The sequence below is a fragment of the Punica granatum genome, chromosome 8, assembly GCF_007655135.1.
Source record: "Punica granatum isolate Tunisia-2019 chromosome 8, ASM765513v2, whole genome shotgun sequence".
NCBI classification, from domain to species: domain Eukaryota; kingdom Viridiplantae; phylum Streptophyta; class Magnoliopsida; order Myrtales; family Lythraceae; genus Punica; species Punica granatum.
Genome location: NC_045134.1, coordinates 8,455,696 through 8,571,105, shown reverse-complemented (window position 1 = coordinate 8,571,105; position 115,410 = coordinate 8,455,696). Strand labels below are relative to the sequence as shown.

Genomic DNA, 115,410 nt, shown 5'->3' with positions numbered 1-115,410 from the left:
TGTAATGAATGTTGATAGCTTCAACCAGATACATTTCTCTTCCATTGCTGTTGTGATATTCATTAATTACTAATTAGATTAATCGAAATACCGGTTTCCTCATGACCGGCGATAGAAGGCCAAAAGAAGACCTATTAATGAAATGCCATAATACCTCAAAAGAAATGGTTACCTGAACAAAGATGGAAAAACCTGTTCAGCCATCACATATATACCAAGTAAAATGGCACGTGAACATATTGATTTTGCCTGTTAAATGATAATTCCAGGTGCTCCTCCCTCTGCAAACAATCAAGCTACTTTAACTCGAGTTTAGGAATTGAAGCAAATTCTTCTGCAAAAAGCTCAACAAGCTGTTGCACAATCATAGACGATATAATATAAAAGCAGCTTTAGAAAGAAGTATTAGTTCAATTATGTATTCGCCTTTTTTCTTATCCAAGAAGTGGCATCTTATATAACAATGTACGCATTCTGTTTCAATAGCATACAAGTACGTAGGTGAAACTCCTATTCAACCGCTAACAGATGAACTGCATTTGGACCATTATGATTACGACTTAACATGTTATTGACAATTATATCCTATAACCGCTGCCGAAGGCCAATTTTTTTGTGTCTCTGTCTGGGCTCAGAAGTGTATGAACCTAAATTTAGACTAAATTGCGCATCAAAACTTGAGCTTGGAGCTCGGAATTAAGTGCACCTTTTTCCTCTTTACGTTTCGTAGTTGTTATTCTTAAATTAGAATTGCATTTAGAATAATTCCATGTCATAGCTTGCACGTTTTCTATGGCCTTATTCGTTCACTTTATCCTATACTTATTCTCGTCGCTGTTCTTAAACCTTAGTGCAAAAGAAACCGTGGATACCATACTTTGGAACCCTTGGTTTATTTATCTGGTGAATTCTTATTTTGACTCCAAGCAAAGCAAATACCTTGCTTGCTTTGCTATCTTTATCTGAGACTTTGCCTCCTACTGCTATTTAAATTAAACGTTGAGACTTATCTCTTATCATCATCACTTCTCTGCACCTTAGTAAGTAACCGTAACTAATATTAGCTGGATCATGCATGTAAAATAACTTATCTCATAATCAAATATATATTTTGATTGTGGAACATAAATTCAAAATTCAAAAGCAAACATACAGATGGCTATGCCCATCTTAGCCCGTGAGAATATCCAAAAACATTCATCACTTAGTCCAACATATGGCTTCACTGGCGGAACCCAGATCATAGCCAAATGTATTATACACAAATAATTTTCGCGATTGTCGGTACCGTATCATATACACAAAATTAATAATATCTACGCATGATCAATAGTCTTAGCAAACAATAAACCATAAACCAATATAGATTTCAAAAACTATTTTTTCTTTTACAAAATATTTTCATTTCGAAAAAGAGCCCCGATCACTTACAATGAGAAGACCTCGGCTTCATGCTCCAAGAAAAACGATCATCATCTCATCTATTCTTCTCACATTGTTTCTCTCTCTTCCTCTCTTTCCATTGACTTCTCAATTCTTGCCGTCTCTCTCTCGGTTGTTAAGGATGCCCATCTATATATAATATATAATAGTAAAACACAAAGGAAGATTTAACGAGGCAGCGCCACGTGTCATTTTAAGGGTAATAAGGTAGTGACATGTGTCAAAGAGAGAAATGATGATTCTTGTGAGTCAAGCTATGTTCGTAGAGTAAATAAGAAGTCATGTAATAGAGAATTTAAAGTAATTAATTTTTTAACTAGAAATATATAATAATTTATTGAACTTAATTAATCTTATTTGATTTTATATTTCAATTTTAGCATTTCTCTAAGTATAAACATATAATTCAAGGCCGTAAATTATATATAAAATTAATAATTAATAATTTCAAAGAATTAATATACTTTTCATGATTTTTCACTTAGTAAGTGGTATTATTTGATGAAAAAATTTTACTTGAATTAGAATTAAGTAATTACTTTTGTAATTGAATAAAAAAATTGCAAAAGAATTTAGATATAAAACTGTAAATGCCAATTTTCAAATAAAATGCATTACTAAAATGATAAGTAAATCACAAAATTGTTGGATAATTATATTAATTCATTACGTTAATTTTGTTCAAAATAATTTTTGCTTTTTAAATCCATACTGGGAGAGTTTTATCCCTCAGTAAGTCGTTCTGGCTCAACTGGATTAATTGGGGCCTAAATTAGACTTTCGAATACCAAGATTTAGTCGAAAAAATAATTTAACCTTTTTAAGAAATCATATTGATAATATTATATATATATATATATTAATGCCTTCTAAGAGAAGAAAGATATACAAATAAAATATTAAAGAGAGCTTGTCCACTGTGAACAATTTAATATTTTTTATTTATGTTTAACTTGAAAATTATTAAAGAGTTAATTCTATAATTATAAATTAATTGATACGTTCAGGGACCCATTTGAATAATATTCTTATAAAATTTAAAAAATTCCTATTATGAGTGATAGTTCCGCGCAATGCGAGGTGAAACAGCTAGTTTAAAAGGGAAAACCAAAGGGACGACTAATGAAAGCTGCGGATTGTAGGAATCATCAGCACGCTTGATGGATATTTATAGAATAAAATAAATACATAATCAAAGCTAATTTATTGAAGAAAATTTTAACGGATATAACCATTGCTCTAATAGATTTATTGCTAAGGACAGAAATTTGGAATATTGCTATTCTCTCTCGCCATCCCTCCCCTTTCGGACTTATTTGGATCAGAGGTTGAAACATAAAAGGAGAATTTATAAACATTTAAGAGACAAACGGCAAGGAAGTCAACGGAAGAAATTTTCCATAATTGCACCTAAACCGAATAAGAAACAATCACCGTAATTAATTAGGTTAAATTCTTAATAGTAAAGGTACTTTTGGTAGCCGGTAAAAAAAAGGCAATAAATATTTATAAACTCAAAATATACTTCCAAAATAAAATACCAATAGAGATTCTGACCAATCTCCATGAGAAATCATATTCGAAATTCAAAAGAAATCAAAACGGTAAACAAAAAATTGTATTTTGTCCAAAGGATTTAGTTTTTATTTTTCTTTATTACATATACAACTTTTTTCACCGAGTGTAATAGTGATGGAATTAGAATTTTGGATCCGGTGCGGATTTGATAAAGTATATCTATAAAAACTCCCTTTTGCTTTCCTATGCAGTTTTTTTTTGGGAATTAAACAGCTCATTTTTTTTCCTTAAGATGACAACCATTAGATTAAAATCAAAATTTAAACTGATCGAAAATAATATAGTCGACCTGTATGGCTGTACACCCTGTTTCTGTATAATTCCTCTGCCTCGCTCTCGAAGAAACCCCACAAGCCCAAGCCATAATTTCCTCCTCATACTCTTTATTCTTCTTTTTTCTTTTTGATTCTTTCTATTTTTCTAAGTTCACTTTTATTAATATTATTATAGTATGAATTTTAATACTAAGGAACTATTATTAATTCAGAAGCAATAAAGTTTTTCTGTTAATTTAAAAGTGAACATAAAAAAAGTTATTAATTTTTTTCCAAACAATTATTAAAGTATTAAAATTTAAAATATTATCAAAATGTGAGTCCTAATATATAACTCCCGGGCAGCATGCACATTTTTCATTGCTTGATTGATTGAAAATTGCGTATTAATGTAATCCACTACATACAATTGTATAGTCACTTAAAAAGAAATGCACATAATGGAAGAGAAAACACTTTTTTTTTGTATTTTTTTTACAGTATCATAAGACAGATATGCCATGAGAAGTCAACACTGAATTGAATTTCTTTTAAGTACTTAAACTGTGAGTGCATGACATAGTGACTACAACTAATTATTATTATTGCTATTTGCTTAGATACTAAAACTGGTCCGCACCTTGGGTTGGGTGAGCTCGCTGGGTCTTGCCACACAGCATTTTGCTTTTGACTCTTTTCAATTACCTTTTATTGCTAATAAATAAATTGGGACTGAGGAAAGGATCTTGATGCGGTCACAAAAGATGACGATCCGAAATCAAGAGATTTTGAGTTCAATCTTCACAAATGAATTTTTTATGCTCCATTATGGCCCATAAGCCTCTCTTATTGAAAAAAAATGGGATTAATAAATTTTACAAGGATGTTTGTGTTGATGGTCGAATAACCCCCCCACAACAACATATTGATGGCCTGTTTCAACTCCTTTTTGTCACTTTTCCTTTGTATTTAATTTTTCCTTTCCTTTTTCTCCATCTTCTTGCGCCGGCTCCTCCTCCTTTTTCTTTTTCTTTCTTTTTCCTTCTTCTAACAGGCTATTCATCATGGACGGACTGAGAGGGGATGAGAGGAGTATCCGCTCCCTTAAACTTTTGACATTATAAATTTTTTTACATGTTATGGTTCAAATAAACTTTCGAGCATTCCCTCGAAAGCATTCCCATTCTATGCATCCACTCAAAGAGCTCACCCCCGGGTCCAAATCTTAGGTTCGTCCCAGTCACTCCCTGGCACGAGTCGGAACTTGACAATGCTGCATACCTATGAGAGACTCATAAGCATGCAAGGCTACCAATATAATCTCATTAAACACACTTAATCTCTAAAATTCCATGAAAATAATCCATTGGAACTTAGTTCCACTTCCAAAATATTCAGACATCGAAAATTCGCAAATATGTACGGAATAAAAATTCAACGAAAAACCAAATTAACCTCTAAAAATCCAAAATGCAGCAAATCCTAGAAATTTATCCTAAAGTAGCTCTTGCATTCCACCCAGTTGGTCCCCGCATGCTAATCCTTGAAATCTGAAATGGACAGGCCTAGTCCTATCCTTCCAGTGCTCGTCCAGGCCGTGCTAAACCGGCAAATCCTTCATTTTTATTCCCCATAATTCGTAGTTGCTTGTCCCATCGAATTTCTCCATCTTGAATCTCGCACCTGACATCTTCTACTGCTCCAGGACCTGTGCTCTAATAGCACTTATTACTCTAGTATGCCCAAATGAGAAGATAAACGAGAAATTGAAAAAATATCAACACAAGATATGTGGCGAAACCCTAAAACTGAGGGAAGTATCAGTAACAAAGTAAGAGTATCTATTAGATCGAAAAAATTCAGAGATTACAATTGAAATATTACTTGTGTTCTGAAAGCCTCGTTACCGACACGAACCTCACCAGTAAGAGTCTTGCTGATGTTTCGATCCTCTCACTTTACCAATAAGAGAATTCCCAAAAAAAATCTCAACCAAACATTCTTGCAATTATCCCTTGCATTGTGTTTGATACAAGAATTTTACTTGAAGACTTCCCCAGTATCTAAAAAATATCCTAAAATTCCTCTAAGATATTTCCCCTCGGATATGTGACTCTTTTTACCATGAAATATTCTAAAAATATCCTACAAATAATCCTAATAATCCCGGGGAGATTTTCTCCTTCGAATATCCAAAAGATATAACGTTACCCTTAAAAATTAGGAAATATAATATGAACAGAATATGATATTACTGCCTCTTTCTTTTTCAACCGATCTTGTCCTCACTTGTCAGGTCTTTGGATCGTAATTTGAGACATCTCCAATATATATGTTAATATTAATCGCATCAATTTTTTTTTTATCATAATAGTTCCTTTGATGCTTGTGGCAGACATGCTGAACTGTGCAAATTAATAGTTAAAGAGGTCTTGGCTAACTTGAAGGTTAAAGACAAGATTGTCACGGAGCATTTAGTTGGAATGGATGAACAAGTTAAAATTGTGTTGAAATACTTGGATATTCATGCTCATGGGGTACGATATGTGGGGATCTATGGTATAGGTGGTAGCGGCAAAACGACTCTTGCCAAGACTCTATTCAACAGAATCTCCGATCAGTTTGAGGCTTATAGTTTTTTGGCAGATATTCGGCAGTCTTCAATGCATGGACTTGAACATCTGCAGAGGAAGCTCATACATGATCTTTTGCCAAATGACTCCAGAGTTATTTCAGATATTGATGATGGGATCAAGGTCCTCAAATATGCATGTCAGAATAAGAGAGCTCTCATAGTTCTTGATGATGTGGATAAAAAGGAGCAAATTGAGAGCCTAGCTGGAAGTTCAAAATGGTTTTCTTCTGGAAGTAGGGTAATTATCACAACAAGGGATATCAGTGTGCTTCCACTTCGGCAAGAGCAATTGGAAAAAGGCAGCGGGAAGAAGTCTACGGAACTGTGGACTTTTGAAATGAAAGAAATGAATTTCGAACAAGCTCTGCAACTATTTTCGAAGCATGCTTTTAAAATGGATTATCCTCCGACTGATTTCCTCGATCTTGCAAAAGCAGTTGTCTCTGGTATTGGACGACTTCCTTTAGCTCTTGAGATCTTAGGTTCATATCTCTACGGCAAACATAGAGAAGTGTGGGAAGAAAATAGAAGCATGTTGGTGAGGATCCCTCAGAAGAACATCCGTAAAAAATTATTGATAAGCTATGAAGCGCTAGATTTTCGGACAAAACAAATATTCCTCGATATCTCGTGTTTGCCTACTGATATGAATATGAACAATGCAATTTACATGTGGAAATCTTGTGGATTTCATCCGGAAGTGGGAATGGAAGAGCTAATTTCACAATCTATTATAAAAGTGATGGATGAACCAAGGATGCAGGTCAAAGATATTGAGAGTGAATTTAGTTCATTGCGGAATGCCTTGGTAGCTCTTGGAGGTCGGGATCATAGCCCGCTATGGGATAAGGATCTTCGAGAAATGCTAGAAGAGGTAAACCCATACGTAAGGCATACAAACACATCTTACATACATAAATCTTTGGAAAAAGTATAAAAACTCTCATTGTGATTTGAGCATGAAACAAATTGCACCCTGTGATTTTTCTAGAGATAAATAATACCCTCTGGTTCACTTTCTTAGACAATGGACCTCACCGTTAATTTTTTCGTCACTTTTAGTCCTCAAACTTTTATTTTTGCCATTATTGCCCTCAAACTTTCAATGTATTTTCAGTTTGGTCCTAAAATTCAAAAAGAAAAGGGAAAGGAGTCGAGGCCGGGGCCATCGATTGGTGACCCCGACCCCACCACCGGGATCGGATGCACCCACAAAGGATGCCAGCGACCATGGAGGTAGGCTGTCCCCGAATCGATTAGGATCTCGAACTCGAGATCCTGGTCAATTTAGGGGGTTGGCGCCACCAATCAGCCAACCCGACCTCCCCTTCGAGGTTTTCAGCGTCTTCTATGGGTATCAGCCACCTCAGTGGTGGGGTTAGGATTGCCGATTAGCGGCCCAAGTCCCTTACTAATTTTAGGACCAAATTGCAAAAAAGTTAAAAGTTTGAGAGTAGTAACAAAAAAAATAAATATTTGAGGACCAAAAATGATCAAAAATTAATGGTGAAATTCATTATGTCTCACGAAGTGAACCACATGAAGTTATTTATTCCTAAAAAAATTACAGAGTGCAATTTGTCTCAAACTCAAACCACAATGAGGGTTTTTGTACTTTTCTTAGAGGAATTTTCTACTATTATTTTCAATCTACAATTTCTCTTTTCTTGAAAGAATTTTCAAACTACTGCCTCATCTTTCTCGTGATGCTCCCATGCAAAATTGCAATATTGTGAATGGTCATCTTCCAGAGACAGGAATGGAAGAGCTAATTTCACAATTTGTTATACAGGGGATGGTTGATAGGAGACGGTGGATGCTTGACCATCTCAGAGATCTTGGAAGAGAAATTATTTGCATGGAGAATTTCTTGAATTTTGGGGAGCATAGTCGGCTGTGGGATATTAAGGAAGCCTGGAAGATACTAGAAGGAAAAGAGGTAAAGTTATATGCAGGAATGCATATCCATATTATACATACAAAAATCTTTCTTGAAGGATTTTTCTACTTTTGTTTCAATATAAAATTTCTCCATTTTTGCAGGGAACTGGAAAAATCGAATTACTGCCTCCTCTTTCTGGTGATGCTCCTATGCGAAATTGCAATCTTACAAGTGATCATTTTAAAAATTTATGGAACCTAAGATTCCTTCAGTTGAACGGGATTAATATTGTCGGGGACTTTGAGTATCTGTTTACACAATTAAGATGGCTATATTGGCATCGTTGTCCTTCAGATTTTAAGGCTATCAACCTATATTTGAGGAGGTTGGCCATTCTTGATCTCTCACATAGCTACATTAACGAGCACTGGGAAGGATGTAGTAAAATGAAGGTATGCACAACTTAAAAAATTTATGCTATTTGAAATGCCTTCCGTTAATATATGCATCCGTCATCTGATCAAACATGATCTAACATTACAGTAAAGAAGACCGGTATATTTCTGCATTAGTTTTATATATTGGTATGAAATATGTAAAAACTGAAATGATGAAAATTGAATAATGTAGTAAAACGGGGTCGAGTATTCATTAACAAGTCAGTATTTTGAAATGGCATTAGACAATTGCCGGACCCCATATTTTGAAGATACCTATGACAACTCTATCAAAAACATAAAAATTACGATTAGTCGTGCAAAAGTTCATGGCGATCGGTAGTTTCAAATGTAGCATGAACATTTTTTTTCTTTTAATAAAAATTCATGATCTATCGTTTTGGCCGCAAATTTCCCATATGTTAATTATTTTTTTTCTGATGTGGCAAATGGTTGGTGATGTGGCACTAAAAAAATTTAGAAAATAGTATAAAATGCATAAATGCAAGAGAAAATAAAATCTATATGAGAAAAATTAAGAAAATTAAGAAAAATTCAAGAAAAATTCGAGAAAAATTAAAATATTTTCATAACATAAAATAAAATACAAAGCCCAAAAACATAAAAGGGATCAGTTTATCAAATAAAATAAATTAAGAATAAAATGCATAACAATGGAAAAAAAAGAAGAATTCAGAAAAATCAACAAAAATTATAAAAAAATACAAAATGTTCAAGAAAAATAAAAAAATCACAAAAATAGAAAAATTCATAAGATAGAAAAAGAAAATAAATTTCATAAAGGGTAACCAAATCGGAGAGCAATTGGCATGCTACAAATACAGAGGGGCATGTTAATTTTGGGGAGGGGTCGGGGGTTGGTGTTTATATCCACTCCTAAGATTTTCCAAAATAAATCAAATTGAGGTATGGAAAGCTCACATAAAAAAGTACGTCCTAAGGGAAAAAATTTAGCTTTAATATCATATGTGCTTGTAATTAATTTTTTGGTATCTCAGAGGACAATTACCAAATGAGATCATCATGAACTTCCTTTTTCTGGGTCACCTCATTTATTCTTGACTTCTTTTACCCTTTATTCGACTATTAACAATGTCATGACCCGAAATTTCAGTAGAATTTCTCCTAAATTTCCTCGATTTTTATTACCACAAAAACTTTTCACATACAGGCATGCTTTCCATAAACTCCCAAATATATATATATATATAACTAATCCAGCAAGCTGTAATATCTATATATATCTCAAGAGAGTACTATTTTTTTTTATTAATGTCAGTAAACTAACTAAACAAAAGTTTCAAGTCGTAACATATTTATAGCATTCTATATGAACTTACTACTTATATTACGAGTGAGTCTAGCCACAAAAATCCTTCTCACTGACCCCCGATGTCCAAAAAGATTTTCTTTTGCTGCTAATCTAGCTCCTAGCTCATTTGAAAAATGTATGTAGGAGTGAGCTGCATCTTAGTGAGTATTAACATCAAACTTGTTTATGCATTCACATCAACAATAACAGTCATATCACTTACTTCAAAATTTCTAATGATGTATATATATATACACACACACCTACTTTCTAGCCTTGAACCTTTCTCTTATCAACTAATTCAATATTACATAATGCAAGCAATCATTCTTAAGCAACAAATAATAGTAACCATAGGGTCGAAATCCTCACGACAGAGTTTCGACGGCACCGTGATCCTGCAGTTATAATCACAAATTCCTCATTTCATTTATCATGAGTAGGGGCCGCCCATTATCCTCCGACAATAGGAGTCTAGGCATTCATTTTATATCTCGCCAGATCAGCAGTCTAGGCATTCCCTTTTTTAATTCCGTCGGATCAACGGTCTAGGCATCCTATTTATATCCCGGTAGATCAGCGGTCCCATGACTATACAATAATATCATCATACCGCAATTAACCGAATTTATTCACAATAATTCCTCAAAATGCTCATTCCATCTTCATTCCGCTTTATCTCATTCAAACAATCATTGATATAATTAATCGAAGGTTTAGTTTCATTCCATAGTGGAATAAAAATACTCACAAAGTACCCCAAACTATAACTCAATGAGTCGAACCTTTCGAGTGTATAGTCTCGGTATCCTTGGCTCCTATAAATTTATAATCAGGGTTAGAAAATCAAGTATAAATATGTATATATACTTATATAATTCCAACAGAACCGTTAAAGATCAAGGTTTCACCCCAACAATTGCATTTACATATTAGCTCTTATGCTTGAACCTTGACCAAGAGCACTTGACTATCAATAAACTATTTCATACATATGCCAATCAAAACCAACCATACGAACTCAAGCCTCCATTGACCCTTACAAAGCATTATAATCTCATTTAATCTAATTCCTTCAACTCAAGACAAATTAAGCATAGCTAAGTCCATGAATATAGCTATTTTTTACCCAACCAATTACATCAATTGGAATAATCAAGTGTAAACTAGCATATAAATTCAAATCTTCCATTACCCTATAAAGCTCAAGCAATCTCCTCTAAACTGATCTCTAACACCAAGAACAGTACTTAACTATAAACATCCAAATTATGAATCAATCTTATTAAGGTTCTCTCAGTATATCATAACATACTTCATCCAATTATAATAAGACTAATCCCGATCTTATCAAGCTGGAAATTACCAGATTTCATAGCATCCACTTGCTTAAAACCTATTTCTATCATCCGACCCCAACCTCAACTGCAATAAACTCGAACAAGCAATCCTCTATACGAAAACTTAGTAAATACTATGTCTAAGGTAGGAAAATAACTTACAACAAGGACCATATCATTATGCGGAACCTTAGGTTAGCTGAGATGGACAACAAGGCTTAATCCATATCTAATCGTAGTGAATAGAATGTCTAAGGTAAGGAGAATCAACTTACAAATCAAAAACTCCAAACTTAGTCTTCTTCTTCTTCTACCATGATCTTCCCCGATCTCTCAGCCTTGTTCACTAAAACAAAGAAGGAAAAGAAAGAAACAAATGAAATGAAATGTGTTGAGGTGGAAAGATGGTCTCAAGACCACGTTGAGCACATGCCACCATTTCTTTTTTTTTTTTAATGTTCCAGCCATAAAAGTATAATATATATATATATAAAAGAATATGTAAGTATATGTATACATATGCATCTTTGCAAAAAGATGTCGGGACTCACAAAAAAGCTCATGACGACTAGGCCAATGTCGCGTCAAAGACTTCTCGATGATATCGAACTTGCTGGACTTCATCAAGTCAGTAGGATCGACACGTCTATTCCAAGAACTTTTTCCTACTAGTTGACAAGAGTAGGATCGCCAAGATATGTCTTTTTTTTTTGCCTCTTTTGTGTTTAAATTTCTTTGAGTTATTTAGTTTTTGAATTTTATTAAAATTTTTGAAAATTGCTATGAATTTCTTTTATGTACAAACTTTTTTTAAATGTTTTATTGATTTATATTAATAATTTTATCTTTTGATTCTTTCTTATATGCCTGAACTTTTTTTTATTCTCATGAAAAACATTTTATTTTTCTCAAAATTTTCTATTTTAATTGAACATTTTATATTTTTTGAATTCTTCTATTTTTTTTTCATTTTTATGCAATTTATTCTTAATTTCTTTTATTCTTAATTTGTATTTTGTTTTATGTCAATTTTTTAGTTTCTTTTCTATGACCGCAGAGATCGCTAGTTACCCCAAGTGGGTGCTTGGTGACTGCGATCGAGGCCCCACTTGCTTGTAGAAATACACTGATTGTTTTATTGCAGTTGGTGTGGCCTCGACGCCAGCCTGGTGTTTCTGGTGACAACAGAGGTCACCAACGACCCCAATTGAGCGGGTGGTGGCCGGTTCCTAATAATTTTAATTGATTGTCCCTATATATATGCATGGCATCTGCACATTGGCGGTTCCTAATAATTTTATTTCAAAATTCATGTTTTGATTTCTCCAAGCTGGAGACAGTTTAGCAGTCCTAGATCTCACTCAATGCAAAAAAATATCTAGGATCCCCGACTTATCAAAATACACGAATCTAGAGAGGTTGATTAATATATATATATATATATATATATATATATGCATGACATTTGCACGTTGGCTGTTCCTAATAATTTTATTTCAAAATTCATATTTTGATTTATCCAGGTCGGAGACAGTTTAGCAGTTCTAGATCTCATTGAATGCAAAAACATATCTAGGATCCCCGACTTATCAAAGTACACGAACCTAGAGAGGTTGATTCTTCTAGGTTGTGACAAATTAGAGGGGATAGACGGCTCCATTGGCAATCTAAAGAGCTTGAAACACTTGAATTTGGAGTATTGCAAATCTCTTTGATGTCTGCCCGAAGAGATCGGGTATCTCGAAGCCTTAGTTAGATTAGACTTGGCTTATTCACAGCTTGAACAGGTACCTGATTCCATTGGACGCCTTAAGAAGCTTGAGCACCTCTCTTTGAAGCATTGCTCCGAGATTCAAAAACTACCGGACTCATTTGGGGATCTACAATCTTTATCTACTTTGAATGTATCAGCCACAGGCCTCTTGGAGTTACCTGATTCAATCGGGAATTTTAAGGAATTGAAAATTTTGAAGATGTGGCATTGCAGGGTGAGAACTTTACCTCGGTCTATCGAAATGTTGAAGAAGCTTCAAGAGTTGGATGCAAATCAAAGCTATTTGCGAGGAGAAATCCCAACCGAAATTGGGAAGTTGTCCCGCCTGAGAATACTGGACTTGTCGTATACTGATATATGCATGTTGCCTTTGACGATTAGTCATCTTTCTTCTCTCGAAAAGCTTGGGTTGGAGGTGTGCAACAACCTCGAAGAACTACCGAGGCTTCCCGCCAGTTTGACCAGTTTATGTTTCACTTCAGCGGTACTAAAGTGGGTCCCAGATTTCTCAAATCCAGGCAACCTTACTAATATGACCCTAGGCAATATTGGAAACCGCGGGCCAATCACTTTGAGGTTATCCCTTGTTCCAGGGAAAAACGTGAAAGTATACTTGGAAGATTACGAAAAGATTTCTCAAGACGGGCGCCGGTTTTGGTCTCCAAAATACTTAGGGAAATGCTTCTGCATATGCATGTCAAATATTGAGACACTACCAACAGAATTATTAGGCAGTGTCTCTCAGCTTAATACGCTTGTATTGGGTTGCCGTGGCTTGCTACGGATTCCACCACTCCCATCCAGTTTGTCTACTCTGGCTCTTATGTATGTGGGAGAAGATACAAAGCTCCCGTGTCTTTCTAACTTGAAAAACTTGTCCTATTTAATACTCTGTGACTGTCTTATTGGAAAAGTTGGATTCGAAAGTCTTGGTGTTGGAGAATTAGAGCAGTTGGAAACCTTGGTGCTAATGGCTGACTTCAGCATGCTTGATGGCCTTCAGATACCGGGGAGTCTACAAATGTTTGAATTGGTTGATTGCGCTCATGTTCAGAAGTTACCGGATTTCTCGCATCTAAAGAGTCTACAAGTCTTGAAAATTGAAAACTGCAACGAACTCTTGCAGCTTCCAGACCTTGAAGAGTTAGTATCATTGCAGTTAATTAAAATTGATGGATGCAAATCATTGAAAAGCTTGGGGCCTCACCTGCCAGCACATTTGAAAATCCTGTCCCAAACGGACTGCGGATGTCTCAGGGCGTTGCCTGATCTATCGCACTTAAAGCTGAATCTAAAATTGCTGGTTATATGGGATGCAGAACTGCCGGTCATTCCGGGACTTAGAGCTCTAGAATCACTGGAGGGATTAGGGGTCCTCGATTGTCATTCTTTGGGATGGCTGTGGCCTCGTGTTCAAAGTCAGAGGAGTATGAGGAAGCTTCGCCTAAAGAATCTACAGGAGTTGGCAATAAGGTGTGACAGAATAATGGAGATTTCGGGTCTTGGAGAGCTGGAGTCATTGCGTGTTCTGTATATTAATTCATGCAATTCATTGAAAACGATAAGGCCTCACTTGCCAGCTAGTCTGGAGAAGCTCGACATAAGTTCTTGTCCGAGTCTTGAGCAGTTTCCAGATATTTCAAACCTGAAGAATGTTCGGGAGTTGACCATAATAAGTTGCAATCAGCTGGGAGAAATTCCAGGTCTTGGAGGGCTAAAAGTGGATATAGTAAAAGTCGATTTGCAAAGCTTTACGTGAACCATTCATATGTGAATTTCATCTTCAAATATAGTGATGAAGAGCCCATAAAGTAAATTGCCATTCGCTTCGTCATTTGGATGCTGCTCCGTGGTGAGTTTCAACTCTTTCTTCATTCCTTTATATTTCGATATATATATATATATATAATCTTTTTTATTAAGATTATTATAAAAATTAGAAAGCTAAAAAAATCGAGAAAATTTCATTCAAACAACCGAGCGTTATGAGATTATCTGGCTGAGTTCCGGGTTAAACCAACCATCTGCCGATTGTCGCTCACCATTTGGTATCCCCCTTCCCCCCACCCACCCGTGCCTTTTGGCTTGCCCGCACCATTCACTGAAACGGAAAGTCACCCTCTTATCTCCTCCCAGCCCTTTTCCTAATCGTACTTCAGTGTTAAGTGCATTACTGTTTCTCTTGGCAACGTAATGTTTCTCTTGGTTCCTGATTAAAACCATGGTGTTTATAGAAAGCCAAATTGACCCTTAATTTTTGTCTCAGGGACTATTTCTTTGATGTCTTCTTCCCTGGTTTCTTCATCAAACAGTTGGTGTGCATCATTATACAGAGGAGGAAATAGCAGTACGCAGATATATATACATATATATATGTATATACGTATGATCGTCCATTCCTGTATGTATAAATGGCCAGACAAGATTGTTGGATGAAGGTACCCTTTTATTCTATCATTGGCACAACAGAGAATTTGTTCTCTCTGAATTCGGTTATATAATGAAGTACTTTGTAAAATGATAATATAGTGTTTCTGTTTAAAGGATCTTAGAGGGTCCTCGTTATCGAAAACAGTTTTCACGTTGCGTTTTTCTCGGTGTCAAACCCACCGTCGCAGGTCTGTTTTCCATCCTCCATTTTGTTCAGTTCTCTCTCTCTCTCTCTCTCTCTCTGTCTCTCAGAGAGGGCATGCCGACTCTGCTCTTTGCTAACGAACAACGTATCTAAGCACGACAGATTCCGTCAGCAGTAGAGGCAGGAATTCATGAGCTGTACTATCCTGATTTAGTATTTCCTTACATTTTCAATGATTGGGTTTCGTTCATTTGCTTGCTTTTTGTGGGTTTTACTTGACATTTTAACCCATATTTGCTAATGGTCCAAAGATGATATTCTTTCAGGAGCTAATTTTGATTTTTCTTTTCAGGCCAAGGAGCTAATTGCACTCAAAAGTGAGAAAGCGTTGGCGCTGGAACAATTCAGTTAAGGAAAACCTCACTTTTTTCTTATTGCTCGGAGTATGCTATTACTTTTTGTATGATCTAAATTGGTTACTCTATAGGTCTCCTTACCTTCCTTATTGATGTGACTTTCAATGAAAATCTAAATCGCTTCTGAAGGAGTTCGATTTCGATAGAAGTATGCATTAATGAAGGTCTTAGATCTCTGGTGCCTGATATAGCAAGCTGAAAACAAACAATTCTTTCTGTGGCTCGAGGATAAACTAATATGAAAGTTCATCTATCTATTCTCCAGGCAGATACTTTATTTTCCCTAATTAAAATTAAGCATTTCAAATGCAAAATATTTCGAGCTAACGCTCTCTATTGTACATATTGAGCGAAGAAGCATTTCCCTGTGTATCTTATTGGTTAAGTATAGAATGAACTATCGGTGTGGTCTTTTATCAATGCTGATACTGTTCTTGAATGACTTACATGGCTACCTTTTATAGTCTCCGCTCCTTCATTTCTAGTGCATATGTGTTAAGTGAGCATATATACCATTCCAGAGGGTGACATATCTATCGGGAACAAATCCACTAATAATACCAACATTACGTAAGGGGCGGCTGGATGGCACTTACTAGGTTTTTTCATCAATTATTTTTTTTTCTTTTTTATTACATCAATTCTCTTCCGTTTAATTGAAAATTTTCCAATGGTTGTTAGATGTTATATATAAGTTTGAAAATTCTCAATTTTGAATTTTTAAACATAATTTCTCAATTTTCTCGAAGAAACAAATTTAGAAAAGGAGAAAAAAAAATTAAAGAATACTTTTTAAAAAGCAGACAGACCCAAAAAATTTCATCTCGAACTTTTACAAGTTCGGATCTTGATTCCATACTAGATCTTTCAGCCAATTTTTAAAATTTAAATTCACATGAAATTGTCTTTGTTTTGGACTGTGTCTTGGAGTTGCACGTTAGCTTAGGGGCAAAAGTTGATGACGAAAAGTAAAAGTCAAGCAGACAATAAAGCATTGAATGCTCCTAACTCATTAAATGGGAGTATTTGACACGCGTCCATCTATGTCCTCTGACGGCTATTTTCGGCACAATCCTTTTCCAAGGGAGAAGCATTTGTCGATACTATTTACCGCTCAATTAATATTAATTGATATTCCTCTAATTTTGAAATTCATGCTCACGATCAGATTGCTCCATGGAGCTTCGATTTCCTGCTAAGGTTTTAGCAGTTTAATTCTTCTTTATTGGATTCCAACAAATCGTTTGTAACATCCAAATTTTACGTGCTTATTATACACGTAAAGCTTCAATTACATTTATTACTGATTAATTATTATTACTCAATTGATTATATTATGTAGATAAGTTTCATAAATTAACTTTGATGCTTCAACCTTGGTTGCCATGTGTCATATATTTCCTCTTCAACAAATCTTTCCACGCAAACCACTTCCATCAGATACCACCGCCTTGTGTTGGCTGCCTTTGTGTTCTCCTTAAGTTTTTATTGCACTTCATTTATCAAATTTCAACAGTTTTAGGGAGACGAAGGTCGAAAGTTTGAACGAAATTGAGAGAAACCATTGAAAAAGAATAGAAATTGATCGTTCAATGAAGTTTTGATGTTCTGGAACCTGTTGCGGTGTGTAATATATTCCTAAATTGATATTTTTACCGTGATTATAATTATTTGATTAGAATTACATTATCATGGCTATGTTAGTGTCACGTATCATGTATGTATTTTTATATAATCAATTACGATATTTGTGAATGAATTAGTAAGGTTTTGAGATGTGAATCGAGATTGATGGAAATTTGTGAGCAAGATGGGAATTCAAGAATCACTTTGAAATTCTTTTATAGCTAATAAGGATATTGTTCAAGTACTCGATTATTTAAGCCTGACCCCATTAACATGATGGTTAGAACGATCCCCACACACCAGGGGACAAAGATGATGACGTAATTAAACCAACCAGCTTCAACCTCCCTAACAATCTCCCTCTCTAATTCTCTCGGCGTCTCTCTCTCTCTCTCTCTCGCCCTCAACGCCTGAGCATTCCCTCCCGTTCTCGTACGATCAGTGCACCTCTTCCACCTCCGGATTTTCAGCTCACCGAGAAAGCCCATGCCCGAGGATCGTTCCTCGCCGATAACATATTACCCATGTGCTAATAAGTTCATTCATTTGTTATTTGTTGTAAATTTCATTGATAATCTTTCATGCTATATATGCGGCAATGTAGGATCACGGAGGAAGATGAATTTCGCATCCAACATTAAGTAGTTTGATAATTAAGAATTTCATCGAGACTGATGATTGATGTTGATGATATTGATGATTGATTGCCATTGATGATTGATTTATGATTGATGATTTATACTGATATATAGTATAGATATTGATTGAAGTTGCTGTTTACCTTAGCACCGTCAAAGACGCTCCTACAAATTTTTATCGTGCATTCTTTTTGTTGTCTTTAAAGTCCTATCAGCTCAGACCTTGATATTTGCTGTGGATTTTTTATTTATGTATTTATATGGTGTACAGAAATGCTTGATGATACCGATTGTTTATTTGTTAAATGCCTTAGTAAATGCAATAGCTGTGATGGTGGAAGTCCAAATCCACTTTCAGCCCAAAAGCAAAGTAAAGTTATTTATCTTTTACTTGTCTTTCGAATTTACTCTCTAAACACCTATTTTCGTTATTTGTATTATTAACTTCTTGAGAGGTCACTATTAGATGCTTGAATTCTTTGTCGGAAATCTTCATTCTCTAAAATATTGATAATAATAGCACTATTTAGTGCTCGCAGTTTCTATTTGTCACTTCCTTTTTTTTTTTTTCTGGCGTGTGTTTCTGCAGTTAATACATAGGGGGAGCTTATCCGGTACAGGGTGGGACCAGTCCAGGATTTTCAAATTCTCATAGCCAACTGCAAAATGTAACATAATAGAGTGTTTTTTGGTTCTAATTGACAATGTTCATTTTGCAGCCTACTATGTTCATTTTAGGCCTTCCTGGACCCGTCCCCACCCTGGACTGGATAAATTTCCATACATAGTGATGCTTAAATTATTCTTCGAAGCACTACTCTGTGATTTACAATAAAACACCTGTAATAAAAAACTTGATGGCACAACTTCATATTTCTCATAACTATACTACTCGTAAAAGGCAGCAGCAAAATCAAAAGCTAAACTAAGTCACATGTTATTTACTGTTTTACATGCTTCCGTTAACGCAACTTCAACTTCCCCAGAAAATCTGCGAAAGAGAACAGCAATTATTATTTTTTTTTGTAAGGCAATCTTATGAATGAAATAGCTCTCAACCTTAACCGTTGCTGCTGTCTTCCTCTATATCAGCTTCCATAGCAACCTGCTTCAGCAGAAAGAATCCTAGAAAGAACAATTAAATAGCTCAGTAATTTACATGTTATATACTAACTTACATGCTACAGTTAACCAGCTGAAAAAGTTTGGAGATGCAACTTAAACCTTAGTTGGAACCATTGCAAAAGGGAACAACAATCATGTAAAGTAAGTAGCCAAAAATTTCTTTTAAAGAAATGTTATGAATGAAATAACACAGAGACGAACTTAAGTCTCTCTCAACCTTAACCCCTGCTCTTTTTTTTTTTTTCCGTTTTTTCCTTCTTTCATTTCAGCTTCTATGGGAATCTGCTGCGATAATTCAAAGGATAAGAACATCAGTAAGTTGTTTCCAAACTGTATATAATCTGTCTCTTTTTTTTGCATATCTTGTATCAACGAAATCTTTAGAAAAGCAAAAATCTCCACTGAATGGCATCCTTATTTTCCAACAGAAGGATTGAATCAGTAAAACTGATGGGCTTTCTTTACGCTGAGCCTCTTAATTAGTTCAGCTTGAATTTGCTTGGTGCCAGACAATATTCAAGCAAAATGTTCTAGTAATTTGCTTGAACTCGCTCCTGCAAAGGAAAACAACATTTATCACTAACTATTAGTAATAATTTCCTTTCAGGTGGTGTTTTGCAATTAAATTCCACAGTGAAGTTTTGGAATGAGAGTAAAAAAAGTGATGAACTTACTGCTAATTCCTTCGGCTTGAACGTCAGTGTTGTGTTCTCTTGTTATCTCAGCTTCTTTTGAGATTATACTATATATGCTGATGAGGCAATGAACGCTCAACTTCTCCTGATTTTTTGTCTCCGAGAGGAGGAGGAACATACAGAGGCAGGTCAATATATACAAGGGAATGGGGAAGATCGGCAAGGGCAGAGAGACCTCAATATTTTGTTCTTCGTCCTGGCCCTTTGTTTCGTCCATGATGTTCTCTCTCACCCTTGGTGTCACTCACTCCTCTTTTTTTTTTTTTTGAGAAAAAGACAAAAATTCCCCTTATAGTTTGGGATCAGAGCAAATCACACAATGTTTTTTATTTGGGACAATTAACCCTCTATAGTTTGCTCCGTTAGACATAGAGAGTTACGACGTTATTTTTTTATTTTCAATCCTCAATTTTTAGCCTTTTAATCATTTTGGTCCTAAATCTTTTTTCTTTTATCATTTATATCCTCAATTTTCCATTTTGTTTCATTTTAGTCCTATAAAGAAAAATCGAAGCGGGAAGGGGTCGAGGACCCCATTCAGCTTTGGTGACCCCAACCCCTCCACCGAGGTCGCCGGTGTCCTCGACCCCCTCTTCTTTCGATTTTTCTTTATAGGACTAAAATGAAACAAAATGAAAAGTTGAGGATATGAATGATAAAAAAGATTTAAGACCAAAATGATTAAAAGGCTAAAAATTGAGGACTGAAAATGAAAAAAATATTAACGTCGTAGCCCTCTATGTCTAACGGAGTAAATCACATGGGGGTTAATTGTCTCAAATAAAAGAATATGGTGCGATTTGTCCCGATTTCAAATCACAAGAGATTTTTTGTCCTTTTCCATTTTTTTTTCTATGAGAATTGCTCTCACTCACTTTTACGCGACACTCATTCTTTGTTTTTGTTTTCTTTCTTATTTTTGGTGTCCGGTCCTGTTCTGTTCTTTGTAGTCCCAGCAACAGTGATAAATGAGGAAATATCTCCTCCAATTCCATGGGTCACTGAATTTATACATGGCAAATATGTGTTAAGAAAAGTGGGAAGCAACTCCATATACAATATATTATTATTATATTGTTGCTTTAATTATTTATTGTATTTATGTACGTATAAATTGTGTAATATTATAATGAGTATGTATATTTTGTATGGAGGTAGGGTGAGAGTAGAACATTTGACTCCTACTCTCCACCACATGCTTCAAAAATGGACAAACTATAGAGGTTTTTAAGATTTTTCAGATTCCCACAGTATTGTTTACTATTGGAAATTATTGGGATATCGAATTATATTGATTTTAATGGAAAACAGATTTGATTTATAAAATCCTTTCCACCATACGAATTATTTGGCGCTTTGATCAACTTATGATTATTGAAAAAATTATTCGAGAATTATGCAAAATTATTGAAAAATGAAATTATTGGATTTATTCAGTTTTTTAAGGCTCATTTGTCTAATAAGCTATTGGATATATCATTTCAAAGGGTCACATATCTATCGAGAACAAATCCACTTAAGGTACCAACGTTACTCAGACTCTCAGGGTGGCTTGATTGCAGTTATTAGCTTTAAGATTAACTGATCAAACCATTTGTGGAACCTCCGAGAGAGTTGCAAATTCTTTTTTTGGTGAAATCAGTAGAGCTCTTCATTGATAGCTGAAAAACGTTACAAACATCAACTGCCTTACTGTAGATAGAGTTGCAAATTCAAGTGCTAGACGTCAAGATATGCCAGACTGAAGTAAAAGTTACAATCAGATTAGAGTCAGTTGTCTGCTCTGGCTTCAGCCGGTGTAGCACTTGATGCCATTCTGTCAGAGATTGGATTTTGGTCGAATGTCCGAGCTCTCATCATATGATGAGATGCATGTCCACCCGAAAATCTATAAGGTCTTGTCTGTTTGCGCTCAGCCCAAAGCTGAAAACTAAGATCAATGCCATGGCTATTAAAGATGATGCTGCCCTGGCCCCATGAGGTTCCAATTTGTTTTTGTCGCTCTCTTTTTCTTTCCCTCCTCGAGTAAAATAGCGCCAGTTTACCGAAGGCAACAATGATCTGGTTTATGAACAGTTACTAACTTTAGTTCGTTGGGGGTGATGCTCACTCACTTAAAGACAGTTCTGCTCGAAGATCAAGCTCGAATTTGGAGAGCTCATAGCAAGCACCACACAGCTATTGGGCATATTCTGTAACTGCATTTTTTTGTTTAGCTTCAATCATATTTCATTTATGTTGCATTGCTGTTGTAATATTCCTTACTATTGAGATGGAACCAAAATCAGACGTTTTCTCAGGACTAGCAATTGAAGGCTAAAAGAAGAGTCGATATACCATAATACCCTCAAAAGAAATGAATGCCTAAACAGAGATGGAAAAATCTCTTCAGCCACCAAATCCAAGTACTAATGTTGCAGGTTACATTAGTTCATCTTTGCTCGTCTTTGCTCGGCTGATTAGTATAAAAGAAAGAGAGGAGTGAATTCGGTATGGGCAAGTTCCACCATTAAGAAGCCAAATGCCCTAATCAAGTCAATTATTTTGTTTCCATTTCTTTTTAGTATTATTTTTCCTTTTCCAATTGTTCTAAAGCACTTGCAGAAAAGAAAAATAAATCTATATATAATATACATTCTATATAAGTATATATGTATGAAAATGCCATCTATTTATCTATTTATATTTATTATGTGAATTATACACTATGTACAAGTACGTCGGTGTCCCTTAAAAGGGGGCCATGTGGGGGATAATGGGCTTCTAAGGGGCCATGTGGGCTTGATGTTTTTTCAAGCCCATATTGACAGTCAGCCCAATTACTACTATATATATATATAATATCTATGTTGGTGTGAGTCAAAATTCTCGAGTTTCACATTCTTATTTACAATTGCATTTAGAATGATTCCAGATCATAGCTTACACGTTCGCTTTGGCCTTTATTTCTTCTTATCCACTTTATCCTATACTTATAGTCTTCACCACTCTTAACCTAGCATAAAAGAAATCGCGGATACCATGCTTTTGAACCCTTGGTTTATTTATCTGTTGCATTCTTTTTCTAACTCCAAGCAAAGCAGATTCCTTGCTTGCTTTGCTATCTTATCCGAGTCTTAGCCTCCTCTTGCTAATTTAAATTAAACGTTGAGACTTCTCTCTTATCATCATCACTTCTCTGCACCTTCAATTTCATTGCGCTCTTTGAAATCTCTCAACCATCACTCGCAAACAACTTGTTCCTGGACAAATGGGCTCGGACATACCAGGAGCTGAGTATCAGGTGTTCCTGAGTTTTAGGGGCCCAGATACTCGACAAGGTTTCACGGACGTCCTTTATCACACCATGGTAGATGCGGGAGTCCGTGTCTTCAGAGATGATGAAGAGATTCGTCCTGGTGAAAAGATCGAGGAGATCCTGAGAGCTATCAACAACTCCATCGTCTGCATACCCATCTTCTCTAAGCGTTATGCTGAAAGCAAATGGTGCCTCCGCGAGCTAGCAGAAATGGTGGAGAAGAAGAAGAAGATTATGCCTGTTTTTTACGATGTGACTCCTGATGATGTAAAACTCAAAACACCTCTCTATCGCGAGGATTTGGACAAACACGGTGAGAAGGTGAAGTGGGAGAAGGCACTGAAGGAGGTGGTCGAGATCAGCGGGTGGGAATTATCAAATGGCACCGGGTACGTAATTACTTTATACTCTTCCGTTGAATAAGTTGTCAGATTTTTATTTTCATGAAGCACTCTATTTTCCATGTTTGTAATTTTATTCCTCTTCTGAGCAAAATTCTTAGCGGTCTCCCATAAATCATATTCAAAATTGAAAAGAAAATCATAAAGGAGTCATTATGGTTACAATTAAATGATGCTTTGGGCAGACACGAGAAAGAAAACGTCGAAGAGAAGAGGGAGAAGGCACTCAAGGATGTGGTTGAGATCAGCGGCCGGGAATCATCAAACAGTAAAGAGGAGAAAGCTCTTACGGAGGTTACCAAGATAAAAGGATGGGAAGTAAGACGTACAGGGTATGTAATTGGTTTAATATTACCTTTTCTTTTCATAAAGCACCCTAATTTTCATGTTTGTGATCTCTTTATCTTTCGACAGAGTTTCTGAGCGATCTTCAAAAACCAGTATTCAAAATTTAAAAGGAATACCAAAATGTTAAACAGAAATTGCATCAATTTATTACATGACAGTTTTTCACAGTGTGGAATAGTGATGGAATCAGAATTTAGTATTCCATATCCATTGATTGCTCTATGGAGTGAAAAGAAATGCAAAAAAAATAGTTTAAATTATAGATTAATGGCCTGGTTGAAGGAATCTAGTCCATGATATATATATAAGCGCCTAGGCCTTTACCAAGGCCTGATCAATCAATAAAAAATTGAGATTGCTGCCTAGATCGAGCACCTGATTAGTCAAGTGGTGCGTAACCATGGGCCTTTGACAATTTTTCTGAATTTTTGGGCACATAAAAGCCGTTGGAAGAATTTTCCTGAACTGATGCAGGGACCATAAGAGGCGTCAACACATCGCTTGGTCCTTGAAGCACTTCGCAGAACTTGTATCATTCTTCACATAGAGGACTTGAGAACTCGCATATGAAAAGGAATAAAAAAAAAAGAAAAACAGAGAAAACTTTAGTACTCCGTTAATTTAAGATCTGCAAGAGTCTTGAGATATTTGAATTAAGGAGAAAGGCCGACTCTGCACGATCTGATTTTGATTCTCTAGGAAATACCAACAGTTCGTTAGAGGGGATATTCTATTGATCCAATTTGCCACGCATCATTTCTAACTAGGGGTGTAAATGAGCCGAGACATTCGCGAATAGTTTGGGCTCGACTCGATGAAAACTCAAATTCGGCTCGCTCTTATAAAGCTCGAGCTCGGCTCGGCTTGACCTCGCTAGTTAAACGAGCCCAGCCAAGCTCAATGGTATACGGCTCATGAAGTTCACGAGCCTAAATGCGCTTTATATATATATATATATATATATATATTATAAGTTATATATATTTCTTATATATATATATATTATGAGTTATTACGGTAGTCCAATTTAAGGCCATGCGAGCTTGAGCTCACGAGCCTATACGAGTTTGAGCTCACGAACCTTATACGAGTTGAGCTCTGCTGGCGTGGTGAGCCTATACGAGTCAAGCCGAACCTTCGCTAAATGCAACAAGTCAAGCCGAACCTTCGCTAAATGCAACAAGTCAAGCCCAAGCTCGAAGAGTTAGGCTCGCGCGAGCTCGAGCTTAGGCCCAAGCTCGCGAACTAATAAACTAGCTGAGCTCGAGCGTAGTATATTCGGGCTCGGCTTGGCTTATTTACACCTCTATTACTAAATCCCGCCATTTAGTAGACAAATATTATTTTCTATCTATGAAAATAATTTTGAAAAAATTGATAAGTTTGGCTTGAATTGGTAATATTTGTAGTATAATGGTGTCGTCCATAGTGACGATGATTGTAACTGCTGAGATTATGATTTTTAGTTGCATTATATTTTGTCAAACGCGACGATTATGGAAGCAACATATGTTGTTAGTTGATCTTCTCTTCCTCATCGTAGTTCCTTTTTTCCCCCCCTTTGAATATGGCAGTCATGGTGAACTATGCAAATTAATTGTCAAAGAGGTCCTGGCTAACTTGAAGGTTAAAGACAGGATTGTGACAGACCATTTAGTTGGAATGGACAAAGAAGTTGAAATCATGTTGAACCACTTAGATGTTCAAGCTCATGGGGTACGATACGTGGGAATTTATGGAATAGGCGGTAGTGGCAAGACGACTCTTGCCAAGACTCTGTTCAATCAACTCTCTGTGCACTTCGATGGTTGTAGTTTTCTGGCACAAATTCGGGAGTCTTCAAAACATGGCCTTGAACATCTGCAAAGAAGGCTAAAACGTGATCTTCTACCGAAGGATTCTAGAGCTATTTCAGATACTGATGTTGGGATCAAGGTCCTCAAAGAATCATGTCGGGATAAGAAAGTTCTCATAGTTCTCGATGATGTGGATAAAAAGGAGCAAATTGAGAGTCTAGCTGGAAGTTCAACTTGGTATTCTTCAGGGAGTAGGATAATTATCACAACAAGGGATATAAGTGTGCTAGCAGTTGAGCAAGAGCAATCGAAAGATGGTAGTGGGAAGAAGTCTATAGAACTTTTGGAAATGAAAGAAATGAATTTCGAACAAGCTTTGCAACTATTTTCGAGGCATGCTTTTAAAATGGATTATCCTCCTATTGAGTTCCTCGATCTTGCAAAAGGAGCTATCTCTGTTATTGGACGACTTCCTTTAGCTCTTGAGGTCATAGGTTCACATCTTTGCGGCAAACATAAAGAAGCGTGGGAAGACAACCGAAGTATGTTGGTGAGGATTCCCCGTGATAACATACATGAAACTTTATTGATAAGCTATGAAGCCCTAAAGTTTCGGACAAAGGAAATATTTCTTGACATCGCTTGCCTACCGACTAACATAAATTTGAAAAATGCAATTTATATGTGGGAGTCTTGTGGGTTTCGTCCGGAGATAGGAATGAATGAGTTAATATCAAAATCTATCATAAAGGTGATGGACGGTAATGAATTATGGATGCATGACCATCTCAGAGATCTTGGAAGAGAAATTATTTGTATGGAGAATATAACAGATTTTGGGAAGCATAGTCGATTGTGGGATCGTAAGGAAGCCTGGAACATACTAGAAGGAAAAGAGGTAATCATACGCCGGCTTAAAAACACATTGTACATAAAATGTTCTTTCTTAAAGGAATTTCTTGCTATTGTTCTCAATATACAAATTCTCCTTTCTTGTAGGGAACTGCAAAAATCGAAGTACTGCCTCCGTTTTTCGGTGATGCTCTAATGCAAAATTGCAATCTTATGGATGACCATTTCAAAAATCTACGGAACCTAAGGTTCCTTCAGTTGGACAAGATTAATATTATTGGGGATTTCGAGTATCAGTTTACAAAGTTAAGATGGCTATCTTGGCATTCTTGTCCTTTGAATTTTCAGGCTACCAATCTAAATTTGAAGAGGCTAGCCATTTTAGATCTCTCAGGCAGCGACATCAATGAGCAAGGATGGAGTAAAATGGAGGTACGCACAACATAAAGAAGCATTTGCAATGCTATATATTTAAGTTTTCACAATTATTCTCTTCCGTTCCTATATACATCCATAATCTGATCAAGTACGATTTAATATATATGGTAAAGAATCAAAAGAGCAAAAGTACGCACTTCAGCCTATTGGCTTAGAGGTCGCAGATTTGATACCTAATTGGATTATCCGTGCCCCTTTACTAGTTATTTAATTTCTCTTTCATTATACTAGACTTTAGGCCTCCTTTGTATTAACCAATATATATATATATATATATATATATAAATGTTAAAGAAGCATTGCTATATTTTTGAATTAAGTGTACGTATATTGGTATCCAAAAAATATAAATTAAATGATGAAAAATTGAATTATGTGCGTAATATAGACATAGTTCAGTATAGCAATAACAGGATTTTTTTTTAATAATTGTAAAATATCGTCTTGAAAATTAAACTTTGATGATATAGCTAATTGCAATATAAATAATGCACTCACATGATTAAGCTAAAAATCACATAACAATAAGATTGTACCCAACAAAAAGAAAGGGAAAAAAGAACCAATGGGGACCCAAAAAAATAATATTTTCATTAGTTTAATTGAAAATTTGTTCCACTTATTATCGAGATGTGTTTTGACCCAGAAATATAAACGTAAGCATTGAATGATTTAATCAGCTAAGAAAGACGACTACAAGCTTGTAGTATAAAATCTGAAATATATATATATATATATATGTATACATATGCGTACTGAAAAATCAAGTGATATATATGTATCTATATCTATTCATTAATAAGTCCATATTTTGAAATTGTATTAGAGAATTACCGAACCCCATTTTTTTTAAGGTATCAATAATGAATCTTTCAAAAGCATAAAAACTGTTCCCGAAGAAAGATGGACTTGTACTACGATTGATTTCTACTATATACACATGCAAGATGTAGTATTATAATTAGTAACTCGATTTTTATTACACATTGTTACTTGTTGTTCTGTTATTCTGCTATTGTAAGGTGAAAGGTATAACGATTCGATTTTTAAATAAGTAACATTATTCCACCAATCGGTAATTGCATTTTTTGGATTGCTTACATCAGATGAATTTAGGAAAAAGGAGAGGAGAAATTTCTCTGGTCTAAGAAATATCATTTATCTATCAGACAAGATGAAAAGATCAAAATCAAGTTTGGTCTAAGTAAATTAATTCGAAGTTTCCCCCACTGATAGCATGCACATATCTATATGTTTCACTAACATTCACTAATCTACGTCTGTACAAGAAACCGTGGGGCTCAAAAGAAAATATATTTTTTCTATATTTCATAATCTTAATTCTATACTTTTAATATACCTAGATTTTTTTTGAATTTTCATTCGACCTTTTTTTTTTAGGTATTTGACATTTTATATTTCCTAATTCCATAAGCAAATGTCATTTGTAATAGCATACATAAAATATATGTACATATATATATACCTAAACCTAAATCTAAATCTAAATACTATAAACTTGCATCTTCTAGAGCATTGTGGAAAGAGTACGCAACTTTCTTTAATTTAATGTCATTTGAATAAAATAATTTCTTTTATCATACATTTTGTTACTCATTACCGTTCAAAACAACAGAAAGATTTTTTGTCGTATACATATCTTGTCCTATTAGATCAGTTAAAATTAAAAACAAATAGATTATCTGAGTCATAAAAAGAAAAGAATTTGTCAGTTTCATTACTTTTTTTTTTTCCTTATTGTTCGAGGCCCTCATTATCTTTCTCATCAAAATGAAAAAAATGTAAAAACCAAAGAATACATCGGTTTTTATAGGTCAATTTCTTTGACTCCTGTGTTCTTTTCATTTTTCATTTTTGTGTTTCTTTCTTTAAATTTTCCGTTCGTTCTTGGCTAATTCAATGGGACCGGAACCACTAATCTTTAGGCGTATTATTTTCCGATCTAAAAAAAACTTCCTTTTACTTCTAATTTTTTCCATCATTAATTAGTACACCACAAAATAAAAATGACATATATGAACAAAATCTATACCAATAGAAGATGAGTTGTTGGTATAGAGAGTCTATACTGACAAATTTATAAATCATTAGCACACATGTATACTCTACTAATGAGATATATTGAGAAGTATATATTGATGTTTATTGGGATAGGATTATTAGAGGTATACCAACAGTCAAAATATGTTGGAAAAGATTTTTACCAATATAAGTATTCCTAAAGCTTATTGATTATTGAAATAGATTTCAAAAACTTATACCTTCGGTCAATAAGCGTTACACAACCACTCCCCTCTTATTTTTTTTTATTTCCTTGTTATTTTTATTGGTTTTGTTTTCAATTGAAGAGACTGGATTCTTTCAAAGGTGGCTTTTAAAAAAGTTGTCCATACCAATTGGTTGTGACAATATTAAAAATTCAATTTAAGATTATCTTGCCGAAATATTGGCTTTTACAAAGTATAAAATTAATTAGAACAATTTTTTTATAAATTTGAATTATTTATCATCAATAGAGAATTCATATGAATTTTTTCATTAATTTCAGTTATACTCTATATTGGGTATTACGCAAATTATTATGATAAATAAAAAATTAAAGAAAAATTTTACGATTTGCGACATCGGGCAGGTGTTGCACCCTAGAGTGTGTGTGTGTATATATATGTATATGCCTGTTTGTGCGTACACTACTTTCATACTTATTTATAATTTTTGAAAATTTTACCTGTGGCCAATAAATTAATTTAAAATCTAGCTAAAAATATGACTTTAAGAATAACTAGTTGAATACTTGTGCGTTGCACATGGACCGTACAAATAATCTCTTAATTATTTTGGTAGAGAAAAATGTTATAAATATATACACGAATTATAAAGTCATTAAAGAAAATTGAGATATGAGACATATGTGAAAAGAATAGAATTGAATTAAAATATGTGAGCAAATATATCAATTCAAAGAAAATAAAAAATTCTCATATAAATGTGTGAAAAGATGAATTTAACAAAAAGAAGTATTGCAAAATTTCAATTACCTAAGCAACACCATCCTTAATGCAAGGGGAATAAAAATCTTAAAACAATCAATACCGAAGCAATTAGTTTGAAATTTGCATTAAAAATTCATTCTACAAATCAAAATTCTACCAAAGAATAAGAATAAATAATAAAACTACTGACTTGAAGTTCATGGAAGAAAGATTCCATTAAATTATGAAATGGAAATAACAATGAAATATTTAAGGCATAGAAATTATAAATATTACCATAATTGAAGTGACATCTATAATAGAATTAGAATAAAGATTCCGTCAAAACAATCAATATTGAAATAATTAGTTTTCAATTTACATTAAAAAAACTTATAAATACAATAATCAACAAATCAAAATTTAATCGAGAAAAAGACAGACTTGGAGAAGGGCAAAATGAGGTTGAGAATTATAAATACAATTGTCCGGTTCTGCTTCCCCTTTTCTTCCCCCGTATGTACATATATATATTCATAAAGATAATATTATATGGTGATATATATAAAAGATTTCATGGAAATTATATTGGATATAATATATGTTATATAGCAATATCGCTTGTCCATCGAAATCACTGCTTTGGTTGTTGGAGAATGATACAATATACAATTTATATTATATATTGGTAGGAGCAATATATAATCATGTGTATTGTGTAATCTCTCTCTCTCTCTCTCTCTCTCTCTCTCTCTCTATAAATATATATATATTTTTTTTGGTATAACGCAAACCGCATCTATTATAATGTCTTTATTAGGCTATATTATGCTGTATAAAATCTATATTTGGGTTATATATATGTATATTTTTTACTACATATTCTTGCCCTGTGTATTATGTATATATATTTCGTTGGATATGTGTAAACAATATGCAAATTATAATGTTCTTATTATGCTATAATATGTTGTATATAATCTATATATTAGTATATATATTCTACTGCATATTCTTGCCTTGTGTATTATGCATATATATTCCATTTGATATATGTGGACAATCTATATGACAATATTTTCTTTGATAAAAGATTATAAAATTTTTCTTAAATATAAATGATGATGTGGCAAAACGAGAGAGTTTCGTTTCTTATTTTTGATTATGTAATGACATGAAAATTCTGCTCAGACTTTATTTTCATATATATATAATTATATATTAATGTAAATAATTCCGTCTCTTTTAGTTGGAAAATTTACTTTAATTTATTCTCTTATATATATGCATGGCATCTGCACATTGGCGGTTTCTAATAATTTTATTTCAAAATTCATTTTGGTTTGTTCAGGTTGGAGACAGTTTAGCTGTTCTAGATCTTTCTCGGTGCAAAAGGATATCAAGGATCCCCAATTTATCAAAATATACGAACCTAGAGAGGTTGATTCTACAGGGTTGTGAGAAATTGGAGGAAATGGACGGCTCAATTGGCAATCTAAAGAGCTTGAAGCACTTAAATTTAAAGAATTGTAAGTCTCTTCGAGGTCTGCCCGAAGAAATCGGTTATCTTGAAGCCTTACAGGAGCTTTTCCTAAGAGGCAGTGCCTATCCTTTCGCTCCTTTGCCTGAATCAATCGGTAACCTGGGATCTTTGGTGATCCTCGAGGTTTGGGGTGTCAGCGTTGCGAGACTACCAGACACAATCGGGAGACTGCGGAAACTCAAACGCCTCTCATTGGAGAATACCAAGATAGAGAGACTACCTGATTCCATTGGACGCCTTAAGAAGCTTGAGTACCTCTCTTTGGGGGGTTGCTCCGAGATTCAAAAACTACCGGACTCGTTTGGGGATCTACAATCTTTATCTACTTTGAATATATCATCCACAGGTCTCTTGGAGTTACCTAATTCAATCGGGAATCTAGAGGAATTGAAAGAGCTGAATGCAAGTTGGAGCCGTTTGCAAGGAGAAATCCCAACTGAAATTGGGAAGTTGTCCCGCTTGAGAGGCTTGAACTTGAATATGAGCAAAATACGCCTTTTGCCCTCGACGATCAGTCAGCTTTCTTCACTCAAAAGTCTTTTGTTATGGGAGTGCAACAATCTCGAGGAACTACCCAGGCTTCCCGCCAGTTTGACCAGAATATCATGTCAGTCGGAGATGCTAAAGAGAATCCCAGATGATCTCTCAAATATGAAGAACCTAACTGATGTGGTGTTAAGTAATCCAGGAGAGAGAAGGCCATTGGGTTTCAACCTAGACATTCTTCCTGGGCACAACGTCAAAGAGTTGACAGATTGCAGCACATTTAGACCATGTTCTCCATCCCATTGGTATCCAGTTGGTGCAAAAAAATGCATCATAGTACGTATTCCAGATATTAGGACCCTACCAACGGGATTATTGGACAGTGTTTCTCAGCTCAGTACGCTTATATTGGGTTGCCCTAATCTGCTTTGGATTCCACAACTCCCATCCAGTTTATCAACTCTGGTTCTTGAGCATTTGCGAGAAGATGCAAAACTACCTTGTCTTTCCAACTTGAAAAACTTGTCCTATTTAATATTCTTCAAGTGTTCCATTGGGAAAGATGGATTCGAAAGTCTTGGGGTCGGAGAATTAGAGAAGTTGGAAACCTTGGTGCTACAATTTGACTTCAGCATGCTTGATGGCCTTCGGGTGCCAGGAAGTTTACAGATGCTTGATTTGACAGATTGCACTTGTGTTCAGAAATTGCCGGATCTCTCACACCTAGAGAGCCTAAAAGTCTTGAAAATAGCTGCCTGCGAAGCATTGTTGGAGCTTCCAGATCTTGGAGGGCTAGTATCACTGCAAGGGCTGTTCATTTTTGCGTGCAAGTCATTGAAAAGTATAGGGCATCGCCTGCCACTAAGTTTGAGAACCCTGTGCTTAAATTCTTGCATATCTCTAGAAAAATTACCAGATCTATCGCGCTTAATGTTTCTACAAGTGTTGGAATTAGAAGAGTGCAAAGAACTGGTGGTCGTTCAAGGTCTGGGATTTCTAGTATTCCTGGAAGTGTTATCCATTGTCTCGTGCAAGTCCTTGAAATGGCTGTGGCCTCAGTCGCCAGCAGGTTGGGGGAATGTAAAGTGGCCTCTCTTAAATAATCTACAGGAGTTGAGGATACATAATTGTGACCGAGTAGTGGAGATCTCAGGTCTCGGAGAGCTAGACTCATTGCGTAAACTGGACATTAGTTCTTGCGGTTCATTGAAAGAGTTAGGGCCTAACTTGCCAGCTTTGGAGGTGCTTGAAATAAATTCTTGTCCGAATCTCAAGCAATTACCCCATATTCCGAGCATGATGAACCTTCGAAGGGTGACCATACGAGGTTGTGATCAGCTGGGAGTATCCGGGTCTTGGACAGCTGAAAGTGGATAATGTAAAAGTCGATCTGCCTTGTTTCCGATTCATTCATGTGACCGCAATCTGGACTGTACGTGATGAAGAGGACCTACAAGAAATAATTGTCATTCGCTTCCTCATTCGATGCTTTCTGCTCGGTGAGTTTCAACTATTTTTTTTTTCCCTTTATATTTTGATATATATATATATATATAATATAATGTCTTTCATTCTCTATCTGCAAGTTTAGTTTCAACTTTCCCACGCATTGCGTGATTGCCATCTTCACATGTCCACCCTCTGCTTCCATGCCGCCGACCCTCAAGCCATTCCTCTGTGTAGTGTAGGGTTGCCGTCTTCATAGAAGTTACATCGGCTCTTAATTTTTGTCTCAGGGACTATTTCTCTGTTGCCTTCTTCCGAGGTCTTTTCATCGAACAGTTGGTGAGCATCATTACCCAGAGGAGGAAAATAGTAGTATGCAGATATATATATACATATGGACGTCTTGATATATGTACATACGGCCAGATTGTCTTGCAAGATTGTTGGCCGAAGGTACCCTTTTATTCTGTCATTGGCACAGATAGAACGGATGGTGTTGTGAATGATATGACGTTTGTGTTTAAAGGTGCTCAGCAGATCGCGGTTGCCGATGTTGGAGGAAAAGCAGTTCTCACCTTGCGTTGCTCTCGGTGTCAAACCCACCGCCGCAGGTCTCTCTTCCATCCTCCATTCTGTTTGATCTCTCCTTGCCCCTTTGTCTTTTAGAGAGCATGCCGACTCTGCTCTGTCAATGAGCAGGATGAGCATAGTTTGCCCTCTTGATTGACAATGAACAAAGCATTAATTTCCAATACTGAACAAGACAATAAGAAGAGCGAACAAGAAAGTAAAACAACAGAAAGAGAACATTAATTTATAAGCGAAGGTTATTCAAAGTTCTTCATGATGCTAAAGGTTGCATCCCGTTAAGTGATGAAGAATAAAATGAAATACAATTAGATATTGACGACTTGACGTTATTAATTGTTCAATTGTGGAGTCTATGTTTAAGGCTGTTCACAACATAACAAAAATCTTAATCAGGAAAAATGAGAATGGTGCAAAATATTATCTCAAGGGCAGAGCTCTTCTAAAGAAGGATATTGATATTTGCTTTCAGAATTTGGTTAATATACGATCGAGGCGTTAATAGTATTCATGTACTAGGTATGGTGTTTTTCCAACTTTCTTATACTCAATAAGTCGTGTTGCTCTTTTGGTTTAACACTGAGAATCGAATGTCCTGACACAAGCACTTTTTATTGAAAAGACGAAGGCGTCAAAATTAAAAACAGACTTCTATGGCCTCCGTCAAGGATGCGTTAAAAGCTTCTTTGGCCTCCGAGTGATGCGCTTATAGTTCCGATTTCTGGTAAGGACAGAAGATGTCAAAATTGGAGATGATGTACAGTATCGAATCTGACTTACTACTGTTGCTGGAAAGAAGGGGTTTGATCACTTTAACTAGTGATTTCGGTAGAGCAGTTCTAGCGAATGACAAAGGTTATTTGGTTCATGCCCAAGTGGAGATTGGTAGCCGTTCGTGATTTGAAGCACCATGGATCCCTACTCGTAAGTCATATTTTGTTATAAAGTTTGATATTCCAGATATTGTTTTTGTTTTCTGAGTTGGACCTGTGCCTTTCAGTTTGTGAAATTGAGTTTGATATTCCAGATATTGATATAATGCTTGGATCTTACTACTTATGTGGGAGTGAGTGAGTGGTGGTCAATAGGGTCTAAGCACAACGGGTTCACTCAGCAGTAGAGTCATATTTTTCAATGACCTTTTTTTTTTTTTTATGCATAAGCTTTGCCTCTCATTACTGCCCCAAAATGAATCAAGTAATCATCAGAACCCGGCCATCTAACATACTGCCAACTCCAACAAAACCATATGAAACTCAAGGGCCAGAGAAATGGATACACACAACCCAACCCCTATGGCCCAGTCAAAGACATTTAGACATTAACATCAATAACCAAACAAGGAGAGAAAGACAGCAGAATACTACACTATGCCCCAAGCTTCCACTCTTTGCTGCAGATTTTTTACTCCAAACATTCTTCCCTTCACAACTTGCTTTATACATGTAATTGTCTTAGTTATAGAAGGAGGCACATCAGCAAATATACAGACATTGTACTTGTCTTCCACACAAAGTAGATGGGTATGCCAGTAAAGCGGATACATTACAGCCTGAATTGATTTCCCTCTGTACTTCTCAGTCACCCACCTCAACTCAAAACTCCAGTCTTGAGACCTCCTACATTCACCATTCAATTGCAGCACCTCAGTCCGGACTTTACTAGAATAAGGGCAGCCAGAGAAAAGATGATCTCAACTTTCCTCCATTTCTCCACACAACACATTCTACATTTATATTCCCTCTTCATCGAGAGATTCTATCCAGTGTATTCAATCTATTCCTCATTGCCAGCCAAGACACAAAACAGTGCCTAGGAATAGATGGAGAGGAGGACCATAGGAACTTATGCCAAGGCTTAACAGATTCTTTAGCTCTGAGGTGATTCCATGTGGCAGACGCTGAGAACAACCCTTTAGGAGGAGCTGTCCATAGTACTTTGTTTTCCTTATCCTCACAGACGGGCAGATGCAGCACCTGCCCGTGAATCAGTGCCATTTGGCAGATTGCTTATAAATCAGTCACGAAGGGGAGAAGACCACACGATGAGAAACCCGAGTTTTCTAGACATTATCAGTAATAGCCTTACAACTACAACTGTCCTACTGCCTGCCCTTCCCAGATTTTTTGCTTTGCTGGTTAATCTCAATTTCTAAAGTTTTTACCAGGTGAAATTCATCTGCATTGGAGTACGAGAGACCTTTACTCACAGTTGCAGCCTTACCGTTGTAGCTTCGGCTGGTAATTGCAATTAGTTTTATCTAATTCAAGTTCTTTTTGTTTCATTTTACAAAAGAATATAAATTGAGATGGTATCATACTTAGCTGAATTTTGCAGTATGTCCTCCCTCTAGAGAATATCGATGCCGAGTTGAATAATCTTTTATCGTACAAATTGATTTCTGGTTAAGGAACGGACGAAATCAAAATTGGAGATGACATACCCTATCGGATCCGACTCAGTTCGGTTAATGGAAGAAAGGGGTTTGATCACTTCAACCAGTTTCAGCAGAACGGTACGAGTAAAGGAGAGGAAACGTCATTTGGTTCACGCACCTTGGCTCTCTACTTGTAAGTCATATTTTGAGCTGAATTTGATATTCCATTTTTTCTTTTTTGCTGAGGTGGACTTGTGAGGGCCTTTTGGTTGTGGATGGGAGATGGTCTTCTCTAATGGCTCAGAGATGATATGCTTTTGGGAGCTAAATTTGGTTTTGCTTTTCAGGGGAAGGAGCTAATTAGCTTTTGTCATGGATAAGATCTTGTTTCTCATCCGTCAAACTGAGCTGAAAATGATTGATAGTTGATGGAGGCTTGAAGGATGGATCCTTTTTCCTTTTCTTATCTTCAAACTTATTGTTACCAGTAAGCGATGAAGAATTGTAATGTATGTTCATAAGGATATCATCCATTTCTCCTCATCCTCTTCATTGTCTTCCTTAATACTGAAATTACCCAAAGTACCCTAAGATCGAGGAGAAAATGCAGTTTCTTAGCTGGTCTTAGCTGGTTGATGAACAACAGAAATTCACAGTTTGGTTTGCCATTCAATTGCAGGTGATTATCTATCCTGGAATAATGGAAAGAAAGATGAAGAAGAGCTGGAACTTTCTCTTTCCGAAGAGTTAGAATTTTGATAGAAGTATGTCTAGTGAAGAACATTTATCTCTGATACGTGATGTCAAGCTCAACACGAACAATTGTCTCAAGTGGCTTAAGGATTAATGGAAGTTCAGCCATCAATTCTCCAGGCAGATCATTTTCCTAATTAAAAAATTGAAACACAAAATAATTTGGGTGCATGCTCTGTATTATACACACATTGAATGAAAAGCGTTTCCATGTGCACATTGATTGGGAGAAGCCAACTACTATGGAGTGATGGATAGTGTTTCCACGTTCGAAGTGGCTAAAGTACGGATTAATAAACTATGGGCATGGTCGTTTATTTACGATGATACTGTTCTTGATTGATTTATTACGTCTGTTTCACTTCCAGTCTGTGTGTGTTAAGAGAGCATATATCAGGAACAGATCTACTAATAATACCAATATTACACAAAGGGTGGGTTGACGGCACTTATTAGCTTCAACCGAATAAACCATCTCGCGGAACCTCCGAGAATTCCAAATTTGGGCGCTAAACGTCAAGATATGCCCACTCAAGTAACTTAGCTCCTCCTTACTGAAGGCAATGACGCTCTTGTATAAAGTTACATAGTCTTGGAGTGATGCTCAGTCACTTCAAGGACGGTTAATGTTCGTAGATCGAGCTCCAGTTTAGAGTGCTCATAGCAGGCACCACACGTTATTGCTTTTGGGTTCATTCAGTAGACTCTGATGTGCTCTAAGAACTATGTACTCTTTCAAGCGTTCTGTTTATATTCTGTAATGCATGTTGCTAGCTTCACCACATACATTTCTCTTCCATTACTGTTGTGATATTAATTAATTACTAATGAGATGAATCAATATAGAGGTTCGCTCATGACAGGCGATTAGAAGACGGAAAGAAGACTTAATAATGATATACCATAATACCTCAAAAGAAATGACTACCTAAAACAAAGATGAAAAAACCTGTTCAACCATCACGTATATATACCAAGTAAAATGCACGTGAACATATTGATGTTGCCGGTTACATGATAATTCCAACGCTCCTCACTCTGCAACAACCAAGCTACTTTTACTCGAGTTTGAGAATTGAAGCAAAGTCTTCTGCAAATAAGCTCAGCGAGCTGCGGTGCAATGGCTGACGATATAGTAAAAAAACAGCTTTAGAAAGAAGTATTAGCTCAACCATGTGCTGGACTCTCATCGGCATGGATAAATATGTCTGTCTCTTGTGCAATACTCAGCTAGAGGCTCTGCAGAAAAAAATATTCACTTTTTTCTTATTCAAGATGTGGCATCATATATTACAATGTACATATTATGTTTAAATAGCATACGAACGTATGTGAAACTCTTATCTAACTGTTAATAGATGAACTGTATTGGACCGTCACCATTATGACTGAACATGTCCGAGAGCATAAAGAAATGTGGCGGTTATTGACAACTACATCCTATTACTGCTGCCAAGGCCAATCTTTTTTGTCTCTGTGACTGGGCTCGGGTGTGTTTGAACCTCAACTTAGACTAAGTTGCGCATCAATACTTGAGCTCGGAGCTCGGAATTAACTAGACTTTTTTCCCTTTAAGTTTCGTAGTCAGTATTCTTAAATTGTAATTGCATTTAGAATAATTCCATATCATAGCTTTACGTGTTTGCTACGGGGATACCATACTTTGGAACCCTTGGTTTATTTATCTGGGGAATTCTTTTATTAACTCCAAGCAAAGCAAATACCTTCCTTGCTTTGCTATCTTATCCGAGTCTTTGCATCCCCTTGCTATTTAAATTAAACTAGATGAAAATTCGCGCATTGGGCGGGAATTGTGTCTAATTTTGTCAACATAGTAATTTAGTTTCTGTTGGGGAGTATTATTTTTATTCTGTGAAACTAAAAACAAAGAAGTTTAATATAGGCTGGTTGCTCATCCACGATCTTGTAGGGTTTCAGGTTGAAATCACATAATCTAAAATATTATTTTAGAAAAGCAAAACAATTGGAAAGATAGGCCTTCCATTCAGATACATTTGTTATATTTTTACAGACCAATTTTTCAATTTTTGATCTCTTTAATGCTCATTAATTATTAATGTATATTTCGACTAAAACCACAACCCTCTCCGTGGTGTTTCTTCAAGTTTTCTACCAAAAGTATCCTTGAATTTCTACCTTTTAAGTATCCCTTCTAATCTGATACTTTAGGCCTATTCAGTTCTTTTTTCTTCATCGTATTGCACCTTTTCATTTTAAAACCACAGTTTTCCTCCCTTAAACTACACTAGCCCTCAGATTGCCTAATTGCTTTCGTACATTTTTGCAACTCTAATTCTCAGTTCAACAAAATCAGTTCGATGTTTTCAATTGTTATCCGTTGGAGTTGCGGATAAAATGTATAATTAAGTTCGAAATTATAACATTAAAAATAAATATAATCAAATTAGCCATAGCAGATAGAGTTAGTATAAATATCTTTAAAACGTTGAAAAGAATTGAAAAACTTAAAAAGGAGAAAATCTAATCTCTGCTTCTCTAATATTATAAAGCCCAAGGAGGTGGTTTTGTCTCACTTTTAATTTCCAAATCGCCCATGACTCGTATACTTTAATTAATTAGGACCATTGAATTAATGATATAATAGTAAATTTAATACTGATAACTGCCCACAAATTTCACCCTTCAACTTATCACCCTATTTTTTTTTCCCTCTCAAACTCTCTTTCCTCCAACATCTTTAACGCGCTCTTCTGTATTTTACTGTGATACTTTCTATTTCGTCAATTTTCGTTCTTTTGCATTGTGAGTTTATAGAGTAAATTTATTTTCATCTTTAATTGTTCTCTTCTTCCATTTAAGTAATTTTTCCATAGCTTAACTAAAAATATTTCAAAAATATACACTGAAATATCACCATGGCTATTTAATTTTTAGTTTCTTTATATATGATATTCCCGCGTACCACAAGCACGTTCCCTCTACTACTATCATAAAAAGTAGAAGTGGGTTACGTAACTTTTTAAAAGAAAAAAGAATCTACCGAAGAAGAAAAAACCAATCTCCCTTTATTTTTTAACCGACAAAAAGAGGGGAAAAAAAAAAAAACACTCCGATGCAATATCCCGGCTTGCAGTTTCCTCCCTCCCAGTCTCTTTCCACTGCCTCTGCCTGCCCTCAACCGCAGGTTTTCCCGAACAAATATTGAATAAATATTACTTATTTATTTAGATGCGCGACATTTAATTAAAATATTTATAAATAAAAATTTAATAAATTTTTATTTGTAAATGTTTTAATTAATTTTTTAAATAAATAAATATTTTTTTAGGTTATCTCCACGTACTCGCGAACCCCACCCGATTCTCAATCTCCACAGAGGCCTCCGCCTTCGACTGACAACCGCACGTTGCATCCTCTGCCGTTCTTCCCACCTCAGCCTATTCTCGCCCGCTGTTCGCCCTCCCCGTCGCAGCTCCCACCGTCGAAGCCTCGTGACCCAACCCGCTTCTCCAGCTCCCCGGCGGCATGGCTGACGCCTCCGCCTCCGACCGATGTCCGTGCCTCTGTTCGGGTAATCTCTACGTTAGGGCAAGCGAGCAGCTCACAATCTCCTCCTCTGAGCGTGTGTGTCTCTGCTTAGGTAACCGTATCCGTTTCGAATCAGTTGGGTTTCCCGATCTCGTCCGCAGAGGGACGTTTGAGCCCATCTTCTCAGGTAATCAAAATTAGTCAGTTCCCTCAATTTTGGCTTCTTCACATGTAAAGCCTGAGTGGGCGAGGAGGGGCCTGAAACTTGAGCTCCTAGGAACTCTCTTCTGAGTTCTTCCAATTCCTTCAGTTAGATAGGAAGAAAGATTTGCCATTTACGCTGTTCTTGCAGTGGGTTCTGCTGAATTCGAATAAGGGATTTGCTGAGTGCAGACCACTTTCTGTTGGCTTCGATCCGGCCCGGCTCAAATTAGGTCATCACTCAGTCTTGAGCTTTCATTACTTTCGATGGTTCACGGTTTTTGCTGATTTGCAATTCAACGTACTGTTGGTAGCAGTTCTAGGCACTCCGTAGATCTTATCTTAATTCAGTGATTGAAGCTTCATGCTAAGCCCTGATTTATAGGAACCAAATCCAAGTTCCGGATTGCTCATCATGTGATTTTCGGGACTGAATCTTCCAATGCTCTCTGTTCGAACTGCTTTTTCATTCCAAACAGAATGGCAGGTGGTGTGAAATTGACCATTCAGTTACATCCAATAGCATATTTGTTCTCTCCTTCCTGTTGAATATCTCACCCCTGCCTCCGCACGAGCTATTCAGATGTCATCTGGCCAGAGTTTTGTTTAATCCTCATTTTCATCTGACCATCTGGCCGTACATTTTCCTTATTTTGTTATCAACCGTGTTTTTTCATTTTGTTCCCTTTTTGACTGAATTCTGTTATCAAGCTTATGTACTATAACACACAGCTGGTTTTCCTTCATCCCGATTTGTACGTTCATAATCACATCGAGGAAGTTCTTTAGAAAGGAAGTTTCGTAGTTTGCATTGGACTCATGCGCCGGATGTATCAGCTTCAACTGCAATAGTCCAGTCCGCTGATTCATGCTTGATTTATACATTGGTTGTATGTTATCATTTTATTTTCGTCTACTTCGAGAATTTACTTCTCTCATATGACCGAATGGCCTTTTTGCATTCCTCTGGACGAGCCCATATCTCTCTTCCAAGATTTGATGATTCCAACTTAACTTGCTGAACTGCCATCTCTTCCAATTCCTTGCGCATTAAAGAGGAAGAAAGGCTTGCCAATCACGCTGTTCTTGCAGTGGGCTCTGCTGATTTCGAATTGGGGATTTGATGAGTGCCGACCGCTTTCCGCTGCCTTCAATTTGGCTCGACTCAAATTCGGTCATACATATCTCTTGAGCTTTCATAGTGATCATACCTATTTTTATTTCATACTCTTCCACGATTTTATGATTACCACCGTCATTCACTGTACTGCATCCCTTCCAAAGCCTTGCGATAGACAGGAAGAAAAGGTTTGCCAATTAGGTTGTTCTTGCAGTGCTCTGCTAACTACGAAGGCCTTCTTCAACAGCAAACTTCTATGGGAATCAGTGCCACGGTCAAGAACACAATACCTTGGCCTCATGGTGTAACCGTTATACCAATTTAGATACGTTCATTCACTACTTCTCTCTCTCAAATGTTATTCTCGAATTCCCTCTTCCTCACTCGATGTAAACTCACCCACAATTTATTTACAATTATTGTTAATGCCACGATCTCCAACTAGGAATTTCCTATTGCGCGCTTCATCAACAAACATCTTCGAGAATCGGTGTCACATGGAAGAAGATACATTTCTGCGCTTCATAGCACAACAACAATTAGACCTATTTCGAGGCATCTCACCTCACAACTCACTAATTGTTATAGTTGTACTATTTGTGCGTCACTCTAAAACTCAATTCCAAATCACTTAGTACTTGTGAACATATGCTATTATATTATTTCAGTATTCTAAACAGAGTCAATTAATATCATCCTACATTATACTTAGAGCATTCATGGTAACTACTTGTACGTTTCAATTGCACACCTTTCATTTCTTAGGTTGTCATTGCCGATCATTATTATGATCGTCCGTCACATTGAATAGCTATACCCATTTAAACCTAAATATCTAAAGAGTTTGCTGGGTGACACCATGGACTTCATTGTCTTTATTATGTTAGACAAAAAAAAATGTGCAGTCCGCGGTGTTAAACCAAGAATTGAGTTTGCTCCCAGGTCCGAGAGAGCAATTGCGCACGCATGAACATTTGTTATTTTTTCTTTTTTGGTTCGATGATCTTATGTGGTCATTGGTTGCTGATAAACTTTATCTATAACACGTGAAGCACAAGTTAAACGAAGCAACAAGCAAGGCGAAAATGAATTGGCCAAATGAGCCAAATGAAACTGCAGCGAGATTAATGGAAATTTACAAATTGTAGCGCCTCTGTTACAGTGGATTGTGCTTTCATGGAAGCATAAAATATTATGTGCGGTTTACTGATAGCCATATCGATGCTTTGTTATGGCTTCTGCTACTTGATGCATGCAGTAAAATGATGTTTTTTGGTTGCTAGGTTTGGTGAAACTTATAAAAGATAGAGGGACTAGAGTGACCCGTTTCAGCATTGTAATTACATCGATCGATATAATATATTGAGGGAGGGTCCAGCAGCACGTGTGGAGGTTCTTGTAAATTATACAACCCGCCAACCCATCTTCAGCTTTTGCTAGCTTTGCTGGACTACCGAGCAGGATGAAAAGCAAAAAGTGACTGCTGTTACTCCTAGTGTATACAAATGCATGAAATTCGATAGTTTTGCTGCTAAGTTCGGAACTTGGCCTAAGAAAATCTCCTTAATATTTTTCCAGGCAGACGGTGTTCTTTCAAGCAGCAAATCGGTTCAAGTTGATGATGCACTGGACGGTTTTGAGGAGAGGACGACCACCCAGTCCCCCACTGCACCCCACTCCCGCAGAATATACTACGATGAAAGATCCCCAGATTCAGGATGTAAGATCAAATACCGACCGGCTGGTTTGTTAACATGGCTTCTGTAAAAATACCACGAGAACAGAGATTTCACTGTACGGACCAGCTACAAAGCCCGTTCCATGCTAGGGAATTATATGAATTTGCTATTCAATGTATTATGATTGAAATCCCATGTCTGGAAGAAGACACAGGCTTTGCCGCATGCCGGTTAAACTATTTCGTGGTTTGCATTAGGATACGAATTTATAATTATCACATGACTTGGCCGGAAAGAATGAAGCTTCTACGAATATATTGCCCTTAACCGTTTGTGTTTATTCGCTGCATTCTTATTTCTTGTCCGGCTGAGTTTGAAGAGAATTTTACCTTATCCTAACATGTTAGTTAACACGAATAAGCACCAATGAGATTGCAAATAGACGATGAATGGACTAGTAATTTAATGAAGATGGGTTGTGGACTACGCGTGTGAGGGAAGGATTACTGAAGATTTTCTTTCATTTCATAATGTTGAATTCATTTAACTAATCAGATGCTTCAATTAGAAAGCTTAGGCAGCTGTTATTTTTTTTCTTTTTTCTCAAACATCCAATATCTTCCCCCCCCCAAACAAACCTGGACCCCCAACTTTACTTTAGGGCACTGTTCTGCATCTTCTTTGCTAATCTCACATTTGTTTTGGAAAATAAACGATAATCGTTGAAAGGACGAGGGGGGAAGAAAGACAATCATGGCCGGCCCGGATGCCTCTTACTGCATGGGAATATATCTGATAATCCCTTGGATTAAGTTTGCTTTGGAGTTAATCAATGTCTTGAAAAAAGCAGAAGCTGTTCATCATAGACCGGCATTGTAAGGTTGCTCCTCAACTTGAATCACTGTTGGAAATGCTCCGCCATTTGGCTTGTGGCGTAGATCTCAACAGCATCATGTTATGGTCCAGTCTTTCTTAATGATCCGTTAAGGAATAAAAGGTCATGTTATGGTTCAGTAAAGCCTTTCTTATAGATCTATTAAGGAATAACTGGACGGACCGCATCGGTTCTTGGCTTTTTCATCATTAAACTTGTGGTCTCATGTAGTTGTCGTTTTGTTTTTCGAATAATTTGCAGAAGTGGAAGATATTGGAGTAGATTCCTTTCAGAAGGATCCACGAAAAAGAATGCTGCAACTGCTCCATGTAATCGATGCTACGTTTGTATATTGGCAAAGAGATGTCACCTATCATGCAATAGAATATAATTTGAAATAAAATGATTTCAAATCTTATCATTTCGTAGTCAGTTGGTTGTGTTTGGTTTTAGAGTTGAGTTTTGGTTTTAATTGGTTTGTAATAATTGTATTGTTGAATTATGAGAAAAAGTAATGAATAGTTGAGAAAAAATAATTATTATATTGTTGAATTGTGGAAAAAGTAAAGAATAGTTAAGAGAATTTAGTATTAAAAATTAAATTGAATTGTTAAAAAATTGAAAAAAATGAAAAAGTAATAATTATGTTGTTGAATTGAAAATAAGTGGAGTTAAGCGAAGTAGAGTTAAAAAAAAATTTTGAAACAAAAAAAAAACCGATTTTTCAAAATGACCTACTTAAATGAACCTTGGGGACTGAAATATTAATTGAGCTCAACATGACCATTATGGATATTGCAAACCATGTGCGCTGGTCGATCATTTCGAATCCGACCATTTCGTTGTCACCCCATTTATCAGTTTATGAATATCTTAATCTTACAAGGGGTATAGATTCTTTGAGCTGATCATCGTGACTGAGAATGTAAGCCGGGATAGAACAGAGCTGAATCGAAGTGACAGAAGAGGAAACTATAAGATCCACGTGCAAGTTCTTGCATAATATCTCTACTTCCAGTCGTTGGATCTAAATTTTCTATCGCTGAAGCATCGAGAAAGGTGAGATTGCAACAGAGAAATGCAAGGACTAATAATAAAAAACTCAGGTCGTGCCCACGTTGTGAAGGATTAGTAAGGAACAAAGATGCCACTGTGAACTAATCAAGTAAGCATCATGATCTCTTCTTTTCCTTTGAACTTACTCTTTATCTAACTTTACATTTGTGTCAACAAGCAAATCAGAAATTCTTTGCTTGGTCCCGGAAAAGTAAAAAGAAGAAAAGAAAATACCTAACCTTCCCACTGGGCGCTGGCCATTTCTTTGCTTTTCTATATCCTCTTTTAAATAACTCGTCCTTCTCTATCGTTGTCAGTCCGCATTAAAAATTTGAACTTTTTCCACTTAAACTACTGCTATACAGAGAGATGAGTTTGAGCAAACCTGCAGATGGAGCCGACTATCAGGTGTTCCTGAGCTTTAGGGGACCGGATACTCGACAAGGTTTCACTGACTGCCTCTATCATTTCTTGGTGGATGCGGGCATCCGCGTTTTTCGAGACAATGAAGAGATCCGTCCCGGCGAGAAGATCCAGGAGATCCTGAGAGCGATCAGCAACTCAATAGTCTGCATACCTATCTTCTCGAGGGACTACGCTTCCAGCAAGTGGTGCCTCCGTGAGCTGGCAGAAATGGTGGAGCAGAAGAAAAAGATCATGCCTATTTTCTATGATGTTACTCCTGATGATGTAAAGCTCAAAACATCTCTATATCGTGATGCCCTGACTAGACACGAGAAAGAAAATGAGAAGGAACTGTGGGAGAAGGCACTCAAAGAGGTCGTTGAGGTCTCCCTCTTGGAATCATCAAAAGATAAAGAGGAGAAAGCTCTTACAGAGGTGGTTAAGATCAAGGGATGGGAAGTGAAAGATATCGGGTACGGCTACTTTTAACATTGATCACATTGAATCTACAATAGTCTCTTTCCATTTTATTGTGTAGGTGGATAAATTGGCATCCATTTCAGTTAATTTCACTCAAAATAACTAAAATGTCCATCTTGATCTGGTACAAAAAAAAAACTTCCACAAAAGAAATGTTAAGAAAATTTGACAGAGCATTGTGCCTTCCGGTAAACTTTTGTTGAGAGTTAACGTGAACCACACGAAAAATCAAAGGGAAAATCTTGAATATATAAAGTAATTGGATCCACCATCCGATTAGCTTCAGTTTTGGGGTGGACATAAGCGTAATCACTTGTAGACCTAAGGGATAGTGGAAATTTTACATGGTATTAAAGTAGGTTAAGCATTCATGAAGGAAAGCGTGAAAGCTACATGTTGTTATATGGGATAAGTGCTGAGAATTATTGTGTCCCACGTTAGAAAGTTAGAAAGAAGACACTGGATATATAAAATGCTTGGGTCCAACATCCCTATCAGGTTGACCGTTTGGGATGATAGGATATGTTGACTTTGGTAGACAAGTCATGCCATTGCCATGTTCTCTTTGTAATAACATTCTTATTTATTTGTGGCAGCCATGGAGAACTATCTAAGTCTATCGTCGGAGAGGTTCTTGTCAACCTTAAGGCGAAAGACAAAATTATTACCAACCATTTAATTGGTATGGATGAGCAAGTCAAAACTGTGTCGAAATTCTTGAATGTTCATGCTGATGACATACGATACGTGGGAATCTATGGAATAGCTGGTTGTGGCAAGACAACTCTTGCCAAGGTTATATTCAACCAGCATTCTTCTTGCTTCGAGGCTTGTAGTTTTCTTGCAAATGTTCGAGAATCATCAACACATGGTCTCGAATATCTGCAGAATAAGCTAATATGCAATATTCGAGGAAGGCACTCAAGCGACATTTTGGATATTGACGATGGGATCAAGGCTATAAAGGATATTTGTAAAAATAAAAAAAGTTCTCATAGTTCTTGATGATGTGGATAAGAAGGAGCACATTGAGAGCCTTGCTGGGAGTTTTAGTTGGTTTTCCAAAGGAAGCAGGATAATTGTCACCACAAGGGATATTCGCGTGGTAGCAATGGACCAAGAAGAGTTAATGCTGGATGAAGATACTCCTGGGAAAACAAAAGTTCTAACTTTAGAAATGAAAGAAATGAATAGTGAAGAGGCTCTTCAACTTTTTAGCTCTCATGCTTTCAGGATGACATACCCTCCGACGGACTACCTCAATCTCTCCAAAGAAATTGTTTCTGTTAGTGGGGGACTTCCTTTAGCTCTTGAAATCATTGGTTCACAGCTTCGCGGTAAGCGCAAAGAAGAATGGGAAGATAAATTAAACACACTAGCAAGCATACCTCATGAGAACATCCAGAAAAAGTTAATGATAATCTATGAAGCTCTAGAGTATCGTACAAAACAAATATTTCTTGATATTGCTTGTTTGCCGGTAAACACGAAAACAGCAAATGCAATTAGCATGTGGAGATCTTGCGGTTTCCATCCGGACGTTGGTGTTAAAGACCTAATTTCCATGTCTCTCATAAAAATTGTTCATGAGGACGACGAGTTTTGGATGCATGATCATCTTAGAGATATGGGAAAAGAAATTGCTTGTATGGAGAATTTCACGGATTTCGGAAAGCGTAGTCGTCTTTGGAATCATGAAGAAGCCCTAGGAGTCCTCAAGAGGAAAGAGGTCAGATTATTACTATCTTTAGCTTCTACTTTTTTGATCTAATCATAAGCTTGATCAAGTACATACAAGGTGGAGCATATAGCTAGCTTAGACTAAGCTTAAACATGTTCTCTCCAAAATATTTTCTTTTTTGTTTCGTTTGTAGGGAACGAGGAAAATTGAAGTGCTGTATTTATCGGATGATAGTCATCGGGAAAATTACCCCCTTGTTCCTGAGAATTTTAAAAAGCCGTGCAACCTAAGGTACCTTAGGTTACGTGGATTGGCTATTCAAGGAGACTTTGAGAATCTACTTTCAAAGTTAAGTTGGCTATGTTGGCCCTCTTGTCCATCTAATTTGAAGGCGACCAATCTAAAGCTGACGAGGCTAGCCATACTCGATCTTTCACAGAGCCATGTCAGTGAAAACTGGAAAGGATGGAGCCGAATTCAGGTACATACATTATATAAAATCGATAGTTCTCAGCTTAGCTGATGTAATCCATCAATAGGTATATATAATTTCCCCTATGAGGATGAAAAGGAAAGCATGCTGGACACTATAAAATTATATATACACACACATACATAAAGATATATATATATATATATATATATAGATACCTCTATTTGTATATATGAAAGCAAAGACATGGTAGGAATTACATAATGGTCCCAGAATGCCCGAATTAATGAAAAGAATTTTTGAACCTCCCTTATAACCGAAAATAAAATAAATAGAATATAAATAAGAATTATATTTTTGAAATAGGGGTTTCAGAAGGCACTTTCCCTTTGCGTGGAAGTCAATTAAGAGGTTTTGGTTTCAACGGTCTTCATTAGGACTTCCATGCCACTTTATTTCTCATTTTGTAATCCCCATAGGACGTCTTAAAATGAAACAAAAAAAGATGTGTATTTATTACTAACTAGATTTTATTACACCAGCGGTGGAATATGAAAATCAAATTCATATCAAATAAAACCTTCCTATATAGAGAACATATAATTTAAAAATTTTAAAAAATTTCTTCTCGATATGACTTTTATTGAATCATTCAATGGTGAAAATCAAAATAAAACATAAAGAAAAATAAACAAAGTGCTCTACCGAAAAAAATAATAATAATAACAAAGAGATGTGAGAGAGAGGGAGGGATAAGTAACGGACTCAGTGTCAGCGGGCAGAGACTCTCATGGGTGGGAGGGCAGGGTGAAAGGTGAAAGAAACACGTGTAAGAAGGGAGGAGAGAGAAGAGAGTTCAAAATTTGAGCAATATATTATAATTCTATATATATATCCCTATATTTAATCTTCTTATTTTGCTTTTCTCCAATAAAATAAAAAATATCGAGGAATATAAAGTAAAATCAAGTAAAAAGCACCAAGTCCCCCCTTACTATATAGGAGCAAGTATAGGTAATCCGTACATCTATTTTTATGAGTGCAACCAAACAAATAAATGGAGTGCACGGATCAGATTTTTTCATTCCATTTCATTTCTCGATACCAAACATAACTTCAGTGTCCTTCTCTTTAACAGGTTGGAGATCATTTTGCAATTCTAGATCTATCCAACTGTGGTTGTTTATCGAGAACACCTGATTTATCACAATATCGGACTCTTGAGAGATTGATCCTGAGAGATTGCAACAATTTATGTGAAGTTGACCGCTCCATTGGGAAGCTAAAGAGGCTGAAACACTTGAATCTTAAAGGATGCTGTAAACTTCAAGGCTTGCCTGAAGAAATAGGTTCTCTAAAAGCATTAGAAGAGATATTCTTGGAAGGCAGCCACAGCAGTTTCACCTTTTTGCCAGAGTCAATTGGTAATCTGAAATCTTTATTGATCCTCGAAATAGCTAGTGCTTGTATTTGCAAACTTCCAGACAGTATCGGGCGACTAGGAGGAGTGCAACGCCTGTCACTGAAATCATGTCGTGGGATTAGCTTACTTCCGGATACCCTTGGAGACATGGTGGCATTAGTTGAACTGGATCTGTCGTTCACGTGGAGCACTGAGTTACCAAATTCCATTGCAGCCATTGGGAAGCTAAAGAGGCTGAAACACTTGAATCTTAAAGGATGCTGTAAACTTCAAGGCTTGCCTGAAGAAATAGGTTCTCTAAAAGCATTAGAAGAGATCTTCTTGGAAGGCAGCCACAGCAGTTTCACCGTTTTGCCAGAGTCAATTGGTAATCTGAAATCTTTATTGATCCTTGAAATAGCTAGTGCTTGTATTTGCAAACTTCCAGAGAGTATCGGGCGACTAGGAGTGAAACGCCTGTCACTGAAATCGTGTGGTGGGATTAGCTTACTTCCGGATACCCTTGGAGACATGGTGGCATTAGTTGAATTGGATCTGTCGTTCACGGGGATCACTGAGTTACCAAATTCCATCGCATGTCTTAAGAAGCTCGAGCGACTTTCTTTGATGGGTTGTCTTAAGATTAAGAAACTTCCAGACCCACTTGGTGATCTAAGATCTTTAATCGAGTTGGATATATCATCTGCGCATCTCATTGAGTTGCCTGACTCCATTGGGAATCTGGAGGAATTGAAAGTTATAAGGATGGAAGGTTGTCGGGTCAGAAAGTTACCCAAATCTGTTGGAATGATGAAAAAGCTTGAAGAGTTACATGCTGATAGTAGTTCTTTGGAAGGAGAAATGCCAATTGAAATTGGAATGTTGTCTGCCATGAGAATCTTGGATTTGTCGTCTACCAATATATGCTTATTGCCCTCGACGACCAGCCAGCTTTCTTCGCTTCAAATACTCAAATTACATGGATGCAGGATGCTTGGGGAGTTGCCGATTCTTCCCACAAGTTTGGTCAGCTTAGTATTTTCTTCGTCTGAAGAGTTAGGCATGGTCCCCGACGTCTCCAAATTGACTAACCTTACAGATTTGTCCTTATTCATCGAAATCAAAGGGAATTCCTGGGGTCAAATAAGACCAACCAACAAGAGATATTCACACCAATCTGAATCTCCAAATCCGAGCAGATGGATGAGGCAAGAATGGGCTATCAAGAGAAGAATGGGTTGGATCGCAAATTTACACAAATTGGAAAGACTAGCGCTTCACGTTCTAAACATCCCCAGCGTACCAGCAGAGCTGAGCACTCTATCCCAACTCAAGAACCTCTCATTGAGTGGACCAGAATTGAGAGAGATTCCTCAACTTCCCACCAATCTATGGTGTCTGAACTTGAGCTTGTTGGCTGCAAATACGAAGCTACCATGCCTTTCCAACTTGAAACAGTTGACCCATCTACGCTTCCTTCTATGTGCAATCACAGAAGATGGATTTGAAAGCCTTGGAATTGGAGAACTTGAGCAGTTAGAGTGTCTCAAAGTTGCGAATGACAAAACTGACCTCACTGGGCTTCGCCTGCCTGTGAATTTGAGGAGGTTGTATATAACTGAGTGCAGGCATGTCAAACTGTTACCGAACATTTCGCACCTGAAAAATCTAAAGGTGCTGTGCTCAAAAGACTGCAAGGAGCTGACGGAGATTCCAGGACTTGCAGAGCTAGAACCACCTCCGAAAGTATCTATCGATTCGTGCGATTCATTGAAACTATTGAACATCAAAACGTAGAAGAAGAGGCACCCAAAGTTGCAACTGAGAAAATAGTTGGACTCTCCTTCGATATGAAGTCACTATGACTTACCGCTCAATACTTTCTGGTTGGTGAGTTTCAACTTGATCACTTGAATGATATGAAGCCATTATGACTCCTTCACCCAGTTTCTTTTTGCCATCCTTCTTTCATTTCTTGTCTTCCTTCTATTCCAGTGCAATATATTGAGTCCTGACAGCTAACTTTCCGACAGAATTTATTTGCAATTTTAAGTTGAGTCCCTTTATTTTCTTTTCATATTTCCTTTTTTTCTTTCTATCTACTTTCCGATCCGGTGTTATCATGCTTGAAGCTTCTGCTGCACCACAAACTGTAACACATTTGCATGATTCATTTAATTTCCAGCCCTGATGGTATTTCAGTGCTTCGTGTTTTCCAAGGTCAAGCAGATGAGAGCAAAATCGAGGCAAGATGGAACCCCCCGCCCAATAGTACAGAGTAATTTCCGAGATTCAATCGGTGCTTCTTGTGGACCTACTTTAAAATTTCTTGCACATGTTTGATTTAATCTGTCTATCCGGGTCATCATTACAATCCTCTTTCACATAACTTAAATTATCAGCTTTATGTTTCATCCATCCTATCAACTTTGACTTGGAACTTTCTCATAAAATAGGAGCAAGATATTGAATTCTTATAAAGATGCTAGCTTTATAATGTGTGTGGATTGATCTCTTCGGAACTGAGGGTCCAACCTTTTGCTTCCTTCAGTCTTGTTAAACGGGCATTCGCCATTGATTGGTTAAATGGTCCGTAACGGAGAATACACGTGTTCAATTATCTATTCCTTAATTATGTCACGGTGCCAGATCTGAATATGTCGTATTATTGTTGAAGATATTGATTTATCATATTAGAAAATAGAATATTTGAAATAACATCGTACAATGAATTAGGTTAATTGATATTTTAGGATTTTTCAATGTCTGATTTAGGTTTTATTATGGTATTACGATATTGTTTGTTTCTTAGTTTGGTTTCTTATTGAGCCTATAAATAGACTAGTCATTTTATGTATTCGATGAGTCGAGTTATTGAAGAATAAGAGCTCCCGTGGTAGGCCTATGGCCACCACGTTTCGATATCTCCTCTCTCTTCTCCCTCTCCTTATATTTTAGTTTTATTCAATTGTGATAGGTTACGGAGATGAGCACTGAAAGGTCTAAGGAGGGTCTTGCCACCATAAGTGCAGCTCGTAGTGCTTTTAATTTCGGTGCTAGATCATAGTTGCCAGAAGGATTAGAAGCAAAGGTGATTTCCTGATTCCTGCCCTATTCAGCTATCATGAGCTACTAAGTAGATTGGCTTCCTACGAAAATGCTGTGAAACTGGAGTTAAAGTATGTCAATTGGATGCCCTTTTTCCTTGTGAAACCGGAATCGGATCTAAGAAACCTTTTATTGTGTTCATGACAGGATATTTTTCCTACAGAGAAACAGAGCTCTGGTCTCTATGGAATTTCATGTGCTAAAGGAAGAATAGAGCTCCATGTCCCATTGGTCTTCATAACTCCATGCTTTGCTCTTCGGCTACATCGTGTAGACGTGCTTGCTGACTGGTTCCAAGCTTTTTATTTTGAAGCATCGAGGAAGCTGACTTTAACAGCAATACACGTTTCGGGCAAGGTTACCAGTTCACATGCTGCGAGATAGCTATGTTTATGAAGGATATTATACTTAGTCAATTGGAACATGCATAACTTTTTTTTTTTTTCGGTGTGTACTCTGGTATCTAGAAACTCAATCGGTTCTGACTAATCCAGTCGGGAGATTGAGCATTAAAGGTTATTCTTCCTCCCAACAAGTGCGCTTCCCGGGGTTCGAACTTGTGTCCTCCTCCTTACGGGGGTGAACTGCTTACCACTCAACCAACATTTTTGTTGGTGAACATGCATAACTTTGAAGTCAACTGTAACAGTTAATGAACAGCTTGCACAACTTGTAATAATAAAAACTACTGAGAAGAGAACGAATTTACCAAATGAAGAGTCAAAAGGACCTTTGGAAGCAACTGACCCCAAAAAAGAAAAGAAAAGAGATAATAATTAAGATAAATTATTTATCAAGCAATATGATACTCACTATATTCCAGGTCAACTTTCTCCCACTTGTTATCACGTAATATATTATATACAACCGAAAATGGAAAAAGCGACTATATTTTCTGGCTAGGACCTTCTGCAAGATATATTTAAACTCGTTGGATCCGACCATTGACGAAGCACCCTACCGTGAGAGAGAGTTGAGAAAAAAGAGTTCTGCGCAGCAGCAGCTAAGACCTTGCTAACTATGGAGATTGGTGGAACGAGTTCTGAGGTCGGCGGAAGCGATTATCAGGTATTCCTGAGCTTCAGGGGAACGGATACCCGGCAGGGATTCTCAGATACCCTTTACCACTACCTGAAGGATGCAGGGATCACTGTCTTCAAAGACAGTGAAGAACAGCCGCTCGGCGAAAAGATCCAGAAGATCCTGGATGCAATCGATTGTTCTTCGATTTGCATCCCCATCTTCTCCAGAAACTACGCTTCGAGCAAGTGGTGCCTTCGAGAGCTCGCACGAATGGTGGAACTGGACAAGAAAATTATTCCCGTCTTCTACGACGTGATGCCTGACGACGTGACACTTCAAACAAAATTGTACGCGGACGCTCTCGAGGAGCACAGTCGCAAGTTCATGGTTGGCAAAGGACAGGAATCGAGGGCCTATGCGTGGGAAGAGTCCGCATCCGAAGTGCCACAGTGGGAGGAAGCGTTGAGAAAGGTCGGAACGCTTGCCGGATGGAACTTGCGTGATACCGGGTAAAAATTTATGTTCCTGAAGTTCTTTCAGACTACAGAATCTTTATATGATATCCTTGTTTTCGTTCTAATTTATTTATTGCTGAACTCGAATTCACTAAAACTAATCCTCTTGTAAGTGCGTTGCGCGACCATTCATAATTATATGTTTTAGTTAATTTTTTGTGAAAAATATTTGAGAAATATAATGGAACGATATAATAATGATGTTAGTTGATCTATGCTATTGTTAGTTGATATTTTATAAATTGCATTTTTTAATTTTTAATACTGATGGAGAGAATGAAATATGTAACAATATTGGAAATATATATTTTTCTATATAGTTAATATTTTCTAAATTGAATGTCTTTAACGTATTTGATTCATTAAAACCTTTGTATCATTACTCTTTGTGTGCTATATGAAATTATATATCTTTTTTTTATATTAAATGAATTTACGAATTGTATATTTGAACGTACTCTTTGCACCCATTGATCACATTATAGCTCTAATTAATGGGATATATGCAAAACTTCATGTACTGATATTAACGTTTGGGACTGAAAGAGTCAATCTGTTGAGGGGATGTCCGTAAAACATATGTAAAAGACTCTCATTGAATGAATGCAGGCCACATTCCTTAGCATCCGCACGGACATCATACATGATATTAAAATAGACGATCCTTCTTAACTGTGTCTAAATTATCTCAATGTTTCAACAACTTCATAAAATTCGATTTGCAATCTGTATGCAACAAATGCTGATTTGCAATCTGCATGTAACAAATGCTGTTCCGACAACAGGATTTGATTTGCAATTGTGTTGAATGTAACACAATTAGTTTTGCAATTTAACTCTCACTTTAACTCTACTCACTACATAACAAAAACAACAACAAAATTATTACTTTTCCCTTTTTCTTTAATTTTTTTAACCATTCAATTCAATTTTTAATACTAAATTTATTAACTATCCATTACTTTTTACATAATTCAACAATACAGTCATTACTTTCTCTTAACTATTCATTACTTTTTCACATTTTTTCTCATAATTCAACAACACAATCATTACAACCCAATTAAAATCAAAACTTAACTTTACTTAACTCAAAACTCAATCACGGCTCCTGGGGATGGGCGGTTGGTGGGTGGAAGGAAGAAGCAATAGTTTTGCTTTTAGTGCCATTTGCTCTTTAAAAGCAAATAAATATAACATTAATTTTTTGGGTTAAAAAAATCCAACATTAATTGATTTGTCAAAAAGATAGGACCTCGGCCCCCTAATTCACTCCCCACCCAAAAAAAAAAAGAAGATGTAGAGGTCCGTTTAGAAAATCCCAAATGAACACATGACGCTATGCACGGAAGTGGTAAATATTTAATGGTAGAGACTGCAGTCAGTCACGAGCTAAAGGAATGCTCAAAATGTCTACGTAGAAATTTTTCATTGCAAGTAGGTCGAATTAATATATGTATACATTCTCTTGCCTGGAAAGAGATTAAAAAAAAAAAGAAACAATCAAATCCTGCATGTGATGATATTAATGAGAAGTTGGCTTTCATGTCCTCTATCAAAGCTATTCTTGCATTGATTTGCGCCGGTTGAACATTTCATGTCCCTACATTTAATTTTCTATTTTTTAAAACTAAAGGCTATGGGCAATCTTTGTAATCGAAATAGAGTAACAGAGTAAGAAATAATTCCCGGAACCATTTTTGTCCTAATGATTTTGGTTATTTCTTGGTTTGTTTAAAAAATTTAGCTCCCGCAGGTGACAGTGACACAATAGGTTTTAAATAATATCTTTTGACGGCATAGTATTAGGATTCTATTAGTTTAGTTATATATAAACATAATAAAATGATATGGATACATATATGGATGTAGACATGATAAATATCTCCGGACCAAGACCTCAACTTTGTACTGCTATATGACTTGTTTGGATGAGAGGATATAAACGAAATGGGATGAAAGGATTTGGAGAGAAATGTTACTCCCATAAATCCCTCCGTTCTACCTCTATTTTCTTTTTTTTCTTTTTTTATTTTTTTCTTTTTTCTTGACACAAATTGAGGTTAATATCTCATGGTAATATATAAAAAAAATCATGAATTTCCTTTTTTCTTTTTCTTTTTCTTACCTCAAATGTACCTTATACCAACTTTTCTTTTTTTTGTTTGCAAAATCACAAATTTTTATTTTCGGATCGCCTCTCCCACACCATCAAATGGACTAAATATTCATTATCATGAGTAATAATCAATCAAAATACTTGTAAATCTGTGGACTAATTGTAGGGTCAATTTCAAGCATTTTGATTTTTCGTCTTACCCATCAAATGAATGCCTATTTGATGACGTGTCAAATTCTTTGATATGGCAAGACCCACACATCAAATTCAAAAAAAAGATTTAGGGTGTTAGTCGGGAGTGGAGGCCTCGAAAATAGCGGCCTCAGCTGAAGGGTGGTGGATGCCGGCGAGAACTCCACCTCTGGCAAATGAGCCCAAAATTAAGATCTAAATAATCTCGAGCTCAATTGCCAGGGTTGGTCGTGATCCAGCCACCACCCTCAGCATGAGGTCAACGGATGTTAGGAAGGCACTGGCAATCTCCTCCCGAGTGGTGCGGCTGCCGGTGAGGACCACCACCTGGCAAGCACCTACGTCGGCGAAAATGCAGTGGATCTTGGGTTTTATTTTATTAGTTTCTTAATTCTTTCTTTATTTTTGTATATAATTTATAAAAATGAGTGTTGAGTATACGAAGCCTCCTTAAAAGTGCACTTTTACGGAGGCTAAAAAAAAAAAACGTTTCTTGCTATTTAGTAAGTAACTTGCTATTTAACAAGAGTCTTATTGTATTCAAAACTAGTTGATGATCCGCATGTAGTGTGGGAGTAATTGAATAATTTTTTGTTGATACTAATCTATATAATTTTACATGTTATGCATAATTTAGTTAAAACTGAATGAATTATGTCAAGGATATCAACAAATTACCAATAATCATTCATGCTGACTAAGCGAAAATAATATCTTTACTTGAATATCAACGAAATCGAAACAGTATTACAATTGAGAAAGCCAAATTGGAATTGGATTAAAGGTCCTATTGAAAAATCAAAGTTAATATTATAGAATCAGTATCAAATATAAAACAAGAAATATTCAACAAAAGTGAAGTTAAAAAAAAAATTTGGAGTAGAGAATGCATATACTTACTCTCACGGGTAATTTAAGAAAAATGGGGAGAAGTCTTCTTCATTAAGAAAAATATATACAATCTACATATTTTACTGTATATTATTACCTTGTGTATAATATTTAAATTCCGTGGGTGATATATGGATATAATTTATATATTTTGCTGATAATCTATATAAGAATACTTTCTTGATAAAAGAATATAAAATTTTCTTATATTTTCATGATGACGTGACAATACGAGAGAGTTTAGTTTCCTATTTTTGATGATGTTTCGACATAAGAATTTGACTTGTACTTTGTTTTCATATATACTAGTTGAATACCCATGTATTGCACGGGATCTTACAAATAAGGACACCAACACGTCTTTGCAAACAAAAATATAATGATAAAGGTTCCGTGCAAACGGCGTCTATATATATGTATGTCTCCAATTTATAAGGTAACTTTACATGTGCAATAAATATATATCTTCAGCTATATATGTACATATTCCTATAATATATCAAATAACAATATATATTATATATAGCTGCCAAAATAAAAATTACAATACATATTTCGTCGTATCAAAACATATATGTATTCCTATAATGCAAGATTGTGCGCTATCTTTAGATTCTATTATATATTTCATATATATCAAATATTTATATATATATATATAAGAAATGTGGTTGGCCCATTATGTATACTATCAAAAGAATGTTATTAATATATTGTTGTTGTCGTTTTGTAGTTCCATTTCTATAATTAAAAAAAATTACTTCCATTACCTTCTTGATAAGACTAATAATGAAATATTCTTTTATCTTAATAAGAAAGGTGGTAATTTGGCTGGTTATATATACTATCAAAAGAATGTTAATAAAATAATTTGTTTGCGTTTTGTTGTTCCGTTGTATCAAAAGCATATAGTTATGTCTACAATGTAATTTTTTATGTTATTAAAAGCCATCAATACATATGATTCCACCATATATTTAATTGAATATCAAATATTTCACTATATATAATATTTATATAATTAAAACAACGAGGTGATTTCGCGAGATGGACCGATATGCCTTCGCAAGAGACTGTAATTTAATGATATGACGGCGTGAGAATTCAGCTCATACTTGGTTTTAATATATATATATATATATATATACATAGGTTTCTTGCAAAATAACAAGTTTTTTATTATTTCGTCATCGACAATCATCCAATAACTTGCGACATGATAGTGTCTAATTGGCCCCTGTAAAATTCTCCTTTTAAGGAGGCATCCAACAGAAGTTTATCTCTTTCTAAAAGTATTTTATATGTAACTACTTTTCCTTAGAAAACTCATTTGTTAAAAAAAATGCCTTTCAAAATTTACAGATGTATTTATTTCTTCCCCTCTACCTTCCTCTAATAGTTTCATAAATTCATCTGTTGCAGCCATGGCGAATTTTGCAATTCTGTCACTAAGGAAATTGTGATCAGATTGAATGTTAAGCAGAAGATTGTGCCGGACCATCTGGTGGGGATGGATGATCAGGTCAAAGCAGTACTAGGCCTCTTAGATGTCGAAGCTTATGATGTAAGATATGTGGGGATTCATGGAATGGGAGGTATTGGAAAGACAACCCTCGCCAAAGTTGTCTTCAATGAGCTCTCTCCCCACTTTGATGGATGTAGCTTCCTTTCAGATATTCGGGAGTCGTGGAAGCAGGATGGTGTCAAATATTTACAGAAACAACTGTTGAGTGATCTTCAAGGTAAAGTGCTGCAAGAGATTTCTGATCACGACGATGGGATTTGGGCACTCAAAGCAAACATGAGGAACAAAAAGATTCTCCTGGTCTTGGATGATGTGGAAAAGACAGACCAAATCGATAAATTAGCCGGGAACTCCAGCTGGTTTGGTACGGGAAGCAGGATCATTATTACAACTCGAGATATAAGGGTTCTAGCAACTGATGAAGTTAAAGCTTTCAAAATGGAGGAATTGGATTCTACCCAGGCACTTAGGCTTTTCAGCAGACATGCTTTCTGGAATGACTTTCCTCCATCGGATTATTTTGATCTTTCGGAGGAAGCCATCTCTGTTACTGGACATCTCCCTTTGTGTCTGGAGATCATTGGGTCTTTTCTTCGTAGCAGATGCAAGGAAGAGTGGGCAGACAAAATAAAGGCACTGAAGAAAATACCTCCTAAGAATGTCCAACAGAAGTTGATGATAAGCTACGAAGCATTAGAGTGCAGAGCGAAGCAAATGTTTCTTGATATAGCGTGTTTTTTCGTCAACAGAGAGAAAACAAACGCCATCTACATGTGGGAAGCCTGCAATTTTCATCCAAGAGTTTCATTAGAAGAACTTATTTCCGCATCCTTGGTGAAGATTGCAGATGGCAATAAGCTCTGGATGCATGACGTTCTCAGAGAGCTTGGTAGAGAAATTGTTCAAAAAGAGAATTTCAAGGATCCCGGAAGGCGCAGCAGATTGTGGATGCATGAAGAGGCCTTAGGGACACTGGAAGGGGAAGAGGTAACAATAAGAAATCAAATATCATTCATTTCTAGAAATTCTCGTTTTGATTGCAAACAGATTGATATTTTATGCTTCTTGACAGGGTACGGAAGTAGTTCAGGCAATGCGGATGTCCAATGATGAGCAACTAACCGGGCATTGTTTTGGAAAAGAAGCATTTAAAGGTTTGAAAAACCTGAGGTTTCTCGAGTGGTACAGGTTGTCTTTTGATGGAGATTTCAGCCGACTCTTGAAGAGCTTAAGATGGCTGTCTTGGCATAGCTGTCCAGAAGATTTTACAGCGACTAATTTGAATCTACAGAACCTAGTAATCCTTGACCTGTCATGGAGCGGCATAAGTGAACAATGGGATGGATGGAGCCGAATCAAGGTATCTCATACGAAACAATTTTTCATACTTGCCTCATAATCTTTGAATATGATTTTCATTTGCCCGGCTTCGAGGTATAATCTTTCTTTTCACTTTTTTTTATTTTTTTCCTTCTTTCTGGCAGATGGGACATCTGAAAGTTTTAGATCTCACGGGTTGCAAAAACTTAACCAAATCACCTGACTTCTCGAAGTACACTACTCTGGAGAGATTAATTCTTGCAGATTGCGAAGCGCTTACAGAAATTGACCGCTCCGTAGGCAAGTTGAAGAGGCTGAAGCACTTGAATGTTAAGGGATGTGATTCGCTTCGAGGTTTGCCAGAAGAGTTGGGCTCTTTAGACGATTTGGAAGAGATTTTCGTGGGCGGAAAACGAAAATCCTTCACCCTGCCAGAAATTATAGGTAATCTGAAGTCCTTGATCATCCTCGAAATATTCAATGTGCAAATCACTAATGGATTACCGAGCTCCCTTTGCAGACTGAACAATCTCAAACGACTTGCTTTAATAGGATGTTCTGGAATAGAAAGATTGCCAGATTCATTGGGAGATCTAGAATCGCTAATTGAGTTGGACATATCGTATTCAGCAATTAGTGAATTGCCAGATTCCATTGGAAATCTGAGAGAGTTGAAAGTTATGGTAATGACTCAGAGTAAAATAAGTACGTTACCAGGTACGATCGGAATGCTTAAGAAGCTTGAAGTGTTGCACGCAGGAGGAACTTTGTTAATGGGAGCACTTCCGAGGGAGATGGAGAGCTTGTCTCGTTTGAAAGTCCTAGACTTGTCAAATACCAGAATTCTTGAATTGTTCTCCGTCAGTAAGCTTTCTCTCCTTCAGACACTTGATCTCGAGAAGTGTCATCAGCTGCGTGAATTGCCAGAGCTTCCAAAAAGTTTAGTCAGTCTACATGTGTCGTCTCGTTCGCTGCAGAAGCTACCAGATCTTTCGGAATTGCATAACTTAGTTGATCTGAAGCTTTATGATGCTAATGATGACTGGGCATTGGGCTTAGTGCTTGCTAAGGTCGGGGCATACCGCCTCAATGAGTCATTTTCCTTTGATGCTTTGATGAATGCAGATGGCGAATGCTCCGACAACATTGAGTGGGTCCAAAAGATGTCTAACCTAGTAACCTTGGAGTTGAGCCTTAGGAATTTCACCAACCTACCGACAGATTTTCGTGCCTTGACTCGACTCAAGGCTCTTGAGTTGAGTTGCCCTCACATGTCGAGCCCACCTCAGCTTCCCTTCACCTTGTCGCGGTTGATCCTCGGGCATCTTGTCGTCAAGCAGAACCTGCCGGATCTGTCCCACCTAAACAACCTCTCGTATTTGAGGTTCTACAACTGCCTAATCGTAGATGGATTCTTTAGGATAGGGATTAAAGAGCTGCACTCATTGAATGCTCTCATGATAGACTGCTGCGAGATTTACGACCTGTGCGGGTGTTGCCTGCCCGAGAATTTGAGGAGCATCTCAATATATTGGTGCCACTCGCTCAGGTTATTCATAATGCTGTCGAGCCTGAAGAAGTTGAAGCATCTACACCTGTGGGAATGTTCGAACCTTTGCATGCTCCAAGGCCTCGGTGAAGTGGAATCATTGCAGTGGTTAGAGATCAACGGGTGCCACACGCTGGAAAGGCTGGAGGATCTATCGAAGCTACAGAAGCTTGAGGTCCTCGAGGTAGAAGACTGCGATAGCCTTGTGGATGTCAAAGGCGAAGGCGGGATCAAAGCCACGCAGGACCTGATAGATGAGAGACAGTTCGCTGAGACTCCTGGGGAGCTGAGGGTCATCGGAGGACATTCTCAACATTCGCTTCAAATCAGTACCCAGTCTTTGGATAGTCTTAGAGATCTTAGTCTCACAGATATCTATAAATTTTGGACATGAAGTGCGAATTTAGTAGGCCAGCTTGTAATTAGAGATTAGATCTGGAATTTTGTATCAGCATGCACATGTTTTTTATGTCCCTTGATTTCATCTTTTGTATCTAATTGAGGTAATTTTTTTTATGGAGGACAGGTTACGATGTTTCCTCCTCTATATAATGGACAAAGCGTTAATCCATGTTTCCTGAAAATCTGCCAATGATTAAGGCGTACCCGCTTGCTCATTCATAATTTAAGGTCGACTTTCCAGCTCAGACAGGTAATAAGAGGGCTCAAACATCCATATGGAAGTCAACTTCTATCGATAGGATGACTTAGCAAATACATCAGATCTAGCATTTAATGAAAGGGTTATAAGCCGATAGTGTTCATTAGCTACCATGCATTCTCCGAGTTTAATTTAATTTCAAGGGAATTTAAGGATGACCGTATTGGTGGTAAGATCGAGATTGACAGCAAAACAACAATCATATGTATATTTCTTTGTGAATGATGGATATTAACACTATTCCTGGTCAACGTTCTTCCTATTTGTTATCAAAAGGTATCATATACAACAGCTGATCGAAAACGAGTGTTTTCTCCAGAGTCTTCACAAGTATTGCTTGATGAAACCTTTCAGAAGAGGAACTCGAAGCTTTGGATCAAACTCTTGAAGAAAAACTCTCTTCTTGATACGGTAGAAGACGTGACCAATCGGTACCTTGAAAAAAACAGGTTCTGACATCCTGTTTTGAGGGAAACGGTCTCCAGAGCACAACTCACTGCCCTTAGCTGTGAAAAGACGAGATTTAGACCGAATTCCGTCGTTTATGGCCTCAAACGGGCATTTTTATGTTATTTGGGTATTTTTATAATTTTAAAAAAAGTTTATGTCTTTCGTGTAATTTAGGCTTTTTAATTCATATTTAAGCTTTGTAAAACCCTAGGGTTGAACGTTTTGTCTTTTGATCAATTAATAAAAATTGGAGCTTTTGTGCTCTTAGCCCATTATCGGATTTAATTCGAGTTTGATTCCGGTTTTCTAGGAATTCGAAGAATCAATAGGAGATTGAAGGTCGTAGTTCCGATATTCTGCGGAATCAACGGATCTGTGACAGTTACTCGCGTGTACGCTGCGTCACTTCTCCAGGGGGAGTTTATACGAAGGTGATATTCGCATTGTTAAGAAATAGCTATGGAGCTCACAATGTTGTGAGATAGCTATTTTATGAAGGATATTATACTTAGTCAATTGGACTTGCATAACTTTGAAGTCAACTGTAACAGTTAATGAACAGCTTGCACAACTTGTAATAATAAAAACTATTGAGAGGAGTCAACGAACTTACCAATTGAAGAGTCAAAAGGACCTTTGGAAGCAACTGACCAGAAAAAAGAAAAGAAAAGAGATAAATAAGTAAGATAAATTCTTTATCAAGCAAGATGATATTCACTATATTCCAGGTCAACTTTCTTCCGCTTGTTATAATGTAATATATTATATACAACCGAAAATGAAAAAGGGAATAGTGTTAATTTATAGATTTTGATAATATCTTTGCTGCAAAATATATTTAAACCCGTTGGATCTGACGATTGACGAGGCACCCTACTGTGCGTGAGAGAGTTGAGAAAAAAAAGAGTTCTGCGTGCAGCAGCGAAGACCTTGCTAACTATGGAGATTGGTGGAACGAGTTTTGGGGTCCTCGGAAGTGATTATCAAGTATTTTTGAGTTTTAGGGGATGGGATACCCGTCAGGGATTCACAGACACCCTTTATCACTGTCTAACAACTGCAGGAATCCATGTCTTCAAAGATGATGACGATCAGCCAATGGATGAAAACATTGAGAAGATTTTGGATACAATCAATGGTTCTGCGATCTGCATCCCCATCTTGTCCAGAGGCTACGCTTCAAGCAAGCGGTGCCTCCGTGAGCTCACAAGAATGGTGGAGCTGAACAAGAAGGTTATTCCCATCTTTTACGACGTGACACCTGCTGATGTGAAGCTTCCAACAGGTCTGTACATGAATGCTCTTAGGGGGCACTCTCGGGAGATCAAGAATGGTAAGGGACCAGAACAGGGGATTGATGCCCAAGAAGGGTCAGCATCAGAAGTACAGAGATGGGAGGGGTCTCTACGAGAGGTTGGAAAATTCACCGGACGGGAATTGCGAGATACCAGGTAAAGATCCATGTGCTTCACGTAATTTTCTAAAACTACACATTCACGCGATATCCTCACTGTGCTCCCAGTTGAATTTATATAAAAAAAGAAGAAGTGATAATTAATTGTTCAAGTGGTTGAACCTACACCGGAGTGGGATGATAAACTCTCAGCAGAAATTGCAGAAATAGCTTTTCTTTAGGGTGTTTATATATAGTTCTCGTTCTTGATACATGTGTTGGATTAAAAGCTCGTGGACTACTTGACCTGAAAAAGTGTTGCAGTATCTTCTATCTATTTGCAGGGATGTTCAATAGATAGAAGAACTATTTCTTGGTTGGTTGTCATTAGAGATAGGGAGTGCTCTGATAGTGTCGAAAACAATCATCATCTGAGTTGGCTGCTGTCCAGTAATGTCAGGGAAGAGCTTTTGACAAGGTCTTAAGCGGCTCTGTCAAAGCCATCCAAAGCTCTGTAGAGTTCAGCCTGGCCAAAGAGATCTCGAAAAGTTCTGCAGTGGTCTTCCTATTTCAATGCGAAGACCATTTATGTGAACGAACAGAGCCTCCAGAGCTTATTGTAATTCCTAACATTCGATTGTTCTCTTAACTTGCAGCTACAACACGTTCTGTGAATCAATCACTAAGGAGATACTCATGAAACTGAAGGTTAAGCAGAAAATCGTGCCTGACCAGCTAATCGGAATGGATGATCAGGTTAATGCTGTCTTACAGTTGTTGGACATCGAAGCTCATGATGTACGCTATGTTGGAATTCATGGAATAGGAGGTACTGGTAAGACAACCCTTGCTAAAGTTGTCTTCAACAAACTCACTTATCACTTTGACGGATGCAGCTTCCTCTCAGACATACGAGAATCGTCGAGACGTGATGGTATCAAGAACTTGCAGAGGCAGCTAGTGAGCGATATTCACGGTAAAATGCGAGACGTTTCAGACAGCGACAGCGGCATCAGGGAAATCAAAGCCATGGCACAAGACAAAAAGATTCTCCTAGTGCTAGACGACGTGGATCAGAGGGACCAAATTGAAAAGTTAGCGGGGAAATCCAACTGGTTTGGTACCGGAAGTAGGATCATTGTCACCACCAAAGATATAAGGGTTCTAGCAACAGAGCGGGCAGCTCTTCGGGAAGGTGTTCTCAAGCAATCTAATGAAGTCAAAACTTTTGAAATGGAGTTGGATTTCGTGCCATCTCTTAAAGTCTTTAGCATATGCAAGGACAAGTTGGAGGTGACCTATAATGAGTTAGATGACCGGGCAAAACAGATGTTTCTCGATATTGCGTGCTTTGTAGTGAACAAGGACAAAACCAATGCCATGTATATGTGGGAAGCCTCCAATATCTGTCCGAGCATTTGGTTAGAAGACCTTATTTCGATGTCTCTGGTTAAGATTGTAGACGGCAATAAGCTATGGATGCATGACCTTGTCAGAGACCTTGGAAGGGAAATTGTTCGCAAAGAAAACTTTGTGGATCCCGGAGGACGTAGTAGATTGTGGATACTTGAAGAGGCTTTTGGGACACTAGAAGGAGAAGAGGTAGTGATAAAAAAACGAAAGATATACCTTCTTTATTATAGAACTTATTTTGCTGTTAATTATTTGACATTCTGTGCTTCTCACAGGGCTCGGAAAAAGTTGAGGCCATGTATTTATCGGACGATGAGCAATTGGAGGGGAAATGTTTTGGATATGAAGCATTTGAATGTCTGAAAAACCTGAGATTTCTCGAATGGTACAGGTTCAGGTTTGATGGAGATATGAACAGAGTTTTAACCAAACTAAGATGGCTGTCTTGGCATAATTGCCCCGCAGATTTTCGGGCGACTAACTTGAATCTACCGAACTTAGTAATTCTTGACCTCTCATGGAGTGATATAAGCGAAGCATGGGATGGATGGAGCCAAATCAAGGTATGACAGTTGATATACATACACGAACCTGTCCGTTTTTCTTTCTTAGTATCCTCGGTGATACTCATTTTTGTTCTATTTGTAGGTGGGAGCAAAGTTGAAAGTTCTCGATCTTACGGGCTGCAAGAAATTATCAAGAACACCTGACTTCTCAGAGTACAGTACTCTAGAGAGATTGATTCTTGCAAACTGTGTAGCGCTGACTGAGATCCACTCCTCCATAGGAAAGCTGAAGAAGTTGAGGCACTTGAATATCAAGGGATGTGATTCTCTTCGATGTTTGCCCAAAGAAGTGGCTTCTTTAAACGCTTTGAAAGAGATTCTTCTGGATGGAAAGAAAGATGCCTTTACGCTGCCAATGTTGGCAAAATCAACCGCGTTGCTACGTAACAGGTGAAGTTCAACTGATTGTATATGCAGCAGAACCGGCTATACCCGCCTTGCCCCTAGAGGAACGGTTTTCAGCGTAGGTAGTCAGATGGATGGGCCGCCGTGGGGTTCTAATGTCAAACTAGAACAGAACGAATCGAGAGGGAAAGCATATGTATAATATATCCGAAAATTCGAAAGAGCTGTCACGTTCATTTGACTACGAAAATCTTATAAAGGCTAAACAAAGGTCAAGTGGGTTAGCACCTCACCTCTGTTCGGTGCCAAACAGAGTAAGATGGAAGAAGCAGAACGGAATACGCGCACAACTTGCAATTAAAATGTCCGAGTTCCAATACCCCATATTTTTATGGCAATAAATATTTTGGAGTAATAAATGTGTTTTTTTTTTTTGGAATTTATTCGTAATAGGAAAGGTTATTCTCCTACGTTCATAATTGGGGTCGAAATGGATTTGTGAAATGCTGAAAATTTATACTTTTGTAAAGAATAATGTATTATTGATTAATTTGTAATTAGGGGTGACTCAGCGCGTTGCCTCGGGTTGGAAAAAATCTTTTTTTTTTCATCATAATGGTTTGTGTAATAACTAATATAGTGTATAGCTGAAACTAATAATAAAACTATTTATTTGTAGAAATTATGAACTCTCAATAATAAATAATTTTTTTTTTAAAAGATGGTATAATGTTATCATATATGATATGAATTTCTTTGTATTTCATGGAGTGTGTTTTGAATGTGTTAAATGGTTTAATTCTTAAATGTAAAGCGTATAGTTTTGTTCATAAAAAGAGAGTTACGAATAGAAATTTGAAAATAATATTAAGTAAAGGAAGACATGATGGACTTTAAGAAATGAAAATATTTACATTTTATAAATTTATAAAAATAAATTAACAACGAAATTAATCCTCATTATTGACTCTTTTTATATGGATAAAGGGAGAAAAGGCATTACATGTAATTCAAAAGGAAGGAGAAGAGAGAGAGAGGGGAAAAGTTTCGCACTCACAAAATTAAAATTTAAAAAATATTACGTATATCGTAATTTGTATATATAGTACCTTTGGTACGAAATTTTTTCGAATTTTTCTAAATAAAAGTTCGAGTAAAAGTAATTTTTGGAAATGGTCCGACTATTACAATCAAATCATTTGACATAATGTGTAGACCGAATTATGTGGTATCCTACTCGGGTTAGATTTGAAAACACTAAAAACGCGTAACGTTTCGACATAACGATAAGATCATTAGGCGTAACATGTCGACGGGATTATGTGGTATCTTATTCGGCTTGGATTTGAAAACACTAAAAAGATAGTAATGTTTCGACCATGTTGACGAATAAGTTGGAATTTTATTGGGGTTCGATATGAAATCACAAGAAATGCGTAACGCGTCGACCTTACAATCAAATCTTTTGGCATAACGCATTGATCGATCGATTACGTAGTACATTTTCCAAATTGAATTTCAAAACACAAAAATAAGAAAAGGGAAATTTGAAAAAAATTACAAAAATTAAACAAAAAAATAAAAAGAAATTGGCCCGCCACGGGGGAGGATGGGACAGCGAGTGGGAAAAAGCCACCCACTCCCTCCCACGAGGTGATGTACCTCAAATCGTTATCTATATATAATTTTAGGAAAACTAGTTGATTACTCGCACAATGTGCAATGCGCGAGAGCAATTGAATTATTTTTATTGCAATTAATCTAAATAATTTTACACATTATGCATAAATAAAATTTAGTTAAAACTGACTGAATTATGCTAAGGATTTCAATAAGTTAATAAAAAATCATTCATATCAACAAAGCACAAACGATATCTTTACTTAACATCAACTCGACGATACTTTGATAGGAGTAATTATCTTGAAAATATTAATTGTGTATAATCTTCTTCTCAAAGTATGGACAGATCAATATGAGACTTTATGGTACTTGCATCCATCAATGAATTATAATTTCAATAAATTAATAATAACTCAGTTTTGATTAATAAAATAATATATTTAGTCAAACAAGCAAATTACACCTCTTTATTCAGGAAACTCATATTAAAATTGATAATTTCGTTTTTTTTTGTACCAATTCTTTTAATATTTGATAAATCATTGTACCACCTCAAAATCTATTAAGGTATAGGTTAAAAATAAATAATAAAGAAAATTTTCCATGCAAATATAGTAGTTCTAAGCAAATAATAAATGCACCAAACAAATTAACATCAAATTAAAAAGATAACATCCTATACTGATTATTTTTTTTATAAAAAAAATATGAAGTTGACGATCATAAATTTTGAGAAAACCTGACGAAGCATAGTGAAACACTGGTGAAGTCTTGCAAATCAACCAAATTGATGTAGGTTATTGGTGATAGTATATTGAATAAACATGTATAATGTATATAATGCAAATGTCATACAAATTAATAAGAAAATTCCCTGTTGAATATAAAAATTTTCAATATAATGAAATTTTTGTCCCAGGAAATAATAGTGTAAGTTCCACTATACAATATGGCATATATATAATAGGTAATAGTAGTCTACTACATATTTTGTTCCCTTTTATATGTTATGTTGGGCTATCTGCATAATATTGCATATGATCATTATATTTTACTGCATAATTAATGATAAAAGATTATAAAATTTTCTTTAATTCATAAGTGACAACGTGACAACGCGAGAGAGTTTCGTTTTATATTTTTAAAAAAATTCAAGTATGTGAACATGATTTTAGCCTTTTATTAGGCATACCTTTGCTTGCACTATCTTCCAAAGTATAATAAAACCTGATAGAGGACAATTTGTCACATAATAAATAAGGGACGTGAATGGATTTTCGATCACTAGCTAATTAAAGCCCATAAAAAGACTCTCGTTGAACTAATGGAGAGTTTTCGTTGCAATGGTCTAAATTAATCATATATAATATATATAATAGACTATTGATAAATATTTTCAATTTAAAATTTTTACTCATGATAATATGGCTTCAGTCACAGTAATGTGGTGTTTTCCATTTAATACTTACAATTGCTTTGGGAAGTAATGTTTATACTAGCAAATAGTCATTATCAATTTTAACAACGTAAACCCACTCTGAGCAAGATTATTCTCTTAATAATTATATATATCCAGATCAATCCCAGATCCAGTCCTCTTACCCTATGCCACCAAATGCGAGATAAAAATGTCTAAGGGAAATGCTATTTCCTCCTACGCATTCCTCCAAAATTTATCGCGAAAACATTGCAATGTTTTCGCGATAAATGGTCAATATGATGGCAGGAGCATTAAATGGTTGGCATTTGGTTGCAGAAAATAATATTTCATCTCCACCCCGTTTTGCTTTAGACAATAAAAAATGAATCCCACTTCTTTTTATATTTTCCAAAGTAACCCAAATTTCTCTTTCTCTTCTCTTTATCCTTGCTTTCCCTCTTTTCTTATGTCGCCCCACAATTCTCCGACCAGCTAGTTGTCGATGACATCTCGGCCAAATCTCAGTGAGTGTGAGCTCCCCACTCAGTTTCTCGGATGGCCGAGGTGTCATCGGCGACTAGCTGGCCGACAAACTGTGGGGCAATGGAAGAAAAGGGGCGGAAGCGAAGAGAAGAGGAAGGGGAGAAGGTGTCAGAGGAGACAGAGAAGAGAAAGAGAAATTTGGGTCATTTTGGAAAAAATAAAAATAAGAGGGGTTCATCTTTTATTATCTAAAGCACACGAGATGGAGATGAGATATTTTCTACAACCAAATACCAAGCATTTAATGCCATTGCCATCATACTGACACGTATCTACATGTGTGCTTTCGCAGAAAATTTTCGAGGAATGAGTGGGAGGAAATAGCATTTTCCATTTAGAAAGAGGAAATGGATTACCAACAATCATTAGAGAACCTGCCATGCACTTTTAATTGAACTCCGCAAAAAGTACTCTTTTATGGAGCCCACCCGCCGAAAGTTAATTTTAATTAATTAGAACACCATTCATATAATATGTTTTGAAAAAGTTACACAATTAGTATAAAAAAGTTTAAAAATAATATCGATGACATAAAACATTTGAAAAACGTGACAGTAGGATATATTCCCTCAATTTTGGATTGATAGTTTAGTTTCTAACCCATGTGACAGCTGACGTATCATTTGTCTTTCCGACGTGGTAAAAATATTATAATAAAAATTTATTTTCTCAATTTGCATTTAAAATAAAAAATAAATAAAATCATTTTTTTGAAAATACACTACTCCCTCTCTTCTCTCTCCCCTTACTCCCACCCAGATCTCCTCTCTCACTCTCTGTCCTCTGAAAAAATCTATCTCTTTCCTCTCTCCCCTTGTATTCGTCTTTGATTTAAAAGGCTGTAATCACCAAAAATAAATATGATCGCTGAAATAATAATTCGAATGGAGTTTAAATTAGTCTTCTCTGACGGCATACTTTAAACTTCAATTAATTACAGAAGGGTCAATTTTTCATCATCAACATCAACCAAAAAATAAAAAGAATGACAACGGAATAAGCTAGGACTTATTATTAGTTATAAGGGCAACACTAATACTATCATTTGAGGGAAGGTCTATAGTGCAATCATTGATAACGAAATAAATAAATAATTATTCGACGGTCGAGAAAATGATATCATCATATGACAAATGCGCCATACAGCTTCTCTCATTGGTTAGCTTTCCTCGCCCGCTCGAAAGGGGTGCCCAAAGGAATCCTACTTTAGGATAGTCTAATTTTTCATTTTCATGGGCTAGTTGTTATTGATTTATTTAACAACTTATTCTAACTTTCAATCAAAATGAAAAGCTATTATTATTATTATTATTATTATTATTATTATTATTATTTCAAAATTTGAAATTGATCATTGAAAAAAGTCAATATTTTCAATTAAAAAAATACGGGTGAGATTCATTAATCGAGAGTACGGTCTCTGCCACAAAAGGATCATGATATGTGGTCCAATTTGAGGAGGAGATATGCGACTAACTCCGAGGTCTTTCTTCACTTTAGAGGGAAAGATATATACGAACAGTTGATCGACATCCTATAGTACTTCATGGAAGCTGCTGAAATCCGTTGCTTCTATGCAGACGGCTCATTGCACACTGGTGATGTGATCGGTGAGCAGCTTCTGTGAGGTATAGAGATATTACATATCTACATGGCCATGCTCACAGAGGACTATGTCGTGAGTAAATGGTGACTTCGGCAGCTCGCACACATGGTGAAGTGTCAAGCAGTGTCCAATGGCCGTAAAGTGATTTTGCCCAACTTCTGCAATGTCACTGTTGACAAATGTCAAGAGATTAGCACGCACGACCCATTTTTTTAATTGATTTAAAAGGCTATAATCACCAAAAATAAATATGATCGCTGAAATAATAATTCGAATAGGGTTTAAATTAGTCTTCACTGACGGCATACTTTAAACTTCAATTAATTACTGAAGGGTCAATTTTTCATCATCAACATCATCAACCAAAAAATGAAAAGAATGATAACAGAATAAGCTAATACTTATTATTAGTTATAAGGGCAACAGTAATACAATCATTTGAGGGAAGGTCGATAGTGCAATCATTGATAACGAAATAAATAAATAATTATTCGACGGTCGAGAAAATGATATCATCATATGACAAATACGCCATACAGCTTCTCCCATTGGTTAGCTTTCCTCGCTTCCTCGAAAGGGGTGCCCATAGGAATCCTATGTTAGCATAGTCTAATTTGTCATTTTCATGGGCTAATTGTTATTGATTTATTTAACAGCTTATTCTAACTTTCAATAAAAATTAAAATATATTATTATTATTATTTCAAAATTTGAAATTAATCATTGAAAAAGTCAATATTTTCAATTAAAAAAATGCGGGTGAGATTCATCAATAGAGAGTACGGTCTCTGCCACAAAAGGATCATGATCTGTGGTCCAATTTGAGGAGGAGATATGCGACTAACTTCGAGGACTTTCTTAACTTTAGAGGGAAAGATATATACGAACGGTTGATCGACATCCTGTAGTACTTCATGGAAGCTGCTGAAATCCGTTGCTTCTATGCAGACGGCTCATTGCACACTGGCGATGTGATCGGTGAGCAGCTTCTGCAAGGCATAGAGATATTACATGTCTACATGGTCATGCTCGCGGAGGACTATGTGGAGAGTAAATGGTTACTTCGGCAGCTCGCACACATGGTGAAGTGTCAAGCGGTGTCCAATGGCCGTAAAGTGATCTTGCCCAACTTCTGCAATGTCACTGTTGACAAATGTCAAGAGATTAGCACGCACGACACAATTTTTTAATTGATTTAAAAGGCTGGAATCACCAAAAATAAATATGATCGCTGAAATAATAATTCGAATGGGGTTTAAATTAGTCTCCTCTGACGGCATACTTTAAACTTCAATTAATTACAGAAGGGTCAATTTTTCATCATCAACATCAACCAAAAAATAAAAAGAATGACAACGGAATAAGCTAGGACTCATTATTAGTTATAAGGGCAACGCTAATACTATCATTTGAGGGAAGGTCTATAGTGCAATCATTGATAACGAAATAAATAAATAATTATTCGACGGTTGAGAAAATGATATCATCATATGACTAATGCGCCATACAGCTTCTCTCATTGGTTAGCTTTCCTTGCCTGCTCGAAAGGGGTGCCCAAAGGAATCCTACGTCATGCCCAAAGGTATTTCTTAACTTCAGAGGGAAAGATATGTACGAAGGGTTGATCGACATCCTATAGTACTTCATGGAAGCTGCTGGAATCCGTTGCTTCTATGCGGACAGCTCATTGCACACTGGCGATGTGATCGGTGAGCAGCTTCTGCGAGGCATAGAGATATTACATGTCTACATGGTCATGCTCACGAAGAACTATGTCAGAAGTAAATGGTGACTTCGAGAGCTCGCACACATGGTGAAGTGTCAAGCAGTGTCCAATGGCCGTAAACTGATCTTGCCCAACTTCTGCAATGTCACTGTTGAGAATGTCAAGAGATTCGCACGTGCAACATATTTTTTTAATTGATTTAAAAGGCTGTCATCACCAAAAAGAAATATGATCACTGAAATAATAATTCGAATGGGGTTTAAATTAGTCTTCTCTGACGGCATACTTTAAACTTCAATTAATTACTGAAGGGTCAATTTTTCTTCATCATCATCATCAACCAAAAAATGAAAAGAATAATAACAGAATAAGCTAATACTTATTATTAGTTATAAGGGCAACACTAATACAATCATTTGAGGGAAGGTCGATAGTGCAATCATTGATAACGAAATAAATAAATAATTATTCGACGATCGAGAAAATGATATCATCATATGACAAATACACCATACAGGTTCTCCCATTAGTAAGCTTTCCTTGCTTCCTCGAAAGGGGTGCCCATAGGAATCTTACGTTAGCATAGTCTAATTTGTCATTTTCATGGGCGAATTGTTATTGATTTATTTAACAGCTTATTCTAACTTTCAATAAAAATTTAAAAATATTATTATTATTATTTCAAAATTTGAAATTAATCATTGAAAAAATTCAATATTTTCAATTAAAAAAAAAAGCGGGTGAGATTCATTAATCGAGAGTACGGTCTCTGCCACAAAAGGATCATGATTTGTGGTCCAATTTGAGGAGGAGATACGGGACTAACTCCGAGGTACTTCTCAACTTTAGAGGGAAAGATATACACGAACGGTTGGTCGACATCCTATAGTGCTTCATGGATGCTGCTGAAATCTGTTGCTTCTATGCAGACGGCTCATTGCACACTGGCGATGTGATCGGTGAGCAGCTTCTGCGAGGCATAGAGATATTACATGTCTACATGGTCATGCACACGGAGAACTATGTCGAGAGTAAATGGTGATTTCGGGAGCTCGCACACATGGTGAAGTGTCAAACGGTGTCCAATGGCCGTAAACTGATCTTGCCCAACTTCTTCAATTAATTACTGAAGGGTCAATTTTTCATCATCATTATCAACCAAAAAATGAAATGAATGGTAACAGAATAAGCTAGGACTTATTATTAGTTATACCGACAACAGTAATACAATCATTTGTAGGAAGGTCAATAGTGCAATCATTGATAACGAAATTAATAAATAATTATTCGACGGTCGAGAAAATGATATCATCATATGACTGATGCGCCATACAGTGTCTCTCATTGGTTAGCTTTCCTCATTTCCTCGAAAGGGGCGCCCATAGGAATCCTACGTTAGCATAGTCTAATTTATCATTTTCATGGGCGAATTGTTATTGATTTATTTAACAGCTTATTCTAACTTTCAATAAAAATTAAAGGTTATTATTATTATTATTTTAACATTCTAAATTAATAATTGAAAAAAGGCAATATTTTAGATTAATAAAAAATGCTGGTGAGATCCATTAATCGAGAGTACAGTCTCTGCCATAAAGGATCATGATCTGTGATCCGGTTCGAGGAGGAGATATGCGACTGACTACGAGGTGTCTCTTAACTTTCGAGGGAATGATATATACGAAGGGTTGATCGGCAACCTATAGTACTTCATGGAAGCTGCTGGAATTCGTAGCTTCTATGCGGATGGCACATTGCACACTGGCGATGTGATCGGTGAGCAGCTTCTACGTGGTATAGAGATATTACATGTCTACATGGTCATGCTCAAGCAGAGCTATGTCACGAGTAAATGGTGACTTCGGGAGCTCGCACACATGGTGAAGTGTCAAGCGGTGTCCAATGGCCGTAAAGTGATCTTGCCCAACTTCTGCAATGTCACTGTTGAGAATGTCAAGAGATTCGCAAGTACGACACATTTTTTAATTGATTTAAAAGGCTGTTATCACCAAATAGAATTATGATCGCTGAAATAATAATTCGATTGGGGTTTAAATTAGTTCTCTGACGTCATACTTTAATCTTCAATTAATTACTGAAGGGTCAATTTTTCATCATCATCATCAACCAAAAAATGAAAAGAATGATAACAGAATAATCTGGGGCTTATTATTAGTTATAAGGGCAACAGTAATACAATCATTTGAGAGAAGGTCTATAGTGCAATCATTGATAATGAAATAAATAAATAATGAAAATGATATTATCATATGACTAATGCGCCATACAGCTTCTCTCATTGTTTAGCTTTCCTCGCTTCCTCGAAAGGGGTGCCCATAAGGATCCTATGTTAGCATAGTCTAATTTGTCATTTTCATGGGTGAATTGTTCTTGATTTATTTAATAGCTTATTCTAACTTTCAATAAAATTAAAATTTATTATTATTATTATTATTTCAAAAATTTCAAATTAATCATTGAAAAAAGTCAATATTTTCAATTAATAAAAAATGCTAGTGAGATCCATTAATCGAGAGTACAGTCTTTGCCATAAAGGATCATGATCTGTGGTCCAATTCGAGGAGGAGAGATGAGACTGACTACAAGGTGTCTCTTAACTTTAGAGGGAAAGATATATACGAAGGGTTAATCGACATCCTATAGTACTTCATGGAAGCTGCTGGAATCCGTAGCTTCTATTCGGATGGCACATTGCACACTGGCGATGTGATCGGTGAGCAGCTTCTGCGAGGCATTGAGATATTACATGTCTACATGGTCATGCTCTTGGAGAACTATGCCGTGAGTAAATGGTGCCTTCGGGAGCTAGCACATATGCTAAAGTGTGAAGCGGCATCCAATGGCCGTAAAGTGATCTTGCCCATCTCTGCAATGTCACAGTTGATAAAGTCAAGAGATTCGCACGTAGGACACAATTTTTTATTTGATTTAAAAGGCTGTCATCACCAAAAAAAAATATAATCGCTGAAATAATAATTCGAATGGGTTTAAATTAGTCTTCTCTGATGGCAAACTTTAATCTTCAATTAATTATTGAAGGGTCAATTTTTCATCATCATCATCAACCAAAAAATAAAAAAAATGACAACGGAATAAGCTAGGACTTATTATTAGTTATAAAGGCAACACTAATACTATCATTTGAGGGAAGGTCTATAGTGCAATCATTGATAACGAAATAAATAAATAATTATTCGATGGTCGAGAAAATGAGATCATCATATGTCATAAGGCTTGCCACGTCACGTGCCAAGTCAGAAATTACTAACGGCGTCGATAGAAATTGATGGATTGTACTTCATTGAAACAATTTGATACGTTTTGTATCAAATTGTTACAATAAAAAGATTTTGTACCGTCCGTGTTACAACTTAAAAGGTTTTGTATCATTCAAGTAATTTTCCCGGCAAATGCTCTTAGAAAGGTCGGCCAAATCAAGGGACTGCACAAGGGCAACACCGGGTAAAGCTTCTTCCCTACTTTTAATATTAGGAGGACTCCATTCGGAATCAGTTTCGACTTTTCAATTCAAATAATTTGGGGATTGAATTATTGCTAGTGAGTGAATGAATGATTGGGCTGCTCGAAATATTCATGTCGAAACTGAAAATTACTATAGTGTTTTATATTACCTAGCTCATACTGTAGAACAAGAGCGCGGGTTCTCTGTTTTCATATTCCTACTTTTTCTTATGGGTGCAGAGATGCAGATTTTGGTTGAATGATCGTTGAGAAAGTTCAGTTCAGACTAAGGATGAGATATTTGAGCTACCATTTAGTGGGAATGGATGAACGGGCTAAATTTGTGGAGGAATTGTTAGATGTTGAGTCCGGTGATGTTCGGCTCCTAGTAATCCATGGAGAACGTGGCACTGGGAAAAAAACTCTTGCCAGAGCCCTTTTCCTGCAACTATCTGCACGATTTCAAGGTAGCAGCTTCATTGCCGATGTAGGAGAAATACAGAGGCATTATGGTTTTGAAAATCTAGAACGCAAACCGCTGAGCGACATCTATGGCGATGGATTACCAAAAAAAGGAAACAATGTCGGTGACAATTCTGGCAAGTCAAGATCTGTTAAAGAAAGCTTTCGAGACAAGAAAGTTCTCATAGTCCTCGATGGTGTGGACAAATGGCAACAAATCAAGAAAGTAGCAGGCAAGTCTACTTGGTTTGGTCCTATAGTACTTCATGGAAGCTGCTGAAATCCGTTGCTTCTATGCAGACGGCTCATTCCACACTGGCGATGTGATCGGTGAGCAGCTTCTACGAGGCATAGAGATATTACATATCTACATGGTCATGCTCACGGAGAACTATGTCGAGAGTAAATGGTGACTTCGGGAGCTCGCACACATGGTGAAGTGTCAAGCGGTGTCCAATGGCCGTAAAGTGATCTTGCCCAACTTCTGCAATGTCACTGTTGACAAATGTCAAGAGATTCGCACGTACGACACATTTTTTTAATTGATTTAAAAGGCTGTAATCACCAAAAATAAATATGATCGCTGAAATAATAATTCGAATGGGGTTTAAATTAGTCTTCTCTGACGGCATACTTTAAACTTCAATTAATTACAGAAGGGTCAATTTTTCATTATCATCATCAACCAAAAGATAAAAAGAATGACAACGGAATAAGCTAGGACTTATTATTAGTTATAAGGGCAACACTAATACTATCATTTGAGGAAAGGTCTATAGTGCAATCATTAATAACAAAATAAATAAATAATTATTCGACGGTGGAGAAAATGATATCATCATATGACTAATACGCCATACAGCTTCTCTCATTGGTTAGCTTTCCTCGCCTGCTCGAAAGGGGTGCCCATAGGAATCCCACGTTAGCATAGTCTAATTTGTCATTTTCATGGGCTAATTGTTATTGATTTATTTAACAGCTTATTCTAACTTTCAATCAAAATGAAAAGCTATTATTATTATTATTATTTCAAAGCTTGAAATTAATCATTGAAAAAATTCAACATTTTCAATTAATAAAAAATGCTGGTGAGATCCATTAATCGAGAGTACGATCTCTGCCACAAAGGATCATGATCTGTGGTCCAATTTGAGGAAAAGATATGCGACTAACTCCGAGGTATTTCTTAACTTCAGAGGGAAAGATATATACGAAGGGTTGATCGACACCTATAGTACTTCATGGAAGCTGCTGGAATCCGTTGCTTCTATGCGGACGGCTCATTGCACACTGGCGATGTGATCGGTGAGTAGCTTCTGCGAGGCATAGAGATATTATATGTCTACATGGTCATGCTCACGGAGAACTATGTCGAGAGGAAATGGTGACTTCGGGAGCTCACACACGTGGTGAAGTGTCAAGCGGTGTCCAATGGCCGTAAAGTGATCTTGCCCAACTTCTGCAATGTCACTGTTGACAAATGTGAAGAGATTCGCACGTACGACACATTTTTTTAATTGATTTAAAAGATTGTAATCACCAAAAATAAATATGATCGCTGAAATAATAATTCAAATGGGTTTAAATTAGTCTTCTCTGATGGCATACTTTAATCTTCAATTAATTATTGAAGGGTCAATTTTTCATCATCATCATCAACCAAAAAATAAAAAGAATGACAACGGAATAAGCTAGGACTTATTATTAGTTATAAAGGCAACACTAATACTATCATTTGAGGGAAGGTCTATAGTGCAATCATTGATAACGAAATAAATAAATAATTATTTGATGGTCGAGAAAATGAGATCATCATATGTCATAAGGCTTGCCACGTCACGTGCCACGTCAGAAATTACTAACGGCGTCAACAGAAATTGACGGATTGTACTTGATTGAAACAATTTGATACGTTTTGTATCAAATTGTTACAATAAAAAGATTTTGTACCGTCCGTGTTACAACTTAAAAGGTTTTGTATCATTCAAGTAATTTTCCCGGCAGATGCTCTCAGAAAGGTCGGCCAAATCAAGGGACTGCACAAGGGCAACACCGGGTAAAGCTTCTTCCCTACTTTTAATATTCGGAGGACTCCATTCGGAATCAGTTTCGACTTTTCAATTCAAATAATTTGGGGATTGAATTATTGCTAGTGAGTGAATGAATGATTGGGCTGCTCAAAGTATTCATGTCGAAACTAAAAATTACTATAGTGTTTTATATTACCTAGCTCATGCTGTAGAACAAGAGCGCGGGTTCTCTGTTTTCATATTCCTACTTTTTCTTATGGGTGCAGAGATGCAGATTTTGGTTGAATGATCGTTGAGAAAGTTCGGTTCAGACTAAGGATGAGATATTTGAGCTACCATTTAGTGGGAATGGATGAACGGGCTAAATTTGTGGAGGAATTGTTAGATGTTGAGTCCGGTGATGTTCGGCTCCTAGTAATCCATGGAGAACGTGGCACTGGGAAAAAAACTCTTGCCAGAGCCCTTTTCCTGCAACTCTCTGCACGATTTCAAGGTAGCAGCTTCATTGCCGATGTAGGAGAAATACAGAGGCATTATGGTTTTGAAAATCTAGAACGCAAACCGCTGAGCAACATCTATGGCGATGGATTACCAAAAAAAGGAAACAATGTCGGTGACAATTCTGGCAAGTCAAGATCTGTTAAAGAAAGCTTTCGAGACAAGAAAGTTCTCATAGTCCTTGATGGTGTGGACAAATGGCAACAAATCAAGAAAGTAGCAGGCAAGTCTACTTGGTTTGGTCCTATAGTACTTCATGGAAGCTGCTGAAATCCGTTGCTTCTATGCAGACGGCTCATTCCACACTGGCGATGTGATCGGTGAGCAGCTTCTGCGAGGCATAGAGATATTACATATCTACATGGTCATGCTCACGGAGAACTATGTCGAGAGTAAATGGTGACTTCGGGAGCTCGCACACATGGTGAAGTGTCAAGCGGTGTCCAATGGCCGTAAAGTGATCTTGCCCAACTTCTGCAATGTCACTGTTGACAAATGTCAATAGATTCGCACGTACGACACATTTTTTTAATTGATTTAAAAGGCTGTAATCACCAAAAATAAATATGATCGCTGAAATAATAATTCGAATGGGGTTTAAATTAGTCTTCTCTGCGGCATACTTTAAACTTCAATTAATTACAGAAGGGTCAATTTTTCATCATCATCATCAACCAAAAAATAAAAAGAATGACAACGGAATAAGCTAGGACTTATTATTAGTTATAAGGGCAACACTAATACTATCATTTGAGGAAAGGTCTATAGTGCAATCATTAATAACAAAATAAATAAATAATTATTCGACGGTGGAGAAAATGATATCATCATATGACTAATGCGCCATACAGCTTCTCTCATTGGTTAGCTTTCCTCGCCTGCTCGAAAGGGGTGCCCATAGGAATCCCACGTTAGCATAGTCTAATTTGTCATTTTCATGGGCTAATTGTTATTGATTTATTTAACAGCTTATTCTAACTTTCAATCAAAATGAAAAGCTATTATTATTATTATTATTTCAAAGCTTGAAATTAATCATTGAAAAAAGTCAACATTTTCAATTAATAAAAAATGCTGGTGAGATCCATTAATCGAGAGTACGATCTCTGCCACAAAGGATCATGATCTGTGGTCCAATTTGAGGAAAAGATATGCGACTAACTCCGAGGTATTTCTTAACTTCAGAGGGAAAGATATATACGAAGGGTTGATCGACACCTATAGTACTTCATGGAAGCTGCTGGAATCCGTTGCTTCTATGCGGACGGCTCATTGCACACTGGCGATGTGATCGGTGAGTAGCTTCTGCGAGGCATAGAGATATTACATGTCTACATGGTCATGCTCACGGAGAACTATGTCGAGAGGAAATGGTGACTTCGGGAGCTCACACACGTGGTGAAGTGTCAAGCGGTGTCCAATGGCCGTAAAGTGATCTTGCCCAACTTCTGCAATGTCACTGTTGACAAATGTGAAGAGATTCGCACGTACGACACATTTTTTTAATTGATTTAAAATATTGTAATCACCAAAAATAAATATGATCGCTGAAATAATAATTCGAATGGGTTTAAATTAGTCTTCTCTGATGGCATACTTTAATCTTCAATTAATTATTGAAGGGTCAATTTTTCATCATCATCATCAACCAAAAAATAAAAAGAATGACAACGGAATAAGCTAGGACTTATTATTAGTTATAAGGGCAACACTAATACTATCATTTGAGGGAAGGTCTATAGTGCAATCATTGATAACGAAATAAATAAATAATTATTCGATGGTCGAGAAAATGAGATCATCATATGTCATAAGGCTTGCCACGTCACGTGCCACGTCAGAAATTACTAACGGCGTCAACAGAAATTGACGGATTGTACTTGATTGAAACAATTTGATACGTTTTGTATCAAATTGTTACAATAAAAAGATTTTGTACCGTCCGTGTTACAACTTAAAAGGTTTTGTATCATTCAAGTAATTTTCCCGGCAGATGCTCTCAAAAAGGTTGGCCAAATCAAGGGACTGCACAAGGGCAACACCGGGTGAAGCTTCTTCCCTACTTTTAATATTAGGAGGACTCCATTCGGAATCAGTTTCGACTTTTCAATTCAAATAATTTGGGGATTGAATTATAGCTAGTGAGTGAATGAATGATTGGGCTGCTCGAATTATTCATGTCGAAACTGAAAATTACTAGTGTTTTATATTACCTAGCTCATACTGTAGAACAAGAGCGCGGGTTCTCTGTTTTCATATTCCTACTTTTTCTTATGGGTGCAGAGATGCAGATTTTGGTCGAATGATCGTTGAGAAAGTTTCGGTTCAGACTAAGGATGAGATATTTGAGCTACCATTTAGTGGGAATGGATGAACGGGCTAAATTTGTGGAGGAATCGTTAGATGTTGAGTCTGGTGATGTTCGGTTCCTAGTAATCCATGGAGAACGTGGCACAGGGAAAAAAACTCTTGCCAGAGCCCTTTTCCTGCAACTCTCTGCACGATTTCAAGGTAGCAGCTTCATTGCCGATGTAGGAGAAATATAGAGGCATTATGGTTTTGAAAATCTAGAACGCAAACTGCTGAGAGACATCTGTGGCAATGGATTACCAAAAAAAGGAAACAATGTCGGTGACAATTCTGGCAAGTCAAGATCTGCCAAAGAAAGCTTTCGAGACAAGAAATTTCTCACAGTCCTCGATGGTGTGGACAAATGGCAACAAATCAAGAAAGTAGCAGGCAGGTCTACTTGGTTTGGTTCTGGAAGTAGGATAATAATTACGTCCCCAAATAGAGGGGTTCTGCCGACTCAACCTGAAGTATCAGAAGAACGCAACCTGAACCAAGCAAGAGAAGTTTTTGGTTTCGAAATGAAGGAGATGGAGCTTAACCAAGCAGTTCAAGTCTTTAGCAGGTATGCTTTTGGGCAAGACTCGCCATTGGAAACTTTTGAAAACTGGTCCCTCCAAATTGTCATGTATTCTCAAAAGCTACCTTTGATCCTTGAGATCATGGGTTCTCTTCTTCATCGCATGTGTGATACACAAAGATGGGATCAGATAATACAGAGCCTAATGGATTCAACAACAGTAAAGGACAAGTTGAGGATAAGTTATGATGCATTGAAGGACAACGCAAGGACAGTTTTTCTTGATATTGCGTGCTTTTTCGTAAACGAGGAAAAAACTAAACCAACATATATATGTGGAAATCTTGTTATCATAATTCCGAGGGAATTGAGGCTCTTCTTGAATATTCATTGGTAAAAATTGTTGATGACAATAAACTATGGATGCATGACTATCTTAGAGAGCTCGGAAGGATATTGTTGGTAATAATTATTGTGATCCACTTTGGAAGCATAACAGAGTGTGGATACATGAAGAAGCATTGAAAGTGCTAAAGAATAAAGAGGTAAACAAACGAGCGATTGTACCTCAGTTTCTTAGGTATTGCTGTAACTTCTTATCTTTTCTGATCATTGGTTTGAAGGGATTTTCTTATCGTATCAGGGGGAATTTGAATTTATAACACTTTCACCTGAAGAATTTACAGGCAAGTGCAAGCTAAGGTTCCTTAAATTGTATTCTGTGGAATTTCAAGGAGACTTTAGCCATCGACTTCGAGAGTTAAGATGGCGTTCTTGGCACAAAGGTGGGCAATTTACCGCAACCAATTTTGCATCAGCGAATTTGGTTGTTCTCGACATTGCACATAGTTCCATCACAGATACAGGTATGGCAATATAGTGCACGAATAGATTATCGAGCTGTATTTGTTCAAATTATGATTGCTCATTTGGGGGTAATTTATCTGTTTCACAGGAGAATAACTTGAGAGTTATTGACCTAAAATGTTGCGGTATCTTAACCAAGACTCCCCCGTTTATCTCAGTTCAAGAATCTGGAGAGACTGAAATTGACCATTCGATTGGAGAATTGAGGGGCTTAAAGTGCTTGAATATTAAGGGATGTGATTCTCTAGAGAAGTTACCTGAGGAAATATGCTCCCTCGAAATGTTGACAGAGATTCTAATCACGAAAAAGGTTTGCAATTCCTTTGGCTTGCCAGAGTCGATTGGCTCGCTGAAATCATTGACAACCCTCGAAATTGTCAGTGTCAGGATGGCTCAAATTCCAGAGTCCATTGGAAGTTTGGAGAACCTTCAGCGCCTGTCTTTACTTGGGTGCTCCGGTTTTGAGAAACTACCAAAATCATTTGGGCAGTTAAAATCACTGGTTGAGCTGGATATAGCAGACACGCAAATCATCGGATTGCCCAAGTCAATTAGAAAGCTGAAGGAGCTGAAAGTGATAAAGATGGAACATAGTTCAATAAAGAAGTCGCCACGTACTATTGGCAAGGTGGAAAAGCTTGAAGAGCTGCATGCTAAACACAGTAGAGATTTGCAGGGCGAAGTTCCAGATGGAATCGGAATGTTCTGCCATTTGAAAATATCAGACTTGTCACATACCTCTCTTGGCAGGTTACCAGAAAATTTAAGCCAGCTCACTCATCTCAAGAAACTACAGATACAACCATGCTGTGAGCCTCAAAATTTGTCACAGCTTCCCCGAATTTGACTGATTTGGGAATTGCATTCTGGACACTGTGTCGAGTCTCCAATCTATCAGCACCCGGAAGTACTTTGTCCCACTTGGTAATCGACACCAGGCATTATCATCCACTGACTGAACGGTACAATTTGGAATTGACCAAACTAGAGAAGTTGGAACTGCATGTTCCAAATGTCCCCAACTTGAAGCCTAAATTCCAGTTCCCTGATATGCTGAAGTCGCTTCATCTGTCTTGCCAGGACTTGCACTGCTGCTCGGAGCTCCCATCCAGTTTATCTAAGCTGACCCTGACAAATGTTGCGGTAAATACGAGATTGCTACACTTGGACAATTTGGAAAGGTTGTCATCCTTAGAGTTACTCAATTGCGAGTTAATTGATGATAGGGGCACCATCGAAATCGGTAGATTAGCCACATTGGTGCATTTCTCCGCATCAAGGTGCCTCTTTAGCATTGCCAATGGACTTCGTCCACCAAAGACTCTGAGAGTGCTGAACGTAATTGAATGTGAATTCCGCAATACCATACTTCACCTTTCAGGCTTGAAGTGTCTAAAGCGACTGGAGATATCGTACTGAGAACAACTAGTTGAGGTTAAAGGTCTCGGAGAGTTGGAATTGTTGGAAGAATAGATTATTCTCGAGTGCCCTACCTCGGAAAGGTTGGAGGGTGATATATCCAACTCAGAGGGACTAAAGGTGTTCAGACTCATTGATAACCATGAGCTCAGAGAGATTGAGGGTCTCGAAAGAGTGCGTGCTAGATATCTTAAGTGCTTCAATGCTACGGGTCGCAATATGCCTTCACCCGACATATCGAGGCCAAAATGTTGCAGACATCAATGCTTTGATTAATTGCAGAGCGGGTAAGGTATGTCCTAATTAAGATCATATTTATTCTCTTTAAATCTCCACTCTGAATGGATCTTATGCTTCTTACGGATGGTGTAATTCTTTTGGAGATGAAAACTTAACTTATGATGTACATACCTACTTGCGAACTACAATGAGCAGTGGTAGGACTACCACATCTACACAATTCCATCGAACTTGTGAACGTATTCTATTGTCTACAAGCTTATATTTTTTTATGGTTTTTTTCATGCATGTTTTAATTCATTTCATGCCGAGAAACTAGAAGCATTAAGGAAAGCCGATGGTGATCATAAAACTAATCATGATATCTGTGCGGCGAACCTACTTCTTTGAATCCTAATAGAGGAAATAAATGATAATTTCAAATCATAGAATTCCCTGTATAGATGCTGTATAGATTACACGATCGTTGGCTTTGATACCATCTAAAATTGTAGAATTGTGGCTGAAACCTCAACTTACTGTTAGAGGTAAATTGTATTGAAATATATAGAGCATGTACATGATATGTTTTAGGAAAGAAATAAAAACAATTAAATACAGCATCTATACAGGGAATTCTATGATTTGAAATTATCATTTATTTCCTCTATTACATCCTATGTCCTTTGAGATTTGCCGCGATGGGTAACAACAGAGATTCAGATTTGTGTTTTAAAGACTTTTACCGTACCACAGCTTCAATGTCTCTGAGATTCAGTTTGCAGGGAGCCTTTGCAATTTCGATATATTGCCCTCCAACTTTACCACATAAACTGTCTGTTGTACACTTGTTCAAAGGAACCCATTTCTAGACCATTGTCTTTCCACCCTTTCAGCTTAAATTAATTAGAACCTTAGTGGTTCGTCCAAATATTTGCACTGTCTTGTGCACGAAACCCTCGAATTAATTGGAAAACACATCGGCTTGTCAAAGTAGCACGAATTATGGGAGAGTCAAGTAATTGAGTAACAGTGTCTCTGACCTCCCAGGTATAGTATTGTCGAGACCTTCCGTGAATGAGCAGGTATAGTAACTGCACGTACGTACACGATCCAAATTTTTTTTTTCTTAAATTGTAAAAGAAAAAATCAATACAAAAAAATTTCTTATATAATTTTTTTAAATAACTAAAAATTTTAATTTTTTAAAAATAAAAAAAATATTTTTAATCCGAAATTTAAACACAAAAGTAAAAATAATTATAAGATTATTTAATAAATATGAAAATAAATCTAATTAAAAAAATGTGGGGTCACAAATGAATGTCAAAATGGGTCACTTGGAGGGAGAATTTTTCTTTAGGGACGATTCAAGTGGGGTGGCATCATGTGGGGCCTTCCGAATTGGCAAATGACTCCCAAATTGTGGGATACCATTGCAAATGCTCTAATGGCGGTGGGGAAATGATGCTATGAACAGTACCTGCATATGCAGTCTTGCTGAAATAACAGACAATTCCAGCTCCTGTAGGAATTTGCATGTACCGAAAAGAAGCAAATCATTTGAATGCGTAGAACAGCAAATCACATCCCAAATTGAGGGACAATCTTACAATCGATTGCCGTAACTTAAAAAATATTGAACTCAGCTAGTCCTGAAGACCAGTGATGATGGTAAATGCATTGGGAAGTACGGAAGCCCAAACATGTAAAAGGATGGGTGATCCCCACGAAACCCAATGGACAAGATTTTATGTGGAGTCCTATCGGGAGACGAGAATCACTATACGGCACACGCCAAACCAGTTTGCTTGGATCGGGATGATCAGTAAGTAAGCACCATTAACTTCAGCCCCCGAGGAGATCAAGTAACGGCTTCAAGTGCTAAGCAAAGAGGATCCAATGGAAAGCTGCCAGACATGACCAACTTGAGCAAACTGCAGCATCAAAACCGATTTTCAGCCAAGGGGTCGCGAGGTAGCAGGAAGCCATGCATAATTAATTCACTGTATTCTAAAATTCCAATTCCTCAAAGTGTTGGACAAGTCAATTAAGCACCGAATCGAAATTTCAACATCGGTAATGGAATTGACCTTGTTCGTGAAAAAAAGACATCACATGACTTGATTGAATGAATCAGTAAATCACGCAATGATCAATTACACATGCTCGCCCCACGTGCCACCCATTTTCGAAAAGAAAAGAAAAGAAGATATGAGGCTGACATGTAAATCTCACACCACAAAGTTTCAAAATTTCAATCCTTGCTTCCCAAACAAATTTGACATAACCACTTATGCGCTCATTCTAGTAAGTGCTTAAAATTTCAGCACATAAATTAAGTGCTGAAATATTAAGTCCAAACAAACACAATAATTAGGGGAATGTACCGAAAAGAAGCAATATTAAAGCAGTTAATGATTAAGTGGAAACCTACTTAATAATTAAGCACTCAATACAGACAATTCCAGCTCCTGTAAGAAGTTGCATGTACCGAAAAGAAGCAAAGAAAATAGTATCTAGGTTAACTGCTTTAAAGTAAAGAGCATACATATTCTAATTGAAGTCTCTCGCCATGAATGCCATTCTGGACATGACACTCCCTTCTTTGACATGACATTCTAGTATGCCTCAAGACCCAGCTTTGCCTTTATGTAAGCACATCCCGTTTTCTCCTCCTGGAATTTGATACATGCACTGAACTTTCCAAACACTTGCAACCATAAATCTCCAAGCGCTTCAAAGATTTTACTCTTCCAAGACCCCTAACTTCAACGAGCTTCTTGCAACTATCTATGTGGAGAGCTTCAAGCTTTTCCAAATCAGATAAATCGCCCAATGTTTCCAAAGAATTGCAGTAGCAGATAATGATTTCTTCCACGGACTCGAGTTTTCCTAAACCTCTAATCTCAGTCAACAGTTGGCAATCCATTATCTCCAAGCTCATTAAACTCTTGAGACTTGACAGATCAAGTAAGCCATCAAGAAAATTGCATTCCCTCATGGATAACACTTTCAATCTTTCTGGCAGAGGAGGTCCACTGATACTGCTAAAGTTGCATTTGCTTGCAGAGAGATGGTCCAATGATTTTAACTCCACAACTCCCAGATTTCCAAATTCATCGCTGCCCATTGAACAGCTACAGAACTCTAAGAATGCCAATCTTTTCAAGTTGCCGATACTTGGAAATTTCATAGTTCCCTTGAGATGTGCCACAGACAACCTCAACAAAGTTGACGGCAACTGGTGTATAGTTTCTATTTCCCTGCAACATAAAGAAAATGATCTGAGCTGAGACGTATCGCCAAACTCGAGGGTTTTTATTCTTGGAATGTACAACTCCAACTTCTCCAATCTGGATAACTTCCCGATGTTAGTTTGAAACTTATCAACTGCGCAAAATAACTGCAGATCAGTCAAACTACTCATCTCCGAAAAATCCGGCAGCTCCTCTAGCTTCTTAGACATGACATGCAGAGTGACCAAACTCTTCGGAAGCCCAGACAATTCTCTAAGCTCATGGCAGAATTCTAAATTGAGTGTCTGGAGATTGGAGAGCTTACTCAATGTTGGTGGCAATGATGAAATTCTGGTGAAGGACAAATCTAGGATGGTCAAGGAGGATAAGGTCCCAATTTCACTTGGAATTTCTCCTTGCAAACCTTCGCAATGTTTGGCTAGCAACTCTTCAAGCTTTTCCAGCTTCCCAATAGATTTAGGCAACTCAGATATTAAACTATATTCCATATTTATCACTTTCAACTTCTTCATATCTCCTATGGAGTCAGGTAATTTAGTAACGTCCATCCTTGATAGATCCAACATGACCAATGACTGGAAAAACTGACATGATTCTGGAAGTTCCTTGATTCCAGTGCACTCAGATAAGATTAGGCTCTCAAGACTCTCAGACTTTCCAATACGTAAGGGATCGACAATTTTCACGTGAACTATTTCCAGAACCAACAAGGATGTAAGACCGGTAATTGATTCTTGTAAGTTGAAAGACTGACCATTCCCTTTCATGACGATCTCCGTCAGAGCATTAGCTGAACCCAGTTCGTCAGGCAATGCTTTAAGAGAATTGCATCCCTTGAGGTTCAAGTGCACAATCTGCTTTAACTTCCCAATGGAGCTGTCAATTTCAACCAAATTTTCACAATCTTCCAGAATCAACCTCTCCAAAATCATGCACTCAGAGAAAATGGGGGTTTTGGTTATGCTTTTGCAACTTGTCAGATTGAGGACTTTCAGATTCTTTGCCATCTGCAGAATAGTTATTCACATAGAAGATAGTCAAACAAAAACTTGACTGGAAAAACAATGAAAACAGAGATGAATTCGTGGAAAAGAAGTTTTACCCCAAGTTGACCCGATTCACCCAACTGATGATCAACGATACGACTGTGTGAAAGGTCAAGAATCGTTAAATTTTCCAGATGTAGGTTAGTTGCTGCAACATCTGGAGGACAAAAATGCCACGAAAGCCATCTTAATTTTGGTAGGCCAAGCTTTACTGCAAAGGGAAACCCCGACAATTCAAGAAACCTTAGATTCGGCAATCTTCCAAGTTCTTCATTTGGAAAAGAGCATTCTCGCAGAAATTCATCAAACTGTAGCCTGAGACCTCGAACATTTCCATTTTCCTGCCATGAAGTCCACAAGAGGTGATAAGAAGCTGCAAGATATGATCCATCCAAGGACCGCTACTCAAGCAATTTACTTCAATAAGAGATTATAGAAAATCAAATCTTTTTCTAATAAATGAAGAGGTGAAATAATCTATATAATGAGCTATCAGATTAAATTACTCAAGAATAGATGATATTCTCATGTGATTTACCTCTTTGCTCCTTAGCACGTCCAGGACTTCCTTGTTGGCCCACAACCTACTACCCTTGGCCGAATCGATAATGGTTCCTCCACAGACAATTTTTCTTCCAAAATCTCTGACCTCGTCATGCATCCATAACCTATTGTCACCCAAAATTTTAATGAAAGACGTGAAGATGAGGACTTCAAGTTTCTCTTCCGGGAAATGTTCACAAGCATCCCACATGTAGATTGCAGTAGATTTTTCTCTACCATTGAGTAAACACGCAATATCAAGAAATATTTCTTTTGCCTCATTGTCTAGTGCCTCATAACTGATCATCAGTTTTGAGTGAAGTTCTTGATCAGGTGGGTTCTCCAATTTCTCCATTGTAGCCTTCCATACATTTTCAGGTTTGCGATATAGGGATGAACCTATTATCTCAATGGCCAAAGGAAGTCCACGTAGTGCAGAAACAACTTGCTCACATGTACTTAGGTAGTCGTCAGGAGGAAGGACTTTTCCAAAAGCATGGCTACAGAAAAGTTGAAGAGCTTCACTGGATTTCATTCCATCCATTTTAAAAAGCCGAACTTCGTCAGGCCACTCCTCGAAGCGTCCGTCTCTTGTTTCATGCTCAACTGCCAACACCTTAATATCCCTTGTTGTAACAATGATCCTGCTTCCTGCAACAAACCAACTAGACTTTCCGACTAGCTTTTTGATCTGCCGCCGATCATCAACATCATCAAGAACAATAAGAACTTTCTTCTCGAGAAACCTATGGCTTAATATCCTGGTTCCATAATCAGTGTCAGCACCAAGTATGTCTCTCAGTAGTTGATCCTGCAAATATTTAAGACCCTTGTCTTTTGATGTTTCTCGAATATCTCTGAGAAAGCTGTAGCCTTCAAAGTGAGCGGAGAGTTGGTCAAAAACGGCTTTGGCCAAAGTCGTCTTACCAATACCACCAATTCCATGAATACCCACAAACAGCACATCTCTAGATTCAAGATCTAACGCCCTCTTCAGCTCCTCTACTTGACCATGCAATCCAACTAGGACATTTTCATGTTTTCCCTTAAGCTTGTTTAGAGTTGCACTTACAACAAACTTGCTGAATCTCTTGAAACTGCAATATAATAAAACATTTTCTTAGAGGTGAATGTAAGAAATAGTTGTCGGATAATAAGTTTAGGGTACATATGAGGTGTCATATGAAAGAGACATTATGGTATTTGAACAAATGTAAACGGAAGGACATGGATTTTACTATGTTAATATTGCTAAGTTAGGTTACATTCCTACGGTGCTTTTCCTTTATAAATTTTGTATATCACATACAGATCATTCTTGGTTCAAACGTTTGTAAACTGAAGATAAAGAAACTGCCAGGTAAACTGTCCCAGTTTTGTAAGTAATTACAGCAAGACATGATATATAAAATCTAAGCCTTGAACATGGCGGTCCATTTTGATCCCTCCAAGTTCCACACATTTATTACTTTTAATTTGATCAATTTGTTGATAGTTGATGACATTATTGTGGTTGCCAACAGTTTCATCATTACAAGATAGTATGCACTATAAAATTTGATGAGCTGGACTTAAATTAATGACAATATCTGATATTGAAAGAAGATATCCATTACATGCATTGTATAAGTTCGTTTAATTAAGTACACATGCGTGCAAAACTACAATGAACACATGCGTGCAGGGTGAATTTCAGCAGTGCACAAATACTAATGACTTGAAAATCCATATTGGGTCGGTCTATTACCGAAAAAGGAGAAGCAAGAGGAATAAGAGTTACTCATTATCGTGTAGTTCCCAGCCGCTCAAGGACGCAACCTCTTGAAGAGCCTGCCTCCATGTCTGAATCCTATCGGGGTCGACTCCACGTTTCTCATGTAGTGCGAAAGACTCCCCAGTGGTCCCCCTCTGCTTTCTTACATCGCTTGGATCAACATCATAGAATATCGGGATGACCATGTGGCCCTCTCGTTCCCGGCACCCCAGCATTCCTACGACCTGCTCGAGGCAAAACCTACTGGAAGTATAATCTTTCGAGAAGATAGGGATGAAGATTCTAGAGCGCTTGATTGCCTGAAGAAGACCATCAGGGAGAAAATCTCCCTGGACAGGCCCCTCACCGTCCCAGAAGACGCGAACCCCTGCATTCTTGAGGCCGTGGAAGAGGACTTCGGCAAAACCTAGTGTCACATCAGAGCCTCTGAAACTCAAGAAAACATCGTACTCATAGGCTCCGGCAGCCAAAGATGAGCTCTCGGAGACATCCATGGTGATTCGAACTCGAATGGCAAGTTACTGTGAAGGAAGCAAAGTTTGACAATTTTATATAGGGATAAGCCGAGAGAGATATTTATAGAGATTTTACGGAAGTTCGATATTAGGTTATTGAAATCTTAGTAAAATATTTAATAACAAATAACAAGACGATGTAGTTGCCAATATAAGGTTAGAAATAGGAAATAATATTGCATAAAATATTAACAGGAGATAATATCAGAAATCTTATGAGTTATATGAGAGAAAATTATGAAGGAAATATATCCACAAAATATTATTACCGATTTAGTGTATCAATGTTGGCCTGGTTTTAATAACACTTATATCAGGTGTGGTCCTTGGAGGTGGAAAACGGCACATATTTTTCTTTCTCTTTTATTTTTATTTTTATTTTTAATTAAAGATAGCACGTTTCTAATGAAGAAACTTTTCCTATATAAGTCGGGGCTCAGGTGTGTGTTATTGTCCAAAAAGATGGTGCGACAATTTAACCCAAAAAAAAAAAAGACAGTACGAGAGATGGAGCTGCTTCTGCTCTGCTCCCCGCAAGCACCACCAAGACCACCGACAATAGCAAAGCCCAACTGCCCCGATAAATGCGGGAGGGTAATAATAATAATAGAGATTATATCAAATCGGTCCCCAGACTTTTCAAAAGTGCAAGAGTTTCCCCTAGGCTTCGGTACCCTCAAGCTTGGTCCTCAAACTTCTAATCTGTATCCTCAACTTTTAAATTCGTCATAACATGTCCTCCTTGAGTACCTTAGCAGGTGGCTGCTTTATCTATTCCCCTTCCCTGTGATGATCGACCGACAGTTTGTTAAATATTGGTACACCATCGAAATCAAGTTTCGGTCTGGTAGAATAATTAGAGGGTCAACAAAAGTTCTCCTGCCAAATCGAATTCAAGAATCTTGAGACTCCACATCCCATAACAAAAATAAAACAAGAGTAAATTACAAAGCGCCTGCAAATCTAATAATACTATTCAAGTAAGTAAAGTAATATGCTGAATTTTCTGTATATCTATTTTAGTATAACTTTTTAAAATAAATCCCTTCGCAAATCGAGATGGACGTTGTGGGCCTGACAAATTTTTCATGTTTTTCTTTTTTTAATAAAACACATAAAGCCGGTTCCTCCGCAAATCGGGCCGGACAACTGTCGATCTGACATTTTTTTTTTTTACTTTTTTTTTTCAATAACAAGTTGCTTTAAAAATGGAGGGACAAGAATTTAAAAAAAACATTGGCTCAAATGGGTGTCTATCCTTGACTTTCCAAGTTAGAAACTCCTCCGCATCTAGTACCCTTTGCTTCTTTTTTCCTTCCATTTTCCGATTTTCCCTTTCTTTTCTTCATAATTCTGCTTTTGTTCTTTTTGTCTTTCTGTAAAACTATAATAATTATATACGTATATATTAATAATATTCAAGGACTTGCCGTAATACACAAGATTAGTTACTCAAGTTAAATTTGAATTATATGAATCAATATTAACCCAAAATTATGGAATCAGTTATAAAATTTGAAGAATCCATTAGTATATTGCACGCTTACGTATACATATGTATTACAAGTTATGTTATATGAACATAACAAAAGTTTCATAATGGAAACAATAATCACACTATTAATAGATATAAACAACTAAGATTTGTTGACTTAAAAAAGATAGAATTTTTAAGCCTACATGAATAAATTTAATAAGGCACGTGTGGAAATATGAAAGAATATTGATAAAGTTGAATAATTTGGTCTGACATAATTTGGAAATAATTTCTTTTATAAATTAAACAATTGGCTCGAGTAATATAACGCAAGGGACTGTGAGTGCTTATATTATATTTTATACTTGTAAATGATCAATTGTCATTAATAGTACAATTAGGTAAAATGCTTTTAAAATATAATTTTATATATAAATCAACAACTCTCCGTGCAATATCATCAAACTGACTATTGTCATCTTCGCTCTTCTCCTCTCAACTCAGTTCATCTTCATCAGTGATCCGTCATCGATCTTCGCTCTTTGCTTCGAGCTTGAGCATCGCGACATTCTTCTTCTCCTTCGAGTGGCAGAGTAGACTCTAGAGTCTCGAGAAGATTCCTCTTCTCCTTCGAGCGACAGAATCCAAACCACTGACCAGAGTCCTTCATCTTCTCCTTCGAGCGGCAGCTTATGTGATTGCAGAGTCCGGAGATGGCTTCAAGAGTTGAAATTGATGGAGGGATCCTCCTGGGCTGTGGTTGGAGAAGCTCCAGAAATTCCTTATTGGCTGGTCTGCTACATTTAGATGCCCCGAGTCAACAGTGTGTCTCTGCCAGGTGGGGATCAGATAGTAGCAATCTGACTCATTCCTCTGTTGCCGAGGTTTAGCGCTTTTGTTTGTTCTCATTATTAATTTCCTGTTGTCGACTTTTCCTTATTTCTTATTTACTTGAAGAGTGGCGAGAGAATTGAAGAAGATATGAAGAAGAAATTGGCTTTATCAGCACTTGGGATACAATATATGATTTTCGAATTCTTGTATGAGGCATCCCAATCCCGGGCAATCAATTTCCTTATTCTGGATTCCTTGTTTCATACTTGCCGACCTGTAAGTGTTATTCTCAGGGTGCTATGTCCTTTACTAGAGAAAGCAACTCTCTATTTTCATGTATTTTATATTATTTTCTTAAAATAATAAATATTTATTTATTTTATAATTAAACATACGGTCCGACCCATCGAACCTCGGTTGAACCCATGAACCCATAACTTGACCGGTTCGATGTCCGGTCCGATTCTGATAACACTGATACTGACTAAAATAAAGGGAATTAAATTTCACTTCAACTTGATTCAATTTTATAGAATATCCAACTTCCTCTGTAATCAACTTATAGTATAGATTGAGTAAATTTTTTTCTAATTTTATTACATATTCAAATGTATATATAATTGCTATTAATTGAGTACATAACATGTGTCACGAACATAGCATAAATATGCTCTAAATTATGGGAGTATAAAATACAATTTGAAATATTCAAATTCAAGAAATAGATTTAAGTGCATTTCTTCTTCTAAGAAACAAATTTAGAACAAATATTATCAAGGAATCTAACTTATCAAAAAAAATTATGAAAGAATCTAAGGAAGGAATGAAAGTTTGAGGGACATAGAACGGGGAGAGACAAATAAAGAGTACAATAGCCCAAAAAAAAATGTCTTGTCTTTTTCTTGCAAATTTAGTTTTAAATACACTCAAATGTCACGTACACAAATTTAATTATTATCTAAATTTTAATACTGAACCTTTTATATGTATGCGAGTCCTATGCGCTGATTTCTATTACTATATATATCATGCTTTTAATCAAAATTCGTTTTATCAGTATCTGCTTGAAAATTCATGAACATGTCACATTAATTTGAATTGTAAAAAGTTTTTAGACCTAGATCAAAATTTTCATTTCTTATTGATCAGTAAACAATTTTTTTCGATCTCTGCAGCATTGCCACAAGCATTTTCTTAGTTTATGTGAACACTTGAACTATCACAACGCGAAGGAAAGCAATTAACCGCATAAACTGAGGAGGAAAAATAAAAACTTCCCCTTTTTGATAGTTTTGCACATCGATTTTGCAGAGAAAAATGTGGTTAGAGCAATTTTTAAATGGGTTCATTTTGAGAAAATACCCCAACTTTGCTCTCTTTCCCAAATATCGCCAAAATCCAAAGTTGTAAGACATTATTAAACCATGTAATATCAAAATAGTCTCACTTATAGCCACTTATGACTTCCATTAACTTTTCCATAAGAAATTTAATTTTCTTAATTTTGGAAAATAAAAAATAATTTTAATGATACGACTGTGAAAATTTTGAAAAGAAAATGATAACCACAATTTACATAATTGTCCTAATGAAGGGATTGGGAACAAAATTCAAGATCCGATCCAATGGCTGAAAATAAAACAATCACGATGATTATTTTTCTTTTTGCAAACAACCGTGGTAGAATCTCCCATAAAAAAAAAGTTATTTTATAGTTATTCTTCTCATGTCAACTAAGGCGGGTGAAGTTTATGATTCAACCGAGAAAGGGGGCTGTTGGCTTACTGAATTATAATTATCTCAGTTTCTTTTTTTCATTTCTTCACCTGCATGTACAAAATCGCAAACAAGCTAGAATAATAACAGAAGACAACAACTGAACAGCAAGTTCTTCAGTTCCATTTAATTATAGTACCATGCAAATGATCCAGATAGATTGTGGGCCTCGGAGAGATGGAATCATTGCAATTAATTATTTGTGGTCTCTGCAATTCAATGAAAAGGTTAGGGCCTGAACTGCCACTTAATTTGATGTACTTGAACATAGACTTTAGCCCATCTCTCAGGAAAGCACCCGATGTATCACATCACACTTGAAGAATCTGCAAGTATATATTGAGAATACAAGGCCGCAGTGGAGATTATATTCGAGGTCTTTGAGAACTAAAATGCATGAAGAGAAAGTTTTGATTTATCCCCTCGCATGTTTCACCCCCCAAATTCAGGAATTAGCTGCGATTGTCCAGATCGTGAGGAGACCGCCTTCTGTTATCACAATGCTCAATGCTTCCATGGCTTACAGAGACTCCTCTCACGCTCCAAATTAGCAGGTCAGATATTTTTATGTTTCTTTAAGTGTTATTGTTGGGCTTTGCCTGTTGATTAATGGATTGATTGGTTTAATGGTTTTATTCTCTCTTGGTTCAGATTTGTTCTATTTCCGCAAGATGAATGAGGCAGTATGTAACTGCATTTTCCTGAATTTCACTTGGTGAAAATGAGATCAATTGCTCAACTGCTGCTGAAAGGAGGTAGACACTCGGAGTCATCTTCTGCAGTTACATCAACATCACTTAACAATACAAATGAATGAAAATTGCAAATCACTAAGCTACCCATTGCAATTTATATTCCTCTAAATAATGCTAATTATATAGTTTGACTGTGACGTATATGGCATTTCTCGGTTTTGAAATCTACTATCCATATTTTGAATAGATTGCAGAATTACTAGTGAAGATACATAAATAGTACAGCCTCTCTTTAAGTGTACTTTGCCTTCACGGGGAGGCACTTAATTTCGCACATGGAGCTAGCGGGAGCTGTTTACGTCTTCTAGGCCAATCTTTTCTGGGCTGAGTAAAGCGCCGAGCTCAGCCGAAAATTGATATCAGGCTAAAATGCGCAGTGCAAAGAAAGTGGACTCTTGACCATAGCTGGAGCCTGGAGCTACCCATTCTCATTTCCTAAGTTGGACAAGGCATTGGCTCTGTGTAATAAAATCCATATCCTTTATCATCAATTAGTTCCACTTTCATCAACAAAGGGTGATCTAGTCTTAGGTACCGTCAATTACATATTGTGTTAACTTCGATCTGGAACTTTATCTTAAAACAGGGATAGAAGATTTCAGAGTTTGGATATGCAAAATTTACTAAGACATGAATCCATATATTCCATATCTGGAGGGTTGCTGCTAGTTTTCGTTAACGTGTGCTTGTTAATCTTTTCAAAACTGGAGGGTCCTTGAGAGTTGGCGGGGTTAACTTCAACTTCTACCTGCTCAAGCCATTAAGCTTCTGGATTGTCATCATTCCAAGCCTCCTGGTGGCAAGGGGTCTCAGTGATCACACAGAATGGTCCGTAAAGCAGAGTACACATCCTTCATCACAATTTGACGTCTCCATCTTTGATTTCACTTTGATTCCAGAATTGTACATGTCATACTGCAGCACCTGTGGAGGTTCTTGTAACCATAACGGAGCTCGTCTTTTGCTCTCTCCCCTGAATTATGGAGCAGCATGGAAGGCAAAGTTGACTACAGTTTTCCCTAGTTATTCGGTGCAAGATTCTCTCACTCCTGCATGCATGATGTTGAATTCGGAACTCAATCTAAGAAAAAAATTTCATGATTTGTGTCCAGGCACACCATTTCCTTTCAGTTAGCATATCGGTTCCAGTTGAACTAACGCACTGCTCTGTTTCAAGGAGAAGCTCACCCCCTTACCGAGTAAGCTATGACAAAACATCTAGCTTTAAGATTTTGGGCAAATACTGGCCGATTTCAGTTGCCTGATTCTATTGGGAAGCTGAAGGAGTTGGAAGTGATCAAGATGAGCAGTTGCAACGCCCATGAGTTACCAAGCTCCATCGGAAACACGAAGAAGCTTGAAGAGTTGGATGCTCCGAGTTCTCCGAAAGGAGAAATCCCAAGGCAAATTGGGGGATTGTCCAGGTTGAGAGTATTGGTGCTATCGCACACCAAAATATGCATGCTGCCCTCAACAATAAGAAAGCTTTCTTTGCTCCAAACCCTCTGGTTAGTAGACTAATAAACTTGAAGATTTGCCAATGCTTCTGAAAATTTTGCTTAGTTTAAAGTTCACGTCAGTGCTATTAAAGAGTCCCAGATCTCTTAAATCTAACCCAACTGATTGATTTGGAGTTAGCCAATATCAACAAAAGAATACGTGCTGACCATGTCAAATTTTCGAATTACATGTGGCCATGCAAGGTAGCAGAGGTAGAGAGACATTCTATTTGGAATCCGTCAAAATCGGAGAACAGCCTTGTATTTTACCTTTCAAAAGTCACCACCCTACCCACTGAACTACTGGGCATTTTCTCCCAATTGAACTCGCTTGAGTTGGGTTGCCAAGACTTGGAATGTTTGCCGCAGCCCCCATCAAGTCTATCAAATTCAATTCTTAAGTGTTTGAAAATGGATACAAAGCTGCCCAGCAGCCTCTCCAACTTGAAGAGCTTATCCTATTTAAAATTCTCCAGCAAGTTTAAAGAGACTGTTAGTATCTTCTTTCACACTTAAAGATTCTAGAGGTGTTGGCAATAGACCACTGCGAACAACTAGTAAGGGTTCCGGGTCTTGGAGGGCTAGAGTCACTGGAAGATATGTACCTCTCTAGTTGCAAGTCGTTGAAAATAATCGGGCATCACCTGCCAGCAAATCTGAAGAGTATGACGATATCTTATTACAGTTGTCTGAGAAAATTACCAGATCTGTCGTGCTTAAAGAAACTACAGCAGCTAAGGGTAGAATGCTGCAATGAAGTAACGAAGATCATCGATTCGTCTGCCTTGGGAGATGGAATCTTTACAAGAATCATTCATTGCAGGATGTGATTCACTAAGAAGTTTAGGGCCTCAACTGCCAGTTAGTTTAAAGTACTTGGACATAGTCTATTGCGCGTCCCTCAGGAGAGTACACAATGTATCGCACTTGAGGAATCTACGAACGTTAATAAGAGTACAAGGCCGCAGAGAAGAGATTCCAGGTCTTGATGAGAAAGTCTGACATTGTCCCATGGGGTGAGCGAGTGTCCGACCCCCATATTCAGGAATTAGTAGCAATCATCCAGATCGTGACTCATGAGGAGAGCAGAGTCTGCTATCATAATGCCTGCATGTCCCTCGCTGTTAGTGACTCCTCTCACACTCCGATATAGCAGGTCAGATATTTTGTTTCTTTAAGTAATAGTTTACTTCGTGTTCTTTGTTAGGCTTCACTTTTTATTTCTGGATTAATTGGTTTAATGGTGCTTTCTTCTGGTGTATTCCATTTCTGCAAGACGGATGGGACAGCATGTAACTAAATTTTCATGAATTTCACTCAGTGAAAACAATATCCATTGCTCAGTTGTTGTAAAAAAGAAGGTAGATGCTCGACATCATTTTCTGCAGTTACATAAACATCACTTGAGGTTAAAGCTACCATTGCAATTTACATATTTTCCTCCAAATAAACCTAATATTATACTCCGAATGTGATGTATTTGGCTCAATTTTGAAATCTATGGTTCATATTTTGAGTGCATTGTAAGATACTAATATAGATTCAAAAATAGTAGTGGCCCTTTCAAAATATACTTTACCTTCATGGAAAGGTACTTAATTTCACACGAGCTAGAGAGAGACCTGTATATATATATATATATATATTTTTTTTTTTTTTCTTTCTTTCTTTCTTTCTTTTTTTACATCTTTTAGACCTACCGTTTTGAGCTGAATAAAGCTTGGCTCGAGCGCAGCCAAAAATTTCATATCAGCCAAAATGCATGGTGCAGGGCAGTGGACCGTTGGCCATAGCTGGAGCCTGGAGTTAACCATTCTAAAATCCTGCATTGGACAAGGCATTGGCTCAGTGTAATGAAGTCTGCTTCCTTTCTTCTTCAATAAATTCTACTTTTATTGCCAAAAGATGATCGAGTCCTAAGTACTGTCCATTACCGGTCGTGTGAACTTCGAATTGGAACTTCATCATACAATGGGGATAGAAGATTTCAAAGTTTGGAAATGCAAAATCTACTATTAGAAAGTGAAACCATATATTTATATTCCACATCAAGGGTGCTGCTAATTGTTGACATCGACGAGGTACATATGTATGCTGGTCAATCTTTTCTAAACTGAAGGGTCCTTGAGAGTTGTAGCGATTAACTTCAACTTCTCAGCTTCTGAATTTTTTTTGTTTGGGCATTCCCAGCTTCCTGGTGCCAAGGGTTTACAGTCTGTTCGCTCATGAAAAGGTCTGTAGTGAAGATTACACATCCTTCTTCAAGATTTGATCTTTACATCTTTGGCTTCATTATGGTTCTAGAACTGCAGATGTCATATTATAGAAGTAGAGGGATGTCTGTCCAGATGGTTCTTGTAACGGTAACCCCAGAACGCGAGCTCATCATGAACTTTTGATAGGCAATTGGAGTTATTCCTAGTGTATTCATCTTGGTCGAGGAGTTGTTCAGCTGAACCTCTTGATGTTTCAAATGACAACTGATTATGTGCCCTATCAACTCAAGGTACTCTAATTAGTTTACCCATATCTGGGATTTGCACCACAGCTCTCGCCTCCTTTGTCCAAGCTAACTCTCAAGGTGAACCATTGTGCGAGCCTGGATGATGTTGAAGGCAATGGTAGGAATAGATATATATATATATAAGATATGATAGGCCAAATATATTACATTTACGACGGTCATCTGACATTGAACTCTATAAAAAGTAACTTACATGACATTCTGTGGTACTTTGTAAAGGTGATCAGATAAACACAGATACATGGAAATTATTAAAAAAAAACATGTCTCCAAATAAATATAGAGGAATATAATTAATGCATGTCTTGACATAGAAGCTAAACTTATTGCCCACCCGTGGCCTAAATGCTGTTGGTTTTCATTTTTGGGCTGTATGTCAATCCAAAGCCAAATGGGAACAGAGGATCGTATAAGGCAGAGCCGGGATCCATTGGCAATTGGTCAAGCCTCTTGAACCATGAGACAGGTAATCGTCCCACAAAGTCATAATCTCCAAAAACTACATATGTGATTCCATTTCCTTCAGTCTCAGGCAACCAGGCAGCAACCAAAGCATCAATCTTCTCAAGCATCTCTGGCTCTAATTCTATAGGTCTCCCAGTGATCAAAACAAGAAGTGTTGGTACTCTATCAGCAACTGAACATATCATATCAGCTAGATCAGAAGGGATAACAAGTTCAGTCTTCGAGCTGATATATTCTGCATATGGAGTTTCACCAACAGCCACAATGGCGAATGCAAAATCATGAGCTGATAATGTGTCCACTGATGGGCATTGCTCGAATATGACTTCTGTTTCAGGTCCAACTGTTTGTTTAATGACATCAAGAATGGTGGTCCCTATATAACAGAAACCAAAACAAATTCCACTGATCACGCCACAAAAACTAAACTGGAGAGTCAAATTTCGAAACTAAGCTTTGACAACCACTGCAGAACCTACAACTGTAAGATTGCAGCAAAAATGAAGGACGCAACTCCGTGCATACCAATTGTTGTCCTGCCACTGTCGCCGATCCAGCGTACAGTCCAGGCCCCACATTGATAACCAAGATCATCTGCGTGCGTTCCCGCGACAAGAATTTTCCTGGCATTCTTGTCTAATGGAAGTAAAGGCTTTTCCGGGTCCTTCCCATTCTTCAACAGAACCAAGGACTTCCTCACTGCCTCCCTCGCTATCTCTCTATGCAGCTGCAGATCATTTGATCACAACATAAATATATCAGATTGGGCCATGTCAGGTTTCATGTAGTCAGAACATCAGTCAGAAAGTGCATATCTTCCCAATGTTAATGGACTAGGTCACGGGAAGAATCTCTCGGGAAAGGCCGGAAAGCTATGTGACATTTTCTGCAGTTTTACCTTGCAGCCTACAAGATCTAGCAACGACCTGTCGGACAAAGGGTGTTCGAAAACTCCAGCAGCAAACTTCACCCTGAGTATCCTCTCCACGGCGTCATCAATCCTAGAGATCGGAACTTCCCCTGCCTCCACTAGTGACATCGAGTCGTCTTGAAATTTTTCGACATCATGAGGGCCCAAAACCTGCGAGAAAGGAAAAGGAATAAAGGAGCTGCTTCTAAGGGAATGTAAAATGTTTAAACTAGCAAGCCAGATCAGAAGTCTTGGGTATTACCATGTCCATCCCCGCATTAATTCCTAGAGCAGCACATACACGATAGCCTGCCTCTTCTGGGTCTTCGTTTTCTTTAAGTTTATCAATGCCTTCCCAATCAGAAATTACGAAACCCTACAAATGCCAGAACGGTTACCGTGTTAATGTTCAATGTTGACAGGAAAATGCATATATCTTAAACCCAGTTTTATTACCAAAACAAGGAGGTGAAGCAAATACCTTAAACCCGAGTTTGTTCTTCAGAACATCAGTCAGAAGAAACTTATTAGAATGCATCTTCTGCCCATTATAGCTTGAGAAGGAAGCCATGACAGTGCAGACATGTTGAGAGATGCTAGTTCCACGGGGCCAACGGAAGCGAAAAAGAAACAGAAATTCAAAATTTCCTACCCATGAAACTAATTCCAAGACCTACAAATAAAAGCGTACCTGGAATTTTAAAACTGTCGACCAAGCGTCTCACGCGTGACGCCTTTACCAGTATCCACACCGACTTTGTCGACGAGTTTTCGAGATCGGCGATGCTAGCGACCAACACTCGAAAGAAATACTGATGCGACACCCGAAATTATTGAACTTAATTGATCCTAATGAGTTGAACAATTCAACTCAATAATCCCATTTATATACATACATGTATATCATATATATACGTGCATATCATCTTATCCTTTTGCATCTCAATACACAGTCATATATATAATGGCTTGGAGGGGAGAATTTCAACTCCCTGACCGATGTGGGACAAATCAATTAAATGTCCCAAATAGCATCTTATATACATACACACATATAGCCATATACATGTGCACATATATATATATATATATATATATATATTTTTTTTTTTGCATGCGTGCACAGACACATACAAGCATATATATATTTATGTATATTATTATTATTATTATTATTATTATTTGGCTATTGAAGTTAATAAATCGAGTCTAATTAATCGACATATTTAATCTCATTAAATATCCGATTAATCGGTCGCACCTTAAATCATCTAATCTCTATTAGACGATTTTATTTGTTTCAAAATATCTCGTCAATTTAGTCGTAGTGTGTGACCCTGTAGGTTCCCAATTACGTTGATAGTAATATCAAAATCTCTATTTTAATATTACAAACAGTGAGCGGCATCTAGCAATGCATCACTGTTACTCAAGTAATCGGAAAGTCAATTTCTCGACGAACCTCGTGACCTACATTACCGTGTAATATAATCCATTGTCCTCTATATCTCTATTGAGCCCAAGGCATGGTCGATGACATCTTTGTATGGCTCAATATCTCTCTTTCTTGGTTTACTGGGTAAGTCTATCAGAACAAATGAGCTCGATATCGCTATATCGACTCATTTGGGTATGCATACACTTTTAGACTTAACCACCAAGTGGCCGTGAGATATCGCTCCCGTTTCGTAGGAGGGACAAATTTTATCTTGGTTACTCACATTCCTCTCCATGCTCTGTGATATACCCAATAACTGTCTTTATAACCAACCTGTTACGGTAGCGTTTGACAGTATCAAAGTATATGACATTACATGTAGGAATCCATGGTGACCTCAAGTCAAAGGACCATTACACTATAGTCACTTTGAAATATGCTAATGACAATCACGTAACAAACCATGTAGCAATCTCATGGCGGGTCAGTCCAATATACATTACTCTTAATGTATACATGTGGTGTGATTTGATATCTCTATATCCATGACCTGTGAGACTTGGTCATCAATCAACACCCACACTAGTCTAACCGTATTATCGTTGTCCTAATTAACGATAATACTTTGACTATGGACATTTAGGAATAATGTTCGGTAATTATAGGATCTCACAATCAAGTCACACTTGATGCCTATTGAATATACTATTCGAAGGACATTATTGTGTAAAATCATATTTAGCGCAATCTACACAATAACAGAAATTCCTCGTTTTATAATGAAATAGATATCATATTACATAACTGATTATAGATTGCCTCTAGGGCATACACCAATTCCCAACAAGAGATACAGTCAAGGTAAGGGCCATGTGAACCATCTCCAACTCTTCGTAACTTCTTTTCGTATCCCCCTCGTTTTTCCCTCCTTCAGTGCCTCCATCTCCAACAAAATGCTTCGCGCATGCGATCATGTTGTTTCTAACAAAGACAGGAACTTAGTAAGAAACACTAGTACTTTTTTTCATTTCACCCTTCCAAATTGAAGCACTGGGCGAGTTACCTTCGGGCGATAAAAGGGTGGCCCTTTGGGTGCTCAGCTGGCGGAAGCCCTTGCAGGCCGGTAATTATGGAAGCCATCTTTCCAATGATTTCCAGGACCTCGCTGTAACTTTCGTAGCATCTGTTCCACCTCATTTAACAACCTGCCATAATGTTAAAATATATTGCCATTTTTCTTGCATTGATAAACACAAACATAATATTCTAAATTTCACTTTTGAGTTTCCGTAGAAAAATTTCAGTCTCATTTTGATTAACTCATTGAGATGATAGCCGCTACTCCTTGTACGTGCATTATATTCCAATCTTAAGAGAAACTTTCATTATCTTTTAATATTATTTTTTTATCATTAATTTGGTCTTCCATATTTATGTATTTTCATGAGAAAAGTATTGAGGAATCCGAGCACCCAAAAGAAATAAGAGATTTGAATTCTTTTATCTTGTTTTCATAAATTAAATAATTAATTTGTTTTGAATTATAAATTGCCTAATAAGATCAAGTACGTGCATGAGCAATTTTTTTTATACATATATCCATCAAAACTTAAATAGAATATATATGTATAATAATTTAAATTATTAAATAAAACTAAAATAAGTATCCAGAACTCACTGCAATACAAGGGGCAAAAGTGTAATTAATGCCACCTGCCCTGGCCTCCAAAGCATTTGCTGCTCCTATCCTTTGGATCAACTCTGCATCTCAGTCTCACGTAAATGTCCCAGTTAACCAAGAAAACCACCTAATGAAATTTTTGGTGAGACACGAGGTGTCCTCAGCCAAGACTATCTTGTTCGAACTACAGCTTGGCCCTGGCTACTTTTATGTACCTAACGAATTAAGAATAAGAAAACAATGCTAAGTTACCTAGTGGCACCTAGCCCCACATTATGCGGAAAGATGGTAGTGCCATAGGCGTCATTGTGGCCATGAACTGCATCCACTCCCAGTATGAGCGGATTACCGAGCCTTGACTGAAGTGCTGCTTGTTGCAACTCATCTGCCTTGTCCGCCCAGTCCTTAACCGGCGCACTGTGACATGGCCCTCTGCCAGCATTCACTCCTCCTACACACCAATATCAGTGATACTGATTTTTAGGCTCGCATATATATTATTTTACTACTCCAAATCCGAGCAGCAAAGTTGTAGATCAAGGTTGCGTTGTTTATAAATAGTTGTAAGACCACATTTCTTATATGTGCACCAAGGTCAGTAAGTGGGCTCTATAAGTGAGTGAGATTGCTTAGTTTTGAGAGTTAAGATTGAGTCAAATCCCAAAATATAAACGAAAATTCATAAATTTATAAGAAATTGGGTGCCACAACCTATTTAATTTGCTTTTATTTAAAAAAAATTACTTATTTTAAAGTACCGAAAGAAAAATTGACTTAATTTAAGGTTTTGTTTGTGTTGACTTAATTTTAAGTGCTTAAAAGTAAGTGATAAAAATTTAATATTTAAATAGAACAAGTGCTTAAATAATTAGGTAAAAAGTGTTTGATTGGATAAAAATTAGGGAGACTGAAATTGCCTTTAGATGATTGCCCATGCATTTACCTTTTGCCTTTATTTTATTATATATTTTTTAAATTCAGAAAATTTTAAAAATCAAAAATTGCAAAAACAAAAAAAATAAAGAGGGATTGGATAGAAAGCAATGGCGGCGACCTCGACTAAACAGTGGAGGCTGGAATCGTAGCTGCCACTTCTCAAGAATCGCAGATCAAGCCCCCTCAAATTGAAGTAATAGGGGCTTTTTGGCCCCATCGCCACAGACGAGGTTGTTCGAGGTCACCGGTGACCTGGCCTATGGCGATGGGGGCCAGTGTTGAAACCTCACCACTCCAATTTTATGTGCCCCCTCTCTCTTCGATTTCTAGGAGATATTTTTCGATATTCCTAATTGATTTTCCCAGCGGAGGCCTTACCTGGGCAATGGTGGCCAAGATTGCGCCCCCCCGCCCGGGGGTTTAGGCGGGTTTACGCTCTTCTCTCTACTTCATAAGCAAAAAAACAAAATGGTACCAACTGGTAATGACGAAAAACCTCAGATGTTGGTGTAGTTGAAGAGAAGAGAAGAGAAGAGAAGAGAAAAGAGTACCAACGGAGCCATCACGGAGGGCAGCGGCAGCGGGAGGGAAATGCATAGTCATCTGACCAATCTTCTCTTTTAGAGACATTTGACCCATCAAATCTCTCACTCAGTACTCAATGGGCGTACTTGGGTTCTTGTATGCCTCAGTTTCCATGACCACTCTGCCTCTTTTTTTTTTTTTTAATGGGTGATGACCACTCTGCCTCAAACTGTAATGTTGCTCGGATCTAATTGTGCTTAATTTTAATTAGTAACCTTTCCTGGTGTGTCAATGATCTTATGCAAAAGGAACGAGCTATATATATATATATAATTAAAATTTCTATAAATAGGGACTAAAGTAGTACATAGAGTAAGCGTCGGGCTTGGGCTAACTGGAAGTCTTAATGGCAATTTCTATACAAATTCTCCAAGTCCTCTTTTTCTTTTTTTTTTGGGTGGAATCTCCATTTCTATCCCTCACGACTACACCCGTGGGCCAGAAAAAACGCTAATCTACTTCTTTACCTCTTCAACCTAGCAGATCGTGTGGGTTACGCCGGAGACATTGTCCGTCTCAATCAACTTTCTTTATTTTCTTTCAATTCTTTAGTAGAGGGAGATTTGTCTAGTTATTAGTGACACACGTTCTTATCTATTAAATTTCAAGGTTGCAGATTTAATTCTCATTGTACGACTTACTCATATATTTTTATTACATTTTTTTTTATTTTTCTTATACTAATTCATAAACCTCTATTATAATTTAAAAATAATAATAATCGACGGATACTTTTGCTTCATAAGTGAGCTCGCCAATGGCTAAGTCCCTCGTGGAATAAGGTAAAGCAACTTTTTAACTGAATGAGCCAATCCATTTTTGTCTTGAATTAGTCGAGATTCGTTGAGTTTTTTTATATCAAATAGTGCATAGGAAAGAGTAACTTTCGACTGAGTGTATCCTTACTAAGCCATACCCTGATTTATTGATTGAAAAAAGGAAAAGGTTCCTCCACTAGCAGAAGAGACGACGAGTTCACCTGTACTTCCAAACGTTCCAAAACCACTTGTCGAAAGTGGAGTTGAATTGAGTTCACCTGTCCTTCCGAACGATTGTGATGTTGAATTGAAAATAAGTGGAGTTAAGTTGAGTTGAGTTAAAAAATTTTTAAAAAACAAACACACCAATTAATGGATTGGCCCTGCCTACGGTGTAAGCCGGGAAGTTTTCAATTTAATCCATGCAAAATAATAAATTGACATCCGAACGTACCGTGTCAAAAAAATTGGACGTTTCAGCATCAATCGTTCGGTACTTGCTCTCTCATTTAAAAATTTTTGTCTCAGCTCAGCTGGACTGATGTTCGCTGTGGTCAAGGGGTCATTTAATTTCCAAAATGTAACATTCATAGTGACTGGGAGGACATGGTGGACTAGTACGGAGGTACCAACTGATAGGATTGGCTCCTGTGAGGTCGTCGGAGTAGGCTGAATAAGGGCTGAGGCACGGCGGAGCAGAGGATTGCGGCCAAATCTCTGTAGAGAGAGAGAGGAATACTGTAGAGAGAGGACAGAAATCACTTCTGACTTTGCAATTCCGGTGTAGTATTTGCAGGTTGTTGAGAAATTTACTGCAGCAATTTTCACTGGTTGCAAGAGATAATAGATAGACGACGTTATGAGAGTTATAGTGAAGATACCGATGAATGATGAAAATGTATTTGCGGGCTTGCAAGGAAAGACCACCACATTCCCACCACGTTATTTGCAGCCTATTTATAAGTTACAAGGAAGACCGTCAAATCTAGAAACAAATATAAAAATGATAACATGTGGTGTTTGTTTAAACTTAATTTTAAGTGCTAAAAATTAAGTGTTTGAAAGGTTGTATTTGGTCACTCCAATTAATTGTTGAAATAAACTTTATTAATTAAGTACTAATTCTTTTAAGTGGTAAAATTTTCAGCAATTAATTTTAATTTCAAACAAACATAATAAATGCTTAACTGACTTAGCTGATTAAGTAAAGAGTGCGATGAGTAAAGATAGTAAATGCTACCGTTATATTTATACATTACCAATAATTGAAATTCTTTTCATTTTACTCCACATTTTTTTCAATCTCAAAAAAAAAATCAAAATCTCAATAAAATAAAATAAAAGCTCGAAGGCTTTGATCAGAGAGGAAGCGGGCGGAAGGGGCCCCGATCCCGGCCCTCATGGCCACATATAAGGTAGCCGGTGTCCTCTACGGTTCCGGCGGCCTCACGGAGGCGTTGGTGGTCAGGATCGGGGTCACTACCTCCCGGAATCCCCATCTCTCTCTTCGAATCGAAGAGAGAGAGGAGGGGGAAATCGGAGCGGTGGTCGTCGGCAACCTCGATGGAGGCGGTGGTGGCTGGGATTTGCGATTTGCGGAAGTCGCCCTTCCCCTCCCTCCTGCACACGCACACGCACACTCACTCTCTCTCTCTCTCTCTCTCTCTCTAACATTCTGGATGAAATTTTTGAAGTGGGACTAGATTGCAAAATCAAAAAGTTCGGGGGAACGGATGCTTTCTGGAGTGACTTTCCTCCATCGGACTATTTTGATCTTTCCGAGGAAGCCGTCTCTGTTACGGGACATCTCCCTTTGTGTCTGAAGATCATCGGGGTCTTTTCTTCGTAGCAGATGCAAGGAAGAGTGGGCAGACAAAATAAAGGCACTGAAGAAATACCTCCTAAGAATGTCCAACAGAAGTTGATGATAAGCTACGAAGCATTAGAGTGCAGAGCGAAGCAAATGTTTCTTGATATAGCATGTTTTTTTTTTGTCCACAGAGAGAAAACAAATGCCATCTACATGTTTTAACTTTAACTTTAACTCAATACACTACACAATAAAATATATTTTTCCAAAATTAAACTGATTAGCCCTATACATTATTCAATATACAATCACATACACTACCTAATACACTACACAAACAAAACTGATAGGGTCCATAGGCCCTACATTTTTTTTGTCTTTTTCCATAATCAAAATCAAAATTACAAATTCAAAACTTTAACTCTGAAATCAAACGCACTGGATATGTTTGGTCAATGGTTCGATATTCGTCAATAGTTGTATCTTGGAATGATTGTCTTATTATGGCCTTCTCTTGTGAAGATCGATAAGTTTGAGACGAGTTTGAGTTCCCCGGTTCCTATGTTGTTTAGTGTCTTCCTTCATGTATGTTCTGCAGCTAGGTAATTACTCCTCCTACGACGGAGTGTTATGCTGCAAGCCCCATTTTAATCAGCTCTTCAAGATGACTGGACGATTAGATAAAATTTTTGAAGGTGATTGTGAACATATATATTTATATGTGTTTATGTTCCTTTTGATGATGAATGCCTACTTTGGAAGCATTAATGATATGATGCTATTACAAGTTATTGTAATCTATTTTAAGACAAGACTTATATCTCATGATCTTTGTACTTCCTAGATTATGATCCATTTTTATGAATAAAATGAGTTTGTTAACTTTTTAGAAATTTCTGTTCGGAATAAACAGGTCGCATCGTGTTAATGTGTCGAATAAACGGGTCGTGTTAACGTGTCAAATAAATGGGTCGTGTTAACATGTCAGTGTAATTGGGTTGATTGGATAAACGGGTCGTGTTAATGTGTTGTGTAACTGGACTAATCGAATAAACGGGTCTTGTTAACGTGTCGTGTACGAACACGTGTACCTATTATGACACGTTTCGATAAATAAGTTTAAGCGTATTGTATCCGGGTTGACACGGATATAAACAAGTCGTATTCGTGTTTCCAAAACCCGACCTGTTTAATAATCGTGTCGTGTACGGATTATGACTTTGATGACACGAACTCGTTTAGATACGACAAGTATAAATACGACACGATATGAATTGTCAGCCCTAGTTAGCACCTCACCTCTCTTATAGCTGTCACGCGCAGGACTTGCAATTAAAATGTCCGAGTTCCAATACCCCATATTCTATTCACCCCAAAGATGCCCCAAATTTTTATGGCAACAAATATTTTGGAGTAATGTTTCGTTTTTTTTGGAATTTATTCTTCTTCGTTCATAATTGGGGTCGAAATGGATTTGTGAAATGCTGAAAATTTATATTTTTGTAAAGAATAATGTTATTGATTAATTTGTAACTGGGGTGACCCAGCGCGATGCCACGAGTTGGAAAAGAATCTTCATTTTTAAAATTTTTGATTCATCATGATGATTTGAGTAATAACCAATGTAATGTATAACTGAAACTAATAATAAAACTATTTATTTGTAAAAATTATGAACTCGCGATAGTAGATAATCTAATTTTATTTAAAGATGGTATCATGTTATCATATATGATATCATTTTTCTTTTTATTTCATGGAGGGTGTTTTGAATGTATTAAATGGTTTATGTAAAGCTTATAGTTTTGTTCATAAAAAGAGAGGTACGCATAGAATTTTAAAATAATACTAAGTAAAGGAAGACATGATGGACTTTAAGAAAATGAAAATGTTTACATTTTATAAATTTATGAAAATAAATTAACAACGAAATTAATTCTCATTGTTGGCTCTTTTCATATGGATAAAGGGAGAAAAAGCATTACACATAACCTAAAACGAAGGAAAAAATTTTTTTAAAAAAAGAGGAAAAATGTTTCGCACTCACATATTAAAATTTTAAAAAATATTATATATATCGTAATTTATATATCTAGTACTTCTAGTACGAAATTTCTTCTAATTCTTCTAAATAAAAGTTAGGATAAAAGTATTATTTGGAAATAGTCCGACTACCACAATCGAATCATTTGACATAACGCGTCGACCGAATTATGTGGTACCTTACTCGGGTCAGATTTGAAAATACTAAAAACGCATAACCTTTCGACATAACGATCAGATCATTAGGCATCATGCGTCGACCGAATTATGCGGAACCTTATTCGAGTCGGATTTGAAAATGCTAAAAAAGGCTTAACTTGTTGACCTTATAATTAGATCTTTTGGTATAATGTGAGATCCGATTACGTGGTACTTACTCAGATCGACTTTAAAAACACTAAAAAAAGGGGGATTTTAGAAATGAAAATTACAAAAAAAAATATAAAAATAGGGTTTATGTCGAATCTTTTGGCGTAACATGTCGATGGGATTACATGGTACCTTATTCGACTTGGATTTGAAAACACTAAAAAGATAGTAATGTTTCGACCTAACAATTGGATTATTTGGTGTTAACACGTTAGTCGGATTAGGTGAAATTTTACTGGGGCTCGATATGAAATCACAAGAAATACGTAATGCATTGACCTTACGATCAGATCTTTTAGCATAAGGCATTGATCGAATTATGTGGTACATTTTCCGGATTGAATTTGAAAACGCAAAAAAAGGGGGACATTTGCAAAAAGTTACAAAAAATTTTAAAAAAAATATGGGGGGCAGCGAGTGGGATAAATTCACCCACTCCCTCCCATGAGGCGACGGACCTCAAATCATTATTTACATGTAATTTTATGAAAACTAGTTGATGACTCGCATTGCGCAACACGTATTTTTTGTTGCAACTAATCTAAATAATTTTTCTCATTATGCATAAATAAAATTTAGTTAAAACTGACTGAATTATGCTAAGGATATTAATAAATTACAAAAAAAATCATTTATATCGACTAAGTAAAAACGATATCTTTACTTAACATCAACTAAACGATACTTTGATGAGAGCAATTATCTTGAAAATATTAGTTGTTTATAAGCTTATTCTCAAAGTATGGACTAAAATAGATCAATCTTAGACTTTTACTTGCATGCATCAATGAATCATAATTTCATTGGAAATAATAAATTAATAATAATTCAGCTTTGGTTAATAAAATAATATATTTAGTCAAACATGAAAATACACTTTTTTTATCAAGAAAACTCATATAAAAATTGACAATTTTGTTATTTCTTCCAATCCCAATTCTTTTGATATATCATAAACTATTGTACCACCTCAAAATCATTAAGTTATAGATTAAAAAATAAATGCTAAAGAAAAATTTTCATGCAAATATACTAGTTCTAAGCAAATAATAAATGCAACAAACAAATTAACATCCAATTAAAAAGATAACATCCTAAACTGATGACTTTTTATAACAAATATATATATATATATGAAGTTGACGATCATGAATTTCCAGAAAACCCAATGAAGCATAATGAAATACTGGTGAAGTCTTGCGAATCGACCAAATTAATGTAGGATATTGGTGTTAGTATATTGAATAAACATGTATAATATATATAGTGCAAATGTCATACAAATTAATAGGAAAATTTCTTATCGAATATAAAAATTTCAATATAATGAAAATTTTATCCCAAGAAATAATAGTGTAAGTTTCACTATATAATATACACGGCATATATATAATCAATAATAGTGGTCTACTGCATATTTTATTCATTTGTATATATTATGTTGGGCTATATGCATAATATTGCGTATAATTCATATATTTTATTGCATAATTAATGATAAAATATTAAAAAAAAATTTAATCCATAAGCAATAACGTAGCAATGCTAAAGAACTTTATTTTGTATTTTTCAAAAAATTGAACATGATTTTAGCCTTTATTAGGCTCGGTTATCTTTGCTTGCACTATCCTCCAAAGTATAATAGGACCTGATAGTGGACAATCTCTCACATAATAAATAAGGGATGTGAATGGATTATCGATCACGAGCTAATTGAAAGCCCATAAAAGACTCTCATTGAATGATTGAGAGTTCTCATTGAATGGTTTAAATTAATTATATATAATAGACTATTGAAAGATATTTTCAATTTTAAATTTTTACTCATGATAATATGGCTTTAGTCATAGTAATGTGGTTTTTTCCATTTGCTTTGGAAAGTAATGTTTATACTATCAAATAGTCATTATCAATTTCAACAACGTAAACCCACCCCGAGCGAGATTACTATCGTAATAATTATATATATCCAGATCAATCCCAGTCTATGCCAGCAAATGCGGGATAAAAAGTTTCGAAGGGAAATGTTATTTCCATCTACCCATTCCTCAGAAATTTCCTATGAAAGCAGACATATAGACACAGCGTCAGTATGATGGTAGGGGCATTAAGAGTGCATTTGGATTTAGAATTGAGTTGAGTTGATTTTTTATTTTAATTAGTTTGTAATTATTGTATTGTTGAATTGTAAGAAAAAATGTGAAAAAGTAATAAATAGTTGAGAGAAAGTAATGATTAAGTAATGGTTGTGTTTTTGAATTGTGAAAAAGTAATGAATAATTGAGAAAATTTAATATTAAAAATTGAATTAAATGATTAAAAAAATTTTAAAATTAAAAAAATAATAATTGTGTTGTTAAATTGAAGATAAGTGGAGTTGAATTGAGTTGAAAATATTTTATAAAATAAACGCACTCTAAATGGTTGACATTTTGTTGCAGAAAATATCTCATCTCCACTCTATTTTGCCTTAGATAATAAAAAATGAACCTTATTTATTTTTATTTTTTTCAAAGTGACCCAAATTTCTCTCTCTCTTCTCTCTATCCTCTGACACCTTCTCCCCTTTCCTCTTCTCCTCGCTTCCGCCCCCAAATTTGGGTCTCTTTGGAAAAATATAAAAATAAGTGGGGTTCATTTTTTATTATCTAAAGCAAAATGGGGTG

The 115,410-nt window shown here is 36.8% G+C and overlaps 8 protein-coding genes, 2 long non-coding RNA genes and 2 pseudogenes across 21 annotated transcripts; 10 read left to right on the top strand and 2 right to left on the bottom strand.

Moving 5' to 3' along the window:
* Nucleotides 1-5,758: 5,758 nt before the first annotated feature.
* On the top strand, nt 5,759-14,435 carry LOC116188694 (disease resistance protein RPP5-like). The gene is made up of 5 exons (XM_031518179.1): nt 5,759-6,784; nt 7,703-7,849; nt 7,954-8,023; nt 8,147-8,244; nt 12,681-14,435. Exons 1-5 carry the CDS (start codon nt 5,759-5,761, stop codon nt 14,433-14,435), a joined length of 3,096 nt encoding a protein of 1,031 aa, XP_031374039.1.
* Nucleotides 14,436-22,809: 8,374 nt separating this feature from the next.
* On the top strand, nt 22,810-37,193 carry LOC116189310 (disease resistance protein RPP4-like). Of its 8 annotated transcripts, none has more exons than XM_031518920.1 (12): nt 22,810-23,438; nt 23,636-23,782; nt 25,373-26,492; nt 26,594-26,878; nt 31,229-33,405; nt 33,643-33,805; nt 33,879-33,963; nt 34,563-34,664; nt 34,740-34,864; nt 36,108-36,180; nt 36,351-36,510; nt 36,665-37,193. In XM_031518920.1, exons 1-5 carry the CDS (start codon nt 23,002-23,004, stop codon nt 33,281-33,283), a joined length of 4,044 nt encoding a protein of 1,347 aa, XP_031374780.1. In that variant the 5' UTR covers nt 22,810-23,001; the 3' UTR covers nt 33,284-33,405; nt 33,643-33,805; nt 33,879-33,963; nt 34,563-34,664; nt 34,740-34,864; nt 36,108-36,180; nt 36,351-36,510; nt 36,665-37,193. The 8 variants fall into 8 exon arrangements, with proteins under 8 accessions (XP_031374780.1, XP_031374779.1, XP_031374775.1 ...); XM_031518919.1 differs by having other exon boundaries at nt 34,563-34,864; nt 36,665-36,804; nt 36,997-37,193; XM_031518915.1 differs by having other exon boundaries at nt 34,563-34,864; nt 36,665-36,826; nt 36,997-37,193.
* Nucleotides 37,194-40,382: 3,189 nt separating this feature from the next.
* Nucleotides 40,383-43,875, top strand: LOC116189034. Of its 4 annotated transcripts, XR_004152297.1 has the most exons (3): nt 40,383-41,014; nt 43,185-43,377; nt 43,480-43,875. It is a non-coding gene; the product is annotated as an uncharacterized LOC116189034 (long non-coding RNA). The 4 variants fall into 4 exon arrangements; XR_004152300.1 differs by lacking the exon at nt 43,185-43,377 and having other exon boundaries at nt 40,385-41,014; XR_004152299.1 differs by lacking the exons at nt 43,185-43,377; nt 43,480-43,875 and adding an exon at nt 41,874-42,242 and having other exon boundaries at nt 40,385-41,014.
* Nucleotides 43,876-45,405: 1,530 nt separating this feature from the next.
* Nucleotides 45,406-53,553, top strand: LOC116187307 (annotated as a pseudogene).
* A 431-nt stretch (nt 53,554-53,984) lies between these two features.
* On the top strand, nt 53,985-62,724 carry LOC116187208 (TMV resistance protein N-like). Its single transcript, XM_031515840.1, has 4 exons — nt 53,985-54,551; nt 59,182-60,271; nt 60,357-60,644; nt 60,769-62,724. Exons 1-4 carry the CDS (start codon nt 54,040-54,042, stop codon nt 62,545-62,547), a joined length of 3,669 nt encoding a protein of 1,222 aa, XP_031371700.1. The 5' UTR covers nt 53,985-54,039; the 3' UTR covers nt 62,548-62,724.
* A 1,297-nt stretch (nt 62,725-64,021) lies between these two features.
* Nucleotides 64,022-67,222, top strand: LOC116187210 (TMV resistance protein N-like). Its single transcript, XM_031515843.1, has 4 exons — nt 64,022-64,715; nt 65,314-66,259; nt 66,346-66,633; nt 66,719-67,222. Exons 1-4 carry the CDS (start codon nt 64,204-64,206, stop codon nt 67,028-67,030), a joined length of 2,058 nt encoding a protein of 685 aa, XP_031371703.1. The 5' UTR covers nt 64,022-64,203; the 3' UTR covers nt 67,031-67,222.
* Nucleotides 67,223-77,704: 10,482 nt separating this feature from the next.
* Nucleotides 77,705-78,257, top strand: LOC116188693 (disease resistance-like protein DSC2). The gene is made up of 2 exons (XM_031518178.1): nt 77,705-78,077; nt 78,145-78,257. Exons 1-2 carry the CDS (start codon nt 77,705-77,707, stop codon nt 78,255-78,257), a joined length of 486 nt encoding a protein of 161 aa, XP_031374038.1.
* A 1,965-nt stretch (nt 78,258-80,222) lies between these two features.
* On the top strand, nt 80,223-80,775 carry LOC116188692 (disease resistance-like protein DSC2). Its single transcript, XM_031518177.1, has 2 exons — nt 80,223-80,595; nt 80,663-80,775. Exons 1-2 carry the CDS (start codon nt 80,223-80,225, stop codon nt 80,773-80,775), a joined length of 486 nt encoding a protein of 161 aa, XP_031374037.1.
* A 1,963-nt stretch (nt 80,776-82,738) lies between these two features.
* On the top strand, nt 82,739-85,527 carry LOC116188691 (disease resistance protein TAO1-like). The gene is made up of 6 exons (XM_031518175.1): nt 82,739-82,883; nt 82,992-83,542; nt 83,682-83,786; nt 84,102-84,107; nt 84,197-84,917; nt 85,007-85,527. Exons 1-6 carry the CDS (start codon nt 82,739-82,741, stop codon nt 85,525-85,527), a joined length of 2,049 nt encoding a protein of 682 aa, XP_031374035.1.
* Nucleotides 85,528-88,396: 2,869 nt separating this feature from the next.
* LOC116188690 (TMV resistance protein N-like) lies at nt 88,397-92,863 on the bottom strand. The gene is made up of 4 exons (XM_031518174.1): nt 92,376-92,863; nt 90,591-91,692; nt 90,109-90,393; nt 88,397-90,013 (listed from the first exon to the last, which is right to left on the bottom strand). The coding sequence occupies exons 1-4, from the start codon at nt 92,861-92,863 to the stop codon at nt 88,397-88,399; spliced, it is 3,492 nt and encodes a 1,163-aa protein (XP_031374034.1).
* Nucleotides 92,864-97,357: 4,494 nt separating this feature from the next.
* Nucleotides 97,358-101,665, top strand: LOC116187216. 2 transcript variants are annotated; one of them, XR_004152009.1, is made up of 7 exons: nt 97,358-97,525; nt 97,623-97,726; nt 97,914-98,554; nt 98,648-99,234; nt 100,049-100,381; nt 100,997-101,075; nt 101,416-101,665. It is a non-coding gene; the product is annotated as an uncharacterized LOC116187216 (long non-coding RNA). The 2 variants fall into 2 exon arrangements; XR_004152008.1 differs by lacking the exon at nt 101,416-101,665 and having other exon boundaries at nt 100,997-101,400.
* Nucleotides 101,666-101,927: 262 nt separating this feature from the next.
* On the bottom strand, nt 101,928-107,878 carry LOC116187214 (annotated as a pseudogene).
* Between the last annotated feature and the right edge of the window lie 7,532 nt (nt 107,879-115,410).

Excerpts from the sequence above, each read along its gene's own strand:
- LOC116187208 (XM_031515840.1), top strand. The coding sequence starts at position 54,040 with ATGGAGATTGGTGGAACGAGTTCTGAGGTCGGCGGAAGCGATTATCAG. Across the intron at positions 54,552-59,181 it reads TGGAACTTGCGTGATACCGG|CCATGGCGAATTTTGCAATT; the intron begins GTAAAAATTTAT and ends CATCTGTTGCAG. Across the intron at positions 60,272-60,356 it reads GGACACTGGAAGGGGAAGAG|GGTACGGAAGTAGTTCAGGC; the intron begins GTAACAATAAGA and ends GCTTCTTGACAG.
- LOC116188690 (XM_031518174.1), bottom strand. The coding sequence starts at position 92,863 with ATGGATGTCTCCGAGAGCTCATCTTTGGCTGCCGGAGCCTATGAGTAC. Across the intron at positions 91,693-92,375 it reads TGGGAACTACACGATAATGA|TTTCAAGAGATTCAGCAAGT; the intron begins GTAACTCTTATT and ends ATTATATTGCAG. Across the intron at positions 90,394-90,590 it reads ACGTGCTAAGGAGCAAAGAG|GAAAATGGAAATGTTCGAGG; the intron begins GTAAATCACATG and ends ACTTCATGGCAG.
- LOC116187210 (XM_031515843.1), top strand. The coding sequence starts at position 64,204 with ATGGAGATTGGTGGAACGAGTTTTGGGGTCCTCGGAAGTGATTATCAA. Across the intron at positions 64,716-65,313 it reads CGGGAATTGCGAGATACCAG|CTACAACACGTTCTGTGAAT; the intron begins GTAAAGATCCAT and ends CTTAACTTGCAG. Across the intron at positions 66,634-66,718 it reads ATGGATGGAGCCAAATCAAG|GTGGGAGCAAAGTTGAAAGT; the intron begins GTATGACAGTTG and ends TTCTATTTGTAG.
- LOC116188694 (XM_031518179.1), top strand. The coding sequence starts at position 5,759 with ATGGATGAACAAGTTAAAATTGTGTTGAAATACTTGGATATTCATGCT. Across the intron at positions 6,785-7,702 it reads TTCGAGAAATGCTAGAAGAG|GGGATGGTTGATAGGAGACG; the intron begins GTAAACCCATAC and ends TTTGTTATACAG. Across the intron at positions 8,024-8,146 it reads GCGAAATTGCAATCTTACAA|ATTTTAAGGCTATCAACCTA; the intron begins GTGATCATTTTA and ends GTTGTCCTTCAG.
- LOC116188692 (XM_031518177.1), top strand. The coding sequence starts at position 80,223 with ATGGATGAACGGGCTAAATTTGTGGAGGAATTGTTAGATGTTGAGTCC. Across the intron at positions 80,596-80,662 it reads ACAAATCAAGAAAGTAGCAG|ACGGCTCATTCCACACTGGC; the intron begins GCAAGTCTACTT and ends GCTTCTATGCAG.
- LOC116188693 (XM_031518178.1), top strand. The coding sequence starts at position 77,705 with ATGGATGAACGGGCTAAATTTGTGGAGGAATTGTTAGATGTTGAGTCC. Across the intron at positions 78,078-78,144 it reads ACAAATCAAGAAAGTAGCAG|ACGGCTCATTCCACACTGGC; the intron begins GCAAGTCTACTT and ends GCTTCTATGCAG.
- LOC116189310 (XM_031518917.1), top strand. The coding sequence starts at position 23,002 with ATGGGCTCGGACATACCAGGAGCTGAGTATCAGGTGTTCCTGAGTTTT. Across the intron at positions 23,439-23,635 it reads GAATTATCAAATGGCACCGG|ACACGAGAAAGAAAACGTCG; the intron begins GTACGTAATTAC and ends TGCTTTGGGCAG. Across the intron at positions 23,783-25,372 it reads TGGGAAGTAAGACGTACAGG|TCATGGTGAACTATGCAAAT; the intron begins GTATGTAATTGG and ends TGAATATGGCAG.
- LOC116188691 (XM_031518175.1), top strand. The coding sequence starts at position 82,739 with ATGGATGAACGGGCTAAATTTGTGGAGGAATCGTTAGATGTTGAGTCT. Across the intron at positions 83,543-83,681 it reads TTGATATTGCGTGCTTTTTC|AGAGCTCGGAAGGATATTGT; the intron begins GTAAACGAGGAA and ends TGACTATCTTAG. Across the intron at positions 84,918-85,006 it reads ACTACAGATACAACCATGCT|CACCCGGAAGTACTTTGTCC; the intron begins GTGAGCCTCAAA and ends CCAATCTATCAG.